Source organism: Salmo salar, chromosome 20, assembly GCF_965601325.2.
Source record: "Salmo salar chromosome 20, fSalSal1, whole genome shotgun sequence".
Lineage (NCBI taxonomy): Eukaryota > Metazoa > Chordata > Actinopteri > Salmoniformes > Salmonidae > Salmo > Salmo salar.
Genome location: NC_138310.1, coordinates 74096005 through 74240183, shown reverse-complemented (window position 1 = coordinate 74240183; position 144179 = coordinate 74096005). Strand labels below are relative to the sequence as shown.

The 144179-nt window shown below is 47.9% G+C and overlaps 2 protein-coding genes across 5 annotated transcripts in view; one reads left to right on the top strand and one right to left on the bottom strand.

Moving 5' to 3' along the window:
* The window catches only part of LOC106581305 (solute carrier family 25 member 36-A), a 26450-nt gene extending 19440 nt beyond the window's left edge, over positions 1 to 7010 (bottom strand). The window contains exon 1 of the mRNA XM_014163268.3: positions 6586 to 7010. Coding sequence (XP_014018743.1) covers positions 6586 to 6626 — 41 coding nt within the window. The 5' untranslated portion in view covers positions 6627 to 7010. The remainder of the gene's footprint in view (positions 1 to 6585) is intronic.
* Positions 7011 to 40813: 33803 nt separating this feature from the next.
* On the top strand, positions 40814 to 121669 carry acpl2 (acid phosphatase-like 2). 4 transcript variants are annotated; one of them, XM_045702900.2, is made up of 6 exons: positions 40814 to 40959; positions 41944 to 42079; positions 91594 to 91770; positions 107619 to 107745; positions 119296 to 119435; positions 119541 to 121669. In XM_045702900.2, the coding sequence occupies exons 2-6, from the start codon at positions 42001 to 42003 to the stop codon at positions 120596 to 120598; spliced, it is 1581 nt and encodes a 526-aa protein (XP_045558856.1). In that variant the 5' UTR covers positions 40814 to 40959; positions 41944 to 42000; the 3' UTR covers positions 120599 to 121669. The 4 variants fall into 4 exon arrangements, with proteins under 4 accessions (XP_045558856.1, NP_001133461.1, XP_045558857.1 ...); NM_001139989.1 differs by having other exon boundaries at positions 40919 to 40959; positions 41941 to 42079; XM_045702901.2 differs by lacking the exons at positions 40814 to 40959; positions 41944 to 42079 and adding an exon at positions 84460 to 84615.
* Positions 121670 to 144179: the final 22510 nt, after the last annotated feature.

The following is a 144179-nucleotide window of genomic DNA, read 5'->3' as shown; positions in this document are numbered from 1 at the left end:
ATCAATTTGAGGACACACAGGAGGATGTTAACATCATGACCATTGAGAGAACACATCGGAAACTGACGACACCGCGCCCTGGACCAGCCCCACGCAACCCCCGGCCTATCCTGGTGAAATTCTTACCATACACTGACAGGGAGAAGTTCCGGCTCAAAGCCAAATAACTTAGGACTTTTTGCTGCAAAAGGGACAAAGGTGGAGTTTTCCCCTGACTTTTCCAAGGAGGTTCAGGACAAGAGAAATGCGTTCACGGAGGTAAGACGTATGTGCATAAAAAGGGGACTAAAATACTCCTTGCAATACCCTGCCGTGTTCTGGGTTACTGTGAGAGGATCACTACGTCGTTCTTACTGACCCAAAGAAGGGTGTTGCGGACGTCAATGAGGCTGAACAATCTGAGTAGCGTGGTAGGCTATGGAAGATCCACATGATGGGGGTGGTTCATCAGGGATGGACTACCATTTTTCCCTAAGCTGATAGAACTTCCTATGTTGTGAGCAGTCTCACAGAGTGTTTATGCTGTGAATGTTGCCTATAATGCATCTTTCTGGTTTACAGTTGATATCATTATAGTACTAGATTGCGCAGGATTATAATCCAAGCATATCATTCTGTTTTACGGTCATAGTAGGGATAAACATATCTATTCTTTTAAGTTTTCACTCTTGTCTACCAACTATTGCTGTTATGATATAGGCTACAACAGGCGTGTTGGTGCCATGCATGATGGGCAGAACCCAAAGTTTAAGTTTATTTTATCATTATTATGACCTATACCAGTCTCCCTTTGGTGTTTGTTCTCTGCTTACATTGCTGCCTTATGGAATTAGACAGTTCATGAGAAAGGTAATATCTTCTCTTTGCGAGTATAATGATCAGCCTGTCTTTAGGTTCAATGTTTTTTCTATGACATGTCATCGTTTCAAAATGTATATGGTCATGCCTAAATTTGGCGTCGGTAAAACATTCTTATTCTTGTTGGAGCGTCAGTGCTGGGAAGACCTCGAGACACTTCACACGGATGAAGGCCTGGTTTAGGGGAGAGTTATTTTTCCTTTTGTTTTTTTATCTTGTGGGTTTGGGAAATGTTTATGACATTTGTTCAATGGGAAGTTTAGTGTTCTATTTGGAGTGCACTACCAGTCGTTCACTTTCTTTGATTCTCTAAGCATTGTTCTAACAGTCGTCACGTTTTGGTAGTAGTATATTTACATTATAAAATCAGGATTATAAATTAGGCTCCTGGAGCATTTTTTGAGAAATCCAAAACTGTTGTAACCAGGACCTCCAAAACTCAAGAAGCAATTAAAACACTGTAAGGATGCTGGTTTTTATGATATATGGAGACTGATCAATCCAACCACTCGTGATTACACATTATTTTCGAATAGGCACACTGTTTATTCACGCATCGACTATTTTCTGATCTCACACTCTCTCATAGATAAAGTGGGTGCTTGCAGTGTGGACACGATAGCCATGACAGATCATGCGCCCATTGATCTGACTGTTGGAATAGGAGAAGGAAGAGAAAAATTGAAATGTTGGTAAATGAACACCAGCCTCTTACATGACAAGGTGTTTTGTGAATTCCTTTGTGCCAGTACACACTACAAAACAGGCACGTGTGAAACAGGTACATGTCTGGGAAGCTTTTAAAGCATACATACGTGGAGTAATGATACAACAGTCAGCTACTATTAAGAAACTAGATTAACAGAAAATGTATCAACTTGAAACAGAGTTCAAAACTCTGGAGAGGGAATATTGGTCCAATCCTAACAACATTTCTGTGGTAAACCTGATGAAAACTAAATATGAGCTGAATACTTTATTCAGTAAAAAAGTGGAATATTTCCTGTACAGGCTGAAGCAGAGATGGTAAGAATCAGGCGAAGGCAGGAAAACTGTTGGCCAGTATCCCATCCCATCCTGGGATACCCAGTGATTTCTATAAAAGGTTTGCAAAGCACCTTAGCCAAGAAATATCGAATACATTTAACAAATGGATTGACAGGTGAGCTCCCACCTATGAGTGACGCAGTAATCACCCTAAACCTCAAAAAGGGAAAGGATCCCCATGAGTGTGGGAGCTATAGTCCAATTTATTTGATAAATTGTGATAGAAAATTGTTTACAAAACATCTGGCTATGAGGGTGAATCATATCATTAAGAAAACCATAAATCCAGACCAGGTGGGATTTGTGAAAGGCAGAACTTCATCTGACAATCTTAGATGCCTATTGCATGTCATCTGGAAGGCAAAAGATTTGGATACTTCAGTGGCAGCCTTATCCCTAGACGCAGAAAAAGCCTTTGACAGGGTGGGCTGGGACTACCTGCAATATACTATAAAATACATTTGGATTTGGACAGGGCATTCAGAATATTATTAAATGCATGTACAATGACCCCAAATCCATAGTAGTCACTAACAGACTACGATCATCTCCATTTTCAGTAGGACGAGGCACAAAACAAGGTGACTGTCTCTCGCCTCTCCTATTTATTATAGCATTAGAACCATCAGCCGAAGCATCAGATTATTTGAGTAAACAAAAAGTGGGACTGCAGAATAAAATAATCTCCCATACAAAAAATATATGGAGTCAGATTCAAAAGAGAGAAATCTTCACCTCTGCTTCATTATGGAACAACCCTAAACTGAAAATAGGGCGGGACATGGTTTTCTGGAAAGATTTGTATAGAAAGGGGATAAAGAACAACAGTTGTCCATATCAAGAAAACTAATTTAACTCTTTTGAAAAACTAAGGTCCAAGTATAATGAACAGAAACAAGACTTTGAGATATCTCCAGCTTAGAGATTATATGTTTAAGGTAGGCAAATTATCAAATTATCTGTACATTCTGATATAAGTGTTAAGATGTACAGTTGAAGTCGGAAGTTTACATACACTAAGTTGACTGTGCCTTTTAAACTGCTTGGAAAATTCCAGAAAATGGATGTCATAGCTTTAGAAGCTTCTGATAGGCTAATTGACATAATTGAGTCAATTGGAGGTACCTTCAAACTCAGTGCCTCTTTGCTTGACATCATGGGAAAATCTAAAGAAATCCGCCAAGACCTCAGGAAAAAAATGCAGACCTCCACAAGTCCGGTTCATCCTTGGGAGCAATTTCCAAACGCCTGAAGATACCACATTCATCTGTACAAACAATAATACGCAAGTATAAACACCATGGGACCACGCAGCCATCATACCGCTCAAGAAGGAGACACGTTCTGTCTCCTAAAGATGAACGTACTTTGGTGCGAAAAGAGCAAATCAATCCCAGAACAACAGCAAAGGACCTTGTGAAGATGCTGGAGGAAACAGGTACAAAAGTACCTATATCCACAGTAAAACGAGTCCTATATCAACACAACCTGAAAGGCCGCTCAGCAAGGAAGCGGCCACTGCTACAAAACCGCCATAAAAAAGCTAGACTAAGGTTTGCAACTGCACATGGGGACAAAGATCATACTTTTTGGAGAAATGTCCTCTGGTCTGATGAAACAAATATAGAACTGTTTGGCCATAATGACCATTGTTATGTTTGGAGGAAAAAGGGGGAGGCTTGCAAGCCAAAGAACACCATCCCAACCGTGAAGCACGGGGGTGGCAGCATTATGTTGTGGGGGTGCTTTGCTGCAGGAGAGACTGGTGCACAAGATATCAGTCAGAAAGTTAAAGCTTGGTCGCAAATGGGTCTTCCAAATGGACAATGACCCCAAGCATACTTCCAAAGTTGTGGCAAAATGGCTTAAGGACAACAAAGTCAAGGTATTGGAGTGGCCATCACAGCCCTGACCTCAATCCTGTAGAACATTCATGGGCAGAACTGAAAAAGCATGTGCGATCAAGGAGGCCTACAAACCTGACTCAGTTACACCAGCTCTGTCAGGAGGAATGGGACAAAATTCACCGAACTTATTGTGGGAAGCTTGTGGAAGGCTACCTGAAACATTTGACCCAAGTTAAACAATTTAAAGGCAATGCTACCAAATACTAATTGAGTGTATGTAAACGTTTGACCCACTGGGAATGAGATGAAGGAAATAAAAGCCGAAATAAATAATTCTCTACTATTATTCTGTGTATGTACACTTCTGACTTCACCTGTAATTTGCAAATGATTCTCACATACCGCAGGGCTTATATATATATAGCTACCTTATAGGTGGATTTAATGGAACTTGTAAGGTCCTGAAAGCTGTATGGGGAAAAGACCTGGAGGTAATTTTTAGAGAGGAGAAATGAGAGATGCCTGGTCCAAACTGATTCAATTTAAAGTGTTCAATAGGATTTACTGGACTCCTCTAAAAGTTGCTATAAACACAACCAAAAAAGTCACATTGAGACACTGGAGGGAGAAGGACCCTCCCTCATATAAGGAACAGTACATAGCCTTGGCAGAAACAGCTTCATTTGAAAGATTGATTTATAAAATGAATTGTCAACTCAATAATTGTATTGATATCTGGGGACATTGTTTCTCTATCGCTGAGAGATAATCTGTAAAGGCCTGATAGACTACAGACATACATAGATAGATGACTGGTAGGGGAAGGGATTTTTGCTTTGTTTGTTTTCTTTTTCTTTTTGTTATATTATAGTTATGCATGGGGGTGAAAAATTATAAGGTTGTTTCCTCTTTTTTATTGTATGTGTGGTTCCGGTCGGGGATTTGGACACACCATTCAAATGAGTGGGTGGGTGAGTCCAGGCTTTTGACTGGTACTGTATATTAATGTCTGCCAATTTATTATTCAGTGATACATGTAATTCAATTGCATTGTTATATCGTGAAAACCAAAAACGATTAAAAATAATAAGAATTGGCCATGTGCCTTTGTTTACAAGAATTAAGGAGCGCTCTTGCTCTGTATTGATCCATCTTGGCCTTTTTCCATGAGTCTGTGAGTAACACATGCAGGAATGCTTCTTGCCCTGCAGCCTCAAGCTTGACATACGCCTTCACACACACAACAGCGACCCAGCTGAAATGTGTCCTGAAATCTTCAACATAATCTTGAAAGCATCTCATCTGTTCTTTCACTCTATTGACCATATGAATGTAGAAGTCGTGATATTATTTTTCTACAGCCCTTGCATGTTGTGGTTATTTATAAATCAAATCCTCATCTAGCCCTTGATCATGACCAAGTTCAGGTTCCATTACACATAAGAGTCATTGGAAGAAGGATCTTCCTGTATGTGGAATTTTTTTTAAGAGCCCTGGGGCTTGGTCTGAACAATAACACGCATCGCTTGTGGTATGGTTTTGGAAGCATAAGGATTTTATATTTCATATCAGAGAAATACTTTTCTAAAAACAAAAAGGTTGAATTGATACCTTTATAGGGTTATTGTTCCCACACTACCATATCTCCATGTTACAGCGCGTGTTTACAGAAGACAGAAGGACCACCTGTGCTAATTCACTATTGCGCATGCTCCAAACACCTGGGTGTAACAGAAGAAGGCTGCCAGAAATGTGTTGTCAATGAAAAATACTTTCGGCTGCAACTGTGATAAAGCCGGTTAAAACAGTTGTGTATTTCGCATTTGTGGAATTATTTTGATTTGAAAGTAGAGGGATTTAAGTTTTTAGAACTGTATGGCAATTTAGAATCAATTTATGTTTAGGTGGAGTATTTGGTTGTTTTGGCTGCCAAAGCAAGTCTACCTCGGAAAATAACATATACCTTGGACCTTAATGTGTAATGGTAACGTTAGGCTCCTTATGAGCACATTTTGGTCTAGTCCTCATACTATCAGTCATTGCTCGCTTCAATGTGACACTGACTATTTACCATTACAACCTTGGGCTGCATAGGTTTAATTGGAGAATAGTTCCCCATCGGCTGCGGCAGTTCGGGTAATGTATAGCTAGCTGGCCATGGTAGACTTTGGAGAGCATTTGTTTTGGTTCTGACGCCGCATCCTGATCAGATGCCACTATGAAATACAATACTTATACCTCAGTGAGAGAAACCGGATAGTTTACAGCTTACCACAATATTAGACGTCCTCTTTTGACCGTTAATGGTGCATTAGTTGCACGAGTAGCTAAATAATTTGATAGTAAAGGATGACAGGCAACGTTAAGATTAGCTAACGTTAGAATGTGAAATAAGGTCAAAACAATGGCATCCGAGCGCACGTGCTAAAACGAGTATCAGCGGGGTTATGGCTAATAGTCAGACAATATAACAAGTTTGTATTTAGAGAATATTAATAGAAAAACTCGTGTACAATAGAACAGCTGGCCATGTTAATTTGGGCGCAAAACTTCTACATAACGCCGCAAAATAAATGGTCCTACCAAAACCAGACGGGGTCAGTTATGACATTGAATTTAGCTAGCTAATATTAGCTAGTTAGCAAGTTAGCAAACATCTGCTACAGGCACATCATCGGGAAGGAGTCCAGACTAACAGCAACCAATAGATAACTAGCTAACTAGACATATTTTAATTGTATCGCTTGCTAGCTAGCTTCATCTTCCATTCCATTATGTTAGGTACTGTTACAGTGGACTGTATTAGTAGTTAGCGATTAGCCATGATACTCACCCTCCAGCAAACAGATGAACCAGGGTATCTCTCTGACTCATTCTGTCTCATATTCACAGGACCCGTACGCAGGGCACCACTTTGGGTTGGTAGGAGGGCTAACGACAAGGAATTTGTAACTTATTGATCACTAGTCCAATGCGCCGTGTTGTGGTGGAGGTCAGTTGCTAGCAAAAACGAGTATATGTAACGTTAGCTTCCCCCGATTAAAAACCTCGCGGTCTCGACAGTGACTTTGCGTCTCTTCTGTGTTAACAGGGATACTATTTTGCCATAGTGGATGTATTTTTCTAGTGAATAAATGAAAACCGTTGTGATATACTTATACCCCGACACATCTTTCGCATGACTGTTTCATTCCTCGTCGTCAAGCCGAGCCACACTGAACGCTACAGCGACATGACAGAATAGTTTTCATCGAAAGGGAAGTCGCAAAACAAAGGCTGTGATTGGCGGGTGTAGAAGTACGTCATTAAATCCCGCCCCGTTACTACTTTTCACGTGATTAGACTTTGAATGGAAGCTTTGCAAGTTAGTGATACAGCAAGCTTAAATAAAATCGAATAACATTTTTATTGGTCGCGTATTTTGCAGATGTTATCGCAGGTGCAGCGAAATGCTTATGTTTCTAGTTCCAAAAGTGCAGCATAACTAACATACAAAACAATACACAGAAATCCAAAACATTGAAATAAAGATATTATGAAATATACGAACGAGCAATGTCAGTCTGGAATAAATATGTAGCGAGTATTCAGACCCCTCTAGCGACACATTTTTTTTAAATCGACTAGTGACAAATCTAACGACTTTTTCTGGTGTTATTGGAGACTTTTGGAGACTGACGTGAAAGCACATATCGTTCCTACTCTTCTCAACGAGCAGCGGGTGCTGCCATGTGCCCCATCCTGTCCCAAAGCACTCACAGGAGGCCAAGTCAAAATCAAATCAAATTTATTTATATAGCCCTTCTTACATCAGCTGATATCTCAAAGTGCTGTACAGAAACCCAGCCTAAAACCCCAAACCGCAAGCAATGCAGGTGTAGAAGCACGGTGGCTAGGAAAAACTCCCTAGAAAGGCCAAAACCTACCAAAAAACCTAGAGAGGAACCAGGCTATGAGGGGTGGCCAGTCCTCTTCTGGCTGTGCCGGGTGGAGATTATAACAGCACATGGCCTAGATGTTCAAATGTTCATAAATGACCAGCATTGTAAAATAATAATAATCATAGTAGTTGTCGAGGGTGCAACAAGTCAGTAACACAAGAGTAAGTGTCAGTTGGCTTTTTCATAGCCGATCTTTGAGAGTATCTCTACCGCTCCTGCTGTCTCTAGAGAGTTGAAAACAGCAGGTCTGGGACAGGTAGCACGTCCGGTGAACAGGTCAGGGTTCCATAGCTGCAGGCAGAACAGTTGGAACTGGAGCAGCAGCACGGCCAGGTGAACTGGGGACAGCAAGGAGTCATCAAGCCAGGTAGTCCTGAGGCATGGTCCTAGGGCTCAGGTCCTCCAAGAGAGAGAGAGAAAGAAAGAAAGAAAGAAAGAAAGAGAAAGAGAGAATTAGAGAGAGCATATTTAAATTCACACAGGACACCGGAAAAGACAAGAGAAATACTCCAGATGTGACAGACTGACCCTAGCCCCCCGACACTTAAACTACTGCAGCATAAATACTGAAGGCTGAGACAGGAGGGGTCAGGAGACACTGTGGCCCCATCGGATGAAACCCCCGGACAGGGCCAAACAGGTAGGATATAACCCCACCCACTTTGCCAAAGCACAGCCTCCACACCACTGGAGGGATATCTCCAACCACCAACATACCATCCCGGGACAAGGCCGAGTATAGCCCACAAAGATCTCCGCCACGGCATAGCCCAAGGGGGGGCGCCAACCAAGACAGGAATACCACGTCAGTGACTCAACCCACTCAAGTGACGCACCCCTCCCAGGGACGGCATGGAAGAACACCAGTAAGCCAGTGACTCCGCCCCCGTAATAGGGGTAGAGGCAGAGAATCCCAGTGCAAAGAGGGGAAACCGGCCAGGCAGAGACAGCAAGGGCGGTTCGTTGCTCCAGCCTTTCCGTTCACCTTCACACCCCTGGGCCAGACTACACTTAATCATAGGATCTACTGAAGAGATGTGCCTTCAGTAAAGACTTAAAGGTTGAGACTGAGTCTGCGTCTCTCACATGGGTAGGCAGACTATTCCATAAAAATGGAGCTCTATAGGAGAAAGCCCTGCCTCCAGCTGTTTGCTTAGAAATTCTAGGAACAATTTGGAGGCCCGCGTCTTGTGACCGTAGTGTACGTGTAGGTGTGTACGGCAGGACCAAATTGGAAGGATAGGTAGGAGCAAGCCCATGTAATGCTTTGTAGGTTAGCAGTAAAACCTGGAAATCAGCCCTTGCCTTAACAGGAAGCCAGTGTAGGGAGGCTAGCACTGGAGTAATATGATCAAATTTTTTGGTTCTAGTCAGGATTCTAGCAGCCGTATTTAGCACTAACTGAAGTTTATTTAGCGCTTTATCCGGGTAGCCAGAAAGTAGACCATTGCAGTAGTCCAACCTAGAAGTAACAAAGGCATGGATTAATTTTTCTGCGTCATTTTTGGACAGAAAGTTTCAGATTTTTGAGAATGTTACGTAGATGGAAAAAAGCTGTCCTTGAAACAGTCTTGATATGTTCTTCAAAAGAGAGATCAGGGTCCAGAGTAACGCCGAGGTCCTTCACAGTTTTATTTGAGACGATTGTACAACCATCCAGATTAATTGTCTCCTATAGAGCTCCATTTTTATGGAATAGTCTGCCTATCCATGTGAGGCGCAGACTTGGTCTCAACCTTTAAGTCTTCATTGAAGACTCATCTCTTCAGTAGGTCCTATGATTGAGTGTAGTCCGGTCCAGGGGTGTGAAGGTGAATGGAGAGGCACTGGAGCAATGAACCACCCTTGCTGTCTCTGCCTGGCCGGTTCCCCTCTCTCCACTGGGATTCTCTGCCTCTAACCCTATTACAGGGGCTGAATCACTGGCTTACTGGTGCTCTTCCATGCCGTCCCTAAGAGGGGTGCGTCACTTGAATGGGTTGAGTCACTGACGTGATCTTCCTGTATAATCTGGGGGAAGCTGTAATCTATAGCATACCTCGTTCAGTCTCCTCAGGACTTTAAATGGCCCCACAAACCGCGGACCCAGCTTCCGGCAGGGCAGGTGGAGGAGCAGGTTTCGGGTCGAGAGCCAAACCCTGTCCCCCGGTGCGAACACCGGGGCCTCGCTACGGTGACGGTTGGCGCTCGCTTTTTGCCGCCGCACGGCCCGTTGTAGGTGCACATGGGTGGCGTCCCAGGTCTCCTCCGAGTGCTTGAACCATTCGTCCACCGCAGGAGCCTTGATCTGGCTCTGATGCCACGGTGCCAGAACCGGCTGATACCTCAGTACGCACTGGAAAGGAGAGAGGTTAGTGGAGGAGTGGCAGAGTGAGTTTTGGGCCATCTCTGCCCAGGGGATGAACGTCGCCAACTCCCCCAGCCGGTCCTGGCAATATGATCGTAGAAACCTACCCACATCCTGATTTACACTCTCCACCTGCTCGTTACTCTCGGGGTGAAAACCTGAGGTAAGGCTGACCGAGACCCCCAGACGTTCCATGAACGCTCTCCAGACCCTAGGCGTGAACTGGGGACCCCGATCAGAGACTATGTCCTCAGGCACCTCGTAGTGCCGGAAGACGAACAGGGCCTCCGCAGTCTGTAGGGCCGTAGGGAGACCGGGCAAAGGGAGGAGACGGCAGGACTTAGAAAACCGATCCACAACGACCAGGATCATGGTGTTGCCCTGTGAGGGAGGAAGATCCGACAGGAAGTCCACCGATAGGTGCAACCATGGCCGTTGTGGAACGGGTAGGGGTTGTAATTTCCCTCTGGGCAGGTGCCTGGGAGCCTTGCACTGGGCGCACACTGAGCAGGAGGAAACAAACCCTCACATCCTTGGCCAAGGTGGGCCACCAGTACTTCCCACTAAGGCAACGCACCGTCCGACCGATGCCAGGATGACCAGAGGAGGGTGACGTATGGGCCCAATAGATCAGACGGTCGCGGACAGCAGACGGAACTTACAGGCACCCAGCTGGACATTGGGGTGGAGTGGGCTCTGTGCGTAACGCCCGCTCGATGTCCACGTCCAGCTCCCACACTACCGGTGCCACCAGGCAAGAGGCCGGAAGTATGGGAGTGTGATCCAAGGACCGCTCCTCTGTGTCATACATCCGGGACAGTGCATCTGCCTTAGTGTTCTGGGAACCTGGTCTGTAGGATAGAGTGAAAACAAAATGGGTAAAGAACATAGCCCACCTTGCCTGGCGAGGGATCAGTCTCCTCGCCGCCCGGATGTACTCCAGATTGGGGTGGTCAGTCCAGATGAGAAAAGGGTGTTTAGCCCCCTCAAGCCAATGTCTCCATGCCTTCAGAGCCTTGACAACAGCCAACGCTCCCGGTCCCCCACATCATAATTTCGCTCCGCCGGACTGAGCTTCTTCGAAAGCACAGGGGCGGAGCTTTGGTTGCGTGCCCGAACGCTGAGAAAGCACGGCTCCTATCCCAGCCTCGGACATGTCCACCTCCACTATGAACGCCAAAGAGGGATCCGGATGAGCCAGAACGGGAGCCGAGGTAAACAGAGCCTTCAGGTGACCAAAAGCCCTGTCCGCCTCAGCCGACCATTGCAGTCGCACCGGTCCCCCCTTCAGCAGTGAGGTAATGGGAGCTGCTACCGGACTAAAACCCAGGATAAACCTCCGGTCGTAGTTGGCAAAACCCAGAAACCGCTGCACTTCTTTTACCATGGTGGGAGTCGGCCAATTACGCACGGCTGAAATGCGGTCACTCTCCATCTCCACCCCTGATGTGGAAATGCGGTACCCTAAGAAGGAGACGGACTGTTGAAAGAACAGACATTTTTCAGCCTTGATGTACAGGTCATGCTCCAACAGTCGACCAAGCACCCTGCCCACCAGGGACACATGCTCGGCGCGTGTAGTGGAGTATATCAGAATGTCGTCAATATACACTACACCCTGCCCGTGCAGGTCCCGGAAAATCTCGTCAACAAAGGCCTGGAAGACTGATGGAGCATTCATCAACCCGTACGGCATGACGAGGTACTCATAGTACCCTGAGGTGGTACTAAATGCCGTCTTCCACTCGTCCCCCTCCTGGATACACACATGATTGTAAGCGCTCCTGAGATCCAATTTTGTGAAGAAGCATGCCCCGTGCATTGACTCGATCACACTGGCGATGAGAGGCAGCGGATAGCTGTACCTCACAGTGATCTGATTGATCCCTCGATAGTCAAATCACGGGCGCAGACCCCCATCCTTCTTCTTCACAAAAAATAAACTTGAGGTGGCAGGTGAAGTGGAGGGCCGAATGTATCCCTGCCCCAGGGATTCGGAGACATATGTTTCCATAGCCACCGTCTCCTCCTGTGACAGGGGATACATGTGACTCCTGGGAAGTGCTGCGTCTACCAGGGGATTTATCGCACAATCCCCCCGTCGATGAGGTGGTCATTTAGTCGCCCTCTTTCTTACGGAAAGTGAGAGCCAAATCGGCATATTCTGAGGGGATGCGCACGGTGGAGATCTGGTCTGGACTTTCCACCGTAGTCGCACCGATGGAAACCCCCACACACCTCCCTGAGCACTCTCGTGACAACCCCTTGAGAGCCCTCTGTTGCCACGAAATAGTGGGGTCATGACAGGCCAACCAGGGTAAGCCCAGCACCACGGGAAACGCAGGAGAATCAATAAGAAAGAGACTGATTCTGTCCTTATGACCTTCCTGCATAACCATATCAAGTGCAGCGCTGGCCTCCCTAATCAGCACTGACCCTAATGGTCGACTATCTAGGGCGTGCACAGGGAAGGGCATATCCACAGGAACAAGGGGAATCCCTAAACTATGAGCAAATGAACGGTCAATAAAATTCCCAGCTGCGCCTGAATCTACTAGCGCCTTATGCTTGGAATGCGGGGAAAACTCAGGAAATTAAATAAACACATACATGTGAGCAACAGGGGGCTCTGGGTGAGCCTGGTGCCGACTCACCTGAGAACCCCCCCCAGCACCGACCAGCAGTGTTCCCTTCTGAGGCCACAGGTGGTGCAGGGAATGGCCCCTCCTCCGGTCGCCCTAAGTGCAGCACCTCCCAGCTCCATGGGCGTCAGAGCGGAGGTGCTGACGGATGGAACTGACAGATCCCGATCCGGACGTCCACGGGCAGTCAGCAGGTTGTCCAGCCGGATGGACAGATCCACCAGCTGGTCCAATGTGAGGGTGGTGTCTCGGCAGGCCAACTCCCGACGGACGTCCTCGCGCAGACTGCACCTGTAGTGATCGATCAGGGCCCTGTCGTTCCATCTCGAGCTGGAGGCCAGGGTCCGGAAGTCGTCTCCTGCCTCAGGTGGAACAGATGTTCACCCGCCACTCGACCCTCAGGCGGGTGGTCGAACACTGCCCGAAAGCGGCGGGTGAACTCTGCGTAATGGTCCAATGCCGCGTCTCCCTCACTCCATACGGCGTTGGCCCACTCCAGGGCTTTGCCTGAGAGGCAGGAGACGAGGGCGGACACGCTCTCATGCCCCGAAGGAGCCGGGTGGATGGTCGCCAGGTAGAGCTCCAGCTGTAGTAGAAACCCCTGGCATCCGGCAGCCGTCCCATCATACTTCCTCGGGAGCGTGAGTCGAATCCCGCTGGGACCAGGTGAAAGAGGGGTGGACAGTGGGACCTGTTGCAGTGGGGCTGGTGGAGGCGCTGAAAAACCTCCTCCTCTCTCCCAACGATCCATAGTCTGCTGCACGCGATCCATGGCTGTGCCCAGACATTGCAACATGGTCGCGTGCTGGTGAACGCGCTCCTCCACTGCAACTGGGAGGGCGTCTGCTTCTGCTGACTCCATTCTTGAGGTGAGTGATTCTGTAATGTGTGTATATGGGAGGTGAAGTGAAGTGCAGGAGAGCGGAGTATAATAAACAGGCGCACTTTAATGCCGGTTACCAAATGACAGCACATAACACAAATAAGTGCCAAAAACACGGTCTAAAACAAAAGTGCAACGCCTGACATTAATCCACGTTACAAATAACAATCACTCACAAATACAACATGGGGAACAGAGGGTTAAATAATAAACAAGTGATTGGTGAGTGAAGCCAGGTGTGATAAAACAGACAGAACAAATGGAAAATGAATAGTGGATCGGCGGTAGCTAGAAAGCTGGTGACGTCGACCGCCAAACGCCGCCCGAACAAAGAGAGGGACCGACTTCGGCGGAAGTCGTGACAGAGGCAAGGAAACCTCTCAAGTCAGCTAAGGTGTGGAAGCCGACGAGCCAGCTGAGGCACTCCCGGTTCCTCCGGCAGCGGCACCCGGACCCGACATCACCAGCAAAAACAAAAAACTCCCTGATGCTTCACATTGTGGTGTCAGCATTCTGTAAGGACAGATGCTGAGAGACGAGAAGCAAGTACAGGGAGTGAAAATGTAATAAAACCGACAAGAAACAAACAAGGACAGTGTCTGGACAGGGAAACAGGGAAAACTCGAGCGAGAGGGGGAGCGGGGGCAGGCGTGACAATATACACTGAGTATACAAAACATTAAGAACACCTGCTCTTTCCATGACATTGACTGACCAGGTAAATCCAGGTGAAAGCTATGATCCCTTATTGATGTCACTTGTTATATCCACTTATATCATTTTAGATGAAGGGGAGGAGATCGGGTAAAGAAGGATTTTTAAGCCTTGAGACAATTGAGTCATGTGTGCCATTCAGAGGGTGAATGGGCAAAACAAAGATGTAAGTGCCTTTGAACGGGATGTGGTAGTAGGTGCCAGGAGCACTGGTTTGTGCCAAGAACTGCAACACTGCTGGGTTTTTCATGCTCAACAGTTTCCCTTGTGTATCAAGAATGGTCCTTTCCCAAAGGACATTTAGCCAACTTGACACAACTATGGGACGCATTCTAGTCACCATGGGTTAGTATCCCTGTGGAATCCTTGCAACACCTTGTAGAGTCCATGCCCCGACAATTTAGGGTTTTCTGAGGGCAAAAGGGAGTGCAACTAAATATTAGGAAGGTGTTCCTAATGTTTTGGATATTTGGTGTATACATACTGTACATTCATATTTACAAACACTGTGTGATTTTAATGCCCTGATTTCTATAGGTAAATGATTCCAGTTAGTTGGCCTTTGTATCTGAAAGATCTTACTCCAACCTCATGATGTACCATTGTTATTAGTCATTTCTGCTGTTGGCCAAATGAGTAGTGTGTGTCTTGTAAAGTTAGGTGTTCCAGGGAAATTTCAGTTGATACATTTAAAAATAACTTGGTACCAATGCAGTTGTCTTCTGTTTGGGAATGACAGTCAATTTAGTGATTCATACAATGATGTGTCTTATAATGGCATCTAAAGTATATACATATGAAGTAGGTAAAACAGTATGTTAACATTATTAAAGTGACTAGTGTTCAATGACCATGTACATAGGGCAGCAGTCTCTAAGGTGCAGGGTAGAGTACCGGATGGTAGCCGGCTAGTAACAGTGACTAAGTTCAGGGCAGGGTACTGTGACACCATGTGCTATAGATGTCCTGGAGGACAGGCAGTGTGCCCCCAGTGATGCGTTGGGCTGTGTGCACAACCCTCTGGAGAGCCTTGTGGTTATGGACGGTGCAATTGCTGTACCAGGCGGTGATACAGCCCAACAGGATGCTTCCAATGGTGCTACTGTAGAAGTTTGTGGGGGTCTTAGGGGCCAAGCCAAATTACTTCAGCCTTCTGAGGTTGAAGAGGCGCTGTTGTGCCTTTTTGACCACACTGTCTATGTGAATGGACCATTTCAGGTTGCCAGTGATGTGCACGCCGAGGAACTTGGAGCTTTTCACTCTCTCCACTGCGGCCCCGTCAATGTGGATGCTGGCATGCTCTCTCTGCTGTCTCCTGAAGTCCATGATCAACGCCTTTTTTTGATGATGTTGAGGTAGAGGTTATTTTCCTGGCACCACTCTGCCAGGGCCCTTACCTCCTCCCTGTAGGCTCTCTCGTCATTGTTAGTCGTCAGTCGTGTTGTGTCGTCAGCAAACTTGATGATTGAGTTGGAGACATGCGGGGCCACGCAGTCATGGGTGAACAGGTAGTACAGGAAGGACCTGAGCAAGCACCCTTGGAGCCCCCGTGTTGATGATCAGCATGGCGGAGGTGTTGTTGCCTACCTTCACCACCTGGGGTTGGCCCATCAGGAAGTCAAGGACCCAGTTGCACAGGGCAGGGTTCAGAACCCTGAGCTGTAGTCGACGGTATTCGCCATGTCCAGACGGGATAGGGCAGTGTGCAGTGCGAGATTGCGTCATCCGTGGATCTGTTGGGGCGGTATACAAATTGAAGTGGGTCTAGGGTGTCCGTTTAAATTATTTAAAAAATATATTTCACCTTTATTTAACCAGGTAGGCCAGTTGAGAACAAGTTCTCATTTACAACTGCGACCTGGCCAAGATAAAGCAAAGAAGTGCGACACAAACAACAACACAGAGTTACACATGGAATAAACAAGTGTACAGTCAATAACACAATAGAAAAGTCTATATACAGTGTGTGCAAATGAGGTAAGATTAGGGAGGTAAGGCAATAAATAGGCCGTAGTGGCGAAGTAATTACAATTTAGCAAATTAACACTGGAGTGATAGATGTGCAGAAGATGAATGTGCAAGTAGAGATATTGGGGTGCAAAGGAGCAAAAAAACAAAAAACAATATGGGGATGAAGTAGCTGGATGGGCTATTTACAGATGGGCTATGTACAGGTGCAGTGATCTGTGAGCTGCTCTGACAGCTGGTGCTTAAAGTTAGTGAGGGAGATATGAGTCCCCAGCTTCAGTGATTTTTGCAATTTGTTCTCGTCATTGGCAGCAGAGACTTGGAAGGAAAGGCAGCCAAAAGAGGAATTGGCTTTGGGGGTGACCAGTGAAATATACCTGCTGGAGCGCGTGCTACGGGTGGGTGCTGCTATGGTGACCAGTGAGCTGAGATAAGGCGGGGCTTTACCTAGCAAAGACTTATAGATGACCTGGAGCCAGTGGGTTTGGCGACAAATATGAAGCGAGGGCCAGCCAACAAGAGCATACAGATCACAGTTGTGGGTAGTATATGGGGCTTTGGTGACAAAACGGATGGCACTGTGATAGACTGCATATCATTTGCTGAGTAGAGTGTTGGAGGCTATTTTGTAAATGATATCGCCGAAGTCAAGGATCGGTAGGATTGTCAGTTTTACGAGGGTATGTTTGGATGCTTTGTTGCGAAATAGGAAGCCGATTCTAGATTTAATTTTGGATTGGAGATGCTTAATGTGAGTCTGGAAGGAGAGTTTACAGTCTAACCAGACACCTAGGTATTTGTAGTTGTCCACGTATTCTAAGTCAGAACCGTCCAGAGAGTGATGCTGGACGGGAGGGCAGGTGCTGACAGCGATCGGTTGATGAGCATGCATTTAGTTTTACTTGCATTTCAGAGCAGTTGGAGGCCACAGAAGGAGAGTTGTATGGCATTGAAGATCGTCTGGAGGTTAGTTAACAAAGTGTCCAAAGAAGGGCCAGAAGTATACAGAATGGTGTCGTCTGCATAGAGGTGGGTCAGAGAATCACCAGCAGCAAGAGCGACATCATTGATGTATACAGAGAAAAGATTCGGTCCCAGAATTGAACCCTGTGGCACCCCCATAGACACTGCCAGAGGTCTGGACAACAGACCCTCCGATTTGACACACTGAACTCTGTCTGAGAAGTAGTTGGTGAACCAGGCGAGGCAGTCATTTGAGAAACCAAGGCTATTGAGTCTGCCGATAAGAATGTGGTGATTGACAGAGTCGGAAGCCTTGGCCAGGTTGATGAATACGGCTGCACAGCATTGTCTTTTATCGATGGCGGTTATGACATCGTTTAGGACCTTCAGCGTGGCTGAGGTGCACCCATGACCAGCTCGGAAACCAGATTGCATAGCGGAGAAGGTAAGGTGGGATTTGAAATGGTCGGTGATCTGTTTGTTAACTTTCGAAGACCTTAGAAAGGCAAGGTAGGATAGATATAAGTCTGTAGCAGTTTGGGTCAAGAGTGTCCCCCCCCTTTGAAGAGGGGGATGACAGCAGCTGTTTTCCAATCTTTGGGAATCTCAGACGACCCGAAAGAGAGGTTGAACAGGCTAGTAATAGGGGTTGCAACAATTGCAGCGGGTAATTTTAGAAAGAGGGCCCAGATTGTCTAGCCCAGCTGATTTGTAGGGGTCCAGATTTTGCATCTCTTTCAGAACATCAGCTATCTGGATTTGGGTGAAGGAGAAATGGGGGAGGCTTGGGCAAGTTGCTGTCGGGGGTGCAGGGCTGTTGACCGGGGTAGTGGTAGCCAGGTGGAAAGCATGGCCAGCCGTAGAAAAATGCTTATTGAAATTCTCAATTATTGTGGATTTATCGGTGGTGACAGTGTTTCCTAGCCTCAGTGCAGTGGACAGCTGGGAGGAGGTGCTCTTATTCTCCATGGACTTTACAATGTCCCAGAACATTTTGGAGTTTGTGCTCAAAGATGCAAATTTCTGTTTGAAAAAGATAGCATTTGTTTTCCTAACTGGCTGTGTATATTGGTTCCTAAGTCCCTGAAAAGTTACATATTGCGGGGGCTGTTCGATGCTAATGCAGTACGCCACAGGAAGTTTTTGTGTTGGTCAAGGGCAGTCAGGTCTGGAGTGAAACAAGGGCTATATCGGTTCCTGGTTCTAACTTTTTTGAATGGGGCATGCTTATTTAAGATGGTGAGGAAAGCACTTTTAAAGAATAACCAGGCATCCTCTACTGACGGAATGAGGTCAATATCCTTCCAGGATACCCGGGCCAGGTCGATTAGAAAGGCCTGCTCGCTGAAGTGTTTTAGGGAGCGTTTGACAGTGATGAGGGGTGGTTGTTTGACCGTAGACTCATTACGGACACAGGCAATGAGGCAGTGATTGCTGAGATCCTGGTTGAAGACAGCAGAGGTGTATTTGGAGGGCAGGTGTTGGTCAGGATGATATCTATGAGGGTGCCCGTGTTTACGGATTTGGGGTTGTACATGGTAGAGGTCCTTAACTGATCCGTAACTAGCCTCTCTAAGCACTTCATGACGACAGAAGTGAGTGCTACAGGGCGATAGTCATTTATGTCAGTTACCTTCGCTTTCTTGGGTACAGGAACAATGGTGGACATCTTGAAGCAAGTGGGCCAACAGACTGGGATAGGTAGAGATTGAATATGTCCATAAACACTCCAGCCAGCCGGTCTGCACATGCTCTGAGGATGCATCTTGGGATGCCATCTGGGTCGGCAGCCTTGCGAACGTTAAATGTCTTACGCACGTCAGCCACAGAGAACAAGAGCTCACAGTCCTCGTGAGCGGGTCAGCGGCTCAGTGTTTTCCTTGAAGCGGGCGAAGAAGGTGTTTAACTTGTCCGGGAGCGAGGCGTCGGTGTCTGCGACATGGCTGGCTTTCCCTTTATAATCTGTGATTGTCTGGAGTCCCTGCCACATACGTTGAATTACGACTCCACTTTGCCCATGTATTGTTCTTTTGTCTCGTTGATTGCCTAATGGAGGGCATAGCTGGTCTGTTTGTACACATCCATGTTCCCTGAACTGCTGCAACTCCTATTCTTTGTAAGTGCGTAACTGACATGAATACTGAATTTGAAATGCAGGGTAGTTCTTATTTAGAATGAGGCTTGTGATGCCTATGATTTAGAGGTAGGTGAAAGCAAAGAGAACTTCTTGAGTAAGGAGAAAGATCACTAAAGTGAAATGTTATGCATGTCAGTGATTTGCAATGTAATATCCTTCTTATCGCATTCTTGAAGTTAGTGGTTGGAAAGTAAGTCTGACTGTGTGGTCCTATGTAAACATTTCAGCTGCACTACTACCAACCAAAACAACATGGCCACCTTGAAAAGGTCCTTGTTGTAGTGGCCAGTGAGAAAAAAGGACAACCTTGGCATCATTTACCAAGAGTTCAGCTCAGAGGGAGTGTCAATCACACAAACACACACAATAATATTGACCTCCCTCATGGAACGCTGTTATGTAACCAACGAGGATCTTTTGCACATAAAACAAACCAAACACAAAGTGGGCTTTGGGAATAAGTATATGCTGGTGACATGCAACTTATGCATGTGTAGGATGAATTGGGACATTGGTGACCACAATGTTGGTATAGCATGCTATAATTGATTTAGCCTCTATTTGTTTGTTTGTGTGTGCATGCATATGTGCGGAAGTTAACTGTATCTGGGAGGTGACGTGAGCCATCGTGGCATTAAGGACAAAATGCAGTGTTCTCATTTGAGCTAGAGAATAAAATGAATACGCCACTTGGTTTTATAACACAAGGTCAGATCATGTGCCTTATGGTGCTCTATGCTAATCACCTTACTGACTGACTGCTTTCTGTATGGACGACAGACAGACAGACAGAGAGAGAGAGAGAGGGCAAGAAGGGAAGAAGGGCCTTCTATGCTATCAAAAGGAACATAAAATTTGACATACCAATTAGGATCTGGCAAAAAATACTTGGGTTCTATAACTCAGTTATAGAACCCATTGCCCTTTATGGTTGTGAGGTCTGGGGTCCACTCACCAATCAAGAATTCACAAAATGGGACAAACACCAAATTGTGACTCTGCATGCAGAATTCTGCAAAAATATCCTCTGTGTACAACGTAAAACCCCTGTAACGTCTGCTTCCAACTCACACTCTAAAAACACGTAGATCCCCTGAACGCAGCTCACTTTCCTGCCCACTTTCCAGCTCACACTCTCAAACACATAGATCCCCTGAACGCAGCTCACTCTCCAGATACCAATCACCTGTATTCTGAACACCTGTTCACACACCTGTATGTCATTATCACACAGTATTTAGTTCAGTTCTTTGCACCCCATCATTGTGAGGTATTGTTTGTTTTGTGACACACTTCTATTTGGAGCGGTGGTGTTCTGTGATTTATGCCCCCTGTGTATGATAGTTTTTGCCTGCCTCACTAACCCTTCCTGTACTTTAGCCTATCGGATTTCCTGTTATCAACCTATTGCCTGATCTCCCGGATGACGTTAATAGCCTTTTCCCTGTCTGTACTCTTGTCTTTTGGACCCCCTGTGTATGACCTTCTGCCTGCCCCTGGACCCAGCTACCTACCTTCTCCTGTGGTCCTTTACAAATAAACACCTCATGCGCTTGAAACCAGCTCTCTGTCTCCCATCGTGTTCATTATAACACCAAATAATGCATGCAGAGCAGTATTAAGCCAATACCAGCTAATTATCAAAATCCAGAAAAGAGACATTACATTTTACAACCACCTAAAAGGAAGCAATTCCCAAACCTTCCAAAACAAAGCCATCAACTACAGAGAAATAAACCTGTAGAAGAGCCCCCTAAGCAAGCTGGTCCTGGGGCTCTGTTCACAAACACAAACAGACCCCACAGAGCCCCAGGACAGCAACACAATTAGACACAACCAAATCATGAGAAAACAAAAAGATAATTACTTGACACATTGGAAAGAATTTACAAAAAAACAGAGCAAACTAGAATGCTATTTGGCCCTAAACAGAGAGTACACAGTGGCAGAATACCTGACCACTGTCACTGACCCAAAATGAAGGAAATATTTGATGATGTACAAACTCAGTGAGCATAGCCTTGCAATTGAGAAAGACCGCAGAAGGCAGACCTGGCTCTCAAGAGAAGACAGGCGTGCACACTGCCCACAAAATGAGGTGGAAACTGAGCTGCACTTACTAACCTCCTGCCAAATGTATGACCATATTAGAGACATACATCCCTCAGATTACAGGGGCCTAAGGCACTGCATCTCAGTGCTTGAGGTGTCACTACAGACACCCTGGTTTTAATCCAGGCTGTATCACTACTGGACGTGATTGGGAGTCCCATAGGGTGGTGCACATTTGGCCCAGCGATGTCCGGGTTTGGCCGGTGTAGGCCGTCATTGTAAATAAGAATTTGTTCTTAACTGACTTGCCTGGTTAAATAACATTAAAAATACATATTTATGTCATTTGCCATATCAAAAAATGTATCAACCCCTACAAAAGAATCTCCATTAATTATAATCCAGATAATAATTAACATTTTCTGTTTCTGCAGGATTATTTTCCTGCTGTAGCAAACTGGCTCAAATTAAGATCCTACATCTGTAGATGCTCTAATAACACTGAGTCCTTATGGAATTACTCTGCAGTGATTTTGACCGTGTGGATGTCCATTACCACTTTTTATGTAATAGTCCTTTCCTTGTAGGCTTAGCGAGATAGGGAGTTGTATCCTGACTTTCTTATGCTGTGTGTGAACATCACACATCCTCTGGACTTGTAATACAGTTCCAAAACTGGCATAGAGCCAAAAGGAGAGCTTGAGAATTTGTTCACTTCATCAGAATACGATTACAGCTTCCTAGTCTTTCTGCCAAGACTCACTACGATATCCCAGATCTTCCCCAGTGTTTTGGGAATACACTGTAACCAGTGTGTGGATGTGGGTACAGTGTAGTAGTTCTCTTAGGGCTCTTGGACTAAAAAGGAATCTGTGGCTTCTGCCATTTTTGGGCCTTCCTCTGACACCACCTGATATTATTTTTAATTGAACCTTTATTTAAACTAGGCAAGTCAGTTAAGAACAAATTCTTATTTACAACAATGGCCTACTGGGGAACAGTGGGTTAACTGCTTTGTTCAGGGGACGAACAACAGATTTTTACCTTATCAGCTCAGGGATTCAATCCAGCAACCTTTTGGTTACTGGCATAACACTCTAACCACTGGGCTACCTGCCGCACTTAAATGATATAGATGTCCTGACAGGGAGCTCGGCCCTAGTAATGTACTGGACTGTTCGCACCACCCTCTGTAGCGCTTAGCAGTTGAGCGCGGTGCAGTTGCCATACCAAGCGGTGATGCAGCCAGTCAAGATGCTCTCAATGGTGCAGCTGTATAACTTTTTGAGGATCTGAGTGCCCATGCCAATTCTTCTCAGCCTCCTGAGGGGGAAGAGGAGCTGTTGTGCCCTCTTCACAACTGTGTGGGTGTGTGTGGATCACTTGAAGCTCTTGACCTGCTCCACTACAGCCCTGTCGATGTGGATGGGGGCGTGCTCGCCCCCCTATTTCCTGTAGTCCACGATCAGCTCCTTGGTCTTACTGACGTTGAGGGAGACGTTAAAATAAAGCAATTCACTGTTAAATGCCATTACAGTACTGGATAGAGTAAATATACGCTTAACTCCTCACTCAATGATAAAACAGATGCATCTGGATGTAAAATAGCGATCAACAGTATTGTCACCAACAGTCAGTCTAATAGCCTTTGTGACATAAAGTCATGTGCTTGTATTGCTCTAGTGTCAGACACAACTTGGCAGGGACGACCGGTTTGTTTCAGAAGTCAAAATGATCAAAACAGATGTATCATGAGAATTCACAACTCTTCCCAAGTGGTGGGGCTCCCGTGTGGCATCTCAGTGCACGAGGCATCACTGCGGTACCTGGTTCAAATCCAGGCTGCATCACTTCCGGCCGTGATTCGGTGGCACACAATTGGCCCAGTGTTGGCTGGGGTAGGCTGTCATTGTAAATAAGAATTCGTTCTTAACTGACTTGCCTAGTTAAATAAAATTCCCTGAACCAGTGTTGTTGGTCTATTCTAGACACATGTTACTCATAAATATCTGTTTAAATCGGATCTTTAGCTCTCTGTCCAAATCAAATTTTATTGGTCACATACACATGGCTAGCAGATGTTAATGCGAGTGTAGCAAAATGCTTGTGCTTCTAGTTCTGACAATGCAGTAATATCTAACTAGTAATCTGACAAATTCACAACAACTACCTTATACACACAAATGTAAAGGGATGAATAAGAATTTGTACATATAAATATATGGATGAGCGATGGTCGTGCGGCATAGGCAAGATGCAGTAGATGGTATAGAATAGAATACAGTATATACATATGAGATGAGTAGTGTAGGATATGTACACATTATTAAAGTGGCATTATTTAAAGTGACTAGTGATACCTTTATTAAGTCCAATTATTAAAGTGGCCAGAGATTTTAGTCTGTATGTTGGCAGCAGCCTCTCTATGTTAGTGATGGCTGTTTAACAGTCTGATGGCCTTGAGATAGAAGCTGTTTATCAGTCTCTCGGTCCCAGCTTTGATGCACCTGAACTGACCTCGCCTTCTGGATGGTAGAGGGGTGAATAGGCAGTGGCTCGGGTGGTTGTTGTCCTTGATGATCTTTTTGGCCTTCCTGTGACATCAGGTGCTGTAGATGTCCTGGAGGGCAGGCAGTTTGCTCACTGAGTCAGCGTATACGTCAATATTATTGCCCGAAGCTATGGGGAACATATCCCAGTCCACGTGATCGAAGCAATCTTGAAGCGTTGAATCCGATTGGTCAGACCAGCGTTGGATGGACCTGAGCATGGGCGTTTCCTGTTTTAGTTTTTGCCAATAGCAGGGGGAGCAATAAAATGGAGTCATGATCAGATTTGCCGAATGGAGCACAGGGGAGGGCTTTGTTTGCATCGCGGAAGTTAGAGTAGCAGTGACCCAGAGTGCTACCAAATTGTGTCGCGCATTCAATGTGCTGATCGAATTTAGGAAGAATTGTTCTCAGATTAGCTTTGTTAAAATCCCCAGCTACAATAAATGCCTCATATAATTATGTGTCCTCACATAATACAATGTCTTTAACTGAAATAAAACGACAATTGAATGATAAACAATGCTCTAAAATTGGTTTGCCAGAAGTTAGTTTCAGTTCACTATTATTGACGTTCCTCCAGTTGACTGAAGAGAAGGGAACGTCTAGGTTCCTTTTCCCGCTATATTTGGGAGAGGTGAGTTGTGTCAGCGTGTCGACCATATTAGGGTGCTCTGCCAAGTTAGGGTGGTCCCTTACAAAGATAATAGATTTGGGGAATTCCTGGGAAGGCCCATGTGTGTAAAGTAGCTGAGGTGTGTTTGTGTCACATCCACCATGTAAGGAGACTGTCATGGCATGGAGGGATCCCTCCTGTCTCAGCCTCCAGTATTTATGCTGCAGTAGTTTATGTGTCGGGGGGCTAGGGTCAGTCTGTTACATCTGGAGTATTTCTCTTGTCTTATCCGGTGTCCTGTGTGAATTTAAATATGCTCTCTCTAATTCTCTCTTTCTCTCTTTCTGTCTTTCTCTCGGAGGACCTGAGCCCTAGGACCATGCCTCAGGACTACCTGGTATGATGACTCCTTGCTGTCCCCAGTCCACCTGGCCGTGCTGCTGCTCCAGTTTCTACTGTTCTGCCTGTGGCTATGGAACCCTGACCTGTTCACCGGACGTGCTTGTTGCACCCTCGACAACTACTATGATTATTATTATTTGACCATGCTGGTCATTTATGAACATTTTAACATTTTAACATCTTGACCATGTTCTGTTATAATATCCACCCTGCACAGCCAGAAGAGGACTGGCCACCCCTCATAGCCTGGTTCCTCTCTAGGTTTCTTCCTAGGTTTTTGGCCTTTCTAGGGAGTTTTTCCTAGGGAGTTTTTCCTAGCCACCGTGCTTCTTTCACATGCTTTGCTTGCTGTTTGGGGTTTTAGGCTGGGTTTCTGTACAGCACTTTGAGATATCAGCTGATGTACGAAGGGCTATATAAAAATACATTTGATTGATTGATTTTGATTGATTACAGCCAGTGGTGGGATCCTCATATTTTACAGCTATGTCTTTGTTCATGTAAATATGTGGATATGCTTAGGACACTAATAACGAGCATTTATGTTAAAAATTTAATCTAGGCCTAATACTGAGCTGAATAATCCTTATACTGTAAATTATATCTTGAACTCCTTACCATTTCACCAAATGTGGAACTTAACCTTTCACCCAATTCTCTATATTACCACCTCAGCTTACATATTAACTAACCTGTACCTTCAAGTTCATCTTGATTTGGAAAACTTTCCTGATCACTTACTCTTTTGAAAATGTGTTTTTCTTGAACCAGAGATATGTCCCCAGAGAATCAATGATCAACTAATATCTCTAGCCAGTTGGCTCCTGAACCTCTCTTTGAACTGACCTTTATACCGAGCAGCTGATATTAATATATCTGTGTGTATTTTACAGTGTTTGTGTATGCACCAGTGGCAATGTTAAACCTTAACCCTTCGCAGGTGCTGGGTTTTTCCTCATGCCACGTGTGGTACTGGTTGACCTGGAAGAAAGGGGTCCTTTCCCAGCATTCCTTGCTGTTCACGTATGTCTGGACACCCAGACACATACTGAATCACAGTGACATGGGAGTTAAAAGTACACACTGTAGTTTGAAGAACTTGTGGAGGCCTCCAAATGATTAAAAAATAAAATGGGTCACAGCAATTCCATGGTAACGGAATTACGCTGAGACTCAGAAAACATTGATTCTTCATTTTAAGGTGAAGAAACGGAGTCTCAGCATAACTCCATTACCATGGAAAATGACCTTGGTAAGATGTCAAGTAAATGCATTCTAATGGTAAGAGATATCTAGTTAAGATGAGCCCGGACCTGACGCAGACCAGAAACGGCTTTGCCGCCCTGGATCCAGAGGTTCCAGCGCTTCCCATTCAAGATCAGATCCGGAGGTACCTACATCTTCATCCTCTGTTCTGTCTACCTCTCCGGTGGCTTCTACCTCGGGTTCAGATCTTCGGAGCTGCCTGAGAAACTGGCCCATTCAACATCACCAGCTGTCATCATAGGCAGCTCTATGGTGAGAAACATCTCGGTTCCCAAGGCAAAAACACTGTGCTACCCAGGGGCACGAGTTCAGAACATCACAAGGCTGCTTCCGACTGTTCTACGACATGCTGGGAGCTGACACTGCCGTAGTCCATGTGGGGTCAAACGACATCAGGAGGGCTAGCTTGGAACATCTGAAAATTGATTTTAAAGAACTGATTTTAGCATTAAAAGACTCCAAAAAACTGCCAATCATTTCAGGTCCAGTACCATTGTTGGGCCGCGGGTGTGAAAGTTTCAGCAGACTGCTGGCATTACACATCTGGCTAAAAGACTACTGTAGCTCTGCTGGAGTCACTTTTATAGAGAACTTTGACACCTTCTGGAAACAGAAGACACACTACAGGAATGACGGAGTCCATCCAAATCATCTTGGCTCCTGGACTCCACACATTTCAAGGCTGCGTTGAAACAAGACTTATTAATGACCCAAGACCAGCTCAGTTAATCTCTACCAATGTGACAATGAGTCGTTATAATGCTGCATCAAATGTACATTATCCTAGGGGCGTTGGCAGACACAATGTAAATAACTTAATTTATGTCCCCCTAATTGCCCTGAATACCTCTGTTGATCCTACAGCTATTGTAAGCAGTAATCATGAACCTATCAACCATAGTTACACTGTTAGCACTGAGGCGGTGTGCAATAGTAGGAAGACCACTTTGTGCAGCTCACCCTGCACTATCAGCTCCAATATAAATAACATGAGCATGTCTACTTCTGATAAGTTTCCCAGTAAAGCATTACAAACAATCAAGCAACTCAGAAAAGTGCTAAGAATTGCCCATATTAACATATTCAGCCTGAGAAACAAGGTCCATGAAGTCAATAACGTGTTTGTAACAGATGACATTCATATTCTATCTCTGAAACTCACTTAGATAATACCTTTGATGATACAGTGGTAGCAATACATGGTTATAACATTTAACGAAAAGACAGAAATGCCAACGGGGGCGATGTTGCGGTCTATATAAAGAACCACATTCCTGTAAAGCTTAGAGACGATCTAATGGTAAATACTGTTGAAGTAATATGACTACAGGTTCATCTGCCTGCAAGAGCACAGCGCGGAATGCTCAATGAGGTTAAGAAGAGTCCTAGAGTGTCAGCTAAAGATTTACAGAAATCTCTGGAACATGCTAACATCCAAATAAACATTGCTGCACGCCTGAATGTCTGCAAAAGTGCACCTGGATATTCCACAGTGCTACTGGCAAAATATTCTGTGGACAGATGAAACTACAGTTGAGTTGTTTGGAAGGAATACACAACACTATGTGTGGAGAAAAAAAAGCATAGCACACCAACATCAAAACCTCATCCCAACTGTAAAGTATGGTGGAGGGAGCATCATGGTTTGGGGCTGCTCTGCCTCAGGGCCTGGACAGCTTGCTATCATCAACGGAAAAATGAGTTCCCAAGTTTATCAAAACATTTTGCAGGAGAATGTTAGGCTACCTGTCCGCCAATTGAAGCTCAACAGAAGTTGGGTGATGCAAGAGGACAAAGACCCAAAACACAGAAACACAAAACACAAGTGTTGGCTTCAACAGAAGAAAATACGCCTTCTGGAGTGGCCCAGTCAGAGTCCTGACCTCAACCCGATTGAGATGCTGTGGCATGACCTCGAGAGCAGTTCACACCAGACATCCCAAGAATATTGCTGAACGGAAACAGTTTTGTAAAGAGGAATGGTCCAAAATTCCTCTTGACTGTTGTGCAGGTCTGATCCGCAACTACAGAAAACGTTTGGTTGAGGTCATTGCTTCCAAAGGAGGGTCAACCAGTTATTAAATCCAAGAGTTCACATACTTTTTCCACCCTGCACTGTGAATGTTTACATGGTGTGTTCAATAAAGACATAAAAATGTATAATTGTTTGTGTGTCATTAGTTTAAGCAGACTGTGTTTGTCTATTGTTGTTACCTAGATGAAGATCAGATCAAATTTTATGATCAATTTATGCAGAAATCCAGGTATTTCCAAAGGGTTCACATACTTTTTCTTGCCACTGTATAAGAGGTCATACAAGAAGTTTTGTAGTGATTCATATGTTGATGATGTAAAGAATATTTGCTGGTCTGTGGTGTGTAATGAGGAGCAACCAGTTGCTGGACTTGGCACATTTATGAAATTGCTTATTCCAGTTACTAATAAGCACGGACCCATTAAGAAAATGACTGGGAAAACTGTTAAATCCCCTTGGATTGATGAGGAATTAAAAAATGGTATGGTTGAGAGGGATGAGGCAAAAGGTATGGAAAATAGGTCTGGCAGCCCAACTGATTGGCAAACGTACTGCAAATTAAGAAATCTTGTGACTAAGCTAAATAAAAATACAAATAAACTATACTATGAAACAAAGTTTAATGATAGTAAAAAGCTTTGGAGTACCTTCAATGACATTTTGGGAAAGAAAGCCAACTCGGCTCCATCGTTCATTGAATCAGATGGCTCATTTATCACAAAACCCACTGATATTGTCAACTACTTTGAGTTTTTCATTGGCAAGATAAGCAAACATAGGGATAACATGCCAGCAACAAACGCTGACACTGCACATCTAAGTATATCTGACCAAATTATGAAAGACAAGAATTGTACTTTTGAATTCTGTAAAGTCAGCGTGGAAGGAGGTGAAAAAATTATTGTTGCCTATCAACAATGACAAGCCACCGGGGTCTGACAATCTGGATGGAAAATTACTGAGGATAATAGCGGACGATATTGCCACTCCTATTTGCCACATCTTCAATTAAAGCCTACTAGAAAGTGTGTGCCCTCAGGCCTGGAGGGAAGTCATTCCGCAACACCAGAAAAGTAAAGACCTCTTTACTGGCTCAAATAGCCAACCAATCAGCTTGTTACCAACCCTTAGTAAACTTCTGGAAAAATTGTGTTTGACCAGAAACAACGCTATTTCACAGTAAACAAATTGACAACAGACTTTCAGCACGCTTATAGGGAAGGACACTCAACAACCACAGTACTTACACAAATGACTGATGATTGGCTGAGAGAAATAGATGATCAAATGATTGTGGGGGCTGCCTTGTTAGACTTCAGTTCGGCTTTTGACATAATCGATCATAGTCTGCTGCTGGAAAAACATATGTGTTATGGCTCCACACCACCTGCTATATTGTGGATAGAGATACTTGTCTAACAGAACACAGAGGGTGTTCTTAAATGGAAGCCTCTCCAACATAATCCAGGTAGAATCAGGAATTCCCCAGGGCAGCTGTCCATAATAAAGCGTTACTCTGCCTTCTTAACAACACTATCAATGAGGAAAGGTCCTACAGGCCCTGGTTTTGTCGCACCTAGACTACTGTTCAGTAGTGTGGTCAGGTGCCACAAAGAGGGACTTAGGAAAATTGAAGTTGGCTCAGAACAGGGCAGCACGGCTGGCCCTTAAAAGTACACGGAGAGCCAACGTTAATGACATGCATGTCAATCTCTCATTGCTCACAGTGGAAGAGAGATTGACGTCATCGTTACGTGTTTTTGTAAGAGGTGAATGTAATGAGTTGTCTGTTTAAAATACTAGCACACAGCTCGGACACCAATGCATACCCCACAAGACATGTCACCAGAGGTCTCTTCACAGTCCCCAAGTCCAGAACAGACTATGGGAGGCACACAGTACTACATAGAGCCATGACTGCATGGAACTCTATTCCACATCAGGTAACTGATGCAAGCAGTAGAATCAGATTTAAAAAGCAGGTAAAAATACATCTTATTGAACAACGGAGACTGTGAAGAGACACACACAAAGGTACAGACACATTGTGATATTGTTGTATGGTGGTATTGAACATTTTGTGTTGTGGATATGTGGTGGTGTAGGGATGTTATATGATGTACTGTTTTATCTTTAGCTCATTCAGTACAAACATAGTTCACTGTTTTATCTGTTGTTTTATATGTAATGTGGGTGCTTTGGTGTGTTTGGACCCTAGGAAGAGTAGCTGCTGCCTTGGCAGGAACTAATTGGGATCCATAATAAATACAAATCCAAAAGATCAACATTTTTTGCAGTGCATAATACAAACAGTGTGACACCAGTCATAAAACTAAACATCCGTGTCATGATGCAGATATATTCTCAATTAAAACAAGTATTAGATACTGACTAGGCCTATATAAGAAACACACACACTACTTCCAATCATACACACCCTCCCCATCCCATGACTCTTATTGCCGTATGGGCCTGTGGAAGAGGCCTCTTTAAGTGGAGGCACGTTTAGCAGGCAACCTGGCTCATGTGACTGTCATACCTTCAGATATTACTGCAGGAACAGACCCAGGAATTTGAGACAGACAGGCCAGCCCAGGACAGCCTAGGAGCCTCCACTGAACCAACGCCTGATTCAATCATCAATAATCAGAGACCTGCTTGCTGCACTCTGTACCCTGGCCCCAGGACACAGGAAGGGGCCCACGAGGGGCCATCTGAGAGCCACGGGACTGCAGGGATGCTCCTTAGTTAGGGGTCCTACCAGGTCAAATGGATGGGCTGTTCAAATCACACGATAAAAACAACAAGAAATAAATAAAAAAAATGCAATATTTTATACTATAACCAGCAATGAGATCACCAACATGATATGCATGAGGTGGTTCAGTGAAACAGGCCTAGTGTTATCAGACATTGTTGTTGTCATTTTCAAGAAGCTTCCATGTGAAGCTACATTATCATGATATGATCAATAGACACTCAGTGACCTCAGTACGAGATATAAAGTATTTAAGCTATGGAGGCTGCTTAGCGGAGGACAGCTCATATTAATGTCTGTAACGGAGCGAATGGAATGACATCAAACAGATGGAAACCATGTGTTTGATGTACACTATTTGATACTATTCCACTCATTCCAGTCATTACCACGAGCCCGTCCTCCCCAATTAACGTGCCACCAACCTCCTGTGTATTTAAGTATGACTCAGAAGTATTTCTGTCTGTAATAAAGCCCTTTTTTGGGGAAAAACTCATTCTGATTCGTTGGGCCTGGTTCCCCAGTGGGTGGACCTATGCCCTCCCAGGCCCACCCATGGCTGCGCCATTGCCCAGTCATGTGAAATCCATAGATTGGGACCTAATGAATTGATTTCAATTGGACTGATTTCCTTACAAACTGTAACTCAGTAAAATCTCTGAAATTGTTGCATGTAGCGTTTATATTTTTGTTCAGTATATTTCTATGCGCCATCCATCCGCATAGGAAATGTCTTACTCCAGAGCGGGTGTTCTTCCGGTGTGACAGACAGATACTTTGTTTTGAAAACCAGAACTCAGAAGATCATTGTAATCTCCCTTGTTTGATCCGCATTGTAAAGAATAGAGAGTGATTAAAAACTTGGGGAACTAGCCATTGGAATGCACTATGGAAAGTTGCTCTGCCAAGCACAAGATAATCAGTGGTGTCAAAGTTCAGTGTGTCCACAAGGTTGCGCTCTAACAAAGCAGTTCTCATTCAAAGGACTTCAAAATTAATCCTATCTTAAATCCCTTTGTTACATTGTCTCCCATCCTTCACTTACCCTGACCTGAAAGAACAGAGCAAATTAAATAACATTTGTTCTTTTTTGTCAGATCGGTGCTGTCACGGATTAGCCTCGTACAGAATGTAAGCTTACGAGATCAGGATTGTTCGTAGGAGGCTAGTCACGGACAATATACCACTTAAGAATACTGATGCTCACTAAAGGTAGCCTACATCGTCTATCCACCCCTTATCTTTTTGCCGAAAAGTTGATTTGACAATGATGTTCTTCTAACCAACCATTTAATTCTAATGTTCAGCTCTACTGTTACAATAAAAGTGTAGTGGAATGGAGTAGAAACAGTATAATTCTATATCCAACCGGCTGCTGTCTTGGTTGGACCTGGTCTCTCTTGAAAATTAGATTTTATCTCAATGAGACTAACCTGTATAAATAAATACAAATATCTGCAAACAGATAAAGTCTGTGAAAACACACCAAAAGACATAGAGGGGTCTGCAGGTCATTAGAAGAACAGAAATAGGACAGCACTCCGGTAAATAAACTTAAATTGACATTTAATTGCTGCACGAATGTTTTGGGTATGAGCCCTTCTTCAGCGTGCAAGGCAATGGCAATCAATGTCACAACTTTACCTCACAGGTGGGCATAATTATACATTCCCAGTAAATATTGGCCCATTCAAGAGATCCCAGCAGAGGGAGCCAATACACCAACATGATCCAGCCTAAGAAAAGCATTCCCACTCCTCTGTAACAGTCTCCCATCAATATTTTAAATTCATTCAGTGGCAATAACATATCTAGACGAAGCATGGATTGTAGACTATTCCATGCATCTGATGCACAAGAAGAATAGGCAGTCTTGCTTAATACTGTGAATGTCCTGGGGACTTTAAGTAGCAACCACCTAGCTTACCAGGTATGGTAACTGCTGGTGGTGAAGGAGACCAGACGACAGAGGTAAAGTGGGAGTTGACCCAAAAGGGCTTTGTAGAAGAACACATGCATTCCCAAAGGCAAGGTCAAGTACAGGGTCAAATATGACCCCTATTGGGAGAAACATTGAATTAACAGTGTCACACCCATGGAGAACAATAGAGGACTCTTCTTTGTAGCTATCCCATTATGCCATAATGGGATAGTCCATGTTCTTATTTTACTACTACTAAGAGTTGGTGAACAATCTGAAAGGGTGCATACTGCCACCCGGAGTGTGTTTTCAAACAGGTATAAAGACAAAGTTGGCGATTTACTGACACCTGCAGTTATGGAATGTTTGCTCACGAATGTAATTCATTGGCTAATCCCTCCTGATGACCTGGATGGAATTATGTGGTCCTTCCTTAACCCATAGGAAGTCGCACCCAGTTGACCACTTCAAAATGGCTCTGCCCATGATAAAACTGGCTTTTGAGCACTAGAGGCATCTATCATTCTCAATGGTCATACCTTATCTCATTAACATGTTGTTTTAAACTTTGTCCACATAGTGTCTCAATAGCAAGGCTATGCTCACTGAGTCTGTACATAGTCAGAGCTTTCCTTAGGATGGGTCAGTCACTCTGTTTAGGGCCAAATAGCATTCTAGTTTGCTCTGTTTTTTTGTTAATTCTTTCCAATGTGTCAAGTAATTATCTTTTTGTTTTCTCATGATTTGGTTGGGTCTAATTGTGTTGTTGTCCTGGAGCTCTGTGGGGTCTGTTTGAGTTTGTGAACAGAGCCCCAGGACCAGCTTGCTTAGGGGACTCTTCTCCGGGTTCATATCTCTGTAGGTGATGGCTTTGTTATGGAAGGTTTGGGAATCGCTTCCTTTTAGGTGGTTGTAGAATTTAACGTCTCTTTTCTGGATTTTGATAATTAGCGGGTATCGGCCTAATTGTGCTCTGCATGCATTATTTACTGTTATAAGTTGTACACTGAGGATATTTTTGCAGAATTCTGCATGCAGTCTCAATTTGGTGTTTGTGTCACGATTCCTACCGACGGTGGCGCCCCCTCCTGCTCGGGTGGCGCTCGGCGGTCGTCGTCACCGGCCTATTAGCTACCACCGATTCCCTTTTTGTTTTTCCCTTGTTTTATGTTTTCTCACCTGCCCTGAGTTAGGCAATTAAGAGGGCTATTTAGTTCAGCTGGCCCGCACCCTATTGTGCGGGATTGTTTTTCTGTGTGTCGACTGAGTTTTGTTCGACTGTGCTTGTCGATTGTATTTTTCCCTGTTGTTGGGAAACCTTTTATTTTGTACATGTGGTTTATTAAAATTACCGCACAGTGTTCGCTGCTTCCTGCGCTTCTTTCCGCCACACAACAGACAAGCCGTTACAGAATCCCGCACCACAAAGAGCATGGAATCAGCGGGAGCAGCGGGCACTCCACTACCCTCGATGGAGGAACGTGTCCTGCAGAATACATCGGTCCTGCATCGCATCGGATCCGCCATGGACCAGATGATGGAGAGGATGGACAGATGGGAGAAGAGTGGTATCCTCTCTCCACCTACACCCCCCCCCCCCCCCCCCGATACAACCATCTCCTACGACGTCTGGCTCTGGCGCGCTTCGCCTGGCACTCCCGAGGGAGTACGATGGGATGGTGGCTGGGTGCAAGGGGTTTCTTCTCCAGTTAGAGTTGTACCTGGCCACCGTCAGACCTGCTCCTACAGGAGAGGAGAGCGTGAGTGCCCTCGTTTCCTGCCTGACGGGCCGAGCTCTGGAGTGGGCTAATGCGGTCTGGAACGCTCCAGACTCGGCGAGGGACCACTACCCAGAGTTCACCCGCCGCTTTTGGGCTGTTTTCGACCACCCCCCCCGAAGGTAGAGCGGCGGGTGAACGGCTGTTCCACCTCAGGCAGGAGACAAGGAGCGCTTAAGACTTCGCGCTGGAGTTTAGGACCTTGGCTGCTGGAGCAGGGTGGAATGACAGGGCCCTCATAGACCACTACCGGTGTAGTCTCCGGGCGGACGTCCGCAGGGAGCTGGCCTGTAGGGACACCAATCTATCCCTGGATGAACTCATCGATATGTCCATACGGTTGGACAATTTGCTGGCTGCCCGCGGCCGTTCGGAGAGGGTCCTGCCCGTTCCACCCCCGTGCACCCCCGCCCCTACCCCTATGGAGGTAGGGGGGGCCGTGCCAAGGGGCACCGGAGGAGGTGGCTCCTCCTGCACCAGCTGTGGTCGGAGAGGACACACGGCCGACCGGTGCTGGAGGAGCCAGTCTGGGAGTCGAGAAGGCAGGCAGAACACTTCTCGGTCACCTCAGGTGAGCCAGCACCAGATTCGCCCAGAACCCCCTGTTGGTCATGTGTTTTTGCCTGTTTCATTTTCTAAATTTTTTCCCTCTTCCCAGCATAGGGCGCTAGTCGATTCAGGCGCAGCTGGGAACTTTATGGACCGTGGACTTGCCATTAAGCTGGGCATTCCACGGGTGCCGATAGATTCCCCCTTCCCCGTGCACTCCTTAGATAGCCGACCATTAGGGTCAGGGCTAGTCAGGGAGTCTACGGTGCCGCTGGACATGGTAACGCTGGGGAATCATAAGGAAAGCATTAACTTTTTCCTTATTGATTCACCTGCGTTTCCGGTGGTGCTGGGGGTCCCCTGGCTGGCTGGTCACAATCCCCTCATTTCATGGAAACAGGGGGTTCTCCAGGGGTGGTCAGAGGAGTGTTCAGGGAGGTGTCTAGGAGTTTCCATATGTGCCACGTCGGTGGAGAGTCCAGAACAGGTGTCCACCGTGCGCATTCCCCCTGAATACGCCGATTTGCCGATCGCTTTTTGTAAAAAGAGAGCGACTAAATTACCACCTCATCGACAAGGGGATTGTGCGATAGATCTCCAGGTTAACGCTGCGCTTCCCAGGAGTCACGTGTACCCCTAGTCACAAGAGGAGACGGCGGCTATGGAGACATACGTCACGGAATCCTTGGGACAGGGGTACATTCGGCCCTCCATCTCACCCGCTTCCTCGAGTTTCTTTTTTGTGAAGAAAAAGGAGGGAGGTCTGCGTCCGTGCATTGATTATAGAGGTCTAAACGCGATCACGGTGGGGTTTAGTTACCCACTACCTCTTATCGCTACGGCGGTGGAATCATTTCACGGAGCACAGTTCTTCACAAAATTGGATCTCAGGAGCGCGTATAACCTGGTGCGTATCAAGAAGGGAGATGAGTGGAAAACCACCTTTAGTACCACATCAGGCCATTATGAGTACCTCGTCATGCCGTATGGGTTGAAAAATGCTCCAGCCGTCTTTCAACCCTTTGTTGACGAGATTCTCAGGGACCTGCACGGGCAGGGCGTGATTGTCTATATCGATGACATTCTGATATATTCCGCCACCCGCTCCGCGCATGTGTCCCTGGTGCGCAAGGTGCTTGGTAGACTGCTGGAGCATGACCTATACGTTAAGGCTGAGAAGTGTGAGTTTTCCAAATGAGCCGTCTCCTTTCTGGGTTATCGCATTTCCACCACGGGGGTGGTGATGGAGTGTGACCGCGTTAAGGCCGTGCGTAATTGGCCGACTCCAACCACGGTGAAGGAAGTGCAGCGGTTCTTGGGCTTTGCCAACTACTACCGGAGGTTTATCCGGGGGTTTGGCCAGGTAGCTCTAGGGCAACGGTGTCTAGATGGAATTTGTATTTGTGGTCCTGGCGACCTTTTTTGGAACACCGTTATTTTTGTCTTACTGAGATTTACTGTCAGGGCCCAGGTCTGACAGAATATGTGCAGAAAATCTAGGTGCCACTGTAGGCCCTCCTTGGTTGGTGATAGAAGCACCAGATCATCAGCAAACAGCAGACATTTGACTTCAGATTCTAGTAGGGTGAGGCCGAGTGCTGCAGACTGTTCTAGTGCCCTCGCCATTTCATTGATATACAGTTGAAGTCAGAAGTTTACATACACTTAGGTTGGAGTCATTAAAACTCATTTTTCAACCACTCCACAAATTTCTTGGTAACAAACTATAGTTTTGGCAAGTCGGTTAGAATATCTACTTTGTCCATGACACAAGTAATTTTTCCAACAATTGTTTACAGACAGATTATTTCACTTATAATGCACTGTATCACAATTCCAGTGGGTCAGAAGTTTGAATACACTAAATTGACTGTGCCTTTAATAAACAGCTTGGGAAATTCCAGAACATGATGTCATGGCTTTAGAAGCATCTAATAGGCTAGTTGGCATCATTTGAGTCAATTGGAGGTGCACCTGTAGGCCTATCTTCAAAGGCCTACCTTCAAACTCAGTGCCTCTTTGCTTGACATCATGGGGAAATCAGCCAAGACCTCAGAAAAAAATGTGTAGACCTCCACAAGTCTGGTTCATTCTTGGGAGCAATTTCCAAAAGCCTGAAGGTACCACGTTCATCTGTACAAACAATAGTACGCAAGTATAAACACCATGGGACCACGCAGCCGTCATACCGCTCAGGAAGGAGACACGTTCTGTCTCCTAGAGATGAACGTACTTTGGTGCAAAAAGTGCAAATCAATCCCAGAACAACAGCAAAGGACATTGTGAAGATACTGGAGGAAACAGGTACAAAAGTATCTATATCCACAGTTAAACAAGTCCTATATCAACATAACCTGAAAGGCCCCTCCGCAAGGAAGAAACCACTGCTCCAAAACCGCCATAAAAAAGCCAGACTATGGTATGCAACTGCACATGGGGACAAAGAACATACTTTTAGGAAAAATGTCCTCTGGTCTGATGAAACAAAAATAGAACTGTTTGGCCATAATGACCATTGTTATGTTTGGAGGAAAAAGGGGGACGCTTGCAAGCCAAAGAACACCATCCCAACCGTGAAACACGGGGGTGGCAGCATCATGTTGTGGGGGTGCTTTGCTGCAGGAGGGACTGGTGCACTTCACAAAATAGATGGCTTCATGAGGCAGGAAAATTATGTGGATATATTGAAGCAACATCTCAAGACATCAGTCAGGAAGTTAAAGCTTGGTCGCAAATGGGTCTTCCAAATGGACAATGACCCCGAGCATACTTCCAAGGTTGTGGCAAAATGGCTTAAGGACAACAAAGTCAAGGTATTGGAGTGGCCATCCCCAAATCACTGACCTCATTCCTATAGGCCATTTGTGGGCAGAACTGAAAAAGCATGTGTGAGCAAGGAGGCCTTCAAACCTGACTCAGTTACACCAGCTCAGTTAGGAGGAATGGGCCAAAATTTACCCAACTTATTGTGGGAAGCTTGTGGATGGCTACCCAAACGTTTGACCCAAGTTAAACAATTTAAAGGCAATGCTACCAAATACAAATTGAGTGTATGTAAACTTCTGACCCACTGGGAATGTGATGAAATAAATAAATGCTGAAATAAATATTTCTCCTTACTATTATTCTGACATTTCACATTCTTAAAATAAAGTGGTGATCCTAACTGACCTAAGACAGGGAATTTTTACTATGATTAAATGTCAGGAATTGTGAAAAACTGAGTTTAAATGTATTTGGCTAAGGTGTACGTAAACTTCCGACTTCAACTGTATATGTTGAAGAAGGTGAGGCTTAAGCTGCATCCCTGTCTCACCCCACAGCCCTGTGGAAAGAAATGTGTGTGTTTTTTGTCAATTTTAACCGCACACCTGTTGTTTGTGTACATGGATGTTATAATGTCATATGTTTTTCCCCCAACACCACTTTCCATCAATTTCTATAGCAGACCCTCAGGCCAAATTGAGTCAAAGGCTTTTTTGAAATCAGCAAAGCATGAGAAGACTTTGCCTTTGTTTTGTTTTGTCGGTTTGTCAATTAGGGTGTGCAGGGTGAATATGTGGTCTGTCGTACGGTAATTTGGTAAAAAGCCAATTTGACATTTGCTCAGCACATTGTTTTAACTAAGGCAATGTACAAGTCTGCTGTTAATGATAATGCAGAGGATTTTCCCAAAGTCGCTGTTGACGCATGTCCCAGCGGTAGTTATTGGGGTCAAATTTGTCTCCACTTTTGTGGATTGGCGTGATCAGTCCTTGGTTCCAAATATGGAGGAAGATGCCAGAGCTAAGGAGGATGTTAATGAGTTTAAGTATAGCCATTTGGAATTTGTTGTCTGTATATTTTATAATTTCATTGAGGGTACCATCAACATCACAGCCCTTTTTGGGTTGAAGGGTTTGTATTTTTTCCTGTATTTCATTCAATGTAATTGGAGAATCCAGTGGGTTCTGGTAGTCTTAAATAGTTGATTCTAAGATTTGTATTTGATCATGTGTATGTTTTTACTGTTTGTTCTTTGTTATAGGGCCAAAAATATTGGAGAAATGGTTTACCCATAGATCTCCATTTTGGATAGATAACTCTTCGTATTGTTGTTTGTTTAGTGTTTTCCAATTTTCCCAGAAGTGGTTATTCTATGGATTCTTCAATTACATTGAGCTGATTTCTGAGTATATTTCTGTGTTTTTTTGTGATTCACCATAGTAAAGGCGTAGACTCAGGTTTTCTGTCTCTATGTTTTTGGTTGGATAGGTTTCTCAATTTCTTTCTTAGGTTTTTGCATTCTTCATACAATCTTTTGTCATTGTTGTTCATTTTCTTCGGATTTCTGTTTGAAATTTTTATATTTGATAGGGAAGCTGAGAGGTCAAATATACTGTTTAGGTTTTCTACTGCCAGGTTTACACCTTCACTATTACAGTGAAACGTTTTGTCCAGGAAGTTGTCTAAAAGGGATTGAATTTGTTGTTGCCTAATTGTTTTTTGCTATGTTTCCACACTACATTCCTTCAATCTATAGCATTTCTTAATATTATTCAGTTCCTTTGTCTCTCTCTCTCTCTTTCTCTGTTAGTCTGTGTGTGACTGTGTGTGCATTTCTAACAACTTCCCAATATTCTCATCTTCTACCCTTGATGTTCTTGCTGCTTTTCTTCTACCCCTTCTCACCTGTCCTCACTTCCCTCCTTTCTTCATCAGCCAGGGGATCACCTCTTCTACATCATCATCATCAAAAGCCAGTGGTGTAAAGTACATAACTAAAAATACTTTAAAGTACCACTTAAGTCTTTTTTTGAGGTATCTGTACTTTGCTTTTGAAATTTTTGACAACTTTTACTTTAACTTCACTACATTCCTAAAGAAAATAATGTACTTTTTACATTTTCCCTGACACCGAAAAGTACTTGTTACATTTTGACAGGAAAATGGTCCAATTCATACACTTATCAAGAGAACATCCCTGGTCATCCCTACTGCCTCTTATAAATGTGTAAATAAATGTCAGTGTTGTAGTGTACCCCTGGCTATCCGTAAAGTAAAAAAAAAAACATTGTGCTGTCTGATTTGCATAATATAAGGATTTTGAAGTTATTAATACTTTTACTTGTGATACTTAAGTTTATTTAAAACCAAACACTTTTAGACTTTTACTCAAGTAGAATTTTACAGGGTGACTCTCACTTTCACTTGAGTCCTGTTCTACTAAGGTATCTTTACTTTTACTACAGTATGACTTTTGGGTACTTTTTCCACCACTGTCAAAAGCATCGACTGATTATAGGCCTAGTATACGTAGAACAATGGGCCGGGGAAAATAACCTTCAAGCTGTTTCTCTGCTAAATTATTCCTATTTTGATGCAATCGTTTAGAATAACTTATTTTATCACAACATTATATCGGTTGATGGCCATTGAATAATGGTGATGACAGGATGATCCTCCACGTTTCAGACCAGAATAGTGAGATGCGAGACGCAATCGGATGCATTGCGAAGGTTTTCCAGGAGACGGCGCAGTGAGCCATTACGTTTCAGTTGCATATGAAAAGGGGTGTAGGAGGCTAGCACAGCAAAGTGGAGCCAGCAAGCAGGACCCAGGACAGGCACACCGATAGGTAGTTCAGAGGAGTAAAAGCCGGCACGGCGCTGGGTGGACTCAAGGTCTGATTGAGGCTCGCTACTTGGTAAGATTATCCGAGATAAACGACCAGCAAGCAATATGTTAATTAGGCAGTTTAGCTACTTCGTATTTTCCCACGAGTTTGTCCTGAATAGGTACACTGTAAACAAAGGCTTGGCGTTTTGTAATAACGTCGTTATTAATGTAGCTACGAATTCACCGAAACCATTCGATTCTGCAAAAAAAACGACAAGTTTACTACCACATATTTAGCTTTACAAGCTGTAAATGTATGTTATACCGGAAGCATTGATGCTTCTATAGTGCATGTGTTAGATATAACAATATGAAAGTTATCTAGATAGCCAGTTCGCTAGCTAACAAATAATCCCTTCCCTTGTAGCTGGTCAGCATAGCATTGTAGCCGAGACGAGTAGACAAACTGTCACAATGCAGCCTCAACATTGTTTTAATTAGTGCAATCACTGCAGGAGTTCCACAGAAGAGTGTCACCACATTAAGATGCATACAGGTTAGCTACATATAATAACATTTATACATTGAGCAGCAAAAAACCTTTTTGAGACAGTTTAGTTTGTCCAACTATAAACCTTATAATTGATTCATATTTGCATGAACATGTTTTGAGAGAACATCTCAAGTCATGTAGGCAGTTTCTGAGGGGAGGTGATTGAGGATAATGATTGAGGCACCCTTTTGACCTCATCTAGCCATGCTCTTATTTTTAGTCTGTCTAATAGTAGGGTTGCGTTGTGTATAACTGACATAACTGGTGGGTTTTTTACATGTTCTTTCTGCTTTTCCCTCCCTGATTGTTCCTATATCCCTGCTCTCTCATAGGTCTATTCATAGAAGGCAGGATATATAGTGGAAAATGCTACAAACTGTCGCTGACTACTTTCTTTAGTTCATTTGTGTGGTTCATAGTGTGCAGCAAAGTGTTTTCTTTCTATTGGTTTAGAGGCGTGTTATAGGCATGTTTGTTTCATAATGTTGGTTGTCTTCGTTGTGTCTATTTGGACAGCAGGAATGGGGCAAGGTGTGGGTGGTTGACTGACAGGAGACGGACCAATCACTTGTCAGGATGCTGGCTCGGAACCGCTTCATCCTCCTGGTGGTGGTGGGGGCGGTGCTGGCCATCGTGAGTCTCAGCCTCCAATTCTGTAAGTAAGCTGTGTGTGTGTATGTGTTTGTGTAGTGTATTGTAGTGTCTACATCTGCCATTATATGTTGCTGGAATTTGTGTGTGATTGTTTGGTGTGTATATCCAGGTGTGTTTGTGTATGATCACACGGTGTGTGTGTGTGTGTGTATTATATCTGACCACTAGTGTTTTCCACTCCAAGCAACCCATTTACATGGAAACAAAGACAGGTCCTCTAGAGACATTCTATATATGGACCAGTCCTATCCACTCTGATGCCCTGAGATACTCTTAAGTGTTCTCCCAATGATGTGTCGGTAGAAAATGGCCTCTGCCACCGTTAGGTCATGTGCCCCATCTCCCCTGTGCATAGAAAAAATTCAGTGTCCCCGATGGTAATAAATACAAGGAAACAGGCCAAGTCGATTTGATGCGTAAGACTCTTACTGTGGATGGATGGACGAGTCCTTTCGCTCTTATATGAAAATAACATAATTAGAAAGAAGGCTAGACTGGAGAATATTATTGAGCTGCAAAAATAGCATCCATATATGAATGAAAAATCCTAGTCCCAGATTATGTTGGGTATGAAATATGCTGTATAGTGCATACCTTTTTCTCTCTCTCTCTCTCTCTCTCTCTCTCTGTACCCTGCTCTCTTGCTTCAAGTCTTTACAGACGCCAGAAGAGATTGCAATTCTGTGAGTGTGTGTCTTAACTCTGCATTGAGAATGTGTGAACTCTCTGACCCTGTTGCCATCACTCCTCTTGTAGGCTGAAGTAACTTTAATGCACTACTACAAACCATTCTCTGCTTCTGCCCTCTAATCTTCTCCTTTAGCAAAAACGAAAGGCAATAAAAGATTATGCTGAATGAAATCCCACTGTAAATTGTTACCGTTGAGTGTGTGCGTGCATGTGTGTGCACGACACGCATGCATATGCCTCGTATGGTTCCCTTAATTTGTCATTGAGAATGTGTCTTGACTCTTGATTGATTTCTCGATCACTTGAGGCAACATGGGATTTATGTAACCAATGTATGGTGAGTGTTAGCATCCTCTCCTTCCCTGTCATGTGATCTGTAGGTTGTCTGTGTGTTGGAGAGAGGCTGTCATAACTTATTCATAAGACTGCAAGTCATTATCCTCTACTACAGGGGAAGGCCCAGAGGGACAGCAGCACTTCATGTTCCGTTGATAGTCATCCTTCTTTCTCCTCCACTTTCCCTCCCTCTCTTATCTGTTTTCTTCTCAAGTTATCTCTCTCTTTTTCTATTTCAGCCTCTGACTGTTATCTTCCTGTTTTGGTCTGTTCTTTCTTACGCTACTTCTCTCACTTTTCCTCTCTTACTCCCTCCTTCCTTCCTTCCCTCCCTCCCTCCCTCACTCAATCTTTCTTTTCTTTCTGATTATTTTGAACATTGGGAAAACAAGCCAGTGTATTGAATTTGTTTGTGTGTGGATTTCAATTTGTTTGCTGAAACTTGACTGATTACGGTGTGTGATCCAGACAGGCAATAACAGATGGTTTGCCATGACTCTGACACTCTGCCTGCCTCTACGACCTCTCTGAAATCTGGACTGGGGTCGCCATGGCAGCAGAGGCGTGACACCTGTTTGACAAGCGACAGGGAGTCCCACAGTAAGAGAGGTGTGAAGCTTAGAGGAACAGAGGACGGAGAAGGAGGGAAACGAAAACAGGAGGAGAGATATGGCGAGAGAGATAGAATAAAGGAAAGGAGAGACCGAGAGAGATGACAGGAGAGGGAATGGAAGAGGAGAGAGGGGGAGGCAATAACATCAACAGAGCGATACAGGAAAATATAGACTGCAGGAATTGAAGGGAAGAAAGAAGAGAAAGATGAAAGGAGAGCAGAGAGAGAGAGAGCGTGATGGAGGAAAATACATGGATATAATGAGAAGAATGGAGAGGGAGAGAGATATAACATCAGAGGAAATAGAGAGAGGGGGAGAGAATAATCCACAGAGATGAAGAGAGATATAACATCAGAGGAAATAGAGAGAGGGGAGAGAATAATCCACAGAGATGAAGAGAGATATAACATCAGAGGAAATAGAGAGAGGGGAGAGAATAATCCACAGAGATGAAGAGAGATATAACATCAGAGGAAATAGAGAGAGGGGAGAGAATAATCCACAGAGATGAAGAGAGATATAACATCAGAGGAAATAGAGAGAGGGGGAGAGAATAATCCACAGAGATGAAGAGAGATATAACATCAGAGGAAATAGAGAGAGGGGGAGAGAATAATCCACAGAGATGAAGAGAGATATAACATCAGAGGAAATAGAGAGAGGGGAGAGAATAATCCACAGAGATGAAGAGAGATATAACATCAGAGGAAATAGAGAGAGGGGAGAGAATAATCCACAGAGATGAAGAGAGATATAACATCAGAGGAAATAGAGAGAGGGGGAGAGAATAATCCACAGAGATGAAGAGAGATATAACATCAGAGGAAATAGAGAGAGGGGAGAGAATAATCCACAGAGATGAAGAGAGATATAACATCAGAGGAAATAGAGAGAGGGGGAGAGAATAATCCACAGAGATGAAGAGAGATATAACATCAGAGGAAATAGAGAGAGGGGGAGAGAATAATCCACAGAGATGAAGAGAGATATAACATCAGAGGAAATAGAGAGAGGGGAGAGAATAATCCACAGAGATGAAGAGAGATATAACATCAGAGGAAATAGAGAGAGGGGAGAGAATAATCCACAGAGATGAAGAGAGATATAACATCAGAGGAAATAGAGAGAGGGGAGAGAATAATCCACAGAGATGAAGAGAGATATAACATCAGAGGAAATAGAGAGAGGGGAGAGAATAATCCACAGAGATGAAGAGAGATATAACATCAGAGGAAATAGAGAGAGGGGAGAGAATAATCCACAGAGATGAAGAGAGATATAACATCAGAGGAAATAGAGAGAGGGGAGAGAATAATCCACAGAGATGAAGAGAGATATAACATCAGAGGAAATAGAGAGAGGGGGAGAGAATAATCCACAGAGATGAAGAGAGATATAACATCAGAGGAAATAGAGAGAGGGGGAGAGAATAATCCACAGAGATGAAGAGAGATATAACATCAGAGGAAATAGAGAGAGGGGGAGAGAATAATCCACAGAGATGAAGAGAGATATAACATCAGAGGAAATAGAGAGAGGGGAGAGAATAATCCACAGAGATGAAGAGAGATATAACATCAGAGGAAATAGAGAGAGGGGAGAGAATAATCCACAGAGATGAAGAGAGATATAACATCAGAGGAAATAGAGAGAGGGGGAGAGAATAATCCACAGAGATGAAGAGAGATATAACATCAGAGGAAATAGAGAGAGGGGAGAGAATAATCCACAGAGATGAAGAGAGATATAACATCAGAGGAAATAGAGAGAGGGGAGAGAATAATCCACAGAGATGAAGAGAGATATAACATCAGAGGAAATAGAGAGAGGGGAGAGAAAGGAATAAGGAGAGAGAGAATACAGGAACGAAAGCCAAACTAACAGCGATGTGTTTTGGAGGATAGCTATGAGTCAGTGACATGGAGACAAACAGACCACAGAGATTAGAGGCAGACAGACAGACAGATAGACCACGGGGAGTAGAGGCAGACTGACAGACAGACCACAAGGAGTAGAGACAGACAGACATATAGACCACGGGGAGTAGAGGCAGACAGACAGATAGACCACGGGGAGTAGAGACAGACAGACAGACAGACCACAAGGAGTAGAGGCAGACAGACAGATAGACCACGGGGAGTAGAGACAGACAGACAGACAGACCACAAGGAGTAGAGACAGACAGACAGATAGACCACGGGGAGTAGAGGCAGAGAGACAGATAGACCACGGGGAGTAGAGGCAGACAGACAGACAGACCACGGGGAGTAGAGGCAGACAGACAGACAGACCACGGGGAGTAGAGGCAGACAGACAGATAGACCACGGGGAGTAGAGGCAGACAGACAGATAGACCACGGGGAGTAGAGACAGACAGACAGATAGACCACGGGGAGTAGAGACAGACAGACAGACCACGGGGAGTGGAGACAGACAGATAGACCACGGGGAGTAGAGGCAGACAGACAGACAGATAGACCACGGGGAGTAGAGGCAGACAGACAGATAGACCACGGGGAGTAGAGGCAGACAGACAGATAGACCACGGGGAGTAGAGACAGACAGACAGACCACGGGGAGTAGAGACAGACAGATAGACCACGGGGAGTAGAGACAGACAGATAGACCACGGGGAGTAGAGACAGACAGACAGACCACGGGGAGTAGAGACAGACAGATAGACCACGGGGAGTAGAGACAGACAGACAGATAGACCACGGGGAGTAGAGGCAGACAGACAGACAGACAGACCACGGGGAGTAGAGACAGACAGATAGACCACGGGGAGTAGAGACAGACAGACAGATAGACCACGGGGAGTAGAGGCAGACAGACAGACAGATAGACCACGGGGAGTAGAGGCAGACAGACAGATAGACCACGGGGAGTAGAGGCAGACAGACAGATAGACCACGGGGAGTAGAGGCAGACAGACAGATAGACCACGGGGAGTAGTGGCAGACAGACAGATAGACCACGGGAAGTAGAGACAGACAGACAGACCACGGGGAGTAGAGACAGACAGACAGACCACGGGGAGTAGAGACAGACAGACAGATAGACCACGGGGAGTAGAGACAGACAGACAGATAGACCACAAGGAGTAGAGACAGACAGACAGACAGACCACGGGGAGTAGAGGCAGACAGACAGATAGACCACGGGGAGTAGAGACAGACAGACAGACCACGGGGAGTAGAGACAGACAGACAGACCACGGGGAGTAGAGACAGACAGACAGATAGACCACGGGGAGTAGAGACAGACAGACAGACAACGGGGAGTAGAGGCAGACAGACAGATAGACCACGGGGAGTAGAGACAGACAGACCACGGGGAGTAGAGACAGACAGACAGACCACGGGGAGTAGAGACAGACAGACAGATAGACCACGGGGAGTAGAGGCAGACAGACAGATAGACCACGGGGAGTAGAGACAGACAGACAGACAGACCACAATGAGTACAGACAGACAGATAGACCACGGGGAGTAGAGACAGACCACGGGGAGTAGAGGCAGACAGACAGACAGACAGACAGACCACGGGGAGTAGAGGCAGACAGACAGACAGACCACGGGGAGTAGAGGCAGACAGACAGACAGACAGACCACGGGGAGTAGAGGCAGACAGACAGACAGACCACGGGGAGTAGAGGCAGACAGACAGACAGACAGACCATGGGGAGTAGAGGCAGACAGACAGACAGACCACGGGGAGTAGAGGCAGACAGACAGATAGACCACAGGGAGTAGAGACAGACAGACAGATAGACCACGGGGAGTAGAGACAGACAGACAGATAGACCACGGGGAGTAGAGGCAGACAGACACATAGACCACGGGGAGTAGAGGCAGACAGACAGACCACGGGGAGTAGAGGCAGACAGACAGATAGACCACGGGGAGTAGAGACAGACAGACAGATAGACCACGGGGAGTAGAGGCAGACAGACACATAGACCACGGGGAGTAGAGGCAGACAGACAGACCACGGGGAGTAGAGGCAGAGAGACAGATAGACCACGGGGAGTAGAGGCAGACAGACAGACAGACCACGGGGAGTAGAGACAGACAGACATATAGACCACGGGGAGTAGAGGCAGACAGACAGATAGACCACGGGGAGTAGAGGCAGACAGACAGATAGACCACGGGGAGTAGAGGCAGACAGACAGATAGACCACGGGGAGTAGAGGCAGAGAGACAGATAGACCACGGGGAGTAGAGGCAGACAGACAGATAGACCACGGGGAGTAGAGACAGACAGACAGACCACGGGGAGTAGAGGCAGACAGACAGACAGACCACGGGGAGTAGAGACAGACAGACAGACCACGGGGAGTAGAGGCAGACAGACAAATAGACCACGGGGAGTAGAGACAGACAGACAGACCACGGGGAGTAGAGGCAGACAGACAGACAGACCACGGGGAGTAGAGGCAGACAGACAGATAGACCACGGGGAGTAGAGACAGACAGACAGACCACGGGGAGTAGAGACAGACAGACAAATAGACCACGGGGAGTAGAGACAGACAGACAGACCACGGGGAGTAGAGGCAGACAGACAGACCACGGGGAGTAGAGGCAGACAGACAGATAGACCACGGGGAGTAGAGACAGACAGACAGACCACGGGGAGTAGAGGCAGACAGACAGACCACAAGGAGTAGAGACAGACAGACAGATAGACCACGGGGAGTAGAGACAGACAGACAGATAGACCACGGGGAGTAGAGGCAGACAGACAGACAGACCACGGGGAGTAGAGGCAGACAGACAGACAGACCACGGGGAGTAGAGGCAGACAGACAGATAGACCACGGGGAGTAGAGACAGACAGACAGACCACGGGGAGTAGAGGCAGACAGACAGACAGACAGACCACGGAGAGTAGAGGCAGACAGACAGATAGACCACTGGGAGTAGGGACAGACAGACAGACCACGGGGAGTAGAGGCAGACAGACAGACAGACCACGGGGAGTAGAGGCAGACAGACAGACAGACCACGGGGAGTAGAGGCAGACAGACAGACAGACCACGGGGAGTAGAGGCAGAGAGACAGATAGACCACGGGGAGTAGTGGCAGACAGACAGACAGACAGACCACGGGGAGTAGAGGCAGACAGACAGATAGACCACTGGGAGTAGGGACAGACAGACAGACCACGGGGAGTAGAGGCAGACAGACAGACAGACCACGGGGAGTAGAGACAGACAGACAGATAGACCACGGGGAGTAGAGGCAGACAGACAGACAGACCACGGGGAGTAGAGGCAGACAGACAGATAGACCACGGGGAGTAGAGGCAGACAGACAGACAGACCTCGGGGAATAAAGGCAGACAGACAGATAGACCACGGGGAGTAGAGGCAGACAGACAGACAGACCACGGGGAGTAGAGGCAGACAGACAGACAGACCACGGGGAGTAGAGGCAGACAGACAGACAGACCATGGGGAGTAGAGGCAGACAGACAGACCACGGGGAGTAGAGACAGATAGACAGACAGATTGACCACGGGGAGTAGAGGCAGACAGACAGACAGACCACGGGGAGTAGAGACAGACAGACAGATAGACCACGGGGAGTAGAGGCAGACAGACAGACCACGGGGTGTAGAGGCAGACAGACAGACAGACAGACCACGGGGAGTAGAGGCAGACAGACAGACAGACCACGGGGAGTAGAGGCAGACAGACAGACCACAGGGAGTAGAGGCAGACAGACAGATAGACCACGGGGAGTAGAGACAGACAGACAGATCACGGGGAGTAGAGGCAGACAGACACATAGACCACGGGGAGTAGAGGCAGACAGACAGATAGAGCACGGGGAGTAGAGGCAGAGAGACAGATAGACCACGGGGAGTAGTGGCAGACAGACAGACAGACAGACCACGGGGAGTAGAGGCAGACAGACAGACAGACCACGGGGAGTAGAGGCAGACAGACAGATAGACCACGGGGAGTAGAGGCAGACAGACACATAGACCACAGGGAGTAGAGGCAGACAGACAGATAGACCACGGGGAGTAGAGGCAGACAGACAGATAGAGCACGGGGAGTAGAGGCAGAGAGACAGATAGACCACGGGGAGTAGAGGCAGACAGACAGATAGACCACTGGGAGTAGAGGCAGACAGACAGACAGACCACGGGGAGTAGAGGCAGACAGACAGACAGACCACGGGGAGTAGAGGCAGACAGACAGACAGACCACGGGGAGTAGAGGCAGACAGACAGACAGACCACGGGGAGTAGAGGCAGACAGACAGATAGACCACGGGGAGTAGAGACAGACAGACAGACCACGGGGAGTAGAGGCAGACAGACAGATAGACCACGGGGAGTAGAGACAGACAGACAGATAGACCACGGGGAGTAGAGGCAGACAGACACATAGACCATGGGGAGTAGAGACAGACAGACAGATAGACCATGGGGAGTAGAGGCAGAGAGACAGATAGACCACGGGGAGTAGTGGCAGACAGACAGACAGACAGACCACGGGGAGTAGAGGCAGACAGACAGATAGACCACTGGGAGTAGGGACAGACAGACAGACCACGGGGAGTAGAGGCAGACAGACAGACAGACCACGGGGAGTAGAGGCAGACAGACAGACAGACCACGGGGAGTAGAGGCAGACAGACAGACAGACCACGGGGAGTAGAGGCAGACAGACAGATAGACCACGGGGAGTAGAGACAGACAGACAGACCACGGGGAGTAGAGGCAGACAGACAGATAGACCACGGGGAGTAGAGGCAGACAGACAGATAGACCACGGGGAGTAGAGACAGACAGACAGATAGACCACGGGGAGTAGAGGCAGACAGACAGACAGACCACGGGGAGTAGAGGCAGACAGACAGATAGACCACGGGGAGTAGAGGCAGACAGACAGACAGACCTCGGGGAATAGAGGCAGACAGACAGATAGACCACGGGGAGTAGAGGCAGACAGACAGACAGACCACGGGGAGTAGAGGCAGACAGACAGACAGACCACGGGGAGTAGAGGCAGACAGACAGACAGACCACGGGGAGTAGAGGCAGACAGACAGACCACGGGGAGTAGAGGCAGATAGACAGACAGATTGACCACGGGGAGTAGAGGCAGACAGACAGACAGACCACGGGGAGTAGAGACAGACAGACAGATAGACCACGGGGAGTAGAGGCAGACAGACAGACCACGGGGTGTAGAGGCAGACAGACAGACAGACCACGGGGAGTAGAGGCAGACAGACAGACAGACCACGGGGAGTAGAGGCAGACAGACAGACCACGGGGAGTAGAGGCAGACAGACAGATAGACCACGGGGAGTAGAGACAGACAGACAGATCACGGGGAGTAGAGGCAGACAGACACATAGACCACGGGGAGTAGAGGCAGACAGACAGATAGACCACGGGGAGTAGAGACAGACAGACAGATCACGGGGAGTAGAGGCAGACAGACACATAGACCACGGGGAGTAGAGGCAGACAGACAGATAGAGCACTGGGAGTAGGGACAGACAGACAGACCACGGGGAGTAGAGGCAGACAGACAGACAGACCACGGGGAGTAGAGGCAGACAGACAGATAGACCACTGGGAGTAGGGACAGACAGACAGACCACGGGGAGTAGAGGCAGACAGACAGACAGACCACGGGGAGTAGAGGCAGACAGACAGACAGACCACGGGGAGTAGAGGCAGACAGACAGACAGACCACGGGGAGTAGAGGCAGACAGACAGATAGACCACGGGGAGTAGAGACAGACAGACAGACCACGGGGAGTAGAGGCAGACAGACAGATAGACCACGGGGAGTAGAGACAGACAGACAGATAGACCACGGGGAGTAGAGGCAGACAGACAGACAGACCACGGGGAGTAGAGGCAGACAGACAGACAGACCACGGGGAGTAGAGGCAGACAGACAGATAGACCACGGGGAGTAGAGACAGACAGACAGACCACGGGGAGTAGAGGCAGACAGACAGACAGACAGACAGACCACGGAGAGTAGAGGCAGACAGACAGATAGACCACTGGGAGTAGGGACAGACAGACAGACCACGGGGAGTAGAGGCAGACAGACAGACAGACCACGGGGAGTAGAGGCAGACAGACAGACAGACCACGGGGAGTAGAGGCAGACAGACAGACAGACCACGGGGAGTAGAGGCAGAGAGACAGATAGACCACGGGGAGTAGTGGCAGACAGACAGACAGACAGACCACGGGGAGTAGAGGCAGACAGACAGATAGACCACTGGGAGTAGGGACAGACAGACAGACCACGGGGAGTAGAGGCAGACAGACAGACAGACCACGGGGAGTAGAGACAGACAGACAGATAGACCACGGGGAGTAGAGGCAGACAGACAGACAGACCACGGGGAGTAGAGGCAGACAGACAGATAGACCACGGGGAGTAGAGGCAGACAGACAGACAGACCTCGGGGAATAGAGGCAGACAGACAGATAGACCACGGGGAGTAGAGGCAGACAGACAGACAGACCACGGGGAGTAGAGGCAGACAGACAGACAGACCACGGGGAGTAGAGGCAGACAGACAGACAGACCATGGGGAGTAGAGGCAGACAGACAGACCACGGGGAGTAGAGGCAGATAGACAGACAGATTGACCACGGGGAGTAGAGGCAGACAGACAGACAGACCACGGGGAGTAGAGACAGACAGACAGATAGACCACGGGGAGTAGAGGCAGACAGACAGATAGACCACGGGGAGTAGAGACAGACAGACAGATCACGGGGAGTAGAGGCAGACAGACACATAGACCACGGGGAGTAGAGGCAGACAGACAGATAGAGCACGGGGAGTAGAGGCAGAGAGACAGATAGACCACGGGGAGTAGTGGCAGACAGACAGACAGACCACGGGGAGTAGAGGCAGACAGACAGACAGACCACGGGGAGTAGAGGCAGACAGACAGATAGACCACGGGGAGTAGAGGCAGACAGACACATAGACCACAGGGAGTAGAGGCAGACAGACAGATAGACCACGGGGAGTAGAGGCAGACAGACAGATAGAGCACGGGGAGTAGAGGCAGAGAGACAGATAGACCACGGGGAGTAGAGGCAGACAGACAGATAGACCACTGGGAGTAGAGGCAGACAGACAGACAGACCACGGGGAGTAGAGGCAGACAGACAGACAGACCACGGGGAGTAGAGGCAGACAGACAGACAGACCACGGGGAGTAGAGACAGACAGACAGACCACGGGGAGTAGAGGCAGACAGACAGATAGACCACGGGGAGTAGAGACAGACAGACAGATAGACCACGGGGAGTAGAGGCAGACAGACACATAGACCACGGGGAGTAGAGACAGACAGACAGATAGACCATGGGGAGTAGAGGCAGAGAGACAGATAGACCACGGGGAGTAGTGGCAGACAGACAGACAGACAGACCACGGGGAGTAGAGGCAGACAGACAGATAGACCACTGGGAGTAGGGACAGACAGACAGACCACGGGGAGTAGAGGCAGACAGACAGACAGACCACGGGGAGTAGAGGCAGACAGACAGACAGACCACGGGGAGTAGAGGCAGACAGACAGACAGACCACGGGGAGTAGAGGCAGACAGACAGATAGACCACGGGGAGTAGAGACAGACAGACAGACCACGGGGAGTAGAGGCAGACAGACAGATAGACCACGGGGAGTAGAGGCAGACAGACAGATAGACCACGGGGAGTAGAGACAGAATGACAGATAGACCACGGGGAGTAGAGGCAGACAGACAGACAGACCACGGGGAGTAGAGGCAGACAGACAGATAGACCACGGGGAGTAGAGGCAGACAGACAGACAGACCTCGGGGAATAGAGGCAGACAGACAGATAGACCACGGGGAGTAGAGGCAGACAGACAGACAGACCACGGGGAGTAGAGGCAGACAGACAGACAGACCACGGGGAGTAGAGGCAGACAGACAGACAGACCACGGGGAGTAGAGGCAGACAGACAGACCACGGGGAGTAGAGGCAGATAGACAGACAGATTGACCACGGGGAGTAGAGGCAGACAGACAGACAGACCACGGGGAGTAGAGACAGACAGACAGATAGACCACGGGGAGTAGAGGCAGACAGACAGACCACGGGGTGTAGAGGCAGACAGACAGACAGACAGACCACGGGGAGTAGAGGCAGACAGACAGACAGACCACGGGGAGTAGAGGCAGACAGACAGACCACGGGGAGTAGAGGCAGACAGACAGATAGACCACGGGGAGTAGAGACAGACAGACAGATCACGGGGAGTAGAGGCAGACAGACACATAGACCACGGGGAGTAGAGGCAGACAGACAGATAGAGCACTGGGAGTAGGGACAGACAGACAGACCACGGGGAGTAGAGGCAGACAGACAGACAGACCACGGGGAGTAGAGGCAGACAGACAGACAGACCACGGGGAGTAGAGGCAGACAGACAGACAGACCACGGGGAGTAGAGGCAGACAGACAGACAGACCACGGGGAGTAGAGGCAGACAGACAGATAGACCACGGGGAGTAGAGACAGACAGACAGACCACGGGGAGTAGAGGCAGACAGACAGATAGACCACGGGGAGTAGAGACAGACAGACAGATAGACCATGGGGAGTAGAGGCAGAGAGACAGATAGACCACGGGGAGTAGAGGCAGACAGACAGACAGACCACGGGGAGTAGAGGCAGACAGACAGATAGACCACGGGGAGTAGAGGCAGAGAGACAGATAGACCACGGGGAGTAGAGGCAGAGAGACAGATAGACCACGGGGAGTAGAGGCAGAGAGACAGATAGACCACGGGGAGTAGTGGCAGACAGACAGACAGACCACGGGGAGTAGAGGCAGCCAGACAGATAGACCACTGGGAGTAGGGACAGACAGACAGACCACGGGGAGTAGAGGCAGACAGACAGACAGACCACGGGGAGTAGAGGCAGACAGACAGACAGACCACGGGGAGTAGAGGCAGACAGACAGACAGACCACGGGGAGTAGAGGCAGACAGACAGATAGACCACGGGGAGTAGAGACAGACAGACAGACCACGGGGAGTAGAGGCAGACAGACAGATAGACCACGGGGAGTAGAGACAGACAGACAGATAGACCATGGGGAGTAGAGGCAGAGAGACAGATAGACCACGGGGAGTAGAGGCAGACAGACAGACAGACCACGGGGAGTAGAGGCAGACAGACAGATAGACCACGGGGAGTAGAGACAGACAGACAGACCACGGGGAGTAGAGGCAGACAGACAGATAGACCACGGGGAGTAGAGACAGACAGACAGATAGACCATGGGGAGTAGAGGCAGAGAGACAGATAGACCACGGGGAGTAGAGGCAGACAGACAGACAGACCACGGGGAGTAGAGGCAGACAGACAGATAGACCACGGGGAGTAGAGGCAGAGAGACAGATAGACCACGGGGAGTAGAGGCAGAGAGACAGATAGACCACGGGGAGTAGAGGCAGAGAGACAGATAGACCACGGGGAGTAGTGGCAGACAGACAGACAGACCACGGGGAGTAGAGGCAGCCAGACAGATAGACCACTGGGAGTAGGGACAGACAGACAGACCACGGGGAGTAGAGGCAGACAGACAGACAGACCACGGGGAGTAGAGGCAGACAGACAGACAGACCACGGGGAGTAGAGGCAGACAGACAGACAGACCACGGGGAGTAGAGGCAGACAGACAGATAGACCACGGGGAGTAGAGACAGACAGACAGACCACGGGGAGTAGAGGCAGACAGACAGATAGACCACGGGGAGTAGAGACAGACAGACAGATAGACCATGGGGAGTAGAGGCAGAGAGACAGATAGACCACGGGGAGTAGAGGCAGACAGACAGACAGACCACGGGGAGTAGAGGCAGACAGACAGATAGACCACGGGGAGTAGAGACAGACAGACAGACCACGGGGAGTAGAGGCAGACAGACAGATAGACCACGGGGAGTAGAGACAGACAGACAGATAGACCATGGGGAGTAGAGGCAGAGAGACAGATAGACCACGGGGAGTAGAGGCAGACAGACAGACAGACCACGGGGAGTAGAGGCAGACAGACAGATAGACCACGGGGAGTAGAGGCAGAGAGACAGATAGACCACGGGGAGTAGAGGCAGAGAGACAGATAGACCACGGGGAGTAGAGGCAGACAGACAGATAGACCACGGGGAGTAGAGACAGACAGACAGACCACGGGGAGTAGAGGCAGACAGACAGATAGACCACGGGGAGTAGAGGCAGACAGACAGATAGACCACGGGGAGTAGAGACAGAATGACAGATAGACCACGGGGAGTAGAGGCAGACAGACAGACAGACCACGGGGAGTAGAGGCAGACAGACAGATAGACCACGGGGAGTAGAGGCAGACAGACAGACAGACCACGGGGAGTAGAGGCAGACAGACAGACAGACCACGGGGAGTAGAGGCAGACAGACAGACAGACCACGGGGAGTAGAGACAGACAGACAGATAGACCACGGGGAGTAGAGGCAGACAGACAGACCACGGGGTGTAGAGGCAGACAGACAGACAGACAGACGCCACGGGGAGTAGAGGCAGACAGACAGACAGACCACGGGGAGTAGAGGCAGACAGACAGACCACGGGGAGTAGAGGCAGACAGACAGATAGACCACGGGGAGTAGAGACAGACAGACAGATCACGGGGAGTAGAGGCAGACAGACACATAGACCACGGGGAGTAGAGGCAGACAGACAGATAGAGCACTGGGAGTAGGGACAGACAGACAGACCACGGGGAGTAGAGGCAGACAGACAGACAGACCACGGGGAGTAGAGGCAGACAGACAGATAGACCACGGGGAGTAGAGGCAGAGAGACAGATAGACCACGGGGAGTAGAGGCAGAGAGACAGATAGACCACGGGGAGTAGAGGCAGACAGACAGACAGACCACGGGGAGTAGAGGCAGACAGACAGACAGCCCACGGGGAGTAAAGGCAGACAGACAGACAGACAGACCACCGGGAGTAGAGGCAGACAGACAGACAGACCACGGGGAGTAGAGGCAGACAGACAGATAGACCACGGGGAGTAGAGACAGACAGACAGACCACGGGGAGTAGAGGCAGACAGACAGACCACCGGGAGGAGAGGCAGACAGACAGACAGACCACGGGGAGTAGAGGCAGACAGACAGATAGACCACGGGGAGTAGAGACAGACAGACAGATAGACCACGGGGAGTAGAGGCAGACAGACAGATAGACCACGGGGAGTAGAGACAGACAGACAGACCACGGGGAGTAGAGGCAGACAGACAGATAGACCACGGGGAGTAGAGACAGACAGACAGACCACGGGGAGTAGAGGCAGACAGACAGATAGACCACGGGGAGTAGAGACAGACAGACAGATAGACCACGGGGAGTAGAGGCAGACAGACAGACAGACAGACCACGGAGAGTAGAGGCAGACAGACAGATAGACCACTGGGAGTAGGGACAGACAGACAGACCACGGGGAGTAGAGGCAGACAGACAGACAGACCACGGGGAGTAGAGGCAGACAGACAGACAGACCACGGGGAGTAGAGGCAGACAGACAGACAGACCACGGGGAGTAGAGGCAGACAGACAGATAGACCACGGGGAGTAGAGACAGACAGACAGACCACGGGGAGTAGAGGCAGACAGACAGATAGACCACGGGGAGTAGAGACAGACAGACAGATAGACCACGGGGAGTAGAGGCAGACAGACACATAGACCATGGGGAGTAGAGACAGACAGACAGATAGACCATGGGGAGTAGAGGCAGAGAGACAGATAGACCACGGGGAGTAGTGGCAGACAGACAGACAGACAGACCACGGGGAGTAGAGGCAGACAGACAGATAGACCACTGGGAGTAGGGACAGACAGACAGACCACGGGGAGTAGAGGCAGACAGACAGACAGACCACGGGGAGTAGAGGCAGACAGACAGACAGACCACGGGGAGTAGAGGCAGACAGACAGACAGACCACGGGGAGTAGAGGCAGACAGACAGATAGACCACGGGGAGTAGAGACAGACAGACAGACCACGGGGAGTAGAGGCAGACAGACAGATAGACCACGGGGAGTAGAGGCAGACAGACAGATAGACCACGGGGAGTAGAGACAGACAGACAGATAGACCACGGGGAGTAGAGGCAGACAGACAGACAGACCACGGGGAGTAGAGGCAGACAGACAGATAGACCACGGGGAGTAGAGGCAGACAGACAGACAGACCTCGGGGAATAGAGGCAGACAGACAGATAGACCACGGGGAGTAGAGGCAGACAGACAGACAGACCACGGGGAGTAGAGGCAGACAGACAGACAGACCACGGGGAGTAGAGGCAGACAGACAGACAGACCATGGGGAGTAGAGGCAGACAGACAGACCACGGGGAGTAGAGGCAGATAGACAGACAGATTGACCACGGGGAGTAGAGGCAGACAGACAGACAGACCACGGGGAGTAGAGACAGACAGACAGATAGACCACGGGGAGTAGAGGCAGACAGACAGACCACGGGGTGTAGAGGCAGACAGACAGACAGACAGACCACGGGGAGTAGAGGCAGACAGACAGACAGACCACGGGGAGTAGAGGCAGACAGACAGACCACGGGGAGTAGAGGCAGACAGACAGATAGACCACGGGGAGTAGAGACAGACAGACAGATCACGGGGAGTAGAGGCAGACAGACACATAGACCACGGGGAGTAGAGGCAGACAGACAGATAGAGCACGGGGAGTAGAGGCAGAGAGACAGACAGACCACGGGGAGTAGAGGCAGACAGACAGATAGACCACGGGGAGTAGAGGCAGACAGACAGACAGACCTCGGGGAATAGAGGCAGACAGACAGATAGACCACGGGGAGTAGAGGCAGACAGACAGACAGACCACGGGGAGTAGAGGCAGACAGACAGACAGACCACGGGGAGTAGAGGCAGACAGACAGACAGACCACGGGGAGTAGAGGCAGACAGACAGACAGACCACGGGGAGTAGAGGCAGACAGACAGACCACGGGGAGTAGAGGCAGATAGACAGACAGACAGACCACGGGGAGTAGAGGCAGACAGACAGACAGACCACGGGGAGTAGAGGCAGACAGACAGACCACGGGGAGTAGAGGCAGATAGACAGACAGATTGACCACGGGGAGTAGAGGCAGACAGACAGACAGACCACGGGGAGTAGAGACAGACAGACAGATAGACCACGGGGAGTAGAGGCAGACAGACAGACCACGGGGTGTAGAGGCAGACAGACAGACAGACAGACCACGGGGAGTAGAGGCAGACAGACAGACAGACCACGGGGAGTAGAGGCAGACAGACAGACCACGGGGAGTAGAGGCAGACAGACAGATAGACCACGGGGAGTAGAGACAGACAGACAGATCACGGGGAGTAGAGGCAGACAGACACATAGACCACGGGGAGTAGAGGCAGACAGACAGATAGAGCACTGGGAGTAGGGACAGACAGACAGACCACGGGGAGTAGAGGCAGACAGACAGACAGCACGGGGAGTAGAGGCAGACAGACAGACAGACCACGGGGAGTAGAGGCAGACAGACAGATAGACCACTGGGAGTAGGGACAGACAGACAGACCACGGGGAGTAGAGGCAGACAGACAGACAGACCACGGGGAGTAGAGGCAGACAGACAGACAGACCACGGGGAGTAGAGGCAGACAGACAGACAGACCACGGGGAGTAGAGGCAGACAGACAGATAGACCACGGGGAGTAGAGACAGACAGACAGACCACGGGGAGTAGAGGCAGACAGACAGATAGACCACGGGGAGTAGAGACAGACAGACAGATAGACCACGGGGAGTAGAGGCAGACAGACACATAGACCACGGGGAGTAGAGACAGACAGACAGATAGACCATGGGGAGTAGAGGCAGAGAGACAGATAGACCACGGGGAGTAGAGGCAGACAGACAGACAGACCACGGGGAGTAGAGGCAGACAGACAGATAGACCACGGGGAGTAGAGGCAGAGAGACAGATAGACCACGGGGAGTAGAGGCAGAGAGACAGATAGACCACGGGGAGTAGAGGCAGAGAGACAGATAGACCACGGGGAGTAGTGGCAGACAGACAGACAGACCACGGGGAGTAGAGGCAGCCAGACAGATAGACCACTGGGAGTAGGGACAGACAGACAGACCACGGGGAGTAGAGGCAGACAGACAGACAGACCACGGGGAGTAGAGGCAGACAGACAGACAGACCACGGGGAGTAGAGGCAGACAGACAGACAGACCACGGGGAGTAGAGGCAGACAGACAGACAGACCACGGGGAGTAGAGGCAGACAGACAGACAGACCACGGGGAGTAGAGGCAGACAGACAGACAGACCACGGGGAGTAGAGGCAGACAGACAGATAGACCACGGGGAGTAGAGACAGACAGACAGACCACGGGGAGTAGAGGCAGACAGACAGATAGACCACGGGGAGTAGAGACAGACAGACAGATCACGGGGAGTAGAGGCAGACAGACACATAGACCACGGGGAGTAGAGGCAGACAGACAGATAGAGCACTGGGAGTAGGGACAGACAGACAGACCACGGGGAGTAGAGGCAGACAGACAGACAGACCACGGGGAGTAGAGGCAGACAGACAGATAGACCACGGGGAGTAGAGGCAGAGAGACAGATAGACCACGGGGAGTAGAGGCAGAGAGACAGATAGACCACGGGGAGTAGAGGCAGACAGACAGATAGACCACGGGGAGTAGAGGCAGACAGACAGACAGACCTCGGGGAGTAGAGGCAGACAGACAGATAGACCACGGGGAGTAGAGGCAGACAGACAGACAGACCACGAGGAGTAGAGGCAGACAGACAGACAGACCACGGGGAGTAGAGGCAGACAGACAGACAGACCACGGGGAGTAGAGGCAGACAGACAGACCACGGGGAGTAGAGGCAGATAGACAGACAGATTGACCACGGGGAGTAGAGGCAGACAGACAGACAGACCACGGGGAGTAGAGACAGACAGACAGATAGACCACGGGGAGTAGAGACAGACAGACAGATAGACCACGGGGAGTAGAGGCAGACAGACAGACAGACCACGGGGAGTAGAGGCAGACAGACAGACAGACAGACCACGGGGTGTAGAGGCAGACAGACAGACAGACAGACCACGGGGAGTAGAGGCAGACAGACAGACAGACCACGGGGAGTAGAGGCAGACAGACAGACAGCCCACGGGGAGTAGAGGCAGACAGACAGACAGACAGACCACCGGGAGTAGAGGCAGACAGACAGACAGACCACGGGGAGTAGAGGCAGACAGACAGATAGACCACGGGGAGTAGAGACAGACAGACAGATAGACCACGGTGAGTAGAGGCAGACAGACAGATAGACCACGGGGAGTAGAGACAGACAGACAGACCACGGGGAGTAGAGGCAGACAGACAGATAGACCACAGGGAGTAGAGACAGACAGACAGACCACGGGGAGTAGAGGCAGACAGACAGACCACCGGGAGTAGAGGCAGACAGACAGACAGACCACGGGGAGTAGAGGCAGACAGACAGATAGACCACGGGGAGTAGAGACAGACAGACAGATAGACCACGGGGAGTAGAGGCAGACAGACAGATAGACCACGGGGAGTAGAGACAGACAGACAGACCACGGGGAGTAGAGGCAGACAGACAGATAGACCACGGGGAGTAGAGACAGACAGACAGACCACGGGGAGTAGAGGCAGACAGACAGATAGACCACGGGGAGTAGAGACAGACAGACAGACCACGGGGAGTAGAGGCAGACAGACAGATAGACCACGGGGAGTAGAGACAGACAGACAGATAGACCACGGGGAGTAGAGGCAGACAGACAGATAGACCACGGGGAGTAGAGACAGACAGACAGACCACGGGGAGTAGAGGCAGACAGACAGATAGACCACGGGGAGTAGAGCCAGACAGACAGATAGACCACGGGGAGTAGAGGCAGACAGACACATAGACCACGGGGAGTAGAGACAGACAGACAGATAGACCATGGGGAGTAGAGGCAGAGAGACAGATAGACCACGGGGAGTAGAGGCAGACAGACAGACAGACCACGGGGAGTAGAGGCAGACAGACAGATAGACCACGGGGAGTAGAGGCAGAGAGACAGATAGACCACGGGGAGTAGAGGCAGACAGACAGATAGAGCACTGGGAGTAGGGACAGACAGACAGACCACGGGGAGTAGAGGCAGACAGACAGACAGACCACGGGGAGTAGAGGCAGACAGACAGATAGACCACTGGGAGTAGGGACAGACAGACAGACCACGGGGAGTAGAGGCAGACAGACAGACAGACCACGGGGAGTAGAGGCAGACAGACAGATAGACCACTGGGAGTAGGGACAGACAGACAGACCACGGGGAGTAGAGGCAGACAGACAGACAGACCACGGGGAGTAGAGGCAGACAGACAGACAGACCACGGGGAGTAGAGGCAGACAGACAGACAGACCACGGGGAGTAGAGGCAGACAGACAGATAGACCACGGGGAGTAGAGACAGACAGACAGACCACGGGGAGTAGAGGCAGACAGACAGATAGACCACGGGGAGTAGAGGCAGACAGACAGATAGACCACGGGGAGTAGAGGCAGACAGACAGATAGACCACGGGGAGTAGAGGCAGACAGACAGACAGACCACGGGGAGTAGAGGCAGACAGACAGATAGACCACGGGGAGTAGAGGCAGACAGACAGACAGACCACGGGGAGTAGAGGCAGACAGACAGATAGACCACGGGGAGTAGAGGCAGACAGACAGACAGACCACGGGGAGTAGAGGCAGACAGACAGACAGACCACGGGGAGTAGAGGCAGACAGACAGACAGACCACGGGGAGTAGAGGCAGACAGACAGATGACCACGGGGAGTAGAGGCAGACAGACAGACAGACCACGGGGAGTAGAGGCAGACAGACAGACAGACCACGGGGAGTAGAGACAGACAGACAGATAGACCACGGGGAGTAGAGGCAGACAGACAGACAGACAGACCACGGGAGTAGAGGCAGACAGACAGATAGACCACTGGGAGTAGGGACAGACAGACAGACCACGGGGAGTAGAGGCAGACAGACAGACAGACCACGGGGAGTAGAGGCAGACAGACAGACAGACCACGGGGAGTAGAGGCAGACAGACAGACAGACCACGGGGAGTAGAGGCAGACAGACAGATAGACCACGGGGAGTAGAGACAGACAGACAGACCACGGGGAGTAGAGGCAGACAGACAGATAGACCACGGGGAGTAGAGACAGACAGACAGATAGACCACGGGGAGTAGAGGCAGACAGACACATAGACCACGGGGAGTAGAGACAGACAGACAGATAGACCATGGGGAGTAGAGGCAGAGAGACAGATAGACCACGGGGAGTAGAGGCAGACAGACAGACAGACCACGGGGAGTAGAGGCAGACAGACAGATAGACCACGGGGAGTAGAGGCAGAGAGACAGATAGACCACGGGGAGTAGAGGCAGAGAGACAGATAGACCACGGGGAGTAGAGGCAGAGAGACAGATAGACCACGGGGAGTAGTGGCAGACAGACAGACAGACCACGGGGAGTAGAGGCAGACAGACAGACAGACCACGGGGAGTAGAGGCAGACAGACAGACAGACCACGGGGAGTAGAGGCAGACAGACAGATCAGATGGACCACGGGGAGTAGAGGCAGACAGACAGACAGACCACGGGGAGTAGAGGCAGACAGACAGACAGACCACGGGGAGTAGAGGCAGACAGACAGATAGACCACGGGGAGTAGAGAGCAGACAGACAGACCACGGGGAGTAGAGGCAGACAGACAGACAGACCACGGGGAGTAGAGGCAGACAGACAGACAGACCACGGGGAGTAGAGGCAGACAGACAGACCACGGGGAGTAGAGGCAGATAGACAGACAGATTGACCACGGGGAGTAGAGGCAGACAGACAGACAGACCACGGGGAGTAGAGACAGACAGACAGATAGACCACGGGGAGTAGAGACAGACAGACAGATAGACCACGGGGAGTAGAGGCAGACAGACAGACAGACCACGGGGAGTAGAGGCAGACAGACAGACAGACAGACCACGGGGTGTAGAGGCAGACAGACAGACAGACAGACCACGGGGAGTAGAGGCAGACAGACAGACAGACCACGGGGAGTAGAGGCAGACAGACAGACAGCCCACGGGGAGTAGAGGCAGACAGACAGACAGACAGACCACCGGGAGTAGAGGCAGACAGACAGACAGACCACGGGGAGTAGAGGCAGACAGACAGATAGACCACGGGGAGTAGAGACAGACAGACAGACCACGGGGAGTAGAGGCAGACAGACAGACAGACCACGGGGAGTAGAGACAGACAGACAGACCACGGGGAGTAGAGGCAGACAGACAGACAGACCACGGGGAGTAGAGGCAGACAGACAGATAGACCACGGGGAGTAGAGGCAGACAGACAGATAGACCACGGGGAGTAGAGACAGACAGACAGACCACGGGGAGTAGAGGCAGACAGACAGATAGACCACGGGGAGTAGAGCCAGACAGACAGATAGACCACGGGGAGTAGAGGCAGACAGACACATAGACCACGGGGAGTAGAGACAGACAGACAGATAGACCATGGGGAGTAGAGGCAGAGAGACAGATAGACCACGGGGAGTAGAGGCAGACAGACAGACAGACCACGGGGAGTAGAGGCAGACAGACAGATAGACCACGGGGAGTAGAGGCAGAGAGACAGATAGACCACGGGGAGTAGAGGCAGACAGACAGATAGAGCACTGGGAGTAGGGACAGACAGACAGACCACGGGGAGTAGAGGCAGACAGACAGACAGACCACGGGGAGTAGAGGCAGACAGACAGATAGACCACTGGGAGTAGGGACAGACAGACAGACCACGGGGAGTAGAGGCAGACAGACAGACAGACCACGGGGAGTAGAGGCAGACAGACAGACAGACCACGGGGAGTAGAGGCAGACAGACAGACAGACCACGGGGAGTAGAGGCAGACAGACAGATAGACCACGGGGAGTAGAGACAGACAGACAGACCACGGGGAGTAGAGGCAGACAGACAGATAGACCACGGGGAGTAGAGACAGACAGACAGATAGACCACGGGGAGTAGAGGCAGACAGACACATAGACCACGGGGAGTAGAGACAGACAGACAGATAGACCATGGGGAGTAGAGGCAGAGAGACAGATAGACCACGGGGAGTAGAGGCAGACAGACAGACAGACCACGGGGAGTAGAGGCAGACAGACAGATAGACCACGGGGAGTAGAGGCAGAGAGACAGATAGACCACGGGGAGTAGAGGCAGACAGACAGACAGACCACGAGGAGTAGAGGCAGACAGACAGACAGACAGCGGGGAGTAGAGGCAGACAGACAGACAGACCACGGGGAGTAGAGGCAGACAGACAGACCACGGGGAGTAGAGGCAGATAGACAGACAGATTGACCACGGGGAGTAGAGGCAGACAGACAGACAGACCACGGGGAGTAGAGACAGACAGACAGATAGACCACGGGGAGTAGAGACAGACAGACAGATAGACCACGGGGAGTAGAGGCAGACAGACAGACAGACCACGGGGAGTAGAGGCAGACAGACAGACAGACAGACCACGGGGTGTAGAGGCAGACAGACAGACAGACAGACCACGGGGAGTAGAGGCAGACAGACAGACAGACCACGGGGAGTAGAGGCAGACAGACAGACAGCCCACGGGGAGTAGAGGCAGACAGACAGACAGACAGACCACCGGGAGTAGAGGCAGACAGACAGACAGACCACGGGGAGTAGAGGCAGACAGACAGATAGACCACGGGGAGTAGAGACAGACAGACAGATAGACCACGGTGAGTAGAGGCAGACAGACAGATAGACCACGGGGAGTAGAGACAGACAGACAGACCACGGGGAGTAGAGGCAGACAGACAGATAGACCACAGGGAGTAGAGACAGACAGACAGACCACGGGGAGTAGAGGCAGACAGACAGACCACCGGGAGTAGAGGCAGACAGACAGACAGACCACGGGGAGTAGAGGCAGACAGACAGATAGACCACGGGGAGTAGAGACAGACAGACAGATAGACCACGGGGAGTAGAGGCAGACAGACAGATAGACCACGGGGAGTAGAGACAGACAGACAGACCACGGGGAGTAGAGGCAGACAGACAGATAGACCACGGGGAGTAGAGACAGACAGACAGACCACGGGGAGTAGAGGCAGACAGACAGATAGACCACGGGGAGTAGAGACAGACAGACAGACCACGGGGAGTAGAGGCAGACAGACAGATAGACCACGGGGAGTAGAGGCAGACAGACAGATAGACCACGGGGAGTAGAGACAGACAGACAGACCACGGGGAGTAGAGGCAGACAGACAGATAGACCACGGGGAGTAGAGCCAGACAGACAGATAGACCACGGGGAGTAGAGGCAGAGAGACAGATAGACCACGGGGAGTAGAGGCAGACAGACAGACAGACCACGGGGAGTAGAGGCAGACAGACAGATAGACCACGGGGAGTAGAGGCAGAGAGACAGATAGACCACGGGGAGTAGAGGCAGAGAGACAGATAGACCACGGGGAGTAGAGGCAGAGAGACAGATAGACCACGGGGAGTAGTGGCAGACAGACAGACAGACAGACCACGGGGAGTAGAGGCAGACAGACAGATAGACCACTGGTAGTAGGTACAGACAGACAGACCACGGGGAGTAGAGGCAGACAGACAGACAGACCACGGGGAGTAGAGGCAGACAGACAGACAGACCACGGGGAGTAGAGGCAGACAGACAGACAGACCACGGGGAGTAGAGGCAGACAGACAGATAGACCACGGGGAGTAGAGACAGACAGACAGACCACGGGGAGTAGAGGCAGACAGACAGACAGACCACGGGGAGTAGAGGCAGACAGACAGACAGACCTCGGGGAGTAGAGGCAGACAGACAGATAGACCACGGGGAGTAGAGACAGACAGACAGACCACGGGGAGTAGAGGCAGACAGACAGATAGACCACGGGGAGTAGAGACAGACAGACAGATAGACCACGGGGAGTAGAGGCAGACAGACACATAGACCACGGGGAGTAGAGACAGACAGACAGATAGACCATGGGGAGTAGAGGCAGAGAGACAGATAGACCACGGGGAGTAGAGGCAGACAGACAGACAGACCACGGGAAGTAGAGGCAGACAGACAGATAGACCACGGGGAGTAGAGGCAGAGAGACAGATAGACCACGGGGAGTAGAGGCAGAGAGACAGATAGACCACGGGGAGTAGAGGCAGAGAGACAGATAGACCACGGGGAGTAGTGGCAGACAGACAGACAGACCACGGGGAGTAGAGGCAGACAGACAGACAGTCCACGGGGAGTAGAGGCAGACAGACAGACAGACCACGGGGAGTAGAGGCAGACAGACAGATAGACCACGGGGAGTAGAGACAGACAGACAGACCACGGGGAGTAGAGGCAGACAGACAGATAGACCACGGGGAGTAGAGGCAGACAGACAGACAGACCTCGGGGAGTAGAGGCAGACAGACAGATAGACCACGGGGAGTAGAGGCAGACAGACAGACAGACCACGAGGAGTAGAGGCAGACAGACAGACAGACCACGGGGAGTAGAGGCAGACAGACAGACAGACCACGGGGAGTAGAGGCAGACAGACAGACCACGGGGAGTAGAGGCAGATAGACAGACAGATTGACCACGGGGAGTAGAGGCAGACAGACAGACAGACCACGGGGAGTAGAGACAGACAGACAGATAGACCACGGGGAGTAGAGACAGACAGACAGATAGACCACGGGGAGTAGAGGCAGACAGACAGACAGACCACGGGGAGTAGAGGCAGACAGACAGACAGACAGACCACGGGGTGTAGAGGCAGACAGACAGACAGACAGACCACGGGGAGTAGAGGCAGACAGACAGACAGACCACGGGGAGTAGAGGCAGACAGACAGACAGCCCACGGGGAGTAGAGGCAGACAGACAGACAGACAGACCACCGGGAGTAGAGGCAGACAGACAGACAGACCACGGGGAGTAGAGGCAGACAGACAGATAGACCACGGGGAGTAGAGACAGACAGACAGATAGACCACGGTGAGTAGAGGCAGACAGACAGATAGACCACGGGGAGTAGAGACAGACAGACAGACCACGGGGAGTAGAGGCAGACAGACAGATAGACCACAGGGAGTAGAGACAGACAGACAGACCACGGGGAGTAGAGGCAGACAGACAGACCACCGGGAGTAGAGGCAGACAGACAGACAGACCACGGGGAGTAGAGGCAGACAGACAGATAGACCACGGGGAGTAGAGACAGACAGACAGATAGACCACGGGGAGTAGAGGCAGACAGACAGATAGACCACGGGGAGTAGAGACAGACAGACAGACCACGGGGAGTAGAGGCAGACAGACAGATAGACCACGGGGAGTAGAGACAGACAGACAGACCACGGGGAGTAGAGGCAGACAGACAGATAGACCACGGGGAGTAGAGACAGACAGACAGACCACGGGGAGTAGAGGCAGACAGACAGATAGACCACGGGGAGTAGAGACAGACAGACAGATAGACCACGGGGAGTAGAGGCAGACAGACAGATAGACCACGGGGAGTAGAGACAGACAGACAGACCACGGGGAGTAGAGGCAGACAGACAGATAGACCACGGGGAGTAGAGCCAGACAGACAGATAGACCACGGGGAGTAGAGGCAGACAGACACATAGACCACGGGGAGTAGAGACAGACAGACAGATAGACCATGGGGAGTAGAGGCAGAGAGACAGATAGACCACGGGGAGTAGAGGCAGACAGACAGACAGACCACGGGGAGTAGAGGCAGACAGACAGATAGACCACGGGGAGTAGAGGCAGAGAGACAGATAGACCACGGGGAGTAGAGGCAGACAGACAGATAGAGCACTGGGAGTAGGGACAGACAGACAGACCACGGGGAGTAGAGGCAGACAGACAGACAGACCACGGGGAGTAGAGGCAGACAGACAGATAGACCACTGGGAGTAGGGACAGACAGACAGACCACGGGGAGTAGAGGCAGACAGACAGACAGACCACGGGGAGTAGAGGCAGACAGACAGACAGACCACGGGGAGTAGAGGCAGACAGACAGACAGACCACGGGGAGTAGAGGCAGACAGACAGATAGACCACGGGGAGTAGAGACAGACAGACAGACCACGGGGAGTAGAGGCAGACAGACAGATAGACCACGGGGAGTAGAGACAGACAGACAGATAGACCACGGGGAGTAGAGGCAGACAGACACATAGACCACGGGGAGTAGAGACAGACAGACAGATAGACCATGGGGAGTAGAGGCAGAGAGACAGATAGACCACGGGGAGTAGAGGCAGACAGACAGACAGACCACGGGGAGTAGAGGCAGACAGACAGATAGACCACGGGGAGTAGAGGCAGAGAGACAGATAGACCACGGGGAGTAGAGGCAGACAGACAGACAGACCACGAGGAGTAGAGGCAGACAGACAGACAGACAGCGGGGAGTAGAGGCAGACAGACAGACAGACCACGGGGAGTAGAGGCAGACAGACAGACCACGGGGAGTAGAGGCAGATAGACAGACAGATTGACCACGGGGAGTAGAGGCAGACAGACAGACAGACCACGGGGAGTAGAGACAGACAGACAGATAGACCACGGGGAGTAGAGACAGACAGACAGATAGACCACGGGGAGTAGAGGCAGACAGACAGACAGACCACGGGGAGTAGAGGCAGACAGACAGACAGACAGACCACGGGGTGTAGAGGCAGACAGACAGACAGACAGACCACGGGGAGTAGAGGCAGACAGACAGACAGACCACGGGGAGTAGAGGCAGACAGACAGACAGCCCACGGGGAGTAGAGGCAGACAGACAGACAGACAGACCACCGGGAGTAGAGGCAGACAGACAGACAGACCACGGGGAGTAGAGGCAGACAGACAGATAGACCACGGGGAGTAGAGACAGACAGACAGATAGACCACGGTGAGTAGAGGCAGACAGACAGATAGACCACGGGGAGTAGAGACAGACAGACAGACCACGGGGAGTAGAGGCAGACAGACAGATAGACCACAGGGAGTAGAGACAGACAGACAGACCACGGGGAGTAGAGGCAGACAGACAGACCACCGGGAGTAGAGGCAGACAGACAGACAGACCACGGGGAGTAGAGGCAGACAGACAGATAGACCACGGGGAGTAGAGACAGACAGACAGATAGACCACGGGGAGTAGAGGCAGACAGACAGATAGACCACGGGGAGTAGAGACAGACAGACAGACCACGGGGAGTAGAGGCAGACAGACAGATAGACCACGGGGAGTAGAGACAGACAGACAGACCACGGGGAGTAGAGGCAGACAGACAGATAGACCACGGGGAGTAGAGACAGACAGACAGACCACGGGGAGTAGAGGCAGACAGACAGATAGACCACGGGGAGTAGAGGCAGACAGACAGATAGACCACGGGGAGTAGAGACAGACAGACAGACCACGGGGAGTAGAGGCAGACAGACAGATAGACCACGGGGAGTAGAGCCAGACAGACAGATAGACCACGGGGAGTAGAGGCAGAGAGACAGATAGACCACGGGGAGTAGAGGCAGACAGACAGACAGACCACGGGGAGTAGAGGCAGACAGACAGATAGACCACGGGGAGTAGAGGCAGAGAGACAGATAGACCACGGGGAGTAGAGGCAGAGAGACAGATAGACCACGGGGAGTAGAGGCAGAGAGACAGATAGACCACGGGGAGTAGTGGCAGACAGACAGACAGACAGACCACGGGGAGTAGAGGCAGACAGACAGATAGACCACTGGTAGTAGGTACAGACAGACAGACCACGGGGAGTAGAGGCAGACAGACAGACAGACCACGGGGAGTAGAGGCAGACAGACAGACAGACCACGGGGAGTAGAGGCAGACAGACAGACAGACCACGGGGAGTAGAGGCAGACAGACAGATAGACCACGGGGAGTAGAGACAGACAGACAGACCACGGGGAGTAGAGGCAGACAGACAGACAGACCACGGGGAGTAGAGGCAGACAGACAGACAGACCTCGGGGAGTAGAGGCAGACAGACAGACCACGGGGAGTAGAGACAGACAGACAGACAGACCACGGGGAGTAGAGGCAGACAGACAGACAGACCTCGGGGAGTAGAGGCAGACAGACAGATAGACCACGGGGAGTAGAGGCAGACAGACAGACAGACCACGGGGAGTAGAGGCAGACAGACAGACAGACCACGGGGAGTAGAGGCAGACAGACAGACAGACCACGGGGAGTAGAGGCAGACAGACAGACCACGGGGAGTAGAGGCAGATAGACAGACAGATTGACCACGGGGAGTAGAGGCAGACAGACAGACAGACCACGGGGAGTAGAGACAGACAGACAGATAGACCACGGGGAGTAGAGACAGACAGACAGATAGACCACGGGGAGTAGAGGCAGACAGACAGACAGACCACGGGGAGTAGAGGCAGACAGACAGACAGACAGACCACGTGGTGTAGAGGCAGACAGACAGACAGACAGACCACGGGGAGTAGAGGCAGACAGACAGACAGCCCACGGGGAGTAGAGGCAGACAGACAGACAGACAGACAGACAGACAGACCACCGGGAGTAGAGGCAGACAGACAGACAGACCACGGGGAGTAGAGGCAGACAGACAGATAGACCACGGGGAGTAGAGACAGACAGACAGATAGACCACGGGGAGTAGAGGCAGACAGACAGATAGACCACGGGGAGTAGAGACAGACAGACAGACCACGGGGAGTAGAGGCAGACAGACAGATAGACCACAGGGAGTAGAGACAGACAGACAGACCACGGGGAGTAGAGGCAGACAGACAGACCACCGGGAGTAGAGGCAGACAGACAGACAGACCACGGGGAGTAGAGGCAGACAGACAGATAGACCACGGGGAGTAGAGACAGACAGACAGATAGACCACGGGGAGTAGAGGCAGACAGACAGATAGACCACGGGGAGTAGAGACAGACAGACAGACCACGGGGAGTAGAGGCAGACAGACAGATAGACCACGGGGAGTAGAGACAGACAGACAGACCACGGGGAGTAGAGGCAGACAGACAGATAGACCACGGGGAGTAGAGACAGACAGACAGATAGACCACGGGGAGTAGAGGCAGACAGACAGATAGACCACGGTGAGTAGAGACAGACAGACAGACCATGGGGAGTAGAGGCAGACAGACAGATAGACCACGGGGAGTAGAGCCAGACAGACAGATAGACCACGGGGAGTAGAGGCAGACAGACACATAGACCACGGGGAGTAGAGACAGACAGACAGATAGACCATGGGGAGTAGAGGCAGAGAGACAGATAGACCACGGGGAGTAGAGGCAGACAGACAGACAGACCACGGGGAGTAGAGGCAGACAGACAGATAGACCACGGGGAGTAGAGGCAGAGAGACAGATAGACCACGGGGAGTAGAGGCAGAGAGACAGATAGACCACGGGGAGTATTGGCAGACAGACAGACAGACAGACCACGGGGAGTAGAGGCAGACAGACAGATAGACCACTGGGAGTAGGGACAGACAGACAGACCACGGGGAGTAGAGGCAGACAGACAGACAGACCACGGGGAGTAGAGGCAGACAGACAAACAGACCACGGGGAGTAGAGGCAGACAGACAGACAGACCACGGGGAGTAGAGGCAGACAGACAGATAGACCACGGGGAGTAGAGACAGACAGACAGACCACGGGGAGTAGAGGCAGACAGACAGACAGACCTCGGGGAGTAGAGGCAGACAGACAGACCACGGGGAGTAGAGACAGACAGACAGACAGACCACGGGGAGTAGAGGCAGACAGACAGACAGACCTCGGGGAGTAGAGGCAGACAGACAGATAGACCACGGGGAGTAGAGGCAGACAGACAGACAGACCACGGGGAGTAGAGGCAGACAGACAGACAGACCACGGGGAGTAGAGGCAGACAGACAGACAGACCACGGGGAGTAGAGGCAGACAGACAGACCACGGGGAGTAGAGGCAGATAGACAGACAGATTGACCACGGGGAGTAGAGGCAGACAGACAGACAGACCACGGGGAGTAGAGACAGACAGACAGATAGACCACGGGGAGTAGAGACAGACAGACAGATAGACCACGGGGAGTAGAGGCAGACAGACAGACAGACCACGGGGAGTAGAGGCAGACAGACAGACAGACAGACCACGGGGTGTAGAGGCAGACAGACAGACAGACAGACCACGGGGAGTAGAGGCAGACAGACAGACAGACCACGGGGAGTAGAGGCAGACAGACAGACAGCCCACGGGGAGTAGAGGCAGACAGACAGACAGACAGACCACCGGGAGTAGAGGCAGACAGACAGACAGACCACGGGGAGTAGAGGCAGACAGACAGATAGACCACGGGGAGTAGAGACAGACAGACAGATAGACCACGGGGAGTAGAGGCAGACAGACAGATAGACCACGGGGAGTAGAGACAGACAGACAGACCACGGGGAGTAGAGGCAGACAGACAGATAGACCACAGGGAGTAGAGACAGACAGACAGACCACGGGGAGTAGAGGCAGACAGACAGACCACCGGGAGTAGAGGCAGACAGACAGACAGACCACGGGGAGTAGAGGCAGACAGACAGATAGACCACGGGGAGTAGAGGCAGACAGACAGACAGACAGACCACGGGGTGTAGAGGCAGACAGACAGACAGACAGACCACGGGGAGTAGAGGCAGACAGACAGACAGACCACGGGGAGTAGAGGCAGACAGACAGACAGCCCACGGGGAGTAGAGGCAGACAGACAGACAGACAGACCACCGGGAGTAGAGGCAGACAGACAGACAGACCACGGGGAGTAGAGGCAGACAGACAGATAGACCACGGGGAGTAGAGACAGACAGACAGATAGACCACGGTGAGTAGAGGCAGACAGACAGATAGACCACGGGGAGTAGAGACAGACAGACAGACCACGGGGAGTAGAGGCAGACAGACAGATAGACCACAGGGAGTAGAGACAGACAGACAGACCACGGGGAGTAGAGGCAGACAGACAGACCACCGGGAGTAGAGGCAGACAGACAGACAGACCACGGGGAGTAGAGGCAGACAGACAGATAGACCACGGGGAGTAGAGACAGACAGACAGATAGACCACGGGGAGTAGAGGCAGACAGACAGATAGACCACGGGGAGTAGAGACAGACAGACAGACCACGGGGAGTAGAGGCAGACAGACAGATAGACCACGGGGAGTAGAGACAGACAGACAGACCACGGGGAGTAGAGGCAGACAGACAGATAGACCACGGGGAGTAGAGACAGACAGACAGATAGACCACGGGGAGTAGAGGCAGACAGACAGATAGACCACGGGGAGTAGAGACAGACAGACAGACCACGGGGAGTAGAGGCAGACAGACAGATAGACCACGGGGAGTAGAGCCAGACAGACAGATAGACCACGGGGAGTAGAGGCAGACAGACAGATAGACCACGGGGAGTAGAGGCAGACAGACAGATAGACCACGGGGAGTAGAGGCAGAGAGACAGATAGACCACGGGGAGTAGAGGCAGAGAGACAGATAGACCACGGGGAGTAGAGGCAGAGAGACAGATAGACCACGGGGAGTAGTGGCAGACAGACAGACAGACAGACCACGGGGAGTAGAGGCAGACAGACAGATAGACCACTGGGAGTAGGGACAGACAGACAGACCACGGGGAGTAGAGGCAGACAGACAGACAGACCACGGGGAGTAGAGGCAGACAGACAGACAGACCACGGGGAGTAGAGGCAGACAGACAGACAGACCACGGGGAGTAGAGGCAGACAGACAGATAGACCACGGGGAGTAGAGACAGACAGACAGACCACGGGGAGTAGAGGCAGACAGACAGACAGACCACGGGGAGTAGAGGCAGACAGACAGACAGACCTCGGGGAGTAGAGGCAGACAGACAGACCACGGGGAGTAGAGACAGACAGACAGACAGACCACGGGGAGTAGAGGCAGACAGACAGACAGACCTCGGGGAGTAGAGGCAGACAGACAGATAGACCACGGGGAGTAGAGGCAGACAGACAGACAGACCACGGGGAGTAGAGGCAGACAGACAGACAGACCACGGGGAGTAGAGGCAGACAGACAGACAGACCACGGGGAGTAGAGGCAGACAGACAGACCACGGGGAGTAGAGGCAGATAGACAGACAGATTGACCACGGGGAGTAGAGGCAGACAGACAGACAGACCACGGGGAGTAGAGACAGACAGACAGATAGACCACGGGGAGTAGAGACAGACAGACAGATAGACCACGGGGAGTAGAGGCAGACAGACAGACAGACCACGGGGAGTAGAGGCAGACAGACAGACAGACAGACCACGTGGTGTAGAGGCAGACAGACAGACAGACAGACCACGGGGAGTAGAGGCAGACAGACAGACAGACCACGGGGAGTAGAGGCAGACAGACAGATAGACCACGGGGAGTAGAGACAGACAGACAGATAGACCACGGGGAGTAGAGGCAGACAGACAGATAGACCACGGGGAGTAGAGACAGACAGACAGACCACGGGGAGTAGAGGCAGACAGACAGATAGACCACAGGGAGTAGAGACAGACAGACAGACCACGGGGAGTAGAGGCAGACAGACAGACCACCGGGAGTAGAGGCAGACAGACAGACAGACCACGGGGAGTAGAGGCAGACAGACAGATAGACCACGGGGAGTAGAGGCAGACAGACAGACAGACAGACCACGGGGTGTAGAGGCAGACAGACAGACAGACAGACCACGGGGAGTAGAGGCAGACAGACAGACAGACCACGGGGAGTAGAGGCAGACAGACAGACAGCCCACGGGGAGTAGAGGCAGACAGACAGACAGACAGACCACCGGGAGTAGAGGCAGACAGACAGACAGACCACGGGGAGTAGAGGCAGACAGACAGATAGACCACGGGGAGTAGAGACAGACAGACAGATAGACCACGGTGAGTAGAGGCAGACAGACAGATAGACCACGGGGAGTAGAGACAGACAGACAGACCACGGGGAGTAGAGGCAGACAGACAGATAGACCACAGGGAGTAGAGACAGACAGACAGACCACGGGGAGTAGAGGCAGACAGACAGACCACCGGGAGTAGAGGCAGACAGACAGACAGACCACGGGGAGTAGAGGCAGACAGACAGATAGACCACGGGGAGTAGAGACAGACAGACAGATAGACCACGGGGAGTAGAGGCAGACAGACAGATAGACCACGGGGAGTAGAGACAGACAGACAGACCACGGGGAGTAGAGGCAGACAGACAGATAGACCACGGGGAGTAGAGACAGACAGACAGACCACGGGGAGTAGAGGCAGACAGACAGATAGACCACGGGGAGTAGAGACAGACAGACAGATAGACCACGGGGAGTAGAGGCAGACAGACAGATAGACCACGGGGAGTAGAGACAGACAGACAGACCACGGGGAGTAGAGGCAGACAGACAGATAGACCACGGGGAGTAGAGCCAGACAGACAGATAGACCACGGGGAGTAGAGGCAGACAGACAGATAGACCACGGGGAGTAGAGGCAGACAGACAGATAGACCACGGGGAGTAGAGGCAGAGAGACAGATAGACCACGGGGAGTAGAGGCAGAGAGACAGATAGACCACGGGGAGTAGAGGCAGAGAGACAGATAGACCACGGGGAGTAGTGGCAGACAGACAGACAGACAGACCACGGGGAGTAGAGGCAGACAGACAGATAGACCACTGGGAGTAGGGACAGACAGACAGACCACGGGGAGTAGAGGCAGACAGACAGACAGACCACGGGGAGTAGAGGCAGACAGACAGACAGACCACGGGGAGTAGAGGCAGACAGACAGACAGACCACGGGGAGTAGAGGCAGACAGACAGATAGACCACGGGGAGTAGAGACAGACAGACAGACCACGGGGAGTAGAGGCAGACAGACAGACAGACCACGGGGAGTAGAGGCAGACAGACAGACAGACCTCGGGGAGTAGAGGCAGACAGACAGACCACGGGGAGTAGAGACAGACAGACAGACAGACCACGGGGAGTAGAGGCAGACAGACAGACAGACCTCGGGGAGTAGAGGCAGACAGACAGATAGACCACGGGGAGTAGAGGCAGACAGACAGACAGACCACGGGGAGTAGAGGCAGACAGACAGACAGACCACGGGGAGTAGAGGCAGACAGACAGACAGACCACGGGGAGTAGAGGCAGACAGACAGACCACGGGGAGTAGAGGCAGATAGACAGACAGATTGACCACGGGGAGTAGAGGCAGACAGACAGACAGACCACGGGGAGTAGAGACAGACAGACAGATAGACCACGGGGAGTAGAGACAGACAGACAGATAGACCACGGGGAGTAGAGGCAGACAGACAGACAGACCACGGGGAGTAGAGGCAGACAGACAGACAGACAGACCACGTGGTGTAGAGGCAGACAGACAGACAGACAGACCACGGGGAGTAGAGGCAGACAGACAGACAGACCACGGGGAGTAGAGGCAGACAGACAGATAGACCACGGGGAGTAGAGACAGACAGACAGATAGACCACGGGGAGTAGAGGCAGACAGACAGATAGACCACGGGGAGTAGAGACAGACAGACAGACCACGGGGAGTAGAGGCAGACAGACAGATAGACCACAGGGAGTAGAGACAGACAGACAGACCACGGGGAGTAGAGGCAGACAGACAGACCACCGGGAGTAGAGGCAGACAGACAGACAGACCACGGGGAGTAGAGGCAGACAGACAGATAGACCACGGGGAGTAGAGACAGACAGACAGATAGACCACGGGGAGTAGAGGCAGACAGACAGACCACGGGGAGTAGAGGCAGATAGACAGACAGATTGACCACGGGGAGTAGAGGCAGACAGACAGACAGACCACGGGGAGTAGAGACAGACAGACAGATAGACCACGGGGAGTAGAGACAGACAGACAGATAGACCACGGGGAGTAGAGGCAGACAGACAGACAGACCACGGGGAGTAGAGGCAGACAGACAGACAGACAGACCACGTGGTGTAGAGGCAGACAGACAGACAGACAGACCACGGGGAGTAGAGGCAGACAGACAGACAGCCCACGGGGAGTAGAGGCAGACAGACAGACAGACAGACAGACAGACCACCGGGAGTAGAGGCAGACAGACAGACAGACCACGGGGAGTAGAGGCAGACAGACAGATAGACCACGGGGAGTAGAGACAGACAGACAGATAGACCACGGGGAGTAGAGGCAGACAGACAGATAGACCACGGGGAGTAGAGACAGACAGACAGACCACGGGGAGTAGAGGCAGACAGACAGATAGACCACAGGGAGTAGAGACAGACAGACAGACCACGGGGAGTAGAGGCAGACAGACAGACCACCGGGAGTAGAGGCAGACAGACAGACAGACCACGGGGAGTAGAGGCAGACAGACAGATAGACCACGGGGAGTAGAGACAGACAGACAGATAGACCACGGGGAGTAGAGGCAGACAGACAGATAGACCACGGGGAGTAGAGACAGACAGACAGACCACGGGGAGTAGAGGCAGACAGACAGATAGACCACGGGGAGTAGAGACAGACAGACAGACCACGGGGAGTAGAGGCAGACAGACAGATAGACCACGGGGAGTAGAGACAGACAGACAGATAGACCACGGGGAGTAGAGGCAGACAGACAGATAGACCACGGGGAGTAGAGACAGACAGACAGACCATGGGGAGTAGAGGCAGACAGACAGATAGACCACGGGGAGTAGAGCCAGACAGACAGATAGACCACGGGGAGTAGAGGCAGACAGACACATAGACCACGGGGAGTAGAGACAGACAGACAGATAGACCATGGGGAGTAGAGGCAGAGAGACAGATAGACCACGGGGAGTAGAGGCAGACAGACAGACAGACCACGGGGAGTAGAGGCAGACAGACAGATAGACCACGGGGAGTAGAGGCAGAGAGACAGATAGACCACGGGGAGTAGAGGCAGAGAGACAGATAGACCACGGGGAGTAGTGGCAGACAGACAGACAGACAGACCACGGGGAGTAGAGGCAGACAGACAGATAGACCACTGGGAGTAGGGACAGACAGACAGACCACGGGGAGTAGAGGCAGACAGACAGACAGACCACGGGGAGTAGAGGCAGACAGACAGACAGACCACGGGGAGTAGAGGCAGACAGACAGACAGACCACGGGGAGTAGAGGCAGACAGACAGATAGACCACGGGGAGTAGAGACAGACAGACAGACCACGGGGAGTAGAGGCAGACAGACAGACAGACCTCGGGGAGTAGAGGCAGACAGACAGACCACGGGGAGTAGAGACAGACAGACAGACAGACCACGGGGAGTAGAGGCAGACAGACAGACAGACCTCGGGGAGTAGAGGCAGACAGACAGATAGACCACGGGGAGTAGAGGCAGACAGACAGACAGACCACGGGGAGTAGAGGCAGACAGACAGACAGACCACGGGGAGTAGAGGCAGACAGACAGACCACGGGGAGTAGAGGCAGATAGACAGACAGATTGACCACGGGGAGTAGAGGCAGACAGACAGACAGACCACGGGGAGTAGAGACAGACAGACAGATAGACCACGGGGAGTAGAGACAGACAGACAGATAGACCACGGGGAGTAGAGGCAGACAGACAGACAGACCACGGGGAGTAGAGGCAGACAGACAGACAGACAGACCACGGGGTGTAGAGGCAGACAGACAGACAGACAGACCACGGGGAGTAGAGGCAGACAGACAGACAGACCACGGGGAGTAGAGGCAGACAGACAGACAGCCCACGGGGAGTAGAGGCAGACAGACAGACAGACAGACCACCGGGAGTAGAGGCAGACAGACAGACAGACCACGGGGAGTAGAGGCAGACAGACAGATAGACCACGGGGAGTAGAGACAGACAGACAGATAGACCACGGGGAGTAGAGGCAGACAGACAGATAGACCACGGGGAGTAGAGACAGACAGACAGACCACGGGGAGTAGAGGCAGACAGACAGATAGACCACAGGGAGTAGAGACAGACAGACAGACCACGGGGAGTAGAGGCAGACAGACAGACCACCGGGAGTAGAGGCAGACAGACAGACAGACCACGGGGAGTAGAGGCAGACAGACAGATAGACCACGGGGAGTAGAGACAGACAGACAGATAGACCACGGGGAGTAGAGGCAGACAGACAGATAGACCACGGGGAGTAGAGACAGACAGACAGACCACGGGGAGTAGAGGCAGACAGACAGATAGACCACGGGGAGTAGAGACAGACAGACAGACCACGGGGAGTAGAGGCAGACAGACAGATAGACCACGGGGAGTAGAGACAGACAGACAGATAGACCACGGGGAGTAGAGGCAGACAGACAGATAGACCACGGGGAGTAGAGACAGACAGACAGACCACGGGGAGTAGAGGCAGACAGACAGATAGACCACGGGGAGTAGAGACAGACAGACAGACCACGGGGAGTAGAGGCAGACAGACAGACCACGGGGAGTAGAGACAGACAGACAGACAGACCACGGGGAGTAGAGGCAGACAGACAGACAGACCACGGGGAGTAGAGGCAGACAGACAGATAGACCACGGGGAGTAGAGGCAGACAGACAGATAGACCACGGTGAGTAGAGGCAGACAGACAGACAGACCACGGGGAGTAGAGACAGACAGACAGATAGACCACGGGGAGTAGAGGCAGACAGACAGATAGACCACGGGGAGTAGAGACAGACAGACAGACCACGGGGAGTAGAGGCAGACAGACAGATAGACCACGGGGAGTAGAGACAGACAGACAGACCACGGGGAGTAGAGGCAGACAGACAGACAGACCACGGGGAGTAGAGGCAGACAGACAGACAGACAGACCACGGGGTGTAGAGGCAGACAGACAGACAGACAGACCACGGGGAGTAGAGGCAGACAGACAGACAGACCACGGGGAGTAGAGGCAGACAGACAGACAGCCCACGGGGAGTAGAGGCAGACAGACAGACAGACAGACCACCGGGAGTAGAGGCAGACAGACAGACAGACCACGGGGAGTAGAGGCAGACAGACAGATAGACCACGGGGAGTAGAGACAGACAGACAGATAGACCACGGGGAGTAGAGGCAGACAGACAGATAGACCACGGGGAGTAGAGACAGACAGACAGACCACGGGGAGTAGAGGCAGACAGACAGATAGACCACAGGGAGTAGAGACAGACAGACAGACCACGGGGAGTAGAGGCAGACAGACAGACCACCGGGAGTAGAGGCAGACAGACAGACAGACCACGGGGAGTAGAGGCAGACAGACAGATAGACCACGGGGAGTAGAGACAGACAGACAGATAGACCACGGGGAGTAGAGGCAGACAGACAGATAGACCACGGGGAGTAGAGACAGACAGACAGACCACGGGGAGTAGAGGCAGACAGACAGATAGACCACGGGGAGTAGAGACAGACAGACAGACCACGGGGAGTAGAGGCAGACAGACAGATAGACCACGGGGAGTAGAGACAGACAGACAGATAGACCACGGGGAGTAGAGGCAGACAGACAGATAGACCACGGGGAGTAGAGACAGACAGACAGACCACGGGGAGTAGAGGCAGACAGACAGATAGACCACGGGGAGTAGAGACAGACAGACAGACCACGGGGAGTAGAGGCAGACAGACAGACCACGGGGAGTAGAGACAGACAGACAGACAGACCACGGGGAGTAGAGGCAGACAGACAGACAGACCACGGGGAGTAGAGGCAGACAGACAGATAGACCACGGGGAGTAGAGGCAGACAGACAGATAGACCACGGTGAGTAGAGGCAGACAGACAGACAGACCACGGGGAGTAGAGACAGACAGACAGATAGACCACGGGGAGTAGAGGCAGACAGACAGATAGACCACGGGGAGTAGAGACAGACAGACAGACCACGGGGAGTAGAGGCAGACAGACAGATAGACCACGGGGAGTAGAGACAGACAGACAGACCACGGGGAGTAGAGGCAGACAGACAGACCACGGGGAGTAGAGACAGACAGACAGACAGACCACGGGGAGTAGAGGCAGACAGACAGACAGACCACGGGGAGTAGAGGCAGACAGACAGATAGACCACGGGGAGTAGAGGCAGACAGACAGATAGACCACGGTGAGTAGAGGCAGACAGACAGATCGACCACGGGGAGTAGAGGCAGACAGACAGATAGACCACGGGGAGTAGAGACAGACAGACATATCATACATGTTTAGAACTGATAATTGATCGTGTGGTGTAAGAATGACTGCAATTAATTGATAGTGTTTTATTGGTCGTAGCAGTAGTGTGTGGTATTGGTCGTGACAGTAGTGTGTGGTATTGGTCGTGACAGTAGTGTGGGGTATTGGTCGTGACAGTAGTGTGAGGTATTGTTCGTGACAGTAGTGTGGGGTATTGGTCGTGACAGTAGTGTGGGGTATTGGTCGTGACAGTAGTGTGGGGTATTGGTCGTGACAGTAGTGTGGGGTATTGGTCGTGACAGTAGTGTGTGGTGTTGGTCGTGACAGTAGTGTGTGGTATTGGTCGTGACAGTAGTGTGGGGTATTGGTCGTGACAGTATTGTGTGGTATTGGTCGTGACAGTAGTGTGTGGTATTGGTCGTGACAGTAGTGTGTGGTATTGGTCGTGACAGTAGTGTGGGGTATTGGTCGTGACAGTAGTGTGGGGTATTGGTCGTGACAGTAGTGTGGGGTATTGGTCGTGACAGTAGTGTGGGGTATTGGTCGTGACAGTAGTGTGTGGTATTGGTCGTGACAGTAGTGTGGGGTATTGGTCGTGACAGTAGTGTGGGGTATTGGTCGTGACAGTAGTGTGGGGTATTGGTCGTGACAGTAGTGTGGGGTATTGGTCGTGACAGTAGTGTGGGGTATTGGTCGTAGCAGTAGTGTGGGGTATTGGTCGTGACAGTAGTGTGGGGTATTGGTCGTGACAGTAGTGTGGGGTATTGGTCGTGACAGTATTGTGGGGTATTGGTCGTGACAGTAGTGTGGGGTATTGGTCGTAGCAGTAGTGTGGGGTATTGGTCGTGACAGTAGTGTGGGGTATTGGTCGTGACAGTAGTGTGTGGTATTGGTCGTGACAGTAGTGTGGGGTATTGGTCGTGACAGTAGTGTGGGGTATTGGTCGTGACAGTAGTGTGGGGTATTGGTCGTGACAGTAGTGTGGGGTATTGGTCGTGACAGTAGTGTGGGGTATTGGTCGTGACAGTAGTGTGGGGTATTGGTCGTGACAGTAGTGTGGGGTATTGGTCGTGACAGTAGTGTGGGGTATTCGTCGTGACAGTAGTGTGGGGTATTGGTCGTGACATTAGTGTGGGGTATTGGTCGTGACAGTAGTGTGGGGTATTGGTCATGACAATAGTGTGTGGTATTTGTTGTGGACCTGTTTTAATTCTCTGGTGGGAGAGATGGAGGAAGAGCCGTCGTGGTCCATCCTGTGTTTTAGGTTTACTGTAGCAGCTGACTCTTTACCACAGTACAGGCGGTGTAAAACACTGAGGCGTAAGGCTTGAAAGAAGCCCTCATCAGTGTAATGGGCTCACCTTTTTCAACTCTCAGCCAATGCATACAGTCAGAACTACCTGCTAAACCCCTAATTACTGGCTCTGCTGTACGTTTCTTAAGGCCAGCTAGTTGTTGCGTAGACCTGGCACATTGATGTTGTGTTTGAACTGTAGGAAGATGCCTTAGGCTTGCATGTGTATTGCTTTGGTAGTATGCCCTGTGTTTATGTGTGTGTGTGTGTGTGTGTTTATGTGTGTGTGTGTCTTCATGCTCCAGGCATGTAAACAATTGTGTGTTTGCGGGTGTGCGAGTTGGCGTTGATCCCCTGGGCTTGTGTGGCTTGTGTGTGTGTTTCTTCTCTTCTGTGTGTGTGTGTGTGTGTGCGTGCGTGCGTGCGTGCTTCTTCAGTGTGTGTGTGTGTGTGTGTGCGTGCGTGTGTTTCTTCAGTGTGTGTATGTGTGTGTTTCTTCTGTGTGTGTGCTCCTAGTCTGAGGTAGTCTGTTGTCTGTTACAAAAGGCCCTTTGTGTGGGCGACTGTGGCAGACCAGGGCAGTGAGCAGGCCTCCAATTGGGCCTTGGGTCTGCCTAGTACGCAGGCGTGTGTGTGTTTGTCAGTGAGTGTGTGTGTTTGTCGGTGAGTGTGTGTGCGGGGAGAGGGGGACCAGTTCAGTGAATGGGTTCCAGTGTGTGTGTTTGTCGGTGAGTGTGTGTGCGGGGAGAGGGGGACCAGTTCAGTGAATGGGTTCCAGTGTGTGTGTTTGTCGGTGAGTGTGTGTGCGGGGAGAGGGGGACCAGTTCAGTGAATGGGTTCCAGTGTGTGTGTTTGTCGGTGAGTGTGTGTGCGGGGAGAGGGGGACCAGTTCAGTGAATGGGTTCCAGTGTGTGTGTTTGTCGGTGAGTGTGTGTGCGGGGAGAGGGGGACCAGTTCAGTGAATGGGTTCCAGTGTGTGTCTGGCCCTCTATCCAGTGAGCAGATCTCAGAATGCTCTCCTTCGCTCACACACACCTCATCCTCCTCTTCCTCTTCACCGGTGAGTCTATACTGATGCTAACTGACCGTCTATACTGATGCTAACTGACCGGTGAGTCTATACTGATGCTAACTGATCGTCTATACTTATGCTAACTCACCATCTATACGGATGTTAACTGACCGTCTATACTGATGCTAACTCACCATCTACACTGATGCTAACTGACCGTCTATTCTGATGCTAACTGACCGTCTATTCTGATGCGAACTCACCATCTATACTGATGCTAACTCACCATCTATACTGATGCTAACTCACCATCTATACTGATGCTAACTCACCATCTATACTGATGCCAACTTACCATCTATACTGATGCTTTCTCACCATCTATACGGATGTTAACTGGCCGTCTATACTGATGCTAACTCCCCATCTATATGGATGTTAACTGACCGTCTATACTGATGCTAACCCACCATCTATACTGATGCTTTCTTACCATCTATACTGATGTTAACTGACCATCTATACTGATGCCAACTTACCATCTATACTGATGCTAACTCACCATCTATACTGATGTTAACTGACCGTCTATACTGATGCTAACCCACCATCTATACTGATGCTTTCTTACCATCTATACTGATGTTAACTGACCATCTATACTGATGCCAACTCACCATCTATACTAATCCTAACTCACCATCTATACTGATGGTAACTCACCATCTATACTGATGCTTTCTCACCATCTATACGGATGTTAACTGACCGTATATACTGATGCTAACTCCCCATCTATACTGATGTTAACTGACCATCTATACTGATGCTAACCCACCATCTATACTGATGTTAACTCACCATCTATACTGATGCTAACTCACCATCTATACTGATGATAACTCACCATCTATACTGATGCTTTCTCACCATCTATACGGATGTTAATTGATGTTAACTCACCATCTATACTGATGCTAACTCACCATGTATACTGATGTTAACTCACCATCTATACTGATGCTAACTCACCATGTATACTGATGCTAACTCCCCATCTATACGGATGTTAACTCACCATCTATACTGATGCTAACTCACCATGTATACTGATGTTAACTGACCGTCTATACTAATGCTCACTCACCATCTATACTGATGCTAACTCACCATTTATACTGATGCTAACTCACCGTCTATACTGATGCTAACTCACCGTCTATACTGATGCTAACTCACCGTCTATACTGATGCTAACTCACCGTCTATACTGATGCTAACTCACCATCTATACTGATGCTAACTCACCATCTATACTGATGCTTTCTCACCGTCTATACAGATGTTAACTGACCGTCTATACTGATGCTAACTCACCGTCTATACTGATGCTAACTCATCGTCTATACTGATGCTAACTCACCGTCTATACTGATGCTAACTCACCGTCTATATGGATGTTAACTGACCATCTATACTGATGCTAACTCACCATGTATACTGATGCTAACTCCCCATCTATACGGATGTTAACTCACCATCTATACTGATGCTAACTCACCATGTATACTGATGTTAACTGACCGTCTATACTAATGCTCACTCACCATCTATACTGATGCTAACTCACCATTTATACTGATGCTAACTCACCGTCTATACTGATGCTAACTCACCGTCTATACTGATGCTAACTCACCGTCTATACTGATGCTAACTCACCGTCTATACTGATGCTAACTCACCATCTATACTGATGCTAACTCACCATCTATACTGATGCTTTCTCACCGTCTATACAGATGTTAACTGACCGTCTATACTGATGCTAACTCACCGTCTATACTGATGCTAACTCATCGTCTATACTGATGCTAACTCACCGTCTATACTGATGCTAACTCACCGTCTATATGGATGTTAACTGACCATCTATACTGATGCTAACTGACCATCTATACTGATGCTAACTGACCATCTATACTGATGCTAACTGACCATCTATACTGATGTTAACTGACCATCTATACTGATGCTAACTCACCATCTATACTGATGCTAACTGACCGGTGTTAACTGACTGATGTGAACTTTCGACATGTCAAGTTTAGCTGGTCATGGTTACACTGTTTTTGTACCTTCAAATGTCTTTCCCGTTTCCACTCCACTCTGTGGCTTTGCTGTACCCCGGAGGTGGAATTTTGTATTTGTATTTATAATGGATCCCCATTAGCTGCTCTAGCTACTCTTCCTGCGATCCAGCAAAATGAAGGCAGTTATACAATTTATTAAACGTTACAATACATTTACAACACCTTAAGTGTGTGCCCTCAGGCCCCTACTCTACAATCACATATCTACAGTACAAAATCCATGTGTATGTGTGTGTATAGTGTGTATGTTATCGCGTGTTTGTATGCATGTGTCTGTGCTTATGTTTGTGTTGCTTCAAACGTGTACTTTTATCTATTTTTTTAAATCTGATTCTTCTGCTTGCATCAGTTACCTGATGTAGAATAGAGTTCCATGTAGTCATGGCTGTTCTGGACTTGGGGACATTGAAGAGACCTCTGGTGGCATGTCTTGTGGGGTATGCATGGGTGTCTGAGCTGAGTAGACCAATCAGACAGCTCGGTACATTCAACATATCAATACCTCTCACATGGGGAGTGTGGGTTAATGTGGATACCCTCACTTTAAGATAGTGTGGTTTGTATTTAGGCTAATTCCTCTGTAGTCTGTTTCTAAAGAAATCTAATAACCAATGGAACTTTACCACAGTAACTTTATCATCTCAGGGTGGTGTGTGACCAATGCTGGATCTAGGCCTGTGGTGTTTCTACAGTCTGTTAGTTATTAGTAAGATAGTAAAACATGATGTAACAATTTTATGACAGGAAGTGAAATACCAGTTAGGTCATTCCCTGCCTCCAACGTCTATCTCCAGCACTAGTCTCCAATCCTCTGTTCTTTCTGTCTGCTGTGTTCAGGAAGTCTGAAAGAGGTCCAACCCAACTCCCTATCTCCCACCGTTACCTCCTACCCCTACCTCCTACCCACTACTCCCTACCTTCCTACCTCCTAACCTTACCTCCTACCCCCTACCTTCCTACCTCCTACCCTTACCTCGTACCTATATCTTCCTACCCACTACTCCCTACCTTCCTACGTCCTACCTTTACCTCCTACCCATACCTTCCTACCCCTACCTTCCTACCCTTACTCCCTACCTCCCACCCTTACCTCCTACCACTACCCCCTACCTCCCCAGCCATTCCCAACACCCAGCAATTCTGTCCAGCAACACTGTTGACTTTGTGATCTCAGCTGGAGCTTGGAGGAGGGAGCTGGTGAAACTCTGTGTGTGTGCTTGACTATGAGAGGGTGAGAGTTATGTGAGCCTGTGTGTATGTGTGTGTGTGTGTTTCTATGTTCCTGTACAAGTGTATGTGTGTGTGTCTGTTGGGGAGAGATTATTTAAAGGTTGTCATAGGAATGAAAGGGCCTCTCTCCTTGATGATTACAAAGCGTCTTGTTCTGTCTCTCTTTGCAAAGTGATGTAATATTTACCTACTCCACTGCCCGGCTTCAGGACAACCAGGGTTTCTGTGGTAAGTGGCTGTGTGTGTGTGTGTGTATGTGTGTGTGTGTGTGTGTGTGTGTGTGTGTGTGTGTGTGTGTGTGTGTGTGTGTGTGTGTGTGTGTGTGTGTGTGTGTGTAGTGGGTATTCCCAGGATCCTGTGTTTCTGAATGGAACTGCAGTGGTTCCCACACCGCTCTCTCCCATTGGGCCGCCTGGCCAAGGGGTCACAGGTTAATGGTTGTCAAGGCAACCCTGTGGTAGTGGTTAGGGGTTCTGTACAGGGGAAAGCTGCTGTTCACATGTAAATGATCTGGGCTGAGGCTGGGCTAGGGCTGAGGGGAAGCTTGGCTGAGGGGAGGCTGGGCTAAGGCTGTGCTGAGGGGAGGCTGGGCAGAGGCTGGGCTCTGGCAAGGGCTGAGGGGAGGCTGGGCCTAAGCCTGGGCTGAGGCTGGGCTAGGGCTGAGCTGAGGGGAGGGGAGGCTGGGCTAGGGCTGAGCTGAGGGGAGGCTGGGCTTAAGACTGGGCTGAGTCTGGGCTAGGGCTGGGCTGTGGGGAGGCTGGGCCTAAGACTGGGCTGAGGCTGGGCTAGGGCTGAGCTGAGGGGAAGCTGGGCCTAAGACTGGGCTGAGGCTGGGCTAGGGCTGGGCTGAGGCGAGGCTGGGCCTAAGACTGGGCTGAGGCTGGGCTAGGGCTGGGCTGAGGCGAGGCTGGGCCTAAGACTGGGCTGAGGCTGGGCTAGGGCTGGGCTGAGGCGAGGCTGGGCCTAAGACTGGGCTGAGGCTGGGCTAGGGCTGGGCTGAGGCGAGGCTGGGCCTAAGACTGGGCTGAGGCTGGGCTAGGGTTATAGACCTTTATACAGGAGAGTCCTTTGAGCAGTGGATGTCAGTGGTGTTTGTTACTATGGTTAGGTCTTCTTTGAGCAGTGGATGTCAGTGGTGTTTGTTACTATGGTTAGGTCTTCTTTGAGCAGCGGATGTCAGTGGTGTTTGTTACTATGGTTAGGTCTTCTTTGAGCAGCGGATGTCAGTGGTGTTTGTTACTATGGTTAGGTCTTCTTTGAGCAGTGGATGTCAGTGGTGTTTGTTACTATGGTTAGGTCTTCTTTGAGCAGTGGATGTCAGTGGTGTTTGTTACTATGGATAGGTCTTCTTTGAGCAGTGGATGTCAGTGGTGTTTGTTACTATGGTTAGGTCTTCTTTGAGCAGTGGATGTCAGTGGTGTTTGTTACTATGGTTAGGTCTTCTTTGAGCAGTGGATGTCAGTGGTGTTTGTTACTATGGTTAGGTCTTCTTTGAGCAGTGGATGTCAGTGGTGTTTGTTACTATGGTTAGGTCTTATTTGAGCAGTGGATGTCAGTGGTGTTTGTTACTATGGTTAGGTCTTCTTTGAGCAGTGGATGTCAGTGGTGTTTGTTACTATGGTTAGGTCTTCTTTGAAAAGCGGATGTCAGTGGTGTTTGTTACTATGGTTAGGTCTTCTTTGAGCAGTGGATGTCAGTGGTGTTTGTTACTATGGTTAGGTCTTCTTTGAGCAGTGGATGTCAGTGGTGTTTGTTACTATGGTTAGGTCTTCTTTGAGCAGTGGATGTCAGTGGTGTTTGTTACTATGGTTAGGTCTTCTTTGAGCAGTGGATGTCAGTGGTGTTTGTTACTATGGTTAGGTCTTCTTTGAGCAGCGGATGTCAGTGGTGTTTGTTACTATGGTTAGGTCTTCTTTGAGCAGCGGATGTCAGTGGTGTTTGTTACTATGGTTAGGTCTTCTTTGAGCAGCGGATGTCAGTGGTGTTTGTTACTATGGTTAGGTCTTCTTTGAGCAGCGGATGTCAGTGGTGTTTGTTACTATGGTTAGGTCTTCTTTGAGCAGTGGATGTCAGTGGTGTTTGTTACTATGGTTAGGTCTTCTTTGAGCAGTGGATGTCAGTGGTGTTTGTTACTATGGTTAGGTCTTCTTTGAGCAGTGGATGTCAGTGGTGTTTGTTACTATGGTTAGGTCTTCTTTGAGCAGTGGATGTCAGTGGTGTTTGTTACTATGGTTAGGTCTTCTTTGAGCAGTTGATGTCAGTGGTGTTTGTTACTATGGTTAGGTCTTCTTTGAGCAGTGGATGTCAGTGGTGTTTGTTACTATGGTTAGGTCTTCTTTGAGCAGCGGATGTCAGTGGTGTTTGTTACTATGGTTAGGTCTTCTTTGAGCAGCGGATGTCAGTGGTGTTTGTTACTATGGTTAGGTCTTCTTTGAGCAGCGGATGTCAGTGGTGTTTGTTACTATGGTTAGGTCTTCTTTGAGCAGCGGATGTCAGTGGTGTTTGTTACTATGGTTAGGTCTTCTTTGAGCAGCGGATGTCAGTGGTGTTTGTTACTATGGTTAGGTCTTCTTTGAGCAGCGGATGTCAGTGGTGTTTGTTACTATGGTTAGGTCTTCTTTGAGCAGCGGATGTCAGTGGTGTTTGTTACTATGGTTAGGTCTTCTTTGAGCAGTGGATGTCAGTGGTGTTTGTTACTATGGTTAGGTCTTCTTTGAGCAGCGGATGTCAGTGGTGTTTGTTACTATGGTTAGGTCTTCTTTGAGCAGTGGATGTCAGTGGTGTTTGTTACTATGGTTAGGTCTTCTTTGAGCAGTGGATGTCAGTGGTGTTTGTTACTATGGTTAGGTCTTCTTTGAGCAGCGGATGTCAGTGGTGTTTGTTACTATGGTTAGGTCTTCTTTGAGCAGCGGATGTCAGTGGTGTTTGTTACTATGGTTAGGTCTTCTTTGAGCAGTGGATGTCAGTGGTGTTTGTTACTATGGTTAGGTCTTCTTTGAGCAGTGGATGTCAGTGGTGTTTGTTACTATGGTTAGGTCTTCTTTGAGCAGCGGATGTCAGTGGTGTTTGTTACTATGGTTAGGTCTTCTTTGAGCAGTGGATGTCAGTGGTGTTTGTTACTATGGTTAGGTCTTCTTTGAGCAGTGGATGTCAGTGGTGTTTGTTACTATGGTTAGGTCTTCTTTGAGCAGTGGATGTCAGTGGTGTTTGTTACTATGGTTAGGTCTTCTTTGAGCAGTGGATGTCAGTGGTGTTTGTTACTATGGTTAGGTCTTCTTTGAGCAGTGGATGTCAGTGGTGTTTGTTACTATGGTTAGGTCTTCTTTGAGCAGTGGATGTCAGTGGTGTTTGTTACTATGGTTAGGTCTTCTTTGAGCAGTGGATGTCAGTGGTGTTTGTTACTATGGTTAGGTCTTCTTTGAGCAGTGGATGTCAGTGGTGTTTGTTACTATGGTTAGGTCTTCTTTGGTGTTGTTTCTTTGCTAACTTTCCTCCCTCTCTCGCATTCTCTCTCTTTCTCTCTCTCGCTATACTTCTCTCTCACTCAATCACTCTTCTGCTCTTTCATTCAGTCTCTCTCTTCTTGATAATCTCTTGAACATTGAGGAATTGACCCCCCCCCCCCTTTCTCCTCTATCTCCAGTGCACCTAATCCCCACTACGCCCATGGGTGAGGAGCGCCCCTCCCAGGGTCAAGTTCAGGGCCAGAGCAGGAAGAGAGTGATCCCTGTCCCCCACACAGAGGATCCTGATCCAGACCCCATCTCTGAGGCTTATGGCTACTGCAACACCCCCAACCGCTCTGAACAGGCCTGGGAGGGTGAGACACACACACACACACACACAATCTAATCTGCTGTTCCATTGGTAAGTGGGAAGAAAGCAATGTTTCAGTCCTCTGCAGTCTGCTAGCGTGTTAGCCATTTGCTCAACCGATCAGTGAACACAGGTCAAAGCTCAGGGTTTAGAACAGAACCAAATGGAGTCAGTCAGTCACTAACAAGGAAGGCTTAGCCATGTGGAGAAATACAGAACATTTAGATGTGTTATGTCATGTAAAGAGAATTGATAGACTGGTGTTGGGTCATGGTTAGCTAGAGTATAGAGAGGGTTAATAAAAAAATACAAAATAAAGTTTTATTGTCCCATACACTGGATAGGTAACGTAAACTCACTCACTTTTGTACATCGCCTTGGTCCGTACAATTTACCTTATTTTAGTGCCCAAAAACCGTAATACTTCCAGATCAACTGTAATGTCAATACCATTGTAAAGCACAATTTCTCCCCTTTCCAACAAAATCCATGACGAGACCTCCACGCTCCCCATTTCTACATGATTCAAGAAGGCAATGAGCTCCGTTGGGTCTTTTTAAAAATGGCGGGTGGGGAAGCGAAACTAATGCGTGATAGTGAGAAGGAGAGATGTCGTGTGGGGAAACGGCTTTTTTTCACTCGATCTGTCCAACTTATCACCTTATCACCTCTAAAATGTAAATAAAACACTAAAGAGTTTATATAATGTGTCATTACATACCTATTTGAAGGTTTGTGTTGAATTTGAATCAGATTTTTAGGGCGGTGCTAAAGTGATCTTCAGACGTAAACATTGTCTTTTGAGAGTCAGGATCGCTTGCAGTGATGATGTAAAAAATGACTAGGTATCCCCCCTTACCCCCGTCACGGTCCCTTTCTTGTTTTAATCGATGAGAGAAGTGCTACACCTGGTGGAGAGAGATTGTAAGACAGAAATAGTTGCTTTACGCGTGCTGTACGTTACGGCATGACACATCACGATGTAACGGAGGGTCAGTTTTCTCAACTTTTCTCCAATACTATAGAGCCATTACCATGTCGAACAACTCTTGAATAGAAACATAGTTCACGCCCCAGATGTTGAAGTCAACACTGTCGCCACAGTCCCATTAGTTTTCTTTGCAGCCTGGTTTGAATGTCGCGGTTGGAATGGGGTTGGTTTAGGTTACAGTGAAATGTGTTGTTTTACAGAGTCAGCCATAGTAGTACAGTACCCCTGGAGAAAAGTAGGGTTAAGTGTCTTGCTCAAGGGCACATAGACATATTTTGGTTGATACGGTCATGGTTAACTAGGTAGAGAGGATAAAGTGTCATGGTTAACTAGGTAGAGAGGATAAAGGGTCATGGTTAACTAGGTAGAGAGGATAAAGTGTCAGGGTTAGAGGATAGAGAGGATAAAGGGTCATGGTTAGAGGATAGAGAGGATAAAGTGTCAGGGTTAGAGGATAGAGGGTCAGGGTTAGAGGATAGAGAGGATAAAGTGTCATGGTTAGAGGATAGAGAGGATAAAGGGTCATGGTTAAAGGATAGAGATGATAAAGGGTCATGGTTAGAGGATAGAGAGGATAAATGGTCAGGGTTAGAGGATAGAGAGGATAAAGGGTCATGGTTAAAGGATAGAGATGATAAAGGGTCATGGTTAGAGGATAGAGAGGATAAAGTGTCAGGGTTAGAGGATAGAGAGGATAAAGGGTCATGGTTAACTAGGTAGAGAGGATAAAGTGTCAGGGTTAGAGGATAGAGAGGATAAAGGGTCATGGTTAACTAGGTAGAGAGGATAAAGTGTCATGGTTAGAGGATAGAGATGATAAAGGGTCATGGTTAAAGGATAGAGATGATAAAGGGTCAGGGTTAGAGGATAGAGGGTCATGGTTAACTAGGTAGAGAGGATAAAGTGTCATGGTTAGAGGATAGAGAGGATAAAGGGTCATGGTTAAAGGATAGAGAGGATAAATGGTCAGGGTTAGAGGATAGAGAGGATAAAGGGTCAGGGTTAGAGGATAAAGGGTCAGGGTTAGAGGATAGAGAGGATAAAGGGTCAGGGTTAGAGGATAAAGGGTCAGGGTTAGAGGATAAAGGGTCAGGGTTAGAGGATAGAGAGGATAAAGGGTCAGGGTTAGAGGATAGAGAGGATAAATGGTCAGGGTTAGAGGATAAAGGGTCATGGTTAAAGGATAGAGAGGATAAAGGGTCAGGGTTAGAGGATAGAGAGGATAAATGGTCAGGGTTAGAGGATATAGACGGTCAGGGTTAGAGGATAGAGGGTCATGGTTAGAGCATAGAGAGGATAAAGGGTCAGGGTTAAAGGATAGAGAGGATAAAGGGTCAGGGTTAGAGGATAGAGGGTCAGGGTTAGAGGATAGAGAGGATAAAGGGTCAGGGTTAGAGGATAGAGAGGATAAAGGGTCATGGTTAAAGGATAGAGAGGATAAAGGGTCAGGGTTAGAGGATAGAGGGTCAGGGTTAGAGGATAGAGGGTCAGGGTTAGAGGATAGAGAGGATAAAGGGTCAGGGTTAGAGGATAGAGGGTTAGAGGATAGAGAGTCAGGGTTAGAGGATAGAGAGGATAAAGGGTCAGGGTTAGAGGATAGATGGTCATGGTTAGAGCATAGAGAGGATAAAGGGTCAGGGTTAGAGGATAAAGGGTCATGGTTAAAGGATAGAGGGTCATGGTTAGAGGATAGAGAGGATAAAGGGTCAGGGTTAGAGGATAAAGGGTCAGGGTTAGAGGATAGAGATGATAAAGGGTCATGGTTAGAGGATAGAGAGGATAGAGGGTCAGGGTTAGAGGATAGAGAGGATAAAGGGTCAGGGTTAGAGGATAGAGAGGATAGATGTCATGGTTAGAGGATAAAGGGTCAGGGTTAGAGGATAGAGAGGATAAAGGGTCATGGTTAGAGGATAGAGAGTCATGGTTAGAGGATAGAGAGGATAAAGGGTCATGGTTAGAGGATAGAGAGGATAAAGGGTCAGGGTTAGAGGATAGAGGGTCAGGGTTAGAGGATAGAGAGGATAAAGGGTCATGGTTAGAGGATAGAGAGGATAAAGGGTCAGGGTTAGAGGATAGAGGGTCAGGGTTAGAGGATAAAGGGTCAGGGTTAGAGGATAGAGGGTCAGGGTTAGAGGATAGAGAGGATAAAGGGTCATGGTTAGAGGATAGAGGGTCATGGTTAGAGGATAGAGAGTCATGGTTAGAGGATAGAGAGGATAGATGGTCATGGTTAGAGGATAGAGAGGATAAAGGGTCAGGGTTAGAGGATAGAGAGGATAAAGGGTCAGGGTTAGAGGATAAAGGGTCAGGGTTAGAGGATAGAGGGTCAGGGTTAGAGGATAGAGAGGATAAAGGGTCAGGGTTAGAGGATAGAGAGGATAAAGGGTCAGGGTTAGAGGATAGAGAGGATAAAGGGTCAGGGTTAGAGGATAGAGAGGATAGATGGTCATGGTTAGAGGATAGAGGGTCAGGGTTAGAGGATAGAGAGGATAAAGGGTCAGGGTTAGAGGATAGAGAGGATAGATGGTCATGGTTAGAGGATAAAGGGTCAGGGTTAGAGGATAGAGAGGATAAAGGGTCATGGTTAGAGGATAGAGAGTAATGGTTAGAGGATAGAGAGGATAAAGGGTCATGGTTAGAGGATAGAGAGGATAAAGGGTCAGGGTTAGAGGATAGAGGGTCAGGGTTAGAGGATAGAGAGGATAAAGGGTCAGGGTTAGAGGATAGAGGGTCAGGGTTAGAGGATATAGAGGATAAAGGGTCAGGGTTAGAGGATAGAGGGTCAGGGTTAGAGGATAGAGGGTCATGGTTAGAGGATAGAGGGTCAGGGTTAGAGGATAGAGAGGATAGATGGTCAGGGTTAGAGGATAGAGGGTCAGGGTTAGAGGATAGAGGGTCAGGGTTAGAGGATAGAGAGGATAAAGGGTCAGGGTTAGAGGATAGAGGGTCAGGGTTAGAGGATAGAGGGTCATGGTTAGAGGATAGAGAGGATAGAGGGTCAGGGTTAGAGGATAGAGGGTCAGGGTTAGAGGATAGAGGGTCAGGGTTAGAGGGTCAGGGTTAGAGGATAGAGAGGATAAAGGGTCAGGGTTAGAGGATAGAGGGTCAGGGTTAGAGGGTCAGGGTTAGAGGATAGAGGGTCATGGTTAGAGGATAAAGGGTCAGGGTTAGAGGATAGAGAGGATAAAGGGTCAGGGTTAGAGGATAGCGAGGATAAAGGGTCAGGGTTAGAGGATAGAGAGGATAAAGGGTCAGGGTTAGAGGATAGAGAGGATAAAGGGTCAGGGTTAGAGGATAGAGGGTCAGGGTTAGAGGATAGAGAGGATAAAGGGTCAGGCTTAGAGGATAAAGGGTCAGGGTTAGAGGATAGAGGGTCATGGTTAGAGGATAGAGAGGATAAAGGGTCAGGGTTAGAGGATAGAGGGTCAGGGTTAGAGGATAGAGGGTCCTGGTTAGAGGATAGAGAGGATAAAGGGTCAGGGTTAGAGGATAGAGGGTCAGGGTTAGAGGATAGAGAGGATAAAGGGTCATGGTTAAAGGATAGAGGGTCAGGGTTAGAGGATAGAGAGGATAAAGGGTCAGGGTTAGAGGATAGAGAGGATAAAGGGTCAGGGTTAGAGGATAGAGGGTCAGGGTTAGAGGATAGAGGGTCAGGGTTAGAGGATAGAGGGTTAGAGGATAGAGAGTCAGGGTTAGAGGATAGAGAGGATAAAGGGTCATGGTTATAGGATAGAGAGTCATGGTTAGAGGATAGAGAGGATAAAGGGTCAGGGTTAGAGGATAGAGAGGATAAAGGGTCAGGGTTAGAGGATAGAGAGGATAAAGGGTCATGGTTAGAGGATAGAGAGTCATGGTTAGAGGATAGAGAGGATAAAGGGTCAGGGTTAGAGGATAGAGAGGATAAAGGGTCAGGGTTAGAGGATATAGACGGTCAGGGTTAGAGGATAGAGGGTCATGGTTAGAGGATAGAGGGTCAGGGTTAGAGGATAGAGAGGATAAAGGGTCAGGGTTAGAGGATAGAGAGGATAAAGGGTCATGGTTAAAGGATAGAGATGATAAAGGGTCAGGGTTAGAGGATAGAGAGGATAAAGGGCCATGGTTAGAGGATAGAGAGGATAAAGGGTCAGGGTTAGAGGATAGAGGGTCATGGTTAGAGGATAAAGGGTCAGGGTTAGAGGATAGAGAGGATAAAGGGTCATGGTTAGAGGATAGAGAGGATAAAGGGTCATGGTTAGAGGATAGAGAGGATAGATGGTCAGGGTTAGAGGATAAAGGGTCATGGTTAAAGGATAGAGAGGATAAAGGGTCAGGGTTAGAGGATAGAGGGTCATGGTTAGAGGATAGAGAGGATAAAGGGTCAGGGTTAGAGGATAGAGAGGATAAAGGGTCAGGGTTAAAGGATAGAGAGGATAAAGGGTCAGGGTTAGAGGATAGAGAGGATAAATGGTCAGGGTTAGAGGATATAGACGGTCAGGGTTAGAGGATAGAGGGTCATGGTTAGAGCATAGAGAGGATAAAGGGTCAGGGTTAAAGGATAGAGAGGATAAAGGGTCAGGGTTAGAGGATAGAGGGTCAGGGTTAGAGGATAGAGGGTCAGGGTTAGAGGATAGAGAGGATAAAGGGTCAGGGTTAGAGGATAGAGAGGATAAAGGGTCATGGTTAAAGGATAGAGAGGATAAAGGGTCAGGGTTAGAGGATAGAGGGTCAGGGTTAGAGGATAGAGGGTCAGGGTTAGAGGATAGAGAGGATAAAGGGTCAGGGTTAGAGGATAGAGGGTTAGAGGATAGAGAGTCAGGGTTAGAGGATAGAGAGGATAAAGGGTCAGGGTTAGAGGATAGATGGTCATGGTTAGAGCATAGAGAGGATAAAGGGTCAGGGTTAGAGGATAAAGGGTCATGGTTAAAGGATAGAGGGTCATGGTTAGAGGATAGAGAGGATAAAGGGTCAGGGTTAGAGGATAAAGGGTCAGGGTTAGAGGATAGAGATGATAAAGGGTCATGGTTAGAGGATAGAGAGGATAGAGGGTCAGGGTTAGAGGATAGAGAGGATAAAGGGTCAGGGTTAGAGGATAGAGAGGATAGATGTCATGGTTAGAGGATAAAGGGTCAGGGTTAGAGGATAGAGAGGATAAAGGGTCATGGTTAGAGGATAGAGAGTCATGGTTAGAGGATAGAGAGGATAAAGGGTCATGGTTAGAGGATAGAGAGGATAAAGGGTCAGGGTTAGAGGATAGAGGGTCAGGGTTAGAGGATAGAGAGGATAAAGGGTCATGGTTAGAGGATAGAGAGGATAAAGGGTCAGGGTTAGAGGATAGAGGGTCAGGGTTAGAGGATAAAGGGTCAGGGTTAGAGGATAGAGGGTCAGGGTTAGAGGATAGAGAGGATAAAGGGTCATGGTTAGAGGATAGAGGGTCATGGTTAGAGGATAGAGAGTCATGGTTAGAGGATAGAGAGGATAGATGGTCATGGTTAGAGGATAGAGAGGATAAAGGGTCAGGGTTAGAGGATAGAGAGGATAAAGGGTCAGGGTTAGAGGATAAAGGGTCAGGGTTAGAGGATAGAGGGTCAGGGTTAGAGGATAGAGAGGATAAAGGGTCAGGGTTAGAGGATAGAGAGGATAAAGGGTCAGGGTTAGAGGATAGAGAGGATAAAGGGTCAGGGTTAGAGGATAGAGAGGATAGATGGTCATGGTTAGAGGATAGAGGGTCAGGGTTAGAGGATAGAGAGGATAAAGGGTCAGGGTTAGAGGATAGAGAGGATAGATGGTCATGGTTAGAGGATAAAGGGTCAGGGTTAGAGGATAGAGAGGATAAAGGGTCATGGTTAGAGGATAGAGAGTAATGGTTAGAGGATAGAGAGGATAAAGGGTCATGGTTAGAGGATAGAGAGGATAAAGGGTCAGGGTTAGAGGATAGAGGGTCAGGGTTAGAGGATAGAGAGGATAAAGGGTCAGGGTTAGAGGATAGAGGGTCAGGGTTAGAGGATATAGAGGATAAAGGGTCAGGGTTAGAGGATAGAGGGTCAGGGTTAGAGGATAGAGGGTCATGGTTAGAGGATAGAGGGTCAGGGTTAGAGGATAGAGAGGATAGATGGTCAGGGTTAGAGGATAGAGGGTCAGGGTTAGAGGATAGAGGGTCAGGGTTAGAGGATAGAGGGTCAGGGTTAGAGGATAGAGAGGATAAAGGGTCAGGGTTAGAGGATAGAGGGTCAGGGTTAGAGGATAGAGGGTCATGGTTAGAGGATAGAGAGGATAGAGGGTCAGGGTTAGAGGATAGAGGGTCAGGGTTAGAGGATAGAGGGTCAGGGTTAGAGGGTCAGGGTTAGAGGATAGAGAGGATAAAGGGTCAGGGTTAGAGGATAGAGGGTCAGGGTTAGAGGGTCAGGGTTAGAGGATAGAGGGTCATGGTTAGAGGATAAAGGGTCAGGGTTAGAGGATAGAGAGGATAAAGGGTCAGGGTTAGAGGATAGCGAGGATAAAGGGTCAGGGTTAGAGGATAGAGAGGATAAAGGGTCAGGGTTAGAGGATAGAGAGGATAAAGGGTCAGGGTTAGAGGATAGAGGGTCAGGGTTAGAGGATAGAGAGGATAAAGGGTCAGGCTTAGAGGATAAAGGGTCAGGGTTAGAGGATAGAGGGTCATGGTTAGAGGATAGAGAGGATAAAGGGTCAGGGTTAGAGGATAGAGGGTCAGGGTTAGAGGATAGAGGGTCCTGGTTAGAGGATAGAGAGGATAAAGGGTCAGGGTTAGAGGATAGAGGGTCAGGGTTAGAGGATAGAGAGGATAAAGGGTCATGGTTAAAGGATAGAGGGTCAGGGTTAGAGGATAGAGAGGATAAAGGGTCAGGGTTAGAGGATAGAGAGGATAAAGGGTCAGGGTTAGAGGATAGAGGGTCAGGGTTAGAGGATAGAGGGTCAGGGTTAGAGGATAGAGGGTTAGAGGATAGAGAGTCAGGGTTAGAGGATAGAGAGGATAAAGGGTCATGGTTATAGGATAGAGAGTCATGGTTAGAGGATAGAGAGGATAAAGGGTCAGGGTTAGAGGATAGAGAGGATAAAGGGTCAGGGTTAGAGGATAGAGAGGATAAAGGGTCATGGTTAGAGGATAGAGAGTCATGGTTAGAGGATAGAGAGGATAAAGGGTCAGGGTTAGAGGATAGAGAGGATAAAGGGTCAGGGTTAGAGGATATAGACGGTCAGGGTTAGAGGATAGAGGGTCATGGTTAGAGGATAGAGGGTCAGGGTTAGAGGATAGAGAGGATAAAGGGTCAGGGTTAGAGGATAGAGAGGATAAAGGGTCATGGTTAAAGGATAGAGATGATAAAGGGTCAGGGTTAGAGGATAGAGAGGATAAAGGGTCATGGTTAGAGGATAGAGAGGATAAAGGGTCAGGGTTAGAGGATAGAGGGTCATGGTTAGAGGATAAAGGGTCAGGGTTAGAGGATAGAGAGGATAAAGGGTCATGGTTAGAGGATAGAGAGGATAAAGGGTCATGGTTAGAGGATAGAGAGGATAGATGGTCAGGGTTAGAGGATAAAGGGTCATGGTTAAAGGATAGAGAGGATAAAGGGTCAGGGTTAGAGGATAGAGGGTCATGGTTAGAGGATAGAGAGGATAAAGGGTCAGGGTTAGAGGATAGAGAGGATAAAGGGTCAGGGTTAGAGGATAGAGAGGATAAAGGGTCATGGTTAGAGGATAGAGAGGATAGATGGTCAGGGTTAGAGGATAAAGGGTCATGGTTAAAGGATAGAGAGGATAAAGGGTCAGGGTTAGAGGATAGAGAGGATAAAGGGTCAGGGTTAGAGGATAGAGAGGATAGAGGGTCAGGGTTAGAGGATAGAGGGTCAGGGTTAGAGGATAGAGGGTCAGGGTTAGAGGATAGAGGGTCAGGGTTAGAGGATAGAGGGTCAGGGTTAGAGGATAGAGAGGATAAAGGGTCAGGGTTAGAGGATAGAGAGGATAGAGGGTTAGAGGATAGAGGGTCAGGGTTAGAGGATAGAGGGTCAGGGTTAGAGGATAGAGGGTCAGGGTTAGAGGTTATAGACGGTCAGGGTTAGAGGATAAAGGGTCAGGGTTAGAGGATAGAGAGGATAAATGGTCAGGGTTAGAGGATAGAGAGGATAAAAGTCAGGGTTAGAGGATAGAGATGATAAAGGGTCATGGTTAGAGGATAGAGAGGATAGAGGGTCAGGGTTAGAGGATAGAGAGGATAAAGGGTCAGGGTTAGAGGATAGAGAGGATAGAGGGTCAGGGTTAGAGGATAGAGGGTCAGGGTTAGAGGATAGAGGGTCAGGGTTAGAGGATAGAGGGTCAGGGTTAGAGGTTATAGACGGTCAGGGTTAGAGGATAAAGGGTCAGGGTTAGAGGATAGAGAGGATAAATGGTCAGGGTTAGATGATAAAGGGTCATGGTTAAAGGATAGAGAGGATAAAGGGTCAGGGTTAGAGGATAGAGAGGGTCAGGGTTAGAGGATAGAGGGTCAGGGTTAGAGGATAGAGGGTCAGGGTTAGAGGATAGAGGGTCAGGGTTAGAGGATAGAGGGTCAGAGGATAGAGGGTCAGGGTTAGAGGATAGAGAGGATAAAGGGTCAGGGTTAGAGGATAAAGGGTCATGGTTAGAGGATAGAGAGGATAAAGGGTCATGGTTAGAGGTTAGAGGATAAAGGGTCAGGGTTAGAGGATAGAGGGTCAGGGTTAGAGGATAGAGAGGATAAAGGGTCAGGGTTAGAGGATAGAGAGGATAAAGGGTCAGGGTTAGAGGATAGAGAGGATAAAGGGTCAGGGTTAGAGGATATAGACGGTCAGGGTTAGAGGATAAAGGGTCAGGGTTAGAGGATAGAGGGTCAGGGTTAGAGGATAGAGGGTCAGGGTTAGAGGATAGAGGGTCAGGGTTAGAGGATAGAGGGTCAGGGTTAGAGGATAGAGGGTCAGGGTTAGAGGATAGAGGGTCAGGGTTAGAGGATAGAGAGGATAGAGGGTCATGGTTAGAGGATAGAGGGTCAGGGTTAGAGGATAGAGGGTCAGGGTTAGAGGATAGAGGGTCATGGTTAGAGGATAGAGAGGATAAAGGGTCAGGGTTAGAGGATAGAGGGTCATGGTTAGAGGATAGAGAGGATAAAGGGTCAGGGTTAGAGGATAGAGAGGATAGAGGGTCATGGTTAGAGGATAGAGGGTCAGGGTTAGAGGATAGAGGGTCAGGGTTAGAGGATAGAGGGTCAGGGTTAGAGGATAGAGGGTCAGGGTTAGAGGATAGAGGGTCAGGGTTAGAGGATAGAGGGTCAGGGTTAGAGGATAGAGGGTCAGGGTTAAAGGATAGAGAGGATAGAGGGTCATGGTTAGAGGATAGAGGGTCAGGGTTAGAGGATAGAGGGTCAGGGTTAGAGGATAGAGGGTCATGGTTAGAGGATAGAGAGGATAAAGGGTCAGGGTTAGAGGATAGAGGGTCAGGGTTAGAGGATAGAGAGGATAAAGGGTCATGGTTAAAGGATAGAGGGTCAGGGTTAGAGGATAGAGAGGATAAAGGGTCAGGGTTAGAGGATAGAGAGGATAAAGGGTCATGGTTAGAGGATAAAGGGTCAGGGTTAGAGGATAGAGAGGATAAAGGGTCAGGGTTAGAGGATAAAGGGTCAGGGTTAGAGGATAAAGGGTCAGGGTTAGAGGATATAGAGGATAAAGGGTCAGGGTTAGAGGATAGAGAGGATAGAGGGTCAGGGTTAGAGGATAAAGGGTCAGGGTTAGAGGATATAGAGGATAAAGGGTCAGGGTTAGAGGATAAAGGGTCAGGGTTAGAGGATAGAGAGGATAAATGGTCAGGGTTAGAGGATAGAGAGGATAAAGGGTCAGGGTTAGAGGATAAAGGGTCAGGGTTAGAGGATATAGAGGATAAAGGGCCAGGGTTAGAGGATAAAGGGTCATGGTTAGAGGATAGAGGGTCAGGGTTAACTAGGTAGAGAGGATAAAGGGTCAGGGTTAGAGGATAGAGAGGATAAAGGGTCATGGTTAGAGGATAGAGGGTCAGGGTTAGAGGATAAAGGGTCAGGGTTAGAGGATAGAGGGTCATGGTTAGAGGATAGAGAGGATAAAGGGTCATGGTTAAAGGATAGAGAGGATAAATGGTCAGGGTTAGAGGATAGAGAGGATAAATGGTCAGGGTTAGAGGATAAAGGGTCAGGGTTAGAGGATAGAGAGGATAAAGGGTCAGGGTTAGAGGATAAAGGGTCAGGGTTAGAGGATAAAGGGTCAGGGTTAGAGGATAGAGAGGATAAAGGGTCAGGGTTAGAGGATAGAGAGGATAAATGGTCAGGGTTAGAGGATAAAGGGTCATGGTTAAAGGATAGAGAGGATAAAGGGTCAGGGTTAGAGGATAGAGAGGATAAATGGTCAGGGTTAGAGGATATAGACGGTCAGGGTTAGAGGATAGAGGGTCATGGTTAGAGCATAGAGAGGATAAAGGGTCAGGGTTAAAGGATAGAGAGGATAAAGGGTCAGGGTTAGAGGATAGAGGGTCAGGGTTAGAGGATAGAGGGTCAGGGTTAGAGGATAGAGAGGATAAAGGGTCAGGGTTAGAGGATAGAGAGGATAAAGGGTCATGGTTAAAGGATAGAGAGGATAAAGGGTCAGGGTTAGAGGATAGAGGGTCAGGGTTAGAGGATAGAGGGTCAGGGTTAGAGGATAGAGAGGATAAAGGGTCAGGGTTAGAGGATAGAGGGTTAGAGGATAGAGAGTCAGGGTTAGAGGATAGAGAGGATAAAGGGTCAGGGTTAGAGGATAGATGGTCATGGTTAGAGCATAGAGAGGATAAAGGGTCAGGGTTAGAGGATAAAGGGTCATGGTTAAAGGATAGAGGGTCATGGTTAGAGGATAGAGAGGATAAAGGGTCAGGGTTAGAGGATAAAGGGTCAGGGTTAGAGGATAGAGATGATAAAGGGTCATGGTTAGAGGATAGAGAGGATAGAGGGTCAGGGTTAGAGGATAGAGAGGATAAAGGGTCAGGGTTAGAGGATAGAGAGGATAAAGGGTCATGGTTAGAGGATAGAGAGTCATGGTTAGAGGATAGAGAGGATAAAGGGTCATGGTTAGAGGATAGAGAGGATAAAGGGTCAGGGTTAGAGGATAGAGAGTCAGGGTTAGAGGATAGAGAGGATAAAGGGTCATGGTTAGAGGATAGAGAGGATAAAGGGTCAGGGTTAGAGGATAGAGGGTCAGGGTTAGAGGATAAAGGGTCAGGGTTAGAGGATAGAGGGTCAGGGTTAGAGGATAGAGAGGATAAAGGGTCATGGTTAGAGGATAGAGGGTCATGGTTAGAGGATAGAGAGTCATGGTTAGAGGATAGAGAGGATAGATGGTCATGGTTAGAGGATAGAGAGGATAAAGGGTCAGGGTTAGAGGATAGAGAGGATAAAGGGTCAGGGTTAGAGGATAAAGGGTCAGGGTTAGAGGATAGAGGGTCAGGGTTAGAGGATAGAGAGGATAAAGGGTCAGGGTTATAGGATAGAGAGGATAAAGGGTCAGGGTTAGAGGATAGAGAGGATAAAGGGTCAGGGTTAGAGGATATAGACGGTCAGGGTTAGAGGATAAAGGGTCAGGGTTAGAGGATAGAGGGTCAGGGTTAGAGGATAGAGGGTCAGGGTTAGAGGATAGAGGGTCAGGGTTAGAGGATAGAGGGTCAGGGTTAGAGGATAGAGGGTCAGGGTTAGAGGATAGAGGGTCAGGGTTAGAGGATAGAGAGGATAGAGGGTCATGGTTAGAGGATAGAGGGTCAGGGTTAGAGGATAGAGGGTCAGGGTTAGAGGATAGAGGGTCATGGTTAGAGGATAGAGAGGATAAAGGGTCAGGGTTAGAGGATAGAGGGTCATGGTTAGAGGATAGAGAGGATAAAGGGTCAGGGTTAGAGGATAGAGAGGATAGAGGGTCATGGTTAGAGGACAGAGGGTCAGGGTTAGAGGATAGAGGGTCAGGGTTAGAGGATAGAGGGTCAGGGTTAGAGGATAGAGAGGATAGAGGGTCAGGGTTAGAGGATAGAGGGTCAGGGTTAGAGGATAGAGGGTCAGGGTTAGAGGATAGAGGGTCAGGGTTAAAGGATAGAGAGGATAGAGGGTCATGGTTAGAGGATAGAGGGTCAGGGTTAGAGGATAGAGGGTCAGGGTTAGAGGATAGAGGGTCATGGTTAGAGGATAGAGAGGATAAAGGGTCAGGGTTAGAGGATAGAGGGTCAGGGTTAGAGGATAGAGAGGATAAAGGGTCATGGTTAAAGGATAGAGGGTCAGGGTTAGAGGATAGAGAGGATAAAGGGTCAGGGTTAGAGGATAGAGAGGATAAAGGGTCATGGTTAGAGGATAAAGGGTCAGGGTTAGAGGATAGAGAGGATAAAGGGTCAGGGTTAGAGGATAAAGGGTCAGGGTTAGAGGATAAAGGGTCAGGGTTAGAGGATATAGAGGATAAAGGGTCAGGGTTAGAGGATAGAGAGGATAGAGGGTCAGGGTTAGAGGATAAAGGGTCAGGGTTAGAGGATATAGAGGATAAAGGGTCAGGGTTAGAGGATAAAGGGTCAGGGTTAGAGGATAGAGAGGATAAATGGTCAGGGTTAGAGGATAGAGAGGATAAAGGGTCAGGGTTAGAGGATAAAGGGTCAGGGTTAGAGGATATAGAGGATAAAGGGCCAGGGTTAGAGGATAAAGGGTCATGGTTAGAGGATAGAGGGTCAGGGTTAACTAGGTAGAGAGGATAAAGGGTCAGGGTTAGAGGATAGAGAGGATAAAGGGTCAAGGTTAGAGGATAGAGGGTCAGGGTTAGAGGATAAAGGGTCAGGGTTAGAGGATAGAGGGTCATGGTTAGAGGATAGAGAGGATAAAGGGTCAGGGTTAGAGGATAGAGGGTCAGGGTTAGAGGATAGAGAGTCAGGGTTAGAGGATAGAGAGGATAGACGGTCATGGTAAAAATGTTTTATCAAAATTGAAAACTATTATTATTTTTAGTAGTTGAACCGAAACCAAACCTTCTGCACAGGCCAGAAGACTCAAGGCCACTGTGGTCTCGAAGAACATCTGACTGCTTAAATGGTTGGTCTCTCAGTCAGTCAGTCAACACAGTACTATAGTCTTTATTCAAACCATGCACTCTCACAAACTCATGACAGCAACACTTCATATCAACAAGGATTGGAGTTACTTGTATCACATACTACTACAAGGTTATCTGTAAACCACTTCCTCTGATGTTGTGTTGGTGTAATACACCAAGAACAAGCCAAGAATGTATTTTATTATAAATCATCACTATTACTACCGTAACTAGCCTTACTATGACAGCTACAACCACTACTACTTCTATGATGATGATGATGATGATGTTGATGGTGATGATAGTAGTGATGATGGTGGGGGTGGTGATGATGGTGATGGTGATGGTAATGATGATGATGATGATGATGGTGGTGATGATGTTGATGATGTTGATGGTGATGATGGTAGTGATGATGGTGGGGGTGATGATGATGATGATGATGATGTTGATGGTGATGATGGTAGTGATGATGGTGGGGGTGGTGATGATGGTGGTGGTGATGATGGTGATGATGGTGGTGATGATGGTGATGATGATGATGATGGTAATGATGATGATGGTGGTGATGATGTTGATGGTAGTGATGATGGTGGGGGTGATGGTGGTGATGATGGTGGTGATGATGGTGGTGATGATGGTGGTGATGATGTTGATGATGGTGGTGATGATGGTGATGGTGGTGATGATGGTGTTGATGGTGGTGATGATGTTGATGATGATGGTGGTGATGATGATGATGTTGATGATGATGTTCATAATGGTGATGTTGATGGTGGTGATGATGATGATGATGGGGTTGATGGTGATGATGGTGGTGATGGTGATGGTGGTGGTGATGATGATGATGGGGTTGATGGTGGGGATTATGATGATGATGGTGATGATGATGGGGTTGATGGTGATGATGGTGATAGTGATGGTGGTGATGATGTTGATGGTGATGATGATGATGATGATGGGGTTGATGGTGATGATGGTGATGATGATGATGATGATGGGGTTGATGGTGATGATGGTGATAGTGATGGTGGTGATGATGTTGATGGTGATGTTGATGGTGATTATGATGATGATGATGATGATGATGGGGTTGATGGTGATGATGATGATAGTGATGGTGGTGATGATGTTGATGGTGATGATGATGATAGTGATGGTGGTGATGATGTTGATGGTGATGATGTTGATAGTGGTGGTGGTGATGATGTTGATGGTGATGATGATGGTGATGGGGTTGATGGTGATGATGGTGATAGTGATGGTGGTGATGGGGTTGATGGTGATGATGGTGATAGTGGTGGTGGTGATGATGTTGATAGTGGTGGTGGTGATGATGTTGATGGTGATGATGATGGTGATGGGGTTGATGGTGATGATGGTGATAGTGATGGTGGTGATGGGGTTGATGGTGATGATGGTGATAGTGGTGGTGGTGATGATGTTGATAGTGGTGGTGGTGATGATGTTGATGGTGATGATGATGGTGATGGGGTTGATGGTGATGATGGTGATAGTGATGGTGGTGATGGGGTTGATGGTGATGATGGTGATAGTGGTGGTGGTGATGATGTTGATGGTGATGGTGATAGTGATGGTGATGGTGATAGTGATGGTGGTGATGATGTTGATGGTGGTGATGATGTTGATGGTTTATGTTGATGATGATGGTGATAGTGATGGTGGTGATGATGGTGATGGTGATGATGTTGATGGTGGTGATGATGATGGTGATGGTGGTGATGATGTTGATGATGATGGTGATGTTGATAATGGTGAGGATGAATGTGTGGTTCTCTCCCCTCCCAGGACACAGCCCTGTGGACTACAAGCTGCTGTCTGTCCAGGTGATGATTCGCCATGGCGACCGTTACCCCCTTTACGCCATCCCCAAAACCAAGCGGCCTGCCATCGACTGCACCCTGTCCCCAAAGAGGTAAGAGCAACGCCCACTGACTGAACATCCAATGATGATGCAACAAATAGTCTCTCGTCTCCGATTGTTCATTATTCATTCATTAAGGCCTTCTGTTAAATAAAGATGATTGTTCATTATTCATTCATTAAGGCCTTCTGTTAAATAAAGATGATTGTTCATTATTCATTCATTAAGGCCTTCTGTTAAATAAAGATGATTGTTCATTATTCATTCATTAAGGCCTTCTGTTAAATAAAGATGATTGTTCATTATTCATTCATTAAGGCCTTCTGTTAAATAAAGATGATTGTTCATTATTCATTCATTAAGGCCTTCTGTTAAATAAAGATGATTGTTCATTATTCATTCATTAAGGCCTTCTGTTAAATAAAGATGGCCTCCTGAATCAACTGGAGTCTGCTGTAAATGTTAGCTATTCCCTCCAGCTCCACACTTTCCATTACATCATTTGATCATTAGATAATTACATCATTAGACCATTAGACCATTAAATCATTAGATTAGATCAAATGCAGTTTTGACTGCAGCCAGAAAATGATACCACTTTGTCTTGTGAAATTACCCCTCTCCCCCCTCTTACCCCCCCAGTCTTTTGAAGAGTTTCTGCTTAGCATGTCGGTGGAAAACTTAAGCAATAATTGCTATGAAGAAGAGGGGAATGTGAGAAGAGAAAACGAGCTGTTGTTGCTAGTCAAAGTGATTAGCCGTGGTTATGCAGTGTGTGATTTGGAGCTACAAGATGTTCAGTCTGACTGTGTTAGATGTCGTGCTCCCTCCGGGGTTAGGGCTGAGACCTGTCTCAGGGAGGTGCATGTCCTGCCTGGGGCCATAGGTTCACTTTCACTGGCACCTAGGAGCATCAGAGTGATCCGACTACATGTTGAGCTCTAACACAGAGACATTCCTTATTTCAAAGTGTGACAATGTTGACTGTCCAACAGTCATTCTGTCTCTCCATTTTACTTTTATCACTCTCATTTTCTCCCACTTGTTTTCCCTCCAGACTGTCACTGTGGTGTTGTGATTGCTGTTCTGCTGCTACTCTCTGGTGCAGATGGATGCATACACACACACACACACACACACAAAGGTTTTGCTGCCTCTGTTATCTTGCTTGATTTGAAAAACATGATTTTCCATGCTGCTGTGAAGAAGCAATACTGTCACTGTCAGAAATACTCCCCACTGAGAAATGACTTAGCACACACACACACACACACACACACACACACACACACACACACACACACACACACACACACACACACACACATTTTGATATCCTCTCTCTTTTTCATGTTCTCATCTTCTCATATCCTTTTCTGTCTCTGTAAAACTCTCTTATTCTGTGTTCACCTCCCCCTCTCATTCATCTGTCATCCTGTCTCATCCCACTGCTCTGCTCTGCCTCTCATCATGCAGATGGCAGTTTCTGATAAGATATTATTTATAGAACGGGAAGTCATTGCTGTGGCTCTTGCTGCACATTCTCAAAAGCAAAGATCAGGGCAGGAAGAGGTCTTTCAGACCTGGCTTCCCTCAGTCAAAAGTGTGTGTGAAAAGAGTGTGTGTGTGAGAGAGTGTTTGTGTGTGTGAGGGCACTTGGGTTCTATCTACTTTGATTGGCACAACAGAGTGATCCCCGGTGACTTGCATAACCTTGGATCTTGACATGTCATTCTAAACAGATGGCTGATAAATTCCTCCCCAATCCTCTTTTTGGGATATCTTAGTCTCTGGCCATTTGCTAATTCAACATGGGCATTTCATTCTGAGCTGATGGGTCTTGCAGAGGAAGAGTCACTAATCTGAGTCATCTGTGACCACTGGGCCTGGCCTTCACAGAGCTGAGAGGACTGGTGAATGTCTGCTATGAAGCCAAACTTTGGCTAGAAGATAATTACACATCTTCACTAATGTTTGGCATGTCACAAAAAAGGCATAACCTAAATCACAGGAGGTTGGTGGCACCTTAATTGGGGAGGACGGGCTCGTGGTAATGGCTGGAGGGGAATCAGTGGAATGGTATCAAATACATCAAACACAAGGTTTCCATGTGTTTGATGCCATTCCATTTACTCTGTTCTGGACATTATTATGAGCCGTCCTCCCCTCAGCAGCCTCCTGTGACTCAAACCCACATGAGCGCTCATGCATTCTGAGTTTGTGTCTGTACTCGCTCTCTCTCTCTGCCTTTCTGTCTCTCTCCCTCTTTCCCCCAGTGCACCTCTCTCTCTCTGCCTTTCTGTCTCTCTCCCTCTTTCCCACAGTGCACCTCTCTCTCTCTGCCTTTCTGTCTCTCTCCCTTTTTCCCCCAGTGCACCTCTCTCTCTCTGCCTTTCTGTCTCTCTCCCTCTTTCCCCCAGTGCACCTTTCTCTCCCTCTCTCTGACCAGTATTCAATGCCATCTGGCTCTCAGCACCGACATTCCACTCCAAGTTAGAGCTGAAAGGAGCGAGGGAGAGAGGGAGGAGAGAGAGAGAAATGAGAGATGCAAGGCGACACAGCCAAGCGGACAGAGTGGGAAGGATCCACGGAGAGAAAACAAGATTGTGAGACATAGAGAGAGAAACGGAGAGAGTGAGGGATGAAGGTAGACTTGGGGAGGTTGAAATGTGGACCTCCTGAGAGAAGATCTTTGTTTTGCTGGAGCTGCAATAAATCAAATCAAATTTTATTGGTCACATACACATGGTTAGCAGATGTTAATGTGAGTGTAGCGAAATGCTTGTGCTTCTAGTTCTGACAGTGCAGTAATGTCTAACAATTCCCCAACAACTACCTAATACACACAAATCTAAAGGGAGGAATAAGAATTTGTACATATACACCACCGTTCAAAGGTTTGGGGTCACTTAGAAATGTCCTTGTTTTTGAAAGAAAATCACATTTTTTGTCCATTAAAATAACATCAAATTGATCAGAAATACAGTGTAGACATTGTTAATGTTGAAAATGACTATTGTAGCTGGAAACGGCTGATTCTTAATGGAATATCTACATAGGCATATAGAAGCCCATTATCAGCAACCATCACTCCTGTGTTCCAATGACATATTGTGTTAGCTAATCCAAGTTTATAATTTTAAAAGGCTAATTGATCATTACTGGCCCCTCTGTCGCGACGTAACCAGAACGCCCATCTGCGGCCAGCTAATCGTTAGCTGTCTTATCGGCTGCTATCTGAATAGGTCGATCGGCCAATTTTCTTGGGCCACTATAATTATAACTATTTTGGATTGGTCCCCTCTACCACACAGAACCCTACTAATCTACCGACGGAAACGCACGAGGTGGCTAAAAACAGACCATCTTCTGCCAACTTGCTACCCATGGCCCGGCTAGCTGTCTGAATCGCCGTGACCCCAACCAACCTCACTACTCACTGGACCCTTATGATCACTTGACTAAGCATGCCTCTCCTTAATGTCAATATGCCGTGTCCATTTCTGTTCTGGTTAGTGTTTATTGGCTTAGTTCACTGTAGAGCCTCTAGCCCTGCTCATTATACCTTATCCAACCCTTCAGTTCCACCACCCACACATGCGATGACATCACCTGGTTTCAATGATGTTTCTAGAGACAATATCGCTCTCATCATCACTCAATGCCTAGGTTTACCTCCACTGTATTCACATCCTACCATACCTTTGTCTGTACATTATACCTTGAAGCTATTTTATCGCCCCCAAAAACCTGCTCCTTTTGCTCTCTATTCCGGACGTCCTAGACGACCAATTCTCATAGCTTTTAGCCGTACCCTTATCCTACCCCTCCTCTGTTCCTCTGGCGATGTAGAGGTGAATACAGGCCCTGCAGTGCCTAGCCCCACTCCTATTCCCCAGGCACTCTTTTGATGATTTCTGTAACCGTAATAGCCTTGGTTTCATGCATGTTAACATTAGAAGCCTCCTCCCTAAGTTTGTTTTATTCACTGCTTTAGCACACTCTGCCAACCCGGATGTCCTAGCCGTGTCTGAATCCTGGCTTAGGAAGACCACCAAAAACTCTGAAATCTCCATCCCTAACTACAACATTTTCAGACAAGATAGAACGGCCAAAGGGGGCGGTGTTGCAATCTACTGCAGAGATCTGTCCTACTATCCAGGTCTGTACCCAAACAATTTGAACTTCTACTTTTAAAAATCCACCTCTCTAAAAACAAGTCTCTCACCGTTGCCGCCTGCTATAGACCACCCTCTGCCCCAGCTGTGCTCTGGACACCATATGTGAACTGATTTCCCCCCATCTATCTTCAGAGCTCGTGCTGCTAGGTGACCTAAACTGGGACATGCTTAACACCCCAGCCACCCTACAATCTAAGCTTGATGCCCTCAATTTCACACAAATGATCAATGAACCTACCAGGTACCACCCCAAAGCTGTAAACACAGGCACCCTCATAGATATCATCCTAACCAACTTGCCCTCTAAATACACCTCTGCTGTTTTCAACCAAGATCTTAGCGATCACTGCCTCATTACCTGCATCCACAATGGGTCAGCGGTCAAACGACCTCCACTCATCACTGTCAAATGCTCCCTGAAACACTTCAGCGAGCAGGCCTTACTAATCGACCTGGCCCGGGTATCCTGGAAGGATATTGACCTCATCCCTTCAGTAGAGGATGCCTGGTTATTTTTTTTAAATGCCTTCCTCACCATCTTAAATAAGCATGCCCCATTCAAGAAATTTAGAACCAGGAACAGATATAGCTCTTGGTTCTCTCCAGACCTGACTGCCCTTAACCAACACAAAAACATCCTGTGGCGTTCTGCATTAGCATCAAACAGCCCCCGTGATATGCAACTTTTCAGGGAAGTTAGAAACCAATATACACAGGCAGGTATAAAAGCAAAGGCTAGCTTTTTCAAGCAGAAATTTACTTCCTACAACACAAACTCAAAAAAGTTCTGGACACTGTAAAGTCCTTGGAGAATAAGAGCACCTCCTCCCAGCTGCTCACTGCACTGAGGATAGGAAACTCTGTCACCACCGATAAATCCACTATAATTGAGAATTTCAATAAGCATTTTTCTACGGCTGGCCATGCTTTCCACCTGGCTACCCCTACCCCGGTCAACAGCACTGCACCCCCCACAGCAACTTGCCCAAGCCTTCCCCATTTATCCTTCTCCCAAATCCAGTCAGCTGATGTTCTGAAAGAGCTGCAAAATCTGGACCCCTACAAATCAGCTGGGCTAGACAATCTGGACCCTTTCTTTCTAAAATGATCTGACAAAATTGTCGCAACCCCTATTACTAGCCTGTTCAACCTCTCTTTTGTGTCGTCTGAGATTCCCAAAGATTGGAAAGCAGCTGCAGGGGGGGTGACAGTCTTGACCCAAACTGCTACAGACCTATATCTATCCTACCCTGCCTTTCTAAAGTCTTCAAAAGCCAAGTCAACAAACAGACTACCAACCATTTAGAATCCCACCTTACCTTCTCCGCTATGCAATCTGGTTTCAGAGCTGGTCATGGGTGCACCTCAGCCATGCTCAAGGTCCTAAACGATATCTTAACCGCCATCGATAAGAAACAATACTGTGCAGCCGTATTCATTGACCTGGCCAAGGCTTTCGACTCAATCACCACATCCTCATCGGCAGACTCAATAGCCTTGATTTCTCAAATGATTGCCTTGTCTGGTTCACCAACTACTTCTCTGATATAGTTCAGTATGTCAAATCGGAGGGCCTGTTGTCCAGACCTCTGGCAGTCTCTATGAGGGTGCCACAGGGTTCAATTCTTGGGCCGACTCTTTTCTCTGTATACATCAATGATGTCGCTCTTGCTGCTGGTGAGTCTCTGATCCACCTCTGCGCAGACAACACCATTCTGTATACTTCTGGCCCTTCTTTGGACACTGTGTTAACTACCCTCCAGACAAGCTTCAATGCCATACAACTCTCCTTCCGTGGCCTCCAACTGCTCTTAAATATAAGTAAAACTAAATGCATGCTCTTCAATCGATCGCTGCCTGCACCTGCCCGCCCGTCCAGCATCACTACTCTGGACGGTTCTGACTTAGAATATGTGGACAACTACAAATACCTAGGTGTCTGGTTAGACTGTCAACTCTCCTTCCAGACTCACATCAAACATCTCCAATCCAAAGTTAAATCTAGAATTGGCTTCCTATTTCGCAACAAAGCATCTTTCACTCATGCTGCCAAACATACCCTCGTAAAACTGACCATCCTACCGATCCATTTACAAAATAGCCTCCAATACCCTACTCAATAAATTGGATGCAGTCTATCACAGTGCCATCCGTTTTGTCACCAAAGCCCTATATACTACCCACCACTGTGACCTGTACGCTCTCATTGGCTTGCCCTCGCTTCATACTCGTCGCCAAACCCACTGGCTCCAGGTCATCTACAAGACCCTGCTAGGTAAAGTTCCCCCTTATCTCAGTTCGCTGGTCACCATAGCAGCACCCACCTGTAGCACGCGCTCCAGCAGGTATATCTCTCTGGTCACCCCCAAAGCCAATTCCTCCTTCGGCCGCCTCTCCTTCCAGTTCTTTGCTGCCAATGACTGGAACGAACTACAAAAATCTCTAAAATTGGAAACACTTATCTCCCTCACTAGCCTTAAGCACCAGCTGTCAGAGCAGCTCACAGATTACTGCACCTGTACATAGCCCATCTATAATTCAGCCCAAACAACTACCTCTTCCCCTACTGTATTTATTTATTTATTTATTTTGCTCCTTTGCACCCCATTATTTATATTTCTACTTTGCACTTTCTTCCACTGCAAATCTACCATTCCAGTGTTTTACTTGCTATATTGTATTTACTTCGCCACCATGGCCTTTTTTGCCTTTACCTCCCTTATCTCAACTCATTTGCTCACTTTGTATATAGACTTATTTTTCTACTATATTATTGACTGTAGGTTTGTTTTACTCCACGTGTAACTCTGTGTTGTTGTATGTGTCAAACTGCTTTGCTTTATCTTGGCCAGGTCGCAATTGTAAATGAGAACTTGTTCTCAACTTGCCTACCTGGTTAAATAAAGGTGAAATAAATAAATAAATTAGAAAACCATTTTGCAATTATGTTAGCACAGCTGAAAACTGTTGTGCTAAAAAAATCTGCAGTTTCCAGCTACAATAGTCATTTACAACATTAACAATGTTTACACTGTATTTGTGATCAATTTGATGTTTTTTTAATGGACAAAAAATGTGCTTTTCTTTCAAAAACAAGGACATTTCTAAGTGACCCCAAACTGTTGAACTGTAGTGTAAATATATGGATGAGCGGCATAGTCATGGTGCAATAGATGGTATAAGGTACAGTATATACATATGAGATGAGTAATGTGAGATATGTTAACATTATTAAAGTTGCATTGTTTAAAGTGACTAGTGATCCATTTATTAAAGTGGCCAGAGATATGAGTCTCTATGTAGGCAGCAGGCTCTCTGAGTTAGTGATTGCTGTTTAGCAGTCTGATGGCCTTCTCAACAGTATGTTATATTTCAGGAACTGTTTCTCGGTTTCTCGGTCCCAGCTTTGATGCACCTGTACTGACCTCACCTTCTAGATGGTAGCGGGGTGAACAGGCAGTTGCTCGGGTGGTTGTTGTCCTTGATGCTTTTTTTGGCCTTCCTGTGACATCGGGTGCTGTAGGTGTCCTGGAGGGCAGGTAATTTGCCCCCGGTATTGCGTTCTGCAGACCGCACCACCGTCTGGAGAGCCTTGCGGTTGAGGGCGGTGCAGTTGCTGTACCCGGCGGCGATACAGCCCAACAGGCTGTAAAAGTTTGTCAGGGATTTAGGTGACAAGCCAAATTTCTTCAGCCTCCTCCTTCTTTATCACACTGTCTGTGTGGGTGGACCATTTCAGTTTGTCTGTGATGTGTACTCCGAGTAACTTAAAACTTTCCACGTTCTCCACTACTGTCCCTTCGATGTGGATAGGAGGGTGCTCCCTCTGGTGTTTCCTGAAGTCCATGATCATCTCCTTTGTTTTGTTGACGTTGAGTGAGAGGATGTTTTCCTGACACCACATTCCAAGTTCCCTCAATAGATATAGCAGACATGTGTTTGAGCAGGCTGTTTTGTCTCTGGGATGTGTGTGGATTATGTGTGTGTGCTTGGGAGAGAGAGATTTACATTTATAAAGGTCTTATTTATAAAGGTCTACAATCTGGGTCTGTTTTTATTTTGACCAGTGTGTAATTATGGGGATCTATTCTGCACTAGCATATGGGTTATAGGCAGGATCCTAGGGGACTGTTGGAGTGTGTGTCTGTGTGTGTCTGTGTGTGTCTGTGCATGTAATTCCCCATAGCTGTCACTGGCATGCCAAGTCGACCCACTGTCTCTGTCTGTCTGTCTGCGGTCTCTCCAGCTGGAAACTATTCCCCCTCTTTAGCCTGCCTCTCTCTCTCTCTCTCTCTCTCACACTCTGTCTCTCTTTTTCTCTCTCTCTTTCTTTCCCTTTCCTGCTCTGTCTTGCTTGACAATTCAAAGGGATTTGACCACCAGTGAGATAGATATGGAGTGAGCAAGTCAATAGAATAGAAGAATGTTAAATCTAACACCAGCATAATGCATGATCCTTTAGTTAGAGACTGAAGCTGCCTGGGAAACTTTAGTTAGAGACCGGAGCTTCCTGGCAAATGTTAGAGACTGGAGCTGCCTGAGAAACGTTAGTTAGAGACTGGAGCTTCCTGGCAAATGTTAGAGACTGGAGCTGCCTGAGAAACGTTAGTTAGAGACTGGAGCTGCCTGGGAAACGTTAGTTAGAGACTGGAGCTGCCTGGCAAACGTTAGTTAGAGACTGGAGCTGCCTGCCGAATGTTAGTTAGAGACTGGAGCTGCCTGGCAAATGTTAGTTAGAGACTGGAGCTGCCTGGCCAATGTTAGTTAGAGACTGGAGCTGCCTGGGAAACGTTAGTTAGAGACTGGAGCTGCCTGGGAAACGTTAGTTGGAGACTGGAGCTGCCTGGGGAACGTTAGTTAGAGACTGGAGCTGCCTGGGAAACGTTAGTTGGAGACTGGAGCTGCCTGGGGAACGTTAGTTGGAGACTGGAGCTGCCTGGGAAACGTTAGTTGGAGACTGGAGCTGCCTGGGAAACGTTAGTTGGAGACTGGAGCTGCCTGGCCAACGTTAGTTGGAGACTGGAGCTGCCTGGGAAACGTTAGTTAGATACTGGAGCTGCCTGGCCAATGTTAGTTGGAAACTGGAGCTGCCTGGAAAACGTTAGTTGGAGACTGGAGCTGCCTGGGAAATGTTAGTTGGAGACTGGAGCTGCCTGGGAAACGTTAGTTGGAGACTGGAGCTGCCTGGCCAACGTTAGTTGGAGACTGGAGCTGCCTGGCCAACGTTAGTTGGAGACTGGAGCTGCCTGGGAAACGTTAGTTGGAGACTGGAGCTGCCTGGGAAACGTTAGTTAGAGACTAGAGCTGCCTGGCAAATGTTAGTTAGAGACTGGAGCTGCCTGGCAAATGTTAGTTAGAGACTGGAGCTGCCTGGCCAACGTTAGTTAGAGACTGGAGCTGCCTGGCAAATGTTAGTTAGAGACTGGAGCTGCCTGGCAAATGTTAGTTAGTGACTGGAGCTGCCTGGCCAATGTTAGTTAGAGACTGGAGCTGCCTGGCCAACGTTAGTTGGAGCCTGGAGCTGCCTGGGAAACGTTAGTTGGAGACTGGAGCTGCCTGGGAAACGTTAGTTGGAGACTGGAGCTGCCTGGCCAACGTTAGTTGGAGACTGGAGCTGCCTGGGAAACGTTAGTTGGAGACTGGAGCTGCCTGGCCAATGTTAGTTGGAAACTGGAGCTGCCTGGAAAACGTTAGTTGGAGACTGGAGCTGCCTGGGAAACGTTAGTTGGAGACTGGAGCTGCCTGGGAAACGTTAGTTGGAGACTGGAGCTGCCTGGCCAACGTTAGTTGGAGACTGGAGCTGCCTGGCCAACGTTAGTTGGAGACTGGAGCTGCCTGGGAAACGTTAGTTGGAGACTGGAGCTGCCTGGGAAACGTTAGTTGGAGACTGGAGCTGCCTGGGAAACGTTAGTTGGAGACTGGAGCTGCCTGGCCAACGTTAGTTGCAGACTGGAGCTGCCTGCCGAATGTTAGTTGGAGACTGGAGCTGCCTGCCGAATGTTAGTTGGAGACTGGAGCTGCCTGGCCAACGTTAGTTGGAGACTGGAGCTGCCTGGCCAATGTTAGTTAGAGACTGGAGCTGCCTGCCGAATGTTAGTTGGAGACTGGAGCTGCCTGCCGAATGTTAGTTGGAGACTGGAGCTGCCTGCCGAATGTTAGTTGGAGACTGGAGCTGCCTGGCCAACGTTAGTTGGAGACTGGAGCTGCCTGCCGAATGTTAGTTAGAGACAGGAACTGCATGGCCAACGTTAGTTAGAGACTGGAGCTGCCTGGCAAACATTAGTTAGAGACTGGAGCTGCCTGGCCAATGTTAGTTAGAGACTGGAGCTGCCTGGCCAATGTTAGTTAGAGACTGGAGCTGCCTGGCCAATGTTAGTTAGAGACTGGAGCTGCCTGCCGAATGTTAGTTAGAGACTGGAGCTGCCTGGCCAACGTTAGTTAGAGACTGGAGCTGCCTGAGAAACGTTAGTTAGAGACTGGAGCTGCCTGGCAAATGTTAGTTAGAGACTGGAGCTGCCTGGCCAACGTTAATTAGAGACTGGAGCTGCCTGGCAAATGTTAGTTAGAGACTGGAGCTGCCTGGCCAACGTTAATTAGAGACTGGAGCTGCCTGGCAAATGTTAGTTAGAGACTGGAGCTGCCTGGCCAACGTTAATTAGAGACTGGAGCTGCCTGCCGAATGTTAGTTAGAGACTGGAGCTGCCTGGCCAACGTTAATTAGAGACGGGCTGCTTGGCCAATGTTAGTTAGAGACTGGAGCTGCCTGGCCAACGTTAATTAGAGACGGGCTGCTTGGCGAAGGGGATTTCATGATGTAATACTATTCTGTGGTGGAAGGCATAGATTTAGGGTCAATGTTTCAACCAATCATGACAAACCTTGTCGAATCTGAGACTAATGATAGGATGTGATGTGGTTTTGGATGATGTCTCAGAACTAGATTGCTATGGAAACCAGAGTGTGCCACATTGTATGTGTGCATGCTCATGTATGTGTGTGTGTGCGTGCTCGTGTGTACCGTTGAACCTCTGCCACCCATAAATAATCTTTAATCTGTAAAACTATGGTGCGGTTGAGCTGCAGCTCCCAGATTTGATGTAATAAACTGTAATCCTCTATCATCTCTAATCGTTTAGATCTTTGACTGATCATCCCCTGCCTGACTGTACACTGACCTCATTGTGAGGTAAAGATGATGCTCTTGTCTCTGTAGCCATGTCTCTGCTGATTGTGTTTATATAGCCCTCATACTCCATCTACCGCACATTGAACTAGGCTCAGTCAGTGTTGTGTTAGACAGCTCCCTGGTGGTAGAGACATAACAGTACAAGACTGCATACTACTTCAACTCCAGTTTTCACCCCATACGAAGGGTTCTTTCCTTCCACATGTCATCTTTCATCTCTCTCCCCCCTTCCAGGAAGCCCTCCCACCCCCAGCTAAAATCTTTCATTGGTCACATGGCCCAGGGGGGGCATGGCCGCTGGGAGGGGACTCTCAGCTCGTTGCCCCGTCTCCCTAACCACAGCGCTTGTGAGATGGGCGAGCTCACTCAGACAGGTAACCAACCACAACCAATCACATTAAAGATGTGTAAAGAACCACCCAAACAGGCTGGTTTTATATCTCAAATGTGCAACCAATCTCTGTCTTTCCCCTCTTTAGGTGTAGTGCAGCATTTACGCAATGGCCAGCTCCTTCGACAAGCCTACAAGCGCCACAAACTCCTCCCGCCCGATTGGTCGACCAAGCAAGTGTGGGTGGAGACTACGGGCAGGAGCCGCACCCTCCAGAGCGGGATGGCTCTTCTGTATGGGTTCCTGCCAGACTTTGACTGGAGCCGTCTTACAGTCCACCACCAGTGGAGCACGTTGTTCTGTGGCTCAGCCTGCGACTGTCCTGCTAGGAACCGCTATCTGGAGGAGGAGCAGAGGAGACAGTACCGTCTTAGAGTGGCAGACACTGAACTGGAGAGGACCTACGCAGACATGGCCCGTACGCTAGGTCTGCCCCCGCGCCAGCTCAGAGCTGCCAACCCTATAGACTCTCTGCTGTGCCACCTGTGCCACGGCCTGTCCTTCCCCTGTGTGGCAGCAGGAAGTGCTCTCGGCAGTGGGGGCTGTCTGACTCTGGCCCAGTTCGCTGTGATCCGGAGGCAGCAGTTAGAGGATGAGGTGGACAGGAGGAGGGTGGGACTGTATCGCTGCTACGCCGTGCTCGCCACACACCCCTACCTCAACCGCACCGCCAACAGGTTGGAGCGTGTCGCCAAGGCCTACGCTCCGGGCCGAAAACCCCGCGCTGGAGGAGAGGAGGTGTTCACCCTGTCCTCGGCTCACGACGTCACCGTGGCGCCGTTACTAAGCGCCCTGGGCTTGGAGGAGGCATTGTTCCCGAGGTTTGCAGCAAGGGTTGTGTTTGAGTTGTGGAAGAGTCCGCACGCAACGCAGGGACAACGTAAGGGGCAACGGCAGAGCCAGAATAAGGCTTCTGGGGTGAAAGGGGACAGGTCAAAAGGTGGTAACGGGGGGGACATGTTTGTGAGGGTTCTGTACAACGGAGAGGACGTAACATTCCATACCACCTTCTGTCGCTCACATGACCGCCATGCCACACAACCGCTATGCCCCCTGGGTAACTTCCTGTCTTTCGTCAGGAAAGACATGTTCAATGTCCTCAACGCCACGTCCTACCAAGACGCCTGCTACCGACGGACAGGCTGACTGACAAAGGGATGGAGAGAGAAAAGGAGGAGAGGAAGGGAATCATTTAGCTGATTTTGGAATTTGTTAATAGCTCTTTTCCCACTTTGATGGTAGTGCCCTATTGAACTATTTTAATGTCTTAGAACTTTGACATTTTTCTAAAGTCAAAAAAACATTCCTAGAAAGTATAGATACTGATCATACATGTCATGCACACAAACACACTGCAAAAATACATATTTTCACCAACAAATTCCTATACACAAACACATATACTATATACACACTCTTCATGCCTTCTTGATCAGATGTCTTTGTCAATGAAGTTGGACTTCTAAACTGACAGCCTTGTGGTGTTGACAATCACACCCAGATACTTAACCTGCAAATATACACATTTGAACGTTGACCTTTCTACCATTTTTAAGTTTTTGAAATGTTTGTAAGGGAAAGACATTCTGGGGTGAAAGTTAAGGACTCAGACACTTTATTCACACATTCCTGCATTCCAACCGGGAATGTTGAGATTACGCTTTTCCCAAATTCCTGCATAGAAAGGGAAACATTGAAAGTGGAAACACGAATGCTGGATTAGTTCATATAAAATGTTGAAACTGCCATTTATAATTTGTCTTGATATTGTTCTGACATTTTGATTAAAATGGTGCTGGAGACCAATAGAATTAGGGTCGGTTTTGCTGTATAATTAATTATTTTGAGTTTACTGCTAAAAAAAAGAGCTCAGCCACATACTGTACTTTCAGGCTGATTTCAATGTTAAGAATTAAGTCATCCCAACAATTTACACTCAATGTTTACTCAATAATGAAAATATTCCACACCTTAGTAAAGGCTAGTTTGTATGGTACTTAGATTTCACTGCTGCTGTAAGATGGTAATAACAGTTAATAAAAATGTCATCAGTAATTGTACATTTTTCCACTACATGAAGGCAACCATTTTTCAGTGGCCATTTTCCAGTTGGGACTATTTTTATTAATGATGTTCATACTTTTGAATAATTATAATGTTTACTGTAAAGCACATTACACAGTCTGCAAAGAAGTAATAAAACTTGTTTCCTCACAACTGTCTCTGTATTGTGTGAAAACGTATGAGCTAACATATTACTGTTCTGAATCCCCCAAGTCTCATAGACTAGACGAAATATAGTAAACATACATTCAGGACAATCAAATGAGTATGATGTGTTATGTTTGATATGGTTACATGAGATAGAAGGTTACTTAGGCTAAAACAAAAGGTGCTTGGTTGGGATGGATGGGTGAGCGTTTAACAAAAAAGTCCTACAGGAATCCTGCAGGAATTCAACCTTTTGTGAAGGAATTGTGCAGGTGTCCTGCAGGAATCCTGTAGGCTTGACAAAATCCTGCAGAAAAAGTCCACGATGACTAGTCCTGCAGAAATCCTGCACAAACATGACAATTCCTTCAGGAATCCTGCAGGACCAAAACCTGCAGGATGTTGATATTCCTGCAAGACCAACTAAATCCCAGCACGAATCCTGCAGAACAATTCATCTGGCAATTCCTGTAGGACCATTACAATTCCTGCAGAACAGAATCCTGCAGGATTTTGATATTTCTGCAGGATATATCAATTCATGCAGGACCAATTACAGCACGAAATCATGCAGAATATAGATATTCCTAGGACCGTATCGGTTTAGTCTCAGTCCTGACTTAAATTTTCTTGAAAATCAAACAAGTTTTGAATATTGCTGTCCATCAATGATTCCCAACCAAATTGAATGAGCTTGAGCAATTTTGAGTAAAACAATATGTTGCCCTATGAGTTGTCCTAAGTTGGTAGAATCTTAATGAACATTATTCACAGCTGTAATGGCTGCCAAATGTGCTTCTACCAAGTAATAACACAGGGGGGTGGAGACTTATACAATTATGATTTTTCTACTACTTTATTTTACTTTGAAAATGTGTAGGTTGTGTAGATCTGTATATAAAAAATTTAATCCTTTATAGATTTAATTTTAAGGCAGAAAAATGTGAAAAAAGTTCAAGGGGCTGTAGACTTTATATAGGCACTGTACATAGAAATCAACATTGATTTTGAATATTGATATTTCTGGGTTCTCAACTTTCAGATCAGAAGGAAAGTATGCCCCCTAGTCGTGAGAAGTTATGTCTGGTATAGGCTGCTACAGCCACTGGGACTCAAGATCCTGAGGTCCAGTGTCTATCAACACAGTGTCTACTTGTATTCAGCTCAATTTTAGTCATTGATGTCCAGTCTCCCCTACTCTTGGTCATCTAGCAGGTTACAATGCCAGGATGAATACATTAGTTATCATAGTGCTCGACAACTTGAGTTAAGAAGCTCTTCTGTAGTGCAACAGAGTTGCCCGTACCTACTCAAATATAGCTCCTGTACCATCAAACAACTATTTCCACACAGAGAACACAATACTTGGCTATCATTGCCTTTTAACTTTATTAGGTGGAGATGGAGTATCATTCCTCTACACAGCAGTGTCTAGACCCCTCAAACTCAATCCTGGACGTCGAAGCCATCTTCCATTGCTTTTTGTAATTGTTCCCCTCTAATCAGGGACTTATTCAGACCAGGGACACCAGCTTTGTGCAATTAATTATCAGGTAAAACAGAAAACCAGCAGGCTCCGGACCTCGTATGGTCAGAATCGAATACCCCTGGTCTAGACCATAAGCTTAGATAGACAACTTTAATACCCAAAAGCCCGTTTTAGCATTGGCAGCGCCACTTTGATGAAGTCAACTGGGTGGGACTTCCTGTGGGTTAAGGAAGGATCACATAATTCCATCTAGGTCAGGCCTGGGCAATTATTTTCCATGGAGGGCCACATTAGAATATATTTTCGCCATCGTGGGCCAGAATCATATTACAGGATTATACATCATGTGTATGTGTCACGGTTGTCGTTGGGAAAGGAGGACCAAAATGCAGCAGGTATGCGGTTGCTCATCTTGTACTTTTATTAAACTCAAAATGGACACCAACATAACAAAACGAACTCGCGATCACCGAACAGTCTTCTCAGGCTCATACACGCTAGACAAGAAACAATCTCCCACAAAACCTACACCAAACAATATTGATATATAATGAATATTGATGTATGGTCGTAACATGATTTTTGTAACATACCACAACAATATCATGTGACTGTATCAAGTGTCCACCACATAAACAGATGCATGCGCCATATATTTATGTACTGTACATGTGCACCTCACTCAGGTTGCATGGCCTTAACTTGAGCTGAAACCTATGTATGGGATATTGTGATAAGTACATATGTAACAGCATTTAAAGTGTGCTGGTGTGAAGGCATTTGGGCAGTGGTGTAAAAATACTTGCAAGTACTACTTAAGTAGTTTTTTGTGGTATCTGTACATTACTTTACTATTTTATATTTTTGGCTGCTTTTACTTCACTACATTCGTTAAGAAAAAGAATGTACTTTTTACCCAATACATTTTCCTTGACACCCAAAAGTACAGGAAAATTGTCCAATTCACACACTTATCAATAAAACAACCCTGGTCATCCATACGGTCTCTGATCTGGCTGACTCACTAAACACAAATGCTTCATTGGTAAATTTGTTGGAGTGTGCCCCTGGCTATCGTCAATAAAAAAAGAATCGTGCCATCTGGTTTAATAAGGAATTTGAAATGAATTATACTTTTTTCCACCACTGGATGTGGCTGGGGGTTATAACATTTATTTCACATGACCATCAATTTAGACAAGTGTGTTTGGGTAAGTGTCTAATATTTATAACATTTTTATCTGGACACTGTTTACCTGGAATTGTTCCTTATTGTAGGCTACTACTTTTACCACACGACTCACTGTTTAGCACATGACCTCACATGTGAATCCTTAAAGAGATGGGTGGGGCTGGCTTAAAAGGGTGTGAACAATGCTGAATGGGTGTAGACAACAGAGCACTCCAGTAGGTACCAAAACTTTCAAAAGCCCTTTTCTCAAAAGTGAGTTTACAAGTGTATCAACTTTCAAAGCAGAATTACTTTCCCATTGTTCCTCAACTGTAGTGTATGATATACCATTTTGTAGTCTCTACTTTAATCCAATAAAAATAAAACGATTTCAAATTTTGCTACATAAGACCGATTTGAGCTCGTCAGTCACATATTTCATCACTAAAAATGTCTGTTCACATACATAGATTGACCCAAACAGTACAAACATCTGCGCATGACTACTAATCTTTGGAAGGTTTTGTTCATCAAGAGATGCATAGAATCTCGTCAGTGACATTGTTTTGAATAGTTCTCCAATCACTGCATCAGACTGAAGATTGATAAGCTCAACTCGCAGGTCAGTGAGAGCGTTATCCACATTGAAGGTGAAAGGAGAGGAAACCAACAGCATGTCATTTTCCAACACTTTGAAATCCTCAAAACGAGGAGAAAACTCACCGCTCAAAGCACGCAGCAGTGATGTATACTTCTCCCGCTGGTCATCTGACAGGGAACACACTAGTAGTGTCGGAAGGTGGGTGAGATTGTTGGCTTCTACTTGGCGGGTCAGGAGGAGTCATTTTCCCTTGAAGGTTATGACAAGGCTGTACATCTGATGTGCAAAAAGGCTTGTAGTTTGGAATTCAGTCTTCACCATGATGTCCACGGTGAAGGCAAAATCAGCCAACCATTCTTTATCTTGCAGTTGAGGGAAATCCACATATTTTCCTTTGATATACAAAAACTCAGCTCTCTCCGACTTCAGGTCCCACACCCATTTAAGCACCTTCCCCAAACTCAGCCATCTCACATTTGTGTGGTAGGGGAGATCTGCATGACCCAACTCTGTCTCTTCCAACAGTGAGACAAAGTGCCTGTAGTTTAAAGATTTAGCTCTTATGAAGTTTACCACTTTAGTGACTGTATCCACAACATGGCTCATTTTCAGAACACATTTACAGAGCACCTCCTGATGAATAATGCAATGCAGGAGAAAAAAAATATCTGATCTGGGTTCAGCTCAGCTACTTGATCTTGTATCCTTTTCAAAAGGCCAATGTTTTTTCTTGTCAAGTTTGGACACCCAATTGTGGTCACATTGGATAACTTTTCAAAATCAGTCCTTGCTTTGCACACATGTATTAACCTCCAATAAATCTTTCCCTGTGGTTTAGCTCTTCATTGACTGCACTGAACCAAGCTCCTCTGTAATTTCAAAGTCTGGGGTTATGCCTCGTAAGAATATCAACAACTGCGCCGTGTCACGTGCATCACTGCTCTCATCCAGGGCCAAGGAGAAATAGGTGAAATCCTTTACCTTGTCTTTCAACTGTTGATCCATATTCTCTGCGATGTCCTCAACACACCGTGTTACTGATCGTCTTGACAGGGAAACATTTTCAAACAGCTTTCTTGTCGGGGCAAAGAATTGCTGCAGAGTCAATTAAACATTCTTTAATAAATTCACCCTTAGCGAATGGCTCGCTATGTTTAGCAATTTTGTGGGACAATACATAGCTAGCTCTCGTAATTCTGTAATTTGCTGAATGCAGTTTTGTAAAAAATCCTTGCTGCTTTTGCAACTGAGAAACTCTTTCGATGCACTTGTCCTCTGCTCAGAAGACATATTCCTATATTTCTCTGCATACTTCGTCTGGAAGTGTCGGGACAAATTGTAGTCTTTAAAGACAGCGATGCTCTCTTTGTACACTAAGCACATGTAACTGTATAGCTTCCGTCCCTCTCCTCGCCTCGAACCAGGGACCATCTGCACACATCAACAACAGTCACCCTTGAAGAATCGTTACCTATTGCTCCACAAAAGCCACAGCCCTTGCAGTGCAAGGGGAACAACAACTTCAAGGTCTCAGAGCGAGTGACATCACTGATTGAAACGCTATTAGCACGCACCCCGCTAATTAACTAGCCATTTCACACCGGTTACGCTCATCCCCCTTTGGACCTCCTCCTTTTCCACAGCAACCAGTGGTCCGGGTCAACAGCATCAATGTAACAGTATTGCTTCCGTCCCTCTCCTCGCCCCCACCTGGGCTCGAACCAGGGACTCTCTGCACACATCAACAGCAGTCATCCTCGAAGAATAATTTCCTATCACTCCCCGCTAACTAGCTAGCCATTTCACACCGGTTACACACACAGCTTTCCCTGATACCTCAATAAAGAAAAATGTTGATGTCCACTCTAGCTGGAACACCCTACATTCATTGTCTACTTTCCTCTTCTTTGAAATCTTTGAAAAACAAATGTTTGCGCAATTTCTAGCTAGCTACTATTTGTAACTGTGACTTGTGTGTCAGCCTGTCAGTCACTGTCTGTCCTCGTGCAGTTGTTATTTACACGTGCCTTCAAAATAAATGTCCCACAAGTGGTGGGAGTTAAATCATTACACAAAGGTGAGTATTCATTGGGCTTTTAATTTGAATAACAAATACGTTCTTCAAAACTTTCCTATCGCAATTTTTTATGTGATCTGAGCTGGATTCCGGGGGCCGTATTGAATCAGGTCGCTTGAGCAAACATTCCATAACTGCAGGTAGCAGTAAATCACATCATCAACCTTGGCTTCATACCTTTTCAGACAACACACTCCATGTGGCAGTATGCACCCTTTCAGTTTGATTACCAACTCTTAGAAGTAGTAGAAGAAGAAAATGTACATCTTAATGGAGATGGCCTCAATGGCGCTTCCTGTGCTCCCAGAGACGCCATAATTTGAATGATACAAAGATTTGTTGTTTATCTAAGCCTATGGCCTTCCCTAGACTCATTTCATGTTCATTTACATCTCTATCACTAGATGGCAGTATAATGTCACTGATAGATGCCATCACTCTGCCTGCCCCGGTGCCCCATCCACCAGTATCACAGAAATAGTTTATCATGAGTGCCACAGGGCTTAACGCACAATCAATATATTTTATATATGTATAAAAACTAAAGCGCTTACTCCCTCTTAGGCCCTAGCCCAGACCAGTAATGTGTCATCTCGATAAATAACATAATCCGATGATGACAAAACATCAATTCCGCAGGCTTATTTTCTAAAGTGCCCTCGTAAGCCTGTCTAACTTTCCACTTCCAGAACTCTCAGAAAAATAACAATATTGATTGCAAAATGCAATAACATGGCAGGGTTGCCATCAACATCAACATTGGGGTTTTCTTGACAAATTGGGGAATAAGGAATGTAATGAATGAATTTTGCCCCTACCCTTCTAAAACAGACAGATATTGTCTGAAGTAGTATGAATCATGCATGTGTTCTATTTATGGAATGCATTGACACGGATACTAACAACATTTCAGTTTTTGACATCAATATAAAAGTGCAGGTTTTGGCTATTAAAGCTAATTGTCATCCTTAGTGCTGGGGCAGTAACACTGTGCACTAACTGCCTGTGTTTTCTCTAGCCCTTCGATTACATTAGACATTGAATTAAGACGTCTTCTCTATAAGGAGTTTTTTTAAGAGCCCCAACGCTTGGTCTGAGCATTCATATAGGCATCACTTGTGGTACCATTCTGGAAGCATAAGGACGTTATCTTTCATATCAGAGAGAAATCATAAAAAAAATTTAAAAAAAGGTTTTGATACACACCTTTAAAGGGTTAGGGTTCCCACAAGGCCATATTTCCATCTTACTGTAACGCCCTGGCCATAGAGAGGGGTTTTTGTTCTTTATTTTGGTTAGGACAGGGTGTTAAGTTGGGTGGGCGTTCTATGTTCCTTTTTCTATGTTTTTGTATTTCTTTGTTTTGGTCCGTGTGTGGCTCCCAATCATGCACAGGTGAAGCTCGTTGTTGCTGATTGGGAGTCACACATAAGGAGCATGTTTTTCCTTTGGGTTTTGTGGGTAATTGTTTCTGTTTAGAGTCATTTCCAACAGGACTGTTCTGCTGTCGTGTATTTGTTATTTTTGTAGTGTTCTCTTTGTTGTATTAAAATTCTAATGATGAACACATCCTCTGCTGCACCTTGGTCTAATTCTGACGACGGCCGTTACACTTACAGACAGAATACTGAGTGGACTACCTGATAATTATCTATTGTCGTCACGAAACACCTGCTTGTAAAGGAAGATGAACGTCACAAATGTGTTGTCACTGAAAAATACTGTTGGCTGCAACTGTGATAAAGCCGGTTAAAACAGTGAACAGTTATTTTGATGTGATATGAAGGTAGAGGGATTTATGTTTCTAGAACCTTACCGCAACTAAGAATCAGTTCACGTTTACACTGAGTATTTGGCTGTTTTGGGCTTCCAGAGCAAATTCGCCTTTTAACAGAACGTCAGGTCCTTGGACTAAGGAGTGACGTTAGGCTCCTTTAGTCCATTATTGGGGTATATTTTATTCAAAGCAGATTTTCTAGTATATGATTTCTATACTGTCTTGTTGACCTCTTCTCTTGGTCCTGCACTGACATCACTGTTATTGATAGAACCCCTCCTCTCCTGAACAGGCTGTTCCCCTCTCACCCTGCCAGTTTCTCGATGCCCTCCAGCATCTGTCTGACACCCATACACTACCATACACTCTCTCTGATGTCATACTGTATAGCAGGGCAGAGCAGCAATTTCCTCCCACAACCCGAGAGCTGGAGCGGGTCTAGCTCAAACTTTAATGTGTTGTGCTGCCTGCGGCCCCGACAAGCTGTGTGTATGTGTGTGCGTGTACGCGTGTGCGCCTTTGAGTCTGAAAGTATGTTAGCTACTTGGCTTGTTTGTCAGAGCCCAAACCATGACTTATTTTCCCTTTAAACATAGCCAACAAATCATGAACGTAGATGCCCAAACATAGCTAGTAAAGGGAGGGAGTGATTTATATTGCAGACAGAGGGAGGAAGGAGGAGAGAGAGGAGGAGTGTTGAGTGTAAGAAAGAAAGACAGAAATGAGGGAGGAGGGAGGGAGAGGTTGTGTTTATGGCAAAAAGGAGGCTGCCTACTCCCACCCTCCCAACCACAGTTATAGTCACAGGTGTGGGAAAAGCAGAGAGAAGGAGGAAGAGAGATTGCTATCATAATGTGGAGAAGTACAGGGATTGAAAAGGGTCTATTGACAGGATGGAGCTGAGAGACAGCAATAGAGGGAAAGGTGGAAAGTGGAGGTAGTCACTGCTAGAACAGACTAAAGAGTGGAGGTAGTCACTGCTAGAACAGACCAAAGAGTGGAGGTAGTCACTGCTAGAACAGACTAAAGAGTGGAGGTAGTCACTGCTAGAACATACTAAAGAGTGGAGGTAGTCACTGCTAGAACAGACTAAAGGGTGGAGGTAGTCACTGCCAGAATAGACCAAAGAGTGGAGGTAGTCACTGCTACAACAGACTAAAGAGTGGAGGTAGTCACTGCTAGAACATATTAAAGAGTGGAGGTAGTCACTGCTAGAACAGACTAAAGGGTGGAGGTAGTCACTGCCAGAATAGACCAAAGAGTGGAGGTAGTCACTGCTACAACAGACTAAAGAGTGGAGGTAGTCACTGCTAGAACAGACTAAAGAGTGGAGGTAGTCACTGCTACAACAGACTAAAGAGTGGAGGTAGTCACTGCTAGAACAGACTAAAGAGTGGAGGTAGTCACTGCTACAACATACTAAAGAGTGGAGGTAGTCACTGCTACAACAGACTAAAGAGTGGAGGTAGTCACTGCTAGAACAGACTAAAGAGTGGAGGTAGTCACTGCTAGAACAGACTAAAGAGTGGAGGTAGTCACTGCTACAACAGACTAAAGAGTGGAGGTAGTCACTGCTACAACAGACTAAAGAGTGGAGGTAGTCACTGATAGAACAGACTAAAGAGTGGAGGTAGTCACTGATAGAGCAGACAGAGTGAAGGTAGTCACTGATAGAGCAGACAGAGTGAAGGTAGTCACTGATAGAGCAGACAGTGTGGACGTAGTCACTGCTAGAATAGACTAAAGAGTGGAGGTAGTCACTACTAGAACAGACTAAAGAGTGGAGGTAGTCACTGATAGAGCAGACAGAGTGGAGGTAGTCACTGCTAGAGCAAACTAAATAGTGGAGGTAGTCACTGCTAGAACAGACTAAAGAGTGGAGGTAGTCACTGCTAGAACAGACTAAAGAGTGGAGGTAGTCACTGCTAGAACAGACTAAAGAGTGGAGGTAGTCACTGATAGAACAGACTAAAGAGTGGAGGTAGTCACTGCTACAACAGACTAAAGAGTGGAGGTAGTCACTGATAGAACAGACTAAAGAGTGGAGGTAGTCACTGATAGAACAGACTAAAGAGTGGAGGTAGTCACTGATAGAACAGACTAAAGAGTGGAGGTAGTCACTGCTAGAACAGACTAAAGAGTGGAGGTCGTCACTGATAGAACAGACTAAAGAGTGGAGGTAGTCACTGATAGAACAGACTAAAGAGTGGAGGTAGTCACTGCTAGAACAGACTAAAGAGTGGAGGTAGTCACTGCTACAACAGACTAAAGAGTGGAGGTAGTCACTGCTAGAATAGACTAAAGAGTGGAGGTAGTCACTACTAGAACAGACTAAAGAGTGGAGGTAGTCACTGATAGAACAGACTAAAGAGTGGAGGTAGTCACTGATAGAGCAGACAGAGTGGAGGTAGTCACTGATAGAACAGACTAAAGAGTGGAGGTAGTTACTGCTAGAACAGACTAAAGAGTGGAGGTAGTCACTGCTAGAACAGACTAAAGAGTGGAGGTAGTCACTGATAGAGCAGACAGAGTGGAGGTAGTCACTGATAGAACAGACAGAGTGGAGGTAGTCACTGATAGAACAGACTAAAGAGTGGAGGTAGTTACTGATAGAGCAGACAGAGTGGAGGTAGTCACTGCTAGAACAGACAGAGTGAAGGTAGTCACTGATAGAACAGACTAAAGAGTGGAGGTAGTCACTGATAGAGCAGACAGAGTGGATGTAGTCACTGATAGAGCAGACAGAGTGGAGGTAGTCACTGATAGAGCAGATTAAAGAGTGGAGGTAGTCACTGATAGAGCAGACAGAGTGGAGGCAGTCTACTAGAACAGACTAAAGAGTGGAGGTAGCCACTGCTACAACAGACTAAAGAGTCGAGGTAGTCACTACTAGAACAGACAAAAGAGTTGACGTAGTCACTGCTAGAACAGACTAAAGAGTGCAGGTGGTCACTACTAGAGCAGACTAAAGAGTGGAGGTCGTCACTGATAGAACAGACTAAAGAGTGGAGATAATCACTGATAGAGCAGACAGTGTGGAAGTAGTCACTGGTAGAGCAGACAGTGTGGAAGTAGTCACTGGTAGAGCAGACAGTGTGGAAGTAGTCACTGGTAGAGCAGACAGTGTGGAAGTAGTCACTACTAGAACAGACAAAAGAGTTGACGTAGTCACTGCTAGAACAGACTAAAGAGTGGAGGTAGTCACTACTAGAACAGACTTAAGAGTGGAGGTAGTCACTGATAGAACATACTAAAGAGTGGAGGTAGTCACTGATTGAACATACTAAAGAGTGGAGGTAGTCACTGCTATAACAGACTAAAGATTGGAGGTTCAGTTGAAGTCGGACGTTTACATACACCTTAGCCAAATACATTTAAACTCGTTTTTCCACAATTCCTGACATTTAATCCTAGTAAAAATTCCCTGTCTTAGGTCAGTTAGGATCACTACTTTATTTTAACAATGTGAAATGTTAAAATAATAGTAGAGAGAATGATTTATTTCAGCTTTTATTTCTTTCATCACATTCCCAGTTGGTCAGCAGTTTACTCACTCTCAATTCGTATTTGGTTGCATTGCCTTTAAATTGTTTAACATGGGTCAAACTTTTCGGATAGCCAGCCTTACACAAGCTTCCCACAATAAGTTGGGTGAGTTTTGGACCGTTCCTCCTGACAGAGCAGGTTTAACGGAATCAGGTTTGTAGGCCTCCTTGCCCGCACACACATTTTCAGTTCTGTCCACACATTTTCTATAGGACTGAGGTCAGGGCTTTGTGATGGCCACTCCAATACCTTGACTTTGTTGTCCTTAAGCAATTTTCCCACAACTTTGGAAGTATGCTTGGGGTCATTGTCCTTTTGGAAGACCCATTTGCGACCAAGCTTTAACTTCCTGACTGATGTCTTGAGATGTTGCTTCAATATATCCACATCATTGTCCTGCCTCATGATGCCATCTATTTTGTGAAGCACCCCCACAACATGATGCTGCCACCCCCGTGCTTCACAGTTGGTATGGTGTTCTTCGGCTTGCAAGCCTCCCCCTTTTTCTTCCAAACATAACTATGGTCATTATTGCCAAACTGTTCTATATTTGTTTCATCAGACCACAGGACATTTCTCAAAAAAGTATGACCTTTGTCCCCATGTGCAGTTGCAAACTGTAGTCAGGCTTTTTTATGGTGGTTTTGGACCAGTGGCTTCTTCCTTGCTGAGCGGCCTTTCAGGTTATGTCAATAGAGGACTCGTTTTACTGTGGATATAGATACTTTTGTACCTGTTTCCTCCAGCATCTTCACAATGTCCTTTGCTGTTGTTCTGGGATTGATTTGCACTTTTCACACCATCTCTAGGAGACAGAACGCGTTTCCTTCCTGAGCGGTATGACGGCTGCGTGGTCCCATGGTGTTTATACTTGCGTACTATTGTTTGTACAGAAGAACGTGTTACCTTCAGGCGTTTGGAAATTGCTCCCAAGGATGAACCAGACTTGTGGAGGTCTACAATTTTTTACTGAGGTCTTGGCTGATTTCTTTTGACTTTCCCATGAGGTCAAGCAAAGAGGCACTGAGTTTGAAGGTAGGCCTTGAAATACATCCACAGGTACACCTCCAATTGACTCAAATTATGTCAATTAGCCTACCAGAAGCTTCTAAAGCCATTGCATAATTTTCTGGATTTTTCCAAGCTGTTTAAAGGCACAGTCAACTTAGTGTATGTAAACTTCTGACCCATTGTAATTGTGATACTGTGAATAATAAGAATTGAAAAAATGTGTCTGTAAAGAATTGTTTGAAAAATTACTTGTGTCATGCACTAAGTAGATGTCCTAACCGACTTTCCAGAACTGTAGTTTGTTAACAAGAAATTTGTGGAGTGGTTGAAAAACAAGTTTTAATGACTCCAACCAAAGTGTATGTAAACTTCCGACTTCAACTGTATATATATTTTTGGACACACATACACACACACACACACACACACACACACACACACACACACACACACACACACACACACACACACACACACACACACACACACACACACACACACACACACACACACACACATATTTAACCCCTTATGCTTTGGAGCAAAAAACTACCTCAATACTCCCATTAGTTTGTATTTGTTAACTTCAGACTAGTCCCGTGACACTTGTTGGGGCCATCGACCAAAACGGAGAACACCATTGTGTTCTTGAGTCTCCCCTTTCCATAATATTTTGTAGGCCAAACCGGACACTACAGATGTTTTTGTGAGAAGACTGATTTTCTGGATGTCTCATAGTCTGACAAACATTGCTGTAGCTCGGCCAACTTCCAATGCAAAAAACCTGATATCTCCAGTTTAAACTGACAGATTTTGATGGGGATTTCTAAAATTATGTTACTTTGATTGACGCACATGTGCATCGATAGATTCCTAATTAAATAAAGGTTGAAAAAAAATTCTAAGGTAATGTTGGATGTTTTTCATCCTAATCAGACCGGTTTTTTCATGGACGATACATTGGAGATAATATAAGTACTGGAAACAATAGAACACTATGAAAATCTGGGAAACCAGGCCAGATCGTCATAGCTGACTTTGAAAAGGCTTTTGATAAAGTACAACTGGAATTTATATTTTAATGCCTGGAATATGTCAATTTTGGAGAATCTCTCATACAATGGTTTATAGTTATTTATAATAATCCTAGGTGTTAAATAGTTTTAAAAAATGGCTACTTCTCAGAAAGTATTAAACTGTCAAGAGGAGTAAAACAAGGTTGTCCACTATCGGCATATCTATTTATTATGGCCATCGAAATGTTAGCTATTAAAATCTGATCCAACAATAATATCAAGGGGCTAGAAATCCAGGGCTTAAAAAGAAAGGTGTTATTGTACGCAGATGATTCAGGTTTTCTTTTAAATCCACAATTTGGATTCATCAACAACCTCAGAGAGGACCTAGATACTTTTTACAACCAATTTTAGTGTACTATATTACGTATTGGATCACAAAAAATACAACTTTTACATTACCGTGTAGTTTACCAATAAAATTGTCTGATGGTGAAGTGGACATACTCGGTATTCCTATCTTGAAAGAAAGAAATTATCTCACTGCAATCATTTTAATAGAAAGTTAGCAAAAATAGATAAGATCTTGCTAGCATGGAAAGGAAAATGCCTGTCTATTTTTTTTTAAATCCCCTTGACTAACTCTTTTGTCATATCCCAGAATACCTATTTGCTTATGGCCTACCCTACACCTGGCGAACCATAAGCCAAACAAAATTAAATGGGCCTATTTATATAATTAATATGAATTCGGAAGGCAGAAATTATGAAATATTAAAGCACTGGACCTCTCACTAAAGGCTTCAGTCATACAAAAGTTATTCTTAAATCCGAATTGATTCTCTAGCAGATTAGTAAGAATATCCCACCCCTTGTTCAAGAATGGCCTTTTCCCCTTTATTCAGATTACCTCTCACGTTTGGTTATTTTATAATATAATATTGCTTTTTTTAAAACAAGCCATTGAAAGTTGGTTGCAATTTCAGTTTAATCCACCAGAAAAGACAGAACAAATATTACAACAAATACTACGGTTAAACTCAAATATACTAATTGCTAAAAAAAATTAAAGGCCAAATTGGTTAAAGAAAATTGTGATAAAAAAAGTATACAAGTTTCATTTAAGGTCCAAAAAATACATTAATATATAAAATAAAACGATTAACTTCTTGTGACTCTAATACTTATTCAAACCTTTTTCATTAGGGACCCAATGTTCACTCTGACAGAGCTCTAGAGTTCCTCTGTGGAGATGGGAGAACCTTCCAGAAGGACAACCATCTCTGCAGCACTCCACCAATCAGGCCTTTAAGGTAGAGTGGCCAGATTGAAGCCACTCCTCAGTAAAAGGCACATGACAGACTGCTTGGAGTTTGCCAAAAGGCACCTAAGAACTCTCATACCATGAGAAACAAGATTCTCTGGTCTGATGAAACCAAGATTGAACACATTGGCCTCAATGCCAAGCATCGGGGGACACCTTGCACCATCCCTACGGTGAAGCATGGTTGTGGAAGCATCATGCTGTGGGGATGTTTTTCAGTGGCAGGGACGGGGAGACTAGTCAGGATCGAGGCAAAGATGAACGGAGGCTGTAATCGCTGCCAAAGGTGCTTCAACAAAGTACTGAGTAAAGGGTCTGAATACTTATGTAAATGTAATATTTACATTTTTGGTTTTTAATACATTTGCATACATTTATAAAAACCTGTTTTTCCTTTGTCATTATGGGGTATTGTGTGTAGATTGATGAGGAAAAAAAACATTTAATCAATTTTAGAATAAGGCTGTAACTTAACAAAATGTTGAAAACGTCTAGAGGTCTGAATACTTTCTGAATGCACTGTATCTGCATTTACAGTATTAAGCAGCACCGTGATGTAGAAAACACAAACCTGTCTGCCAAACAAAGAAATGTGATATTCTTAGAGAGCTCAAGGGGACATCAGTGAAGGATTGGGCCTAGAAGTGTGTGTGTGTCAGACTAAGGGTCAGCTAATTCAGGACCAAAGACTCTGTGTGTCCAGTCTGTCAGTGTCTAGACCAAACCCTGCTGTGTTTTCTCAGATGTGAGTCGTTATTAAACTTTTACTTAAACAAACACCCCGAGATGAGGGACCCTGTGAGAGCTCGCTACTGGACAAGTGTGTGTGTGTGTGTGTGTGTGTGTGTGTGTGTGTGTGTGTGTGTGTGTGTGTGTGTGTGTGTGTGTGTGTGTGTGTGTGTGTGTGTGTGTGTGTGTGTGTGTGTGTGTGCTATACATGGATCCATGCATCCAGTTGTGTGTGTGTGTGTGTGTGTGTGTGTATGTGTGGGATTTATTGGGGCTGGTGTGGGTGCTTGTTAGCTAAAATAATCTGGATTTATCGGTGTCTATCTGCTTTAAGGGACAGTCTTATCCCGGAGAGACAGAGCTGAGCTAATTGAGTTTGGTCATTACTGCTGCGTTGCTCTGTCAAGAGCTAATTCAGCTAGCGATCCATCACAACACACACAGCAGCACTCTCTGCTACAAATATTTAGTGAATATGTGTGTCTGTTTCTGAGCATTTCTGTCTCTCTCTCTCTCTCTCTCTGTGTGTGTGTGTGTGTGTGTGTGTGTGTGTGTGTGTGTGTGTGTGTGTGTGTGTGTGTGTGTGTGTGTGTGTGTGTGTGTGTGTGTGTGTGTGTGTGGATGAACTCAGAATGCAAATTATAGAAGCTATCCTTCTAGAGAGAGAGACGGACAGAGACAGACGGAGAAGAAGAGGCAGATATAGAGAGGGAGAGAAGCAGAGAGAGATGGAGAAAAGTCTGCCTCAGTGGTAAAATAGGTCAGGTCTGTCTGTGAGTCTCTGATCCCTAGGACACAATCACTACTCCCTGGAGAGACCTCTACACTGTACAGCATAGGGAGGGAGAGAGAAGGGAGAGATCAAGAAGGGAGGTAGAGAGTGAAAGAGAGAGAAGTAGACATTGTGTGAGAGAGCAGTTCTAGAGCAGTCACGTAGACAGATGGAGAATCCAAATTGCATACTCCTCCCGTCCCCTCCCCTCTGATCATCTCCTCCAATGGGGTTTGAGAAGGAGGCGAGGAGAGGGGATGTGAGGAGAATGCAATTGAGAATCTCCCACAGAATGGAATGGATTGGAATGAAAGATACAGGCTTTTCTGATTCATATGAATCCGTCTGAGATGGAGAGAGGCATGTACAGTAGCGTGCATGGTCCTCTTTGAGGAGAGGAAAGGGTTCTTCTCATTATGTCACCTGTAACCACATCTCGTGAATGATGACTTTTTAACTCACGTCCTCACGTTCCTCCTGTAGAACACAACTTTCTCTAGAAGCCATGCAGTCTTCCTGAAGTGTGGCCTTGCTTGGCTCCATTACCTTGTTTGTTCTGTTCCATTGTGTGGACCTGAGTCCCCACCAGACCGTCTATCTACCTGCCTGCATGGCCACTGATTGAGCGAAGGTCAACAGCAGTTCTGGAATAGCAGCTTATCCATCACGTGGGTCACGCTGAAATTATTCCCCTGGGGCTCTGCAAGGTGGCAGGGTTCCACTTCCTGTCTTTGTCAGCGGGTTCCTGGCTGGGGAAGAGAATCCCTGCAGGCCCAGGGACCGAACATAAAATGGTCTTAACACGGCTCTCTCTGGGCGCTACCTGGTCTAGCATGGCGCCACTCTGTGTCCTGGGTGTGTTTGTGTGTGTTGATTCAGGTCGTTATGTGGATGAAATGTATTGGTGTGGTTATGTTAGCCTGCAACTATGATATGATCTCAGTGTACAGTGACATGTGTCGCCATTCAGGGTTTGTGTGTGCATGTGTGTGTGTCTCTCTGTTTGGATGACTAGGACACACACACAAACACACACGACTGGTGCTCCCCTGTCAGAGGTACAGATTGCAAATTGAATCTCTCTCAGCTCCTACTGTGGGTAACCTTTATCATGCAGAGGAGAAACACAGAAAGCCAGCTGGGAGACACCTTGATTTCATTCTTCTATGGAGACACAAGGACAGCAGGACCAGGTGGGGAACAGGAGGGAGGAAGAGATGTAGAATGAAAGAGCGGTTGGGGGGTGGGGGGTTTGCGGATCGAGAGAGGGAGAAGTAAGAAGAGAACAAGAGAGGGAGAAGTGGCTCAGCATGACATGGTGGTCTCAACAGTAAATAACGTCTGTGGCTGTGTTTCTGTTGTGACAGCAGCCAGGCAGCAGGGAATACAGGAGTACTGGAGTTAAAATCGATACACCACCTAGGCCTTGTCTAGCTTCACACCAGAAATCCATAGTGCTATTTTAAATTATGATTATGAATATGTTTCTGTGTTATTCCTCATGTTCTCTCACTGCCAAGGGGAAGAAGAATAATGAAAGTAAATCAAAGGTGCAGCAAAACAAAGAATGAGGTGAAGGCTAGAGAGGCTAGGGAGCAGGCCAAATAATGTTGTTTTATGATTGCTATTATTGAATGTTCTTTACCTTGTTTTTCTTCTCTGCCTCTGGAGAGATTTGGGGCTTGACTTTAAGGTTGTTTTACGGATGGAGAGATGAGAGGAGGAGGGATGAGAGGAGGAGGGAGGGAGGATTCAATGTTTTCATCTACCTTTCCGGTGGTAATGAATTCATCACCTCCCGTGGCTCACTCACTAATCTCCTGGAGGAGTCTCCACCCAGGTCTCCTGATAATGAGTCACACACACAGACACACACACACACACACACACACACACACACGCACGCACGCACGCACGCACACGCACACGCACACGCACGAACACATGCGCCCACACACACACACGCACACACACACACACACACACACACACACACACACACACACGCACGCACGCACGCACGCACGCACGCACGCACACGCATGAACACATGCGCCCACACACACACACGTACGCACGTACACACGTACGCGAGCACACACACACGCGCACACTCTCTCTCTCTCTCGCTCTCTCTCTCCCCTCTGTCGTCCCCAAGGAGGCCCCCTCGTCTCACCCACCTCCCCTCCACCCCTTCTGTCCTCTTAAAGTTTACTGTCACATCATAACAAATCAGCATTATGAGACATAACACCCTTCACATAGTTATACACAGCACAGCAATATCACTGATGAATTGGGATTACACATGAGGTGATGTTGGACATGCATGTCTAAACATGACTAGCAGATAATACTGCACATCTGGTGCTGCTGCTGTTAGGAACACCTAGACTCTAGGTCCTAATAGTGAAATATCCATCTAACCTTACATCACTCCCATACTATAAACATGTTCTGTGTGTGTAGGGACGTGTGTGCGAGCTTGCGTGTGTGGGTGTAAGTGATAGTGTTGCATTAGTGTTAAGCGGGGCTCTGTGATACGGCTGTGGGAATGCCTGAGGAAGGAGACAGCTGAGTACTCCATTTGACAGATGGCTCAGCTCTCTAGAGAACTGAATGAAATAGTTGACATTGCTGGGATAGGGAATTTTGACGGCCTCTCCCTCACCCCTCCGCCCTCCCCCTTTCCTAACTGTCAGCTGTACACTGGTATGTCACAGTACATAAACACATACTAGCTGTATTGTCTCTTATCGACACTTAATGGTAGACCCACTGCAGTCATGTCAGTGATAACTGCTACAAGCTCTGCTAATGTGCTGCAATAAAAACCTTTGAAACCTCTGTATGACCAGTGCAAACACACCCAGGTCAGCGCTGCAACCAATGTTCTACAAGCATGCACATAGACACACTTCCACAGGCCTGCACTTTCTCCACAGTTATGAGGCAGCATCTGAGAGAGTGTGGAGATGACCCAGCAGCCTAGTTAGATGGAGTAGAGAAGCAACTGTTGAGACTGAGGCAGCAGTAGGTCTTATTTATTATAAACAGTACAGGTGATAAGAAGATAGGATCAAGAGGTTATTTACATTTTTACATTTTAGTCATATAGCAGATGCTCTTATCCAGAGCGACTTACAGTAGTGAATGCATACATTTCATACATATATACATTTTTTTTCCCGTATTGGTCCCCCGTGGGAATCGAACCCACAACCCTGGCGTTGCAAACACCATGCTTTACCAACTGAGCCACACGGGACCGTACATTTACCAAATGTACACATGATGAAAAATGAAGGCAAAAATACTTCACTTGAACAAATTATAAAATTGCCTCACAACAGCACTTCCTGAATGAGGAGAACGGACATCCTAAAAGGACTTGCCCTAATGAGAGGCACGCATGCAATCGTGTTAAAGCCATGAATTTACCGGCACACACTCCACCATGTGGCCAGTTCACAGTGACAGGGGTGATGAGTAGAACAGGTTGGCAATACCAATCAAAAGAAATACAAACGCTGAACATTTCAAAATAGGATGATGATTTTCAGAACCCAACTAGCATTTGCTGTTGCATTCGGAAACTATTCAGACCCCTTGACCTTTTCGTTGTTACGATAGAGCCTTATTCTAAAATTGATTACATTGTTTTTTTCCCTCATCAATCTACACACAATACCCCATAATGACAAAGCAAAGAAACTGAAATATGACATTTACATTCTTCTCTGCAGATCCTCAAGCTCTGTCAGGTTGGATGGGGAGCGTTGCTGCACAGCTATTTTCAGGTCTCTTGAGATATGTTTGATCGGGTTCAAGTCCAAGCTCTGGCTGGACCATTCAAGGACATTCAGAGACTTGTCCCGAAGCCACTCCTGCGTTATCTTGGCTGTGTGCTTAGGGTCGTTGTCCTGTTGGAAGGTGAACCTTCGCCCCAGTCTGAGGTCCTGAGTGCTCTGTAGCAGGTTTTCATCAAGGATCTCTCTGTACTTTGCTCCGTTCATCTTTTCCTCGACCCTGACTAGATGAAAAACATCCCCACAGCATGATGCTTCCACCACCATGCTTCACCGTAGGGATGGTGCAAGGTGTCCTCCAGACGTGATGCTTGGCATTCAGGTCAAAGAGTTCAATCTTGGTTTCATCAGACCAGAGAATCTTGTTTCTTATGGTATGAGAGTCTTTAGGTGCCTTTTGTCAAACTCCAAGCAGGCTGTCATGTGCCTTTTACTGAGGAGTGTCTTCAATATGGCCACTCTACCTTAAAGACTTGATTGGTAGAGTGCTGCAGACATGGTTGTCCTTCTGGAAGGTTCTCCCATCTCCACAGAGGAACTCTAGAGCTCTGTCAGAGTGAACATTGGGTTCTTGGTCAGTTCCCTGACCAAGGCCCTTCTCCACCGATTGCGCAGTTTGGCCGGGCGGCCAGAGTCTTGGTGGTTCCAAACTTCTTCCATTTAAGAATGATGGAAGCCACAGTGTTCTGCTGCAGACATTTTTTGGTACCCTTCCCCAGATCTGTGCCTCGACACAATCCTGTATCGGAGCTCTACGGACAATTCCTTCGACCTCATGGCTTGGATGTTGCTCTGACATGCACTGTGAACTGTGGGACCTTATATAGACAGGTGTATGCCATTCCAAATCATGTCCAATCAATTGAATTTACCAAGGTGGACTACAATGAAGTTGTAGAAACATCTTAAGGAGGATCAATGGAAACAGGATGTACCTGTTTATGTAAATAAGGTATTTCTGATTTCGATTTTTAATAAAGTTGCAAAGATTTCTAAAAACCTGTTTTCGCTTTGTCATTATGGGATATTGTGTGTATATTGCTGAGGATTTCTATTAAATCAATTTTAGAATAAGGCTGTAACGTAACAAAATGTGGAAAAGTCAAGGGATCTGAACACTTTCTGAAGGCACTGTCCAATCAGTTGAATTAACCACAGGTGGACTCCAATCAAGTTGTAAAAACATCTCAAGGATGATCAATGGAAACAGGACGCACCTGAGCTCAATTTCAATACTCATAGCAATACTTACGTAAATAATATCAAAAACCTGTTTTCGCTTTGTCATTGTTGGGTTTTGTGTGTAGATTGATGAGGGAAAAAAAATATGTAATCAATTTTAGAATAAGGCTGTAACGTAACAAAAATGGAAAAAGTCAAGGGGTCTGAAAACTTTCCAAATTCACTGTAAACATCCATTCAGTTAGCATCAAATACCTTTTACCCAAAGAGAATGAAAGGGGGGATAGAGGGAAAGGGAAGAGGTTGAGTAACAAGGATGAGTTGTGTGTGGTGTGCATGTGTGTGCGTGTGTCTATATAACAGTGATAACTCAACCTTGACAAGCCGTGATGGTATCTATAATTGATGGAGCTCAATAGCTGCCACTTCAATTTTCTTTTGCAATAAAACCAAAATCTACTTTTTCTCATCTCTCACATACCTCAACTGAAATTGCAGTATTGGATTTTGACATGGTTCACAAGCTTGTCAGCCAATACATTTCACTCTCTCGCTGTCTATCTTTCTATCTCTCTTTCTTTTCTGTCTTTGTTTATCCTTCCATGTCTCCCTCCGCCCTGTCTCCCTCCCTGCTGTCTCCCTCCCTGCTGTCTCCCTCCTCCGTCTCCCTCCTCCCTGTCTCCCTCAGCCCTGTCCTCCTCAGCTCTGTCTCCCTCATCCATGTCTCCCTCCCCCTGTCTTCCTCCCCCCTGTCTCCCTCAGCCCTGTCTCCCTCAGCTCTGTCTCCCTCATCCATGTCTCCCTCCTTCCTGTCTCCCTCCCCCGTCTCCCTCCCCCCTGTCTCCCTCCCCCCTGTCTCCCTCCCCCCTGTCTCCCTCCTCCCTGTCTCCCTCAGCTCTGTCTCCCTCATCCATGTCTCCCTCCCCCCCGTCTCCCTCATCCATGTCTCCCTCCCCCCTGTCTTCCTCCCCCCTGTCTCCCTCAGCCCTGTCTCCCTCAGCCCTGTCTCCCTCCTCCTTGTCTCCCTCAGCCCTGTCTCCCTCATCCGTGTCTCCCTCCGCCGTGTCTCCCTCCTCCGTGTCTCCCTCCACCCTGTCTCCCTCCTCCCTGTCTTCCTCCCCCCTGTCTCCCTCAGCCCTGTCTCCCTCCTCCGTGTCTCCCTCCTCCCTGTCTCCCTCCTCCCTGTCTTCCTCCCCCCTGTCTCCCTCAGCCCTGTCTCCCTCATCCATGTCTCCCTCCTCCCTGTCTTCCTCCCCCCTGTCTCCCTCAGCCCTGTCTCCCTCCTCCGTGTCTCCCTCCTCCGTGTCTCTCTCCTTCCTGTCTCCCTCCTCCGTGTCTCCCTCCTCCGTGTCTCCCTCCTCCCTGTCTCCCTCAGCCCTGTCTCCCTCATCCATGTTTCCCTCCTTCCTGTCTCCCTCCTTCCTGTCTCCCTCCTTCCTGTCTCCCTCCTCCGTGTCTCCCTCCTCCGTGTCTCCCTCCTCCCTGTCTCCCTCAGCCCTGTCTCCCTCATCCATGTTTCCCTCCTTCCTGTCTCCCTCCTTCCTGTCTCCCTCCTTCCTGTCTCCCTCCTCCGTGTCTCCCTCCTCCCTGTCTCCCTCCTCCCTACATCCATCTCACTTTCTTTCTTAAGCTCCCCTCATGGAAAACTACATGAATTTCACATGTGAACACATGGGAAGTGTTCCAAAAACACGTTTTCATGTGATCACACGTGATCTTCTGTGAAGTTAATGTGATAACATGACAACATGTAAAGCAACATGTGATAACCTGAAACTACACCTGAGAAAGTGTTCCAAAACACATGTTTTCACATTATTCCACAAGTGAAATCATGTGATTTTCCACATGTGAAATCATGTGTTTTTTCTGTAAGGGCATTGACACAGGGATACAGGGGCTTTGGATGAATGACTTTAGGAAGCCATACAGTAAACATCAGCCAGGCCCTCTTACTTTAGTGCACTTCAACTTTGTATACTTACTTTGAATGATGAGTGGAATCAATTACT

Bases quoted from the DNA above. Each gene is read 5' to 3' on its own strand.
- acpl2 (XM_045702900.2), top strand. From the start codon at position 42,001: ATGCTGGCTCGGAACCGCTTCATCCTCCTGGTGGTGGTGGGGGCGGTG. The intron at 42,080-91,593 runs GTAAGTAAGCTG...CTCTATCTCCAG, and splicing joins GAGTCTCAGCCTCCAATTCT to TGCACCTAATCCCCACTACG. The intron at 119,436-119,540 runs GTAACCAACCAC...TCCCCTCTTTAG, and splicing joins GGGCGAGCTCACTCAGACAG to GTGTAGTGCAGCATTTACGC.